General features: G+C 37.8%; 2 protein-coding genes across 8 annotated transcripts; both read left to right on the forward strand.

Annotated features, from left to right (window-relative positions):
- Positions 1–26992: 26992 nt before the first annotated feature.
- Positions 26993–88871, forward strand: St18 (ST18 C2H2C-type zinc finger transcription factor). Of its 4 annotated transcripts, XM_026394413.2 has the most exons (19): positions 26993–27179; positions 34345–34726; positions 34814–35136; positions 39881–40015; positions 41804–41894; positions 42915–43019; positions 44679–44872; positions 47322–47533; positions 56002–56247; positions 63445–63560; positions 68205–68267; positions 69028–69096; positions 71439–71501; positions 71600–71680; positions 72588–72809; positions 76325–76413; positions 84215–84318; positions 86385–86528; positions 88731–88871. In XM_026394413.2, the coding sequence occupies exons 1-19, from the start codon at positions 27008–27010 to the stop codon at positions 88869–88871; spliced, it is 2952 nt and encodes a 983-aa protein (XP_026250198.1). In that variant the 5' UTR covers positions 26993–27007. The 4 variants fall into 4 exon arrangements, with proteins under 4 accessions (XP_026250198.1, XP_026250197.1, XP_026250199.1 ...); XM_026394412.2 differs by having other exon boundaries at positions 34345–35136; XM_026394414.2 differs by lacking the exon at positions 56002–56247 and having other exon boundaries at positions 34345–35136.
- A 47441-nt stretch (positions 88872–136312) lies between these two features.
- On the forward strand, positions 136313–136894 carry LOC113186837 (transforming protein RhoA-like). Of its 4 annotated transcripts, none has more exons than XM_026394408.2 (2): positions 136313–136468; positions 136721–136894. In XM_026394408.2, exons 1-2 carry the CDS (start codon positions 136313–136315, stop codon positions 136892–136894), a joined length of 330 nt encoding a protein of 109 aa, XP_026250193.1. The 4 variants fall into 4 exon arrangements, with proteins under 4 accessions (XP_026250193.1, XP_026250192.1, XP_026250194.1 ...); XM_026394407.2 differs by having other exon boundaries at positions 136313–136441; positions 136502–136894; XM_026394409.2 differs by lacking the exon at positions 136721–136894 and adding an exon at positions 136581–136655.
- Positions 136895–144179: the final 7285 nt, after the last annotated feature.

Below are 144179 nucleotides of genomic sequence, written 5' to 3' on the forward strand. Positions count from 1 at the left end.
GATGATAACAAAAGGAACACATCATATTTTAAAAAAAAAAAAACCTTAATTGAGCATATGTAATTCTTCCTTCTTTATATGCCACCAACTTCTTAAGGGCAAGGAATCTGTTTCATTCCTTTTAATCCTAGTACATTCACTTGAGAAATGTTTATTGTACATTATCTACCTGCTTGTTTGGGGAATAGATTATGTTAGTGATTCATTGTAAAGACATTTCAGTTGAACCTATCGATACTCTACAACTGTCTTAATAGTGCCTTCAATTTCTTTCTTTCCAAATTCTTAGGTTCCTTTCTTGGTTCTTTTCTGACACTTAGTTTTTAAGAAAATTTTATTATATCATGATAAGAACACTAACATCAGATCTACCATCTTAGTAACCTAGTTCTGCCACTTTATAACCAGGACTATTCAGACAGAAAAGCTCCCATGGTCCCTCAACTACAGATCAACCTGTTTTCTGCTGAATTGTTTCTAATTTGCTTTTCTACTATTCCTAAATGTTTTCCTCCATCAGTATATTTTATCAGTATATCAAATGTAAAAGTGAGGAGCATGGGCTAGGGATGTGGCTCAAGTGGTAGCGTGCTTGCCTAGCATGCGTGAGGAACGGGGTTAGATTCTCAGCACCACATAAAAATAAAATAAAGATATTGTGTCCACCTAAATCTAAAAAATAAATATTAAAAAAAAAGTGAGGAGCTATTCTAGTATAATCTCCCTTGATCTCATTTGGTCATTTTCAGTCAGGAAGATAAACCAAAACTGAAACAGAAGTGCATGCTGCCTGTCCATTTGTGAGTTGCTTCTCTGAAGGGATCAACTGAGTTAGTCTGTGGGCAGGAGTAGTCTTGCACCATAAGGCCACAAAGCCAGGGTATTTCCAGGACTTGTGAAAACTTAGAAGAAATCAAGAATGAGGCATGTAGCTCAGTGGTAGAGAGCACTTGGCTAGCATATGCATGAGACCCTGGGCTCTATCCCCAGAATGCAAAAATAAAAATAAAAGTAGAAGACAAAATCAAAGGCTGGAGCAGCTAGCTTCAGAAGATTGTAGATAACAAATAACACCATTTGAACTGAATTTCCTTTAGGATCTTCATGGTGGTTCTCATCATAGGGACACACTATACCATCTGTGGAAAGACTCACAGATAGGATAGGGAAGCTATCTCTAGAGACTTACAGGAAAATCAAGGGCAGGAGTAAGGGTGTAACCTGTAGGGAAACAAGGTGCCTGTGGGAATATGATCTCCACCTTCTCCCACTGTAGAAATCATAGAGTACACTCTGTTCTTCCAGGTTAATCCTGTGAGAATTGAGTAAATGTAGACTCCTGGATTCCTTAAAGTGCTCGTGGTAATTGCTACACAGCCCCCAAGGATCCTGAGTCCTTGTTGCATGTGGAAGTGGCACAAAGCCTGCAGTCTATCCCAAAGGATTACTCAAGCTTGAAAGAAGGACTGGAAGACTCACCTTCTTATGGCCATGAGAAACTAGATATCCCAGTACTACAGCCTCCCTGATTTCCTCCTACCTCTCAGGCTATATCTGTTTAGTCCTCCTTCCTGGTCCCTCCTCAGTTCCCTAGTCTCTAAACACTAGATTCCCAGAGGTATATCCTTGATCCGCTTTGCTGGTGATTGCATTCACTCAGGGCTTTCAGCACATTTTCATGTAAATAAATTTACCTCTCCAACTCTCATCTCCTCCCTGAACTTCAGACTGTGGAGTCATCTCCAAATGGGTCCCCAGGGAGTATCTCACACTTCATACAACAGAACTTGAGATAAAAATCTTCTACCACAAATCAGACATGCCTACAGCCTTTCCCTGTCACAGCAAATGGGGAAGTCCAAGAACCTTGAGGACATCCTTCCTGGCCTCATCTCTGTACACTGTATGCAGTCTGTCCACATGGGACAATACCTCTAACTCCAAGGAAATCTTCAGTCTGACTGTTTCTCACCACCACCACTGCCATTACCAGGCCCCCCAGTCACCACTGCTCACCTGAATTATTACTCTTGCCTCTTCAAGGGTTTCTCTGCTCCAGTTGTTTCTCACAGTTACTTCATCAAAGCATCCAGGAACCCTCCATTTGGTTTCCTTTTTTTTTTTTTTTTCCAGAGGAAAAGATGAAGTCTTTACTCTGGTCTGTTCTCTCTCCTTTCCATTGCCTCTTGCCTTCGTGGGTTCCACAGTCCAACCTCTCAGACTTAATACTGCCTCTGGCCTTGGAATGCTCCTCCTGGTGCCTGGCTGCCATTACCTACACAGCTGAGTGTCTCCCCCATCACCTCTTCATATTTTTAATTAAATGCCTCCTTCTCAACACAGTCTTGCCTGACCTTTAAAATTGCAAGTTCTTAGTTTTCAGCTTTCCCTATCCCTTTCCCTTATTTTTGGTTTTGGGTTTTTGTTTCATTGTTGTTATTTTTAGTGTGTGTGTGTGTGTGTGTGTGTTGTTATTGGGTTTTTTTTTTTTTTTTTTTTTTGTGTGTGTGTGTGTGGAATTTGGTCGTTTATTTACCTTGTTTCTAGTCTACCTGCATTCACCACAATGTATGTTTTCTGAGAACAGGAATTATTATCCCTGACATCATAGGTAATATCCACAACACCAAAATAGTGCCTGGCATATATTCGGTGCTAGCAGAAAAATGTTTAATAAGTGAATATTTGAATAAATGTATTTTGTTTACTCTAGAATGAGACACAGAAATTCACAGGTTTTGAAAAGTAAGAACCTGAAAAATAATAAAAATTTACTGTAGTTATTCCTGTAAAATAGATTTATGTTGGGAATACAATGGAAGGAGCAATTTATTCTGGCTGGGAGTTTGATGGGAGTTTGCAGGAGAAGCTCCTACTGTCAGAGAGCAGGTACTCTGTAGAGATGTATTAAATTAGGCTGTACTACACATTCTTCAAGCAGCCTGGTTCTTGACTTGCTGGGGAGTTTCTTGTTAGCAGGAGGTGAAGGTGAGATCAAAAAAGTAAATATAGATAAGAACAAAGATGGTCCCTTGAGTCCACATGAAGAACACTTCTCTCCATTGCTTTGAACTCACTTCTACTTACCCATCTTTAATAATATATCCCCACGTTTTAAAAAGCAATGTAAAATCATACATCAGAGAAGGCATATATTCTAAGGGCCACATATCTTAACTTTTTATAATTTTGTGTTTTAATGACTTAGCTTTGATTTTATTTTGCCATATTTAAAACAGACAGATATAGGAAAATTTCTTGATAATACAGTAGGGCCAAGCCTGCAAATAGGTTTTAACCTCATGATGCTTATTTACCATGGGAACATCCTTATAAACAATGATTGACAAAAGAGCTCTCAGAAATCTGTCCAACCAGTGTGTGGGTCACATAGGAAAGTGAGTATCTTGAGTTCTTATCTGACTTATAGTGCTTCTATTGTGTTAGTAACTGTGCAGACACTTTCACATATCCTGGGTCACTTGATCCTGAGCACCATGAAGTGGGTGCTACTGCCTACATTGCCTGTTTGAGTGAACTCTAGTTCATAACCATCTTACCCATAGGTTGCTTCATTCCCAGGGAAGGACTTAGTCCATCTTATGCTGCTATAACAGAATGCCACCAAGTGGTTAAATTATAACAATAGAAGTTTATTTGTCTTATGGTTCAGAAGGCTGGAGAGTCCAAGTCCAAGGGATCACATCAGGTGAGGACTTTGAGCTGTCTTATTATCACAGAAGGCTTCACATGATGAGATGAAGAGGAAAAGAGGGCAAACCCTACCTTTTTAAACTAACCTATTCCTGAGATTGTGGCCTCAATTGTTCATGAGGCAAGTTCCCCCATGACCTAATCACCTCTTCAAGGCCCCACCCTTATGATGGCAACTAAATTTCCACATGGGTTTGGAAGGAACATTCAAATTATAGCAGGGGATAACCATTTTATATTAATGTAAATGAGAATATAAACTGTTAAAAATATTATATGAAAAATGTTATGTGACGGAATATTAAATCAGGGTGTAAACACTGGTAAAATGTTCTGTCCTTCCCTCATTGGTGAATGGAAATGTCGGGGTACCCTGTGAAAACCTGCAAGGCCAGCAAGGTGACCAGCTTGCCAGGGTAGATAAATGACAGGCATAATAGGATCGTTGCATTTGGACAGATTTGGGGCACTTGCAGCTCCCTAGAAGAGGAAGCAGGTGGGTCAGGGAGGGGCCATCCCTTCCAGTTGTGTTGGTTCGGAAGAAAGGCACAGATATACCCAGAAGGGGTTAGGGTTACAAGAAGGGACATATGGAACACTCAGGCTTCATTTTTAATTGAGTGACTCTAAATCATGGACAGCCTTTAAAAGCTGTTATTTCTGATTCAGTAGGATAGTTGGCTGCTAAAACATTTAACAGATTTGTGTTTATACATATGTATGCATACACACACATACACACACAATCACACACACACAAAGGATACATTATACATACATTTATATATGCATAATTATAATAATACATCAAAGTAGATGATCCCTATGAATTAAATACTCATTTGACTATTTCAACACATGGTCCTCCTTTTACGTATTATTCCAGTTTGCTTGCAAGGACTATTGAATAATTTATGATGTGTTTTGGTGAAGGTGAGGATAAATGGGAGCTTTCCAAATATCGAAAAATTCTTTCTCATATTTAGCAGAGATCTTGTATATATCTATAGGTTTCTAACTTTTTAGTTCAAATGAAAAGAGGAATCCAGATTTATGGGCAGTCAAGTAAACATCAAGAAATGAAATGGACATTTATGATACTAGTTTCAAGCAGCCACATAATCTTGAGAAAATCTTTTATCTACTTTAAAGCCCTGAAATTACTAAATTACTCATATTACTGGAAAAAAGTTTTCTATAGGTATGCATGTGTTTATATTTATTTTTTCTTGTTTTCCTTTCCCTCTCTGGGTCTTAATCTCATGTTCCTATGTCTCTGTCTTCTAGACTTTCTTTGGTTTGCTATATGTATTTATTTCTGCCACTTTTTGACTAACTCTCTCTCTCTCTCTCTCTCACATACACACACACACACACACACACACACACACATACACATACACCTTCATTTCCTTCCTTCCTTCCTTTTATTCCTTCATCTCACACTGTGTATACTTACCCTTCCTTCTTTTCATCTTTTTATTTTTTCTTTCATTCAAATTTTTGTTTCAAGCATTCATTCTAGAGAACAGAAGGATATCAGTGGTTTATTTTTTTCAGTAATAATTAGACCCTATGTTTCTAGACCTTCATTTTAAGCCCTCCTAAATTGACTCCACTTTACTTATGTGGCCCTGGTTTGAGTGTTTATGGGGATGATTGACCCAAGGAAATAAGGATGGATGTTCCAAACTCATCATCAGTTAACTCATTATCAGTGGATAAGTGAGATCATTCTCATTAGTAAGAATGTGCCTGTCTCCTAAATGGAAAGAGAAACTTAATCTTTGATAGGTTTGGATGTGGTGCCTAATAGAGATGATTTTTTTAAGTTGTTCACAGTAACCTTTCTTCCCCCTTAAGTTGTCTAACTAATTCATTTGAACTCAAGTTTAGGTGCATGCATGAAATATTAATTACCTTTGGTTGTTTTGTTCAAGAGTAACTTGAGAGCAGACTTTTAAAAAGTGCATTATACAGTCATTGTCAGTTATTCCATTCCAGCATCCCCATTCAGAAATGAGAGCTAAATTTTTTGAAATGGAGTTTTGCCAGTATGGGGATATTGGTTCTGTAAAATATAAAGTTCCTGCTTTAAATGAAACAATGAATAAATGTTATTCATTTTGAAGTTCAACACATATGAAAAAGTTAACTATTTCTCTTTCCTTAGAAATGTGCATGCAAGTGTTCTGTTTCTCCATAAACTGCAGAAAGTTCTGGCACAGTGCCTAGAGGATACATAACAGATAGCCTGTGGCCTCCAGGAAGTTTCAGGCACTATTCTACAGCTGAGATACAAAGTCAGGGAGAAGATGCCCAGGATGTCAGTGCTCTCAAAATTAACTCAGACATTCATCAAATAAAATAAGCTAGGATGTTGATTAAGTGGTGGGATGAATGAAGCTTTCTGCACCATTCAAGAGAGTGATTTGAAAATATAAAATTTCCTCCACTTATGATGGAGTTACATTCCAATAAATCCATCATTAATTGAAAATATTATATGTGAAAATGCATTTAGTACTAAACCTCCTCACTTAGCAACACTGTGGAGGGTAGCTTGTTCACCCTTGGGATCACATGGCTGAATGGGGGCTGCAGCTGATGTCCAGCAATCTTCCCTCACGGCAGTAGCCCAGAAAAGGTCCAAAAATCTAAGTTACAAGTGTGATTCTACTTGAGAGTTTATCACTTTTGCACCACTGTAAGTCAGTTATTAAGTTGAGCCATCACAACAAGATGGGTATTTTGAAAATACTTGTTTGGGTTTGTTTATTTATTTATTTATTATTGATTTTTAAAAAATGACAGTAGAATGCATTACAATTCTTATTACATATATATCTCTGTTTGTATATAAGTATGTTGACATCCAATTCGTGTCTTCATACATGTACTTTGGATCACATTCCACCATTTCCTTGCTAATCCCCTGCCCCTCCCTTTCCCTCCCACCCCTATTCCCTATCTAGAATTCATCTATTCCTCCCATGCTTCCCTTCCCTACTCCACTATGAGTCACTTTCCTTATATCAGAGAAAACATTTGGCATTTGTTTTTTAGGATTGGCTAACTTCACTTAGCATTATCTTCTCCCAGTGCCATCCATTTACCTGCAAATGCCATGATTTTATTCTCTTTTATTGATGAGTAATATTCCATTGTGTACATATGCCACACTTTTTTAATCCATTCATCCACTGAAGGGCATCTAGGTTGACTCCACAGTTTAGCTATTGTGAATTGTGCTGCTATAAACATTGATGTGGCTGTGTCCCTAAAGTATGCTGTTTTTAAGTCCTTTGGGTATAGTCCAAGGAGAGGGATAGCTGGATCAAATGATGCTTCCATTCCCAGATTTCCAAGGAATCTCCATACTGCTTTCCATATTGGCTACACCAATTTGCAGTCCCACCAGCAATGTATAAATGTGCCTTTTCCCCCCACATCCTTGCCAGCACTTATTGTTGTTTGTCTTCATAATAGCTGCCATTCTGACTGGAGTGAGATGATATCTTAAAGTATTTTTGGTTTGCATTTCTCTGATTGATAGAGATGATGAGCATTTTTTCATATATTTGTTGATTGATTGTATATCCTCTTCTGAGAAGTGTCTGTTCAGGTCCTTGGCCCATTTGTTGATTGGGTTATTTTTATTTTATTTTATTTATTTATTTGGTGCTTAGCTTTTTGAGTTCTTTATATACCTAGAGATTAGTGCTCTATCTGATGTGTGAGGGGTAAAAATTTGCTCCCAGGCTCTCTGTTCACCTCACAGATTGTTTCTTTTGCTGAGAAGAAAATTTTAGTTTGATTTCATCCCATCTATTGATTCTTGGTTTTAATTCTTGCACTATAGGAGTCTTATTAAGGAAGTTGGGGCCTAATCCCACATGATGAAGATTAGGGCCTACTTTTTCTTCTATTAGACACAGAGTCTCTGGTTTAATTACTGGGTCCTTGATCCATTTTGAGTTGAGTTTTGTGCATGGTGAGAGATAGGGGTTTAATTTCATTTTGTTTCATATGGATTTCCAGTTTTCCCAGCACCATTTGTTGAAGATGCTATCTTTTCTCCAGTGTATGTTTTTGGCACCTTTGTCTAATATTAGATAATTGTAATTTTGTGGGTTAGTATTTGTGTCCTCTATTCTGTACCATTGGTCTACCAGTCTGTTTCAGTGCCAATACCATGCTGTTTTTGTTACTGTTGCTCTATAGTATAGTTTAAGGTCTGGTATAGTGATGCCACCTGCTTCACTCTTCTTGCTAAGGATTGTTTTAGCTATTCTGGGTCTCTTATTTTTACAGATGAATTTCATGATTGCTTTTTGTATTTCTATGAGGAATGCCATTGGGATTCTGATCAGAATTGTATTAAGTCTGTATAGTGCTTTGGGTAGTATGGTCATTTTGATAATATTAATTCTGCATATCCAAGAGTAAGGTATATTTTTCCATCTTCTAAGGTCTTCTTTGACTTCTCTCTTTAGGGTTCTGTAGTTTTCATTGTATAGATCTTTCACCTTTTTCATTAAATTGATTCCCAAGTATCTTACTTTTTTTTGAGGTTATTATGAATGGGGTAGTCGTCCTCATTTCCTTCTCAGAGGATTTATCACTGATATACAGAAATGACTCCGATTTATGGGTATTGACTTTATATCCTGCTACTTTGATGAATTCATTTACTAGTTCTAGAAGTTTTCTGGTGGAGTTTTTGGGGTTTTCTAGGAATAGAATCATATCATCATAAAATAGTGCTAATTTAAGTTCTTCTTTTCCTATACATATCCCTTTAATTTCTTTCTTCTGTCTAATTGCTCTAGCCAGAGTTCCAAGAACTATGTTGATTATAAGTGGATAAAGAGGGCATCCCTGTCTTGTTCCAGTTTTTAGAGGGAATGCCTTCAGTTTTTCTCCATTTAGAATGATGCTGACCTGAGGCTTAGTGTAGATAGCCTTTATGATGTTGAGATATGTTCCTGTTATCCCTAGTTTTTCTAAGATACTTGTATTTAAGATTTTTCTCTTATATTTGAAGTTTGGAAAAAAGGAAAAACTAAGGAAAAACTAAGCTAGTGAGGGTGCCTCCTCCAAGTGGGGAGGCACAGTCTTACAAACCTAGCCCAGAAGGCTGGGAGACCAAGGGCATCTCTTAATGCTCCCTTCTGCCCTCCACCCAAGTCCCCACCCTCCTGTACTTAAGCAGCCCCTGAATCATTTGCTTTTTTAACTAACCATTTTTTGCAAGCATATTCTGCTAACTGAAATCTCTACTGGATACAGTTACTATTTCCAGTTATACAAAACAGTGTGCTAGGGAAGTTGAAGGAGAGAAGATTTCATGGTCAATATAAAAAAACTAAATGTGGGTGGTCTTATATATAAAGATTAAAGCATGAGATTTTTAGCTCCGTTTTGTAGAATTTCACAACTCCCATTTAACTTCAATTGTCAAGATATTCATTACTTATTTTTGTTTCATATTAATTTTTAACAGATATAATAAAATACTTAAAAATGCCAACTAAAATGATGCACTGGTCTCTTAATATTTTAAAGTATGGTTATTTTAAATATCCCTTCTTTAAATACAGTAATTATTTTGGTAAATGAAACATTTATGAACTATGTGAATTTCATATTTGTATTTCTCCATGCTAAAATGATTTCTGTTTAATTTTTATTTATACTTTTAGTTTTATACTGCTATTTGACAAAATATAAGATCATGTATATTTCATTAGTTTTTATACTTAATGGAAAATATTTTGAAGTGTTACTTAGTAAATTAAAATAATTAGCAGTGTGGCTTTACTGAAGTGAAATTTACCAGTATACACTAAATTTCTATTTGTATTTAAATTCTTTCTGAATTCTTTCAGTATCTTGATTCTGAAATCTATATGATGTACATCTCTTACTTCCTTTTATTTTTTTTTAATTTCACAATGATATATTCAACTTCCACTTTTTGAGGGAAATCCCCAAAACATAATCCATCATATTATGTTTCCAAAGACACAAGTGAACTATTTATATTTTGCATCACGGTATGTTAACTGAGTTGGTTCATCAATCCAGAGGTAATTAAAAGAAGCTTGACAGTATGCACAATATTTAAGTAAAATCCATTGTTTGTCTTTGGATATCAATTGGAGAAAATTTATATTTTGTAGTAGACAGTTTTCCAAATTTTGGATAATGTTGTGTTTTAGTTAATGATTGAATAGTTATTTATTGATAAAACTTGGACTCTATGAAAACTTAATTATCTTTAAAATTCCTTGGTTGTTCTGCATTCTTGGAGAGTATAATATGAGACTGGTCACTCCATAATATTGTGGTCATTTGGCCAATCTTTGTGTAGGCCTAGTAGGATTTCTCAACTCTCAATCTACTGCTAACTTACTTCTAGCTTTTTTTTGAGCTGTCTTGCAAGCCTTGGTGGCAGGGAGAGCTAAGCATAGAAGCTCACATGGATCAGTAAGCTCTTGTTCTGAGAAGGGGGGGTTGGCCCTATGATCTGTACATTTAATGGGCTTTTTTATGTATCTCCTGTAGAAAGGCAGTTTAATAGATTTGTGTTTGCACTGAAGTCCAATTTTATATGCTTACATCTGGATGGAGTTCAACATTAATGAACATTTACTGAGCATGTTACTAAGACACAGGCCTTATACTATGTACAGGAGATATAAAAATGAGCAAGAAAAAGTTTCTGTTCTGTTGAAGATGTTTCCAGGTTAATTAGAGAAACAGCTATAATTCAGAGAGGTGAGTTTTATCAACAAGGTAAATGCCACATGCTATGGCAACATAGGAGCAATGGGTTGCAAGGAGTGTTCACCCAGCACAGAAGGGCAACTGGAGATTTATGGGAAGACTTTTCTGGCATGTGTGTGTGGTGCTGGGGATTGAACCCTGAGCTATGCATGTAAGGCAAGCACTCTACCAACTGAGATACATCCCTAGCCTAAGACTTCTTAACTCCATGTAACTATCACTTCATGATTCAGAGAAAGTTTCTTATTATTCCTCTTTTGATTTTTATTACAATATAGTTGGTTTTTAACAGCTTGACTATTTTAAGAAAGACCCCTGTTGTTACACAATTAACTTATCATTCATAAAACTTAATCTTAAAGGAGGGAAAAATCATCTATTCTGGCCTTATGGGGAAAAAATCATCACCTCTTATAAACCTGATATTATCAAATAACCTTGGCAATGGAATCACTGTTGCATGACAGCAAAGCAACCATTGATAAATAGCAACAACTTATTAGATACCAAATTTATGACATGAGTAATAGGAGAAGCTGGAATTACAGGTCTACTGTTGGGTACACTACAGCATGACAGAGCTCTTTAAACAAGAGCATGGTTCACAAAGTTTCTAAGACAGCCAGAGAGTCTGCTCAAGAATTTTAGGGATTATCCTACAGAATGAACAACAGCTCCATAGTCTTCACTGCATCAAATTAAATTTATTGTTTTCAGTGACTGTTAACTCTCTTAGAAATCATTAGGCCTTTTTCAAATGGATGTGCATGACTTGGTCTTCCCCCAACATCCTGTCTCTGGTTTACTAAAAATGCAGTGAAAGGAGATACGTACAGGTTGTTTATATATATAGCACACTGTGCACCGCGGCTGAGGGCTTAAGGAAGTGAATTGACACTCTTCTGAAATTAAAAGAAAATTAATAGCAAGAGAATATAGAATTTTACTGTCATATAATGTGGGAGATGATTACACATTTGTCTGAATGCTTAGCAGAAATGATTTAAGCACTTAGGTTTATCTTGTGAGATGTGTAGTGGGAAGAAAATAAACTCAGTTTCCTAAGGTATAATATTATGTTTTCTTAAAAAAAATGAGTAAGGTTTGTAAATCTCAATGAGGGATATCTTAGATCAGTGTAAGTAAACTTTCTTATCTACTAAAACAGAAAAATGTCCAGCCCATGTGCTCCTTAACCCACACATAATTGTCTGAATCACTCCTTTGAAATTTAATTACATATTCTCTTGTTAGTTACTGTTGTCTTATGTATTTGCTTTCCATCTCCTTAGATTATGAGTTCTTGACAAATATAGAAAATCTCACACTTCTGGTTTTTATTATATTGATCTAATAACAAGTCACATATATCTGTGATTTTTTTAGATTTTAAAATTGAATATATATATCATATATACTGTTAAATATATATATGTAATATATATATATGTGTGTATATATATATCATTAAAGACTGACCATGAATGAATATTCTAATGGAGCATTATGATAAACATATGTCCAAGAAACCTACCGTGCTGTCACTAGACTAACATGTTTTTCACCATAAAGCACTGTATGTATTATTGGCTTTCTAAATGAATTATCATGAATTTTGTTCTACCACTTTGCTTAAAATGGAGTCAAGAGCAAACCCACATACTTCAGCCAAGAACACATATCTTCTAGACCTCACCTCACCCTGGCATCCAAAATAGAATCATATGATCAGAACAAAGACTGCAAGAGGAATTATATTCACACTCCCCAAGGCATCTTTGTCTTTGTTAAGAAAGGGCAAGGGCAAGCTCCATAATCATCAGCACATCCAGCCTCTCTACCAGTCCTTGCCTTCAGCCCACTAGGGCTCATCTCCACATGCCCATGCTGCAAGTTAGGTTCCCCAGGAGACAGACTCTGAGGAAGGAATTTGTGTGCACAATATTTGGGGGGTATGCTCTTGAGAACATTACCTTGGGGTATAAGGGAGGCGGGTCTGGGCAGAGGAAGAAGACCACCTTCAGTACAATGAGTTGTAACACAGTTGAACGGCAATGCAGGATGATTGTAATGTAATTGTGAGGGAAGCGGCAACCTATCCTGCAGAGAGCTCAGTGCTAGATTGCTCTTCAGAGTCGGTCCTACCTTAAGGCAGGGGTGAATATGGGATTACCCCTGGAGTAATATTTTGGGTTAAATGATTCTCAAGCTGGGGGCAATTCCTAGAAATGGATTCATCCAAGGTCTGTCGGATCCCCAGTACCTTCAGCAGGTAGAAAAAGTGAATACCCTAGTCCTAAAGAGAGGAAAGGGGAGTAGCATATTATAGTATCTGCTGCATACTCATACCTATTCTCTTCATCCCTGCCAAGGACTTCTGGTTTACTTGGTGGCATGACTCAGATCTTCATCACTGAAGCATCTGAGCCCCTCACCACCATGACCTTCAGATCCTATGGGTAATTAGCTATTGATTTGCTGTCATATTTGGGCCAGAAACATCTAGGAGACATCTTGGTGTGCCATTTGGGTGCCAAATATATCCTTTCCTGTCCCCAGAGTCTAATAACAGCCCTTGTCAGTATCAGTAACTTTTTCTGAGATAGTGAATTTTTTTTTTGCCTGCTGATATCTCAGCATGAGAAGCCCGAGTGAAAGACAGTCAGAGCTTAAAGTTTAAGAAGACTCTTACAGTGTCCCCTGGCAGAAGCCTTCTCCCTTCAGAAACCAGGCTCTAAACTCACAGAATTAAAATTTGGAGGTAGGAAATGTACAAATCTTGCAAGTTGGTCACTGGGAATCATGATAAATCTACTTCAAATTCAACCTTTTAGTTCTTGGATTCATGAATTCAGACTATTGAGGACAAAGCATTATGTAATGGTCTTCCATATTGCCTTCCAGGAAGGCACCTGATCTTGACAGGGTATTTTCTCCAAGCTAGTATTTCAGCCATGTCTTCTAGGGGCCCTTCCATCACTCCATTGTACCAGCAATTTCTGGGCTGTCTAGTGCTTTATACTATCCATGGAGCTCGTGATTGTGTTCCCGTGGTTATTTTCATAAGTAAGTTCCTGGGTCCAATGAGTGGTATGAGGATTTGCTTATAGAGAAAATATTCTAGATGCCCTCACACAGTAGTACTGGCTGAGGTTCTGAAGGCAGGAAAGACAAACTCATACCTGAATATGTCAATTCCAGCCAAATTGAATTGCTGCCCCTTCTAGAATGGTAGAAGTCCAATGGCTGGTTAGTTTCCTCAAGAAATGAAGTTATGTTGGAAGAATCATTATATGTTTCTTTTGTAATTCAATTAAACATTGGGCTGAGGGAGTAGAATATCAGTCTTAATGGGAGTTTATGCTGTTGGGTCTAACAATGCCTCAATCCCCTACCACTAATGCTACTCCATGAATAACTCTATTGTTCCAGTTCTGGGCAGGCTGAAGACAAGCTAGTCATTTTGTATGGTTGATGAGTCAGCGCTTTTTCCATGGTGTGTGTGTGTGTGTGTGTGTGTGTGTGTGTGTGTGTGTGTGTACACATTCTGGCAGGTGTTACCATGCAAGATTAAGACCTCTGCGTTCCATTCTAATTATTATAAGTCCAATAACATGCCTGTGCCTCAGGCCTCCTTGTCTCTGACCTTCCAGGTATACCATTCACTCCTTACTCCTGACCGACAAGGAGCTATTCATTTGCACCAGGGATTCATATATTTTCTTATCTTGGCCAATTTTCTTTTCATACAAAGTGGAGAACCATATGTGCTCCTGCCCAGCAGCTTTGCCTATCAGGATTTCTTCTGTCTGTGCCTTTCAGAGCCCCTATAAGTATTGTCCAACAAATCATTTTCATATTACACTGGGTACAGAGACAACCATTTAGAAACTAAGCTTATACTTTTCCTTCCTGTGTAGCTGGTATGCAGGAGCCCCACAGGTACCTCTCTGTGGCAGTTGAGGATCAGACACTACCACCACAGTAAGAAGGTCATGGGGACTTGGCTGCCTGCTCACATGGCTTACTTGTTCCCTCTATATTTGCTTCAGTCTGATCTTGGACCTTTAATATTATGTTGGATTTTTTTAGATCTGCTTGACATTATGACATGAAGGGTTTAATAGAATCTCGTTCATGATGATCAGCTCTTACTTCACAGTGAGGGATTCTGTCTATAGTAGGACTGTGTTTCTAATAATATTATTCTCTGTTGCAAATGACAGGACTTACTCCAGTACCCTGTAGGTGTTCATTGTGATTCTTCCACTCAAAGCTAATTATCCATCTCCCTTGTCTCTCAATGCACATATCAGAGAAGCATTCTCAATTGTGGATATTCCAAATTCTGGGGTTGCATATTGCAAACCCCAGAACCTAAAAAGGACAATTTGGCAATGTGTCCTTGTCAGTTTTAGGAAATGAAAAATGCAATAATTTGTCCTTTTTTGTAAATGAGCACCTGTTAGATCACTGGGCCCATAAGCACTTCATCAACTGAATTTTGGCTAGATATGTGTTATACCTTTCAAAGGCAGATGTCTTGCCAAGGCCTCCAAAATACTGGTCACTTCTTACTTACCTATTTTCATCAGCATAATTCTATCAACATAAATTACATTTTTAATTTTTCATTTTTGTTCTTTTTTAGTTATACATGACAGTAGAGTGTAAGTTGACTTAGCTATATAAACATAGAGTACATCTTATTCTAATTAGGATCCCAGTCTTGTGATTGTACATGATGTAGGGATTCACTGTGGTATATTAACACATGTACACATGAAAGTTTTCAGAATCTCTCCACCTGTTCCCATCCCCTCTCCATTTCTCTCACTCACCTTTATCTAATCTTCTGAACTTCTAGTCTTCCCACCCCCACACTTGTTGTATGTTAACATCCACATCAGAGAACATTTGACCTGTGGCTTTGGGGAATTAGCTTATTTGGCCTAGCATAGTAGTCTCTAGATCCCTCCATGTTTTGGAAAATTTCAAAGCTATTATTTTTTATAGCTGAGTAACATTCCATTGTGTATGTATATCACATTTTCTTTATCCATTCATCTGCACCAACATAAATTATTAATGTGGTGATGTAAGGCAGGTCTGCATTACACAGGTCCCTTCAGAATGTACATGACAAAGGACAGCAGCAGCATTAACAGAGCAAAAATACAGATTGACGCTCTTTTCCTTATCATTGACATATTAACTGCTCCAGATTCTGCTGCTGGTAGGGATGGAAAAGAACACATGTGCCATGTTAGGAACTTCAAACTATGTACAAGTTGAGTATCCTTTATCCAAAATGAGACCCGAAGTGTTTGGGGGATTTTTTGGATCTTGGAATATTTGCATATTCTAAGAAATATTTAATGTTGGGGATGGGACCCAAGTCTTAACACAAAATTCATGTGTTTTATAAATACCTTATACAGACAGTCTGAAGGTAATTTTGTACTAATGTTTAGTGTACTTATGTTTTGATTATGACCTGTCACATGAGGTCAGATGTGAAATTTTCCATTTCTAGTGGCATGCTGATCTTCAAAAAGTTTCTGATTTGGTGGCATTTCATATTTCAGATTTTCCAACTTGGAATGCTTGACCTGTATTCAAGTCCGTGTTAATCTCCTAAGGCAAAGATCTTGTATTTTGGCAAAGCAGCTACAGTCAGAATTATTACTTATTTTGAGTTTGTGGTAGTCCACTTTCAATCTCCTGAGTCACACTATAGGGTGAATTATATGGAATAATTCACACTGGTAAATTATATGGAAAAAATGATATAGATAATCAACCACACATTCTCTAATTTTTAAGATTGGTAACCGTCTTTACCATATCATGTTTTGGATTTACTTCTTGGGTTATAGGAAGGAAAACATTTTAGAAAATTCCATTCATGGTTCCCACTTAATAAACTCTTATGCCACTAACCAAGAAGCCAATATATTTCTGTCCCAAATATGCATACAGAAACTAAGCATACCACTGAGGTGGGTTTATAGACCAAGATACCCTCTGGGACAGGGCTCCTTCAGTCCTTTGGTATCGTATCAGACAGTATATAACAATTCTTGAAATGCTTGCACACTCTTTTCTATCCAGGGTAATTATTCTCTAAGTACATAGCCATAGGTCTTTATGGGAAAGGACTTGGTGGGACAATTTCTGAGTAGACTTGACTTGCTCTTGCAAGGAACTCCCTTGAGGGAAACTGGCTTGTCTTTTAGTCCGTGGGTTCTAAAAATGAAAAGTGCATTAAGCCCAGAGAGTTGGCAAGAGATCATGACATGTTACTGAGTGGGTTCCCTGGCCTGGGTAAGATATCCATTCCAAGGATTCCCAGCTCTCTGCCCACTTCCTGTCCTAGTTTGCAGTGGCAGTTCTGGAAATTCTGCACTAGAGTGAACCATTGCTTTTCTAGGCTTTGAAAAGCCAATCTAGCAGCATGTTAGTACCATCTCCCAGGGTCCTTGACAGAGTGTTAAATCCTGTAACATGAGAGATGGCTTCCACACCGACTTTCCCTTATCCAACTTGATGTTCCATGCCTTTGATCCAGCACCCCTGGGATCCAGCCCATATGTACTCCTTCAGCTCCTGCCATGAATATTAGCTAGATCCTGCAGCTCCTTTGGCATATGGACTATTTCTACCCTTAGCAAGCCAGATGATGTTGTATGTTGACCTTGGTTTTTGTTCAGAAGGCAAGACAGGGAGATGAAAGCATGTATTATCTTGCAAAATAGAGATTTGGAGAAAAGGACAACTTCTGGGGCTCAGAAGGTCCAGGGCACTCATAGATTCAATATTTTTGAGTATGTCAACCAAAATATCCCTATCTTGCTTCCATAGGGAGTGAGCATGTATATTTAGCATGTTCCAGAAGGCACATCTGACCTGTAACCTTCCCAAATCTTGAGTCTTTGAGTTCTTCCTTCTCAGCAATGTAAAACACACAGTTTAACCTCTTAACCTAAAAACCTTGCAGTTACCCTTGACACTATGTTTTCTCTTACAGTCCCCTCTAATCTCTGAATAATTCCATTTCTCTTTATTTTCCAAATATATTCAGAATCTCAGCACTCTTACCACCCCCATGGCTACCACCATAGCCCAAGTCACCTATCAACCCTTATCCAGATTATTGTAATAACCCCCTAGTCACTTTCCTTGTTTCTACTCTTGTGACCTACAGCCTGTTCTCAACACAGAAGCCAGGGTCACCCTACTAACATGCAAATCAGTACGTGTCACTCTGTCAAAATAATGCAAAGTCTTCACATCTCACTAAGGGTCAAAGTCCCTAACATGGTCTGTAATTCTCAGCACCATCTGAATCTATTATTTTTCTAGCCTAATGTCCTATTGTACCCCTACTGACTCGTTGTGCTTGAGCCTCTGTGCGTGTCCTCAAAATTCTGTGCACAGTATTGCCTCAAAATCTTGGCGCTGGCTTTTCCTTCTGCATAAAATTCTGTGCCGCCATCTTTCTGTATGTTTTCTCCCTTATTGCCTTTAGATCTTTACTAAAATTCAATCTTCTTAATGGGGCTTTTCCTTTTCACCCTGTCTGCTATGGTTTGGATCTGGTTTGGATCCTCCTCTAAGGTCTATGTGTTAAAGACTTGGTGCTCAGGCAAGTGCTAATTGGAAGTGGTGGAACCTTGAAACACTGCGGCCTAGTGGAAGGTCTTTGTCATTGTAAATTAAGCAATGAGGTGAAGAGTTTGGACATAGTGCTTCCACAATATATTGCCTTGCCATAGGTCCCAAAACAATGGTCTAACCAGTCATGGACTGAAACCTCTAAAACTATGAGCCAAAATAAACTTTTTCTATTTTTAAGTGGACTATCTCAGGCATTTGGTTACAGTACCTGATGTAAAGCTGACCAATGCACTATCTGAAGTTCTGACCCTTTTTTACCATACATTCCCTGTTGCTCTTTTCTTCTTTATTTTTGTTTTATAGAGCATTTATCTTCAAATTTTCTGTTTCCTTTTTCTGTATAGAAACTCCAGGAAAAGAGACTTTTTTTCAACTTTAATCAATGCTTTTCCTTTATTTGGCACTAAATATGCATGTATTGAATGAATATCTTCTTAAGTATATAAACTGAAAGTACAGAAAGGACTGTCCATATACATTGAATCCTGGGATGGAATGTAAATGAACAGTCAGACATGATTTCTTAAAATAATTTACAGATTGTTTAATTATGCCAAATGTAACATGAATATCATTTGAGAACATATGCAAAAGAAACTTTCAACTAAAAAAATCACTTCTCTTCAGTCATGCTTTATTCTTTACTTAGTGCATGAAAGCTGTCTTTCTATTTCTAGGTCAAAGAAAATGTTCCCCACCAATATCTCAATATAATGGTGTTATCCTATAAGAAAAAACAATTCATTGTAATTTAAATCAAATAAATTTCATCAATGGGTCTCATTTCTGGCCTCTACAAGTAACATGAGCATTTGGAAAGCTCTTCATGATTGGCTACCATGATAGACTGTGTTCATTCCTTGGATTGTTATATCTGTTTATTAAATCACTGAACACTACAATACAGCTTTTGAAGAACAGTCTTAAATAATAATTAATAAGTCAGAATTTAGGTCCAGACTTGCTGAGTTCCAATATAGACTCCTCCATTAATAGCTGTTTGAAAATTGATAAAACATCCCCCCTAAGCTTCAGAGACAAGAAGCATAACCTCAGAGTTATGAGAATTCAATGAATTGACATATGTAAATAATTCAGAACAGTAGTTCTGTTCTGAATTCAAGAATTTAAGCAATTTAGGATTAAAAACACTTAGAAAATGATTGTATCTGTACCAAACATGTACAGACTATTTTTTATGGCTATTGCCTAAACAATACAGTCTGAAAACTGTTTACATAGCATTTATAATAGGTATTATAAGTAATCTAGAGATGATTTTAAATATATTGAAGAATGTGGGTAGTTTATATGCAAATTATATGTCACTTTATATAAGAGACTTCAGAATGTCAGTATTTGAGAGGGGAGGGTTTCTTGAACCAATCTCCCAGGAATACCAAAGGACAACTGTGCTCACTATCTCTTAACTGACTGATCATTAGCTCCACTGGTTTACAAACATACACTTGAAGTCTGGTCTTTTTACTTTGAATCTGTAAGTACTTATAAGTACTTGAATTAAAGAAACTTGCAATTCACATTATCCCATGCTGCAAATTGACCTGCTAATTGATTTTTAAGTAACTTTTAAAAAAATTGTTTTTAGTTGTAGATGGACATGATACCTTTATTTTTATTTATTTTTAAAATTTTATTTATTTATTTATTTATTGTGGCATCGGGGGTTGAACCCAGGGCCTTGTGCATGCTAGGCAAGCACTCTATCAACTGAGCTACATCTCCAGCCCTGATACCTTTATTTTATTGGTTTATTTTTATGTGGTGCTAGGGATGGAACCCAATGCCTCATGCATGCTAGGCAAGCACTCAACCATTGAGCCACAACCCCCCAACCCCTTAAGTAACTTTTTGTTGAAATATAACCCACATGCAGAGAAATACACAGATTATATTATGCATAGCTTTATGAATTTTTACGAGATGAATATAAACTTTATTAACATCCCAGGAGGAACCTTCATGATAGCCCCAGTCACACCCTCACTAAAGTAACCAGTCTCCTGACATTTCCCACAGAGATTAATTGTGCTAGTGTGCTGGTTTTAGACTTTATGTATCTATTCTTCTGTTGTTTGGTTTCTTTCACTCAACTGTATGTTTACGGAATTAACTGGTCTTACTCAATTGCCTTTTCCTCATGGCTGAGAATGGTTGTAATATTTCACCACGTTCTACCCATTTTACAGTAAAGGACTAAGTCATAGTTCCCATTTTGGACATTGTGTTCCTGCGACCATTTTTGTGACACACCTTTTGCTGCATATAAATACATATTTCTCAGGTGTACACTTAGGAGTGAATTTCTGGGTCGTTGGTTACATATATACTCAGCAAAGCATTTTTTCCAAAGCCACTGTAACAGCTTACCTACACAGGCAGTGTGTGAGAATTCCAGGTGCTCTAAGTCCTTATGGACATTAGATGTTGTCAGCCTCTTTATTTAGCAATTCTGGTGGGTATGAAGGGTACCTGATTGTATAGAGACAAAAGAAACAGAACACCTCTTCATTTGGCCAATATTCTGTTGGGGGGTGACTGCTCAAGTCTTTTACCTTAAAAAAGTTGGTGGCCTGCCTTTTTCTTTCTTGGGGAGAATTATTTACACATTCTGAAATATATACCATCATTTTTGATGTATGTATTACAGTGACCTTCTCCCATCCAGCGGCTTGCTTTTTCACTCTTAACAGTATTTTAGAAATGGTTTTGAAGAGTGTGCACATGTAAAATGGAGTACATTTAGGAAGAACAGAGTTTAAGGAAACATCACCAACCTGAACATGCTTGTGTAGACTGACCAAGAAACAGAACATTGATAGGAAGCGCACTATACTGGTTGGTACCTTCTGATACACAAACATTTTTAAGTTTAATGTGTTCTGATGAATAAGTCTTTTCCTTTAAATTTGTGATTTTCTTATAAATGTGACAAATCTTTGCCTAAGGCCATGAAGATATGGCCTTACATTTTCTTCTAAAATCTTTATTACATTTTTTTTCTAAAATCTTTAACAGTGTTAAGTCCATAATTCTTCTGGAATTATTTATCGAACAATCCTTATCCACAGGTGATATCTTCATTGAGCTCCATATGTACTGTTTTTTCCTCAGTGAAGAACATTCAACTTTTTGCTTTATTAAAGGAGGTGCTTTACAACTTCTGTTTGGCTTCTTCATATTGCCAGCACCACTGCTTTTTGTGTTTCAGGATCTTTATTAAGTAAAATAGGTTACTTGAAAACAAGCACTGTGATACTGCTATAGTTGATCTTATATCCAAGATGCTTACCAATTGACAAGTGTGGGGGGGTGGAGCTTTATATAGCATGGATCTTCTGGACAAAGGGATTCACATCCTAGGCAAGACAGAGCAGGATGGTGGCAGATTTCACCACGTTACTCAGAATGGCAAACAATTATAAATTTATGAACTGTTTATTTCTGGAATCTTTTGTTTAATATTTTTGTATCCTAGTTGACTATGGGTAATGAACTAGGGGAAGAAAAAAACTAATGAAGGAAGACAGCTGTATATACTGTGAGTTACAAGTCAAAACATTATTTTCAGATGGACCTAGCACCATTCACCAAAGAAACAACCCTTTCCTCAGTGGACACCTTTGTCATAAATTAACCATACATGTGTAGGTCTATTTCTAGACCCAATAAATGGGACATTTATTCTGTCCCATCAGTCTATTTGTTTATGCTTGCCTTAATAACACCCTATCTTGAAATATTATAATTTTATGATAAGCTTTTACATCCAAGACTGGCAGTTTTCCAACTTTGTTCTTCTTCAAGATTGTCTTTACTGTTCCTGCTTTTAGTAATTTCCACAGAAATTGTAGAATTGTTAATTTCTTTTTTTAAAAATGCTCTTAGGGTTTTGATAGGTATTACACTGAATCTAACATAAATTTGGGGAGAACGGAAATCCTGCTCTACTGAGTAATTTATTCTATGTACATCTTCATTTATTTAGATCTTTAATTTTCTCTGCTTTGTATGGGTTTTATACTTCTTTTGTAAGACTTGCCCCAAGGATTTCATATTTCTATGCTATTTTAATGGTTTTTATTTTTCATTTTTATTTTCTAATTGTTTGTTACAGGTTTAGGGAAGTACAGTTAATTTTTAAATAGTAACCTTATTAGATTTATTTCCTTACTATAAGATTTTATCTGTAAATTCTTTTGAATTTCCCTCAACACAGCCATGTCTCTGCAAAATAATAACTTTTTCCCTTTTCAGTCATCATACCTTTTTCTCTTCCTGTGAGCCTTTTTATTCTTGACTCAAATTCATACTTTTTATCCCCTTTTGATGAGTCTGTGATATTCTGCTTTATTCAAAGAAATCAGTAAAAATTTCTGCAATGAGTTTTCCATGAAAATGTTGGGACATAAATGATTTCCTTAGACTCAGGGTTTTATAATCTCCATTTCTTTTTCTGTATAATTCTTTGATTGAGGGACTCAGGCTAAATCCATTGGTGGACCTACTCTTTTTAAATTGGTTCCTTATCTTGTGATAACTTGCACTGAGAATATATTACCAGAAAAGCTGGAAGACTGCTTATTGGACAGAATTTAGGAATCTGCAGTTCTCTTATTTGTTGTTGATGGTGTTGTTGTTTCTGAAATCTGAAAGTTCAATGAATTTGTCCTAAACATGATTCCAGAACTGAATCTGGGTCTATAAATACAGATCCTTTTTAATAATATATTTTAATAATATTAAAACATGAAATATGGTGTTGAAAGTATTTGGTGCACTGATAAAGTTCCCTGTTGGGGGGGCGGGCAGTGTCTGGATGTTTAAAGCAACAGTTTGATTGAATAGAACAATAAATGCAGAGCTGAATGTATTTTTTTTCTCTCTTTCTTTCTCATCTACTAGAAAAATATAGATAATAGAGCTCATTTATTTCCTTAACATTTCAGAGCTCCGCAGATGGGAAAACAACCCAGTGGAAATGATTTCTGGCAACCTTGAGAAGATATGTTAGCATTTTGTGGCATTTCTCTCAGTGACATGTAAAGCATGGCTTTCCCTCATTGCAGTGTCACAGTGAAGTGTCACAATAAAGCCAAAATAGTGTGCCCTCAGGGAAAACTCAGAAAAGGGACCATTTTCCATGCACACACAAAGGGTAATATTTATTATGAAGCCTTTCATTTTAGCTCCAAATGCTGCCTGGGCTGTGAGTACTTTGCAAAGGAGAAATGTACAGAATGTGAGATTTAATGCACATGCTATGTGTAAATCTGAAGTAATTTATGTAAATATAAATAATATGTAAAAAGGTATAATGCACTTAGAGACATACATGCAATCATACTCTTCAGTGGGCCAGGTGAAGCTGCAGAGCAACAGCATGAGGCAGTGTTGATGGAGTCCAGGGAGCACTGGGCCGGGAGTCAGATGGATCCATCTTTACCTCTTTTTTTGTCACTGTCAACACAGATACTATCTCCTTTATCCTCAAACACGTGATATAGAAATTATCGTCTCCATTCACTAGAGGAGAAATTTGATGTTCGAACAGATTCAACTGATGTTGCAGATTACATGGGTTAGGATTATTGAAGATATTTCAGATGTTCTTAGTATCAAATACCATGATTTATTTTAAGCCAAACTTGTACTTTTAATAAAACCTTATCTATTCCTTCATCTTACATTTGCACAATTATTATTCTGACATAAATATTGAGCCCAGTTTTTATTTCCGTTAAAAATCATCTTGCTAGGTATGAGGTGCACATGATTGACTAAGGCAGGAGGATTGCAAATTTGAAGCCAGTCTCAACAACTTATTGAAACCCTATCTCAAAATGAAAAGCAAAAATGACCAGAGATCTAGCTCAGTAGTAAAGTACCCCGGAGTTCAATTTTCAGTATCCTTGTCCCCCAAAAATCATCTCATCAGGGTCAGCTACTTTTTCCATCCATTTAAGGAATTGTTGTTTTTTGTTTTTTTCCTTTTATTGATGCACTGTAAATATACATAAGAGTGGGATTTGTTGTTACATATTTGTATTCACACACATTACTACTATAAGGGGATTCTTTCTTTCTTTTTATTTATTTATTTATTTATTACTGGGGCGGGGGACTGAGCCCAGGACACTTTACCACTGAACTGCATCCACTGTCCTTTTTATGTTGAGACAGGAACCAGCTAAGCTGCTGAGGGTCTTGCTAACATGCTGAGACTGGCTTTGAACTTGACCATATTCCTCTGCCTCTCAAGTTGCAGGGATTACAGGTGTGCCCTACTGCACCCAGCTAAGGGGATTCTTAATTCGTTTTGCAATATGTTTTTTCATTGCTGCAACTCAATAAAATCTTCAGATTGTGTAATTGTCTTGTATTTCTACACCCAAATCAGTGGGCAAGGCCTTGAGGTGAGTGCCTTCCTTTTCATTAGACAGGTCACTGTTTTATCCAGGTTCTAATTCAATGAATTCTCAAATGCATTCAGAATTTGCCCAAAATCTGTTTTCCCAATTAAGCAGCATTAGAGAGGCAACATCAGTTTTGGAGACCAGTAGACTTGGGTTCAAATATCAGCTTCATCAATTACTAAGTTATTTGATGATGGAAATAATATGTATCCTTATAAATAATATTTACAACATGTGAATATTATCATCTATTATTACCTTGCAAGGATCAGGTAGTCCAATCATTAAAGAAAGAAATGATATTTTCTCCTGACTGACCAGTCCTTCTTAACCATCCCCACTATGCCTCTCTCATGAATGAATGCTTCCTGATGCCAACAAATCTCCTCCTCCCCTCCTCACCCTACTCCTCCTCCTTCTTCATTGTCTTAAATTTTATTGTGGTAAGAACATTTAACATCATATCTACCCTGTTAACATGTTTTAAGTGTGTAATACACATTGTTGTTACCATCCGTATGATGTTACACAGCATATCTATAGAATTTATTCATCTTGTTTGATTGAAATTTTATGCCTATTGATTCTCCTCATTTCCCCCTTCGCTCAGCCTCTAGCAACCACTATTTCATTCTTTGATTCTATGAATTTGACTATTTTGTATTCCTCATATAAGTGGAAATATGGATTTTTTTCTTCTGTGTCTAGCTTATTTCACTGAATTTATTATTAAATTTTCATGTACGTAAAAAAACTTTTCTTCTGGATGAGTAACCTTACCTTATCCCTGCCCCTTCTCCTTAAAAAGCGAGTCTCTGTTGACCAGAAAGGCAGGTGTGGGGTAGTTCTGTTTGTCTGTTCCCACTCTCCACTGTAACTATGTGGTGGAGACCCCCATGTTTTCCTTCACAGGTCAGCAGACTCAGTCATGCCCATCTCTATTCTCTGCCAAGTAGTCTTACATAGTATTTTTGGCTCTCACAGTTATCTGGTTATATCCTCTTTTGCTCCATCTTCAAGAGCACTTAAATTCTAGTCACTTTAAATTTGGGTTTGAGAGATTTTGTGAAGGCACATTAGTTTATTTAGGGAACTCACTCATTTCTTCCTTCAGAATAATTTTTAATTTTCCAATTTTTCATCTTTTTTTTGAAAGATTTCTGACTCTTGAATTATCTCTGCTTCCAGCATCATTTTCTTTTTTTTCTGAGAAACAATGACATTTTTCCTTCCCTTAGATGTTTTTGCATCTGTTCTTCTATATTCAAGAATTCATATGCAACCATAACCAAATTGTTTTCATGAACAAACCATCATTTTGCACTGACATTTATGCAAGATCAGTTTAAGGTCTTTGACTGGTTAGTAATATTGCTGAGAATTCAATCATCTTTTAGAGATGGAGTTAGTAATATTACCCTGAGTCCAAGATTCTTTCCTCTGGATCTTTTCATCTAAAGCTTCTGCATTTTTCTTTGGAAAGCATTTAATAAATATCTCTCATAGACTTACTGTTGGCTAAACTCTCTAGTCTTCAAGGATCTTGCCAAGAAAATGTTTGTCTTAACTTCATACGTAGAGTGGTCTGCATTTCCTGGCTATATGTAGGAAATCTGTGTTGAAAGGGCCACCCCCTCAGGCGCATTTCCAAATAAAACCATGTGAGAACAGAAATAAGGATAAACTGTTGTCCATTTTTGTGAAATCCTATCTTATTTCTCTTCTTTTTATTTGTTTGTTCTGTGTGCCAAATGGATGAGAATCAAAAGGCAGAATGTTGTGTAGCATCTTTTCACTTTGTGTGTGTGTACAGGGGTGGGGGGGAAAGACTGGGAGTGGATTGATTGATTAAATGTTCATAGCTTGTCCCCTCGTTCAATGGCCCCTTCATTCAAGTCCTTGCCCAAGACCTGTGGCATCTCCAGTCCAGGCCACAACTGTGGAAGAGATAAGCAGTTTCAGTGGCAAATAACTATTTGAAAAACCTTGTGATTTATCCATACTGGATGCATATTTTGTATCTGGTAGTATATTTTTCACATTAGCTGTTTCTTAGGATTAGCAAACCAGTGCAAATCTTGTTTCATCCCTCTCTGGGTATTTAGTGTCGCGCCAAGCAAAGCACAGATTAACATATGCTTACTTAGGATTAAGGATGATTTTTTAAAAAAAAAAAAATCTTCTGATAGACAGTAAAATAGAATACACACAGTTCAAGGGATTCCACGGATGGGCTGTTTATGCAGTGCCAATAGCTAACCCTAAACCTCCAGTCCCAACTTTCCAAAGGCTTTGGGTAAAGCCAGATTCCAAATACCAGCAAATGCTCTTTTACCATGTTCTTAATTTGCCCCACTCACTACAGTGTTGCATATGATTGCTCCATGGCGAAGAAGAGAAGGGCTGAAGAGCAGGCTTTGGGTGTCCCAGTCAACAAAAGGAAATCCCTGCTAATGAAGCCCCGACACTACAGCCCAAACATGGACTGCAAAGGGGACCGAGACGACAGGACCGAGGATGATGGCCTCTCTGAAACAAACGACCGCGCTGCTGCAGGTAGCGAGGGACAGTGGCCCTGATTTTATCTACTCCTTGGTGTCAAAGATTCAGTCTTAATTTATGTAGAAATTATGGTTGGTATGGTGTAAAAGTATACTTGGCATTTGGAAGAAAAACCAAACATTGATTTCATTCACTACTCACCTCTTGAGGATCCATTTTTCAATTAGTATCTATAGGGAGGGTTTGTAGATAAACAGCATAGTCCTTGCCCTGAATTCCTTCAAAAGCACTGGACTGGGCTATGACACTTTTTGAGGAAAATAAAAGCCTTAAAGGTGAAGAGTATTTCATGTATGTAATATTGTAAGTATCTAATTGCTGAAAGACTCCTTCAAATTACAGGGCTTATTTAAGCCTTAAAATACCTTTCAATGCTCAAATTCTCTATAATGTTCATTGTTGATTATCATTAATGATTATTGTGTGTGTATGTATATACACACACATATATATATAGCTGAACATTTATTTTTACTTATTTATCAACATATATAGTCACATATAGTATTATTTAGAGCCCAAAATATAATTAGTTGTTGGCAACAACAACATAGACCAAGGCAGGTGGTTTGTGACCTTAATATTTTTCATATTTTTGAATAAATATTTATAGCAATAGACTGTAGAAATAACCTGAAGTTATCTCCTAGAAGCTCCTTCAGTAAGAAAATTATATAGAAAATGTATCACCGTGCCCATTATTTCCAAAATAAATCATTTAAATTTACCTTTAGGTACACATCATAATTCATGAATTTGATTCTTAACTCTCCTTAAACACCCTTTGCATGCTAAGTGAAATGTGATTATTTTGACGCTTTAGAATTTCTTTCTCCCCAGTTCATAGCTATTCTCACTGGTCTCGTGAGTGCACATGCCTGTAGGAGTTGGAAAATCACGGATGGCTTTGTGCATGAGACTGAAACTGAGGACATGCAGAAGTCTCAAAAAATTATGAAAAAGCAAATTCAGAGCTAAGGCTTAACTTAGTAAGAGATGAAATGAGGTATCTGCATGTTCTAATAATTCTGAACATGACTTTTATGGAATCAAAATATACTAAATAATTCTTTATTTGAAAAGAAATTATTATACAAACAAAAGGGCTTAATTTATTAGATCATAATTATTTATTATAAATAGAGTTATAGCTATTAATTTAAAAGATATAAAAGTATATTGACTGAACACAAATCTCAGGTCAGATTTATCCTATCTTGACTATGTTAGCTTAGAAGCAGTTGAAGATGCTGTGTTTAAAACAAAGTTGATTCTGGTGCAGTAAATCGTCTAGCTTTTCTGTATTTGGTAGATGGTATATATGTATGTATGTATATATGTATTTACTGGATACTGAGGACTGAACACAGGATCACTGTAACACTGAGCTACATCCCTAGCCCTTTTTACATTTTAAGACAGGACTTCACTAAATTTCTGAGGTTGGCCTAAAAAAGGTTGATCCTTCTGCCTCAACCTTCCAAGTTTCTGGGATTGCAAATGTCCAATATAGTTTAAAGACTCAGGGCTCATCTATAATTTATAATCATTCTCCACATTTTTAAAATTTCCTTGAGATGGTCAGTTTTACTTGTTGATTCATGAAAATTACAGGTTGGGTCTAGTTTTAGGGAAAGTCATTGAATCACTGCAAATAGAGTTGAGGTTCAACTCACCTAGCTAGCCAAATATTAGTCAAATATTAGCCAAATATTTAAGAAAATGAGTCTGATTTTGCATCAAATACCCTTAATAAGTCAATGAGGCCAAAGACTGTGTCTAGCTTGCTGTCTTCTCACCTTCTACTATAGCTATTGATCATCATAGATGCTTAACATTAGCCAAGTGAATATATTGCTCAAATGTATTTAGTTAAGCATTCAGTTATATGCACTACAGAATGTCTATCTGCAGGTTTACAAATGCTAAGTATTTTGATTTTTAGTATTAAAACTACTTCTGATGATAATGAATATACTGAAATTGCAGCATTAGTGACCATTATTTTTTAGTTTTTCATATATTCCAGGCATACAAATTATATCACTTAATCCTTACTACAGTGCCACAAAGATATATAATTATGGTCACAGTTTTACAGACGAGATCACTGGGAATCAAAGAGATTCAATGCTGAAGGTAACACAGCTTATATATATTAGAAATAAAATAATTAGGAAACCATTGGAAGGACAAGCAAAATAATTATTTTCCAGTTAACCATGCTCTGTAATCCAATGCTCCCTTTCCTCTGATACTTTCAGAATGCTGACAGGCAAAGCTTGACAATGTCAAATCATTAAGGGTTGTTCCTATCCCTGGTAAACAGAGCAAAGATTCTAAGTTGTTTCAACCCTCTTCAACCCTCTGCACAAGTTACCCCTACCCGCCAGAAGGAACCAGAGCTAATCTAGTGGCCAATCTAGCAGAAGTGTTTTCCTTCTAGCTTCTCATTTACTCTGGGTACTCCAGTATCTTTACCTGGCCAGATGTGTGCCAAATTTTATCCTCAGCTGGGACATTCATAATGAGGGTATACAGTGCTCATGAAGGCTAAGGTCATTTATAAACATCTTCTTCCATCTTATGACACAAACTATATTCCATATTCTCAACTAGCTGTCTCAAAGAAATGCAAGTGGGCATTTAAAGGGACAGAAAGAGTGTGGACAAAACCATACAAATATCCCTTCTTCACTGGGAATTTGAGCTTGCAAGTGCTATCCAGAAGCAGGACGAGAACACTTTCCCAATGCAGACAGGGAGAATGAGAATCAGCTCAAAGTGGAATTAATCAAGAAAGTGCATAGAGTTCCTAGCAACGTGACCGAATGCTCAATGATTCGAGGAAATCTAGCCTACTCATAGAAGTTTTAGGGGTTGGAATGATACTTTTAACAGATCACCTCTCAATGAATAGCAAATAAGGAATAAATCACTGCAGTTTCAGAATTTTGAATGATGAATTAATTTTTCTGGAGCTTTTTATTCCTGGTAAAATTTGGAACTTCAAAAGGCCTTGAAAACTTAAGTTGCCTATAAAAGTAAACTTGATAGTTAAAGAAACAGAACTGAAATACAGTGATAACAATATCCCATTACACAGAAGAAGTCTATTCAAAACATGTTGTCATTTTCAGAGGATTTTTTAAGTTGTTTTCAAAGCAGAATAGCCAATGTGTATGTAAGAATTCATCAGTGTATTGCTATAGGATTACCAAAATATAGACCTTGGTTTAATGTAAACAAACAGGTGTGAACTTCTATATATGAGGAAAAAGCATTTTTAAGAATCTGTATACAAGAAAAGCCTCCCAGTCCCACTTCCTTCCTCCCCCATACTTTGAGGTGCACACAGAACAGAGAAAGGCCTGCACTGTTCACAGTGACCCAACTACTTGGCTGGGCCCCAAGGACACAGGAATTTTCCCACCTATCATGTTTATAGTACTAGCAAAGTCAAGGTTGGTTTGCTTGTTAGTTTTAGTGTTGTTGTGTTATTTGTTTTGTGTGTTTTTTATCTGTAGGATATAGATTATCTTTTTCCATATTGCATATTAACAATGGTATTTCTAGTTCCTTTGTGTAAATTCACTCTTTTTAAAAATTTTTTTCCACATTTTTATTGGTACATTATAGTTGTATATGATGATGGGATGTTGCTACATATTTATATATGCACACAATATAATAATATAATTTGGCTAAATTCACTCTTGAAAATATTCAAACTTAGGAAAAGAATTGGCTGTGAGTAATGTTAGCAGTTTTTCCTGGGAGTGGCTGTGTTTGGTAAACGTCAGTCATGGCACTGGTATTCTTAGTCTTTAGGTTGTAGAGTAGCATGTCATAGAGGTGAGGACATAGAGTTGAAGCCAGGTGGCCATAAGTCTAGGGCCCAACCCTCCACTGAGTAGCTATGTGGTTTTGAGCAAGCCCTTAGCTCCCTAGAACTGTGGCTTCCCATCTATAAAATTGTCTAGAAAGGACCTTTCTCATAGTTATTGTGAAGATTAATTGAAATAACAAATGGAATACCTTGCCAGGGACATATCAATTTATTGTCCTAAAAAGGGTCGTTGAGTCATCCAGTTATTGGGTCATTGAACCATCCTTAGTTTGAAGATGAGGAGCCTGTACTCAGGAGACCAAGGACCTGATCAGCGTCATACAAGCGAGCAGCACTGGGCTAGCAACTTGAACCCAGGCTCTGGACTTCATACTCCATGGATTTGTGCATGATGCATTGGCTGCTGGTTTTCAAAGGCAACTGCTGAACCATTCCAGAGTCTGTGTAGGTGGTGAATCCACTAAACCTTCTCATCCTGTGGACCTTGACTTCCTTAGGCATTAGTTTTCCTGGTCATTCTAAAAGAAGAACAGTCCCACCCTTCCACATGCCCTCTGCCGTTACTACTGTTTTTAAAAATAATATCCAGGAAGGGGAAGAAGAGCCATCATTCACAGAATGCCTGTTAGCTGTTCCCATGTGACCTCACAGAGTGCACACAGGGTGACACTGCTGTCCACGGGGTTTGAATAGAGACACCAGGCTTAGATGAGCTGAGCTACCTGTCCAATGGTCACAGAGAGGAACACCAGCATTAGAACTTGCCCTTTGCTCTGTAGGCTCTGTAGACAAGGCTACTTTAGTTATTTCAGTGGCAAAATACATCACAGTCCCACCCAGGAAAATAAAAAATAGCCTTTAAAAAGAAAAGGCAAGTGGCCCATCACAAAATGAGAGAAACCCGCATGTGCTCACTGATCTGTCAAATTCAAAAGCAAACTCAGATTTTTCCTTATGACCATAGTGAAAGCCAGGTAGGTGTTTGGGAACGTGGAAAGTTGGTTTGCAGCTTGAAGAGCATCCCCAGAAACCAGCGCATGAAATGCACGTAGGCACCTCTGTCGGCGGGCTCCTCTTTTTCTGAAGAATAATTAATAAATATTTTCTTTTAGCATATAACAAACAGTTGAACCAAACAATTATGTAAACTGGAAATGACCCAAAATGCTAGCAGTTGGCAGCCGCACAGTGAAGTGCATTGTCGTGCACATGTGCATGTTTGTCACACCCGCCTCTCTGGTGATCTGCACTTAATAGGAATATTTTAAACTATGTAGCTAAGCAACAGAGGTAATTGTTGCTTTCTAGAGCTTTTGTTAGCACTCTAACACAGCCCAAATATGCATAATTAGGTATAATGTCTATAAATCATTATTGTACACATGTGGGTAGTTAAGTGGAGTGAGAGAATAGTTCAATGAATTGAGCATATTCACTGAAAATGCTTTTTATTTGTTTTCTGTAGTTCATAATACTTTAAAATTATCATAACCCTTTACACTTTCTCTTAATAGCCAACCGTGATATTGAGAAAAACTTCATTTGCATTTTAGACTATGTTTAATATATTATTTAAACCTGGAGTTCCTCTGATATGAATTCAGGAGAGGATAGGCCCATCCTATCAAATATTGTGTGCCTGTTTATCCAGCCTCTTTTCTAGGAACTAAAATGTTAAATTTTTCAGTTTACGTTGAATAGATCCCAACAAAAGACTGCACCCTATAATCAGCATTATTTACAGGGGCCAGTGTTGTGACTGAATTCTTCCCTTCATCCAAAAATGCTTTTAGTTACTATGGCAATATTTACTTGATCCTGGCAGTCCAGTGTTGATTTAGGAAGATAATTACCAGAAAGGAAGATGATGGAGATGTATTTTTGAGTGTCCTTGTCAGAGACAATGTTTATAAAAAATTAAATGAGACAAAAAAAGGCACATTGTCTTCCACACAGACACCCTCTTCCACAGCCCTCGCACCAATAGCTGTTCTTTTCTTCCTCCAAAGATGTTTATTAATACAGAATGCACTTCACTTGGTGTCTTTAACAGTCTTAAAAGGGGCTTATTATTTTGTATTTCCCATCCCCCCCATCCTGCCTTTCAGATACAGAAACAGTTCATTTTTTTCCTCTTTGTGTGTGTGTGTGTGTTTGTGTGTGTGTGTGTGTTGTTTTATTTGTCCTAGTGGGTGTCAGAGAACCATTCTTGAGGTATTTGGTGCATTTCATAACCTGTTGTTTGCTGGGCACCACTCCACATGCTTTGGGTTGGGATTGGTGTCCCTAGATAGTCCAGACCCTCAGTTGGTGCATATGCACTGAGGTAGGATTGAGTAAGCTCACCACTCTATATCTAAACTGTCACCCTCAATCAGTGAAGGGATGACTCTGACAGCTGTCTTAGGATGGCAGCCATTTCTCTGACTGTGTTGGGCAGACTGGCTTTTGGGGCCTGCTCCAGGTCACAGGGTACCTTGACTTTCAGAACCCAAGATGGGGGGGTTCTGGACAGAGGACAACTAGCTTGTCTCCAGCCTCTCCAATCAACCCCTCCCCTCATCTCATTTTCTTTTTACACACATGCAAGAAAGTATCAAACCAGGAAATGTGTTACTATTTAAGCTACTATCTGATAATCCTTATTATTCCTGTTTATGTTTTCCTCAATATGGAATTTTAGTGTGACAGTTGCAAAGTAAACAAGAAACCTGAAAGCTTCAGAGTTCCTTCAATTATCATCTCTATGTAGATGTATTTTGTACCTTAATTAATATTCCATAAAATCTGAGAGTACATCTGAGAAAAATGGAGAACATCAACCAAATAAGCTTTGAAAATATAATCCCATGCTAACACAGTGATCTGATGAATATTTTATTTACAATATATAGTATTATGTATATTCAGTTCTTCTCATTGGCTAAGATGTGGGAATTCATATAATAGGTACAATGGCAATCATTTTACATCTACAACTCTACTGTTGTTAAATATCATCTTTTTTGTCTTGGTCAGTACCCCAGAAGCACTTAGCTCTTAATGTATGAAAATTATAATAGTTAATTAATTTAAAGACGATTTCAGAATATTAAGCTTTAAGTTTTATTTTAAGAGCATATATATTTTTCTAATGTTTACAAAATTAATAGCGACCACATGTTACACATATTAAGTATGTATTTGTGTGTATATATATGCATGTGTGTGCACATACATATGCATGGGGCTATATATTTGTGTATGTGTGTGTGTGTGTGTAATATTTTTTATTATTGATTTCCAAATATTGATGTTCTTTTTCTATAGAAGAAATCATGATAAAACCTGCGGATGAGAATCTTCATTCAACTGCACAAGAAAACTCCCCTCAGAAAGAAGACCAATATACTTGTTATCAAGAGCTGGTAGTCAAATCTCTAATGCACTTGGGGAAATTTGAAAAAAATATGTCTGTCCAGACTATAAGTGAAAACCTCAATGACAGTGGCATCCAATCTTTAAAAGCAGAGAGTGATGAAACAGACGAATGCTTTATGATTCATTCTGATGATGGAAGAGACAAAGTGGATGATTCCCAACCCCCATTCTGCTCTTCTGATGACAGCGAAAGTAACTCTGAAAGTGCAGAGAATGGGTGGGACAGTGGCTCCAACTTGTCAGAAGACACCAAACCTCAGAGAGGCCCAAAGTACATGTTAGCAGATAAGAAAAAAGATCTACTGGAAATTCCTGAAATAAAAACAGAAGGTGACAAATTTATCCCTTGTGAGAATAGGTGTGATCCTGATGCAGACAGGAGAGAACCGCAGAGTGCTCATGTGGAGCCCTTGGATAGCAAAGCCCAATCTGCCTTCCCTGAGACTGAGGAAGAAGACAGGGAGAGCCTGGCCACAATGACAGAAGAATCCAGTGATCTGGAGAAAGCCAAGGGGAACCTGAGTTTGCTGGAGCAGGCCATCGCTCTGCAGGCTGAGCGAGGCTGCGTTTTCCACAGTACTTACAAAGAGCTGGACAGATTTCTGCTAGAACACCTGACGGGGGAAAGGCGGCAAACCAAAGTTATTGACATGGGTGGAAGACAAATCTTTAACAACAAACGTAAGAAAACATTTTTTTTTCATTTATTTTAGGATAAAATTACCTTAGGGTTAAGAGATTAAATTTTATTATTTCTTCCAGAAAGCTTTTTGACTGCTGAATGCTCTTTTAAAGTCCCAGTTCATAACTGGGAAATAAATAATTTCTTATTTTTACCCCCTACTCTCTAGATTATTATTGAATCAAATTTGATTCGTTTTGCAGGAACTTCACACCGAAAAAATATTCATTGCATGTATTTTTAAAATGTAATTGCTTTTTTTAAAATTTTACTTTTTCTTCTAGCAACTAGACACAACAGCATTTACCATGTAATTGCTTTTTAAAACAAATCATACCTTTAAAAACTACTTTATTGGATATTGTTAGTAGTAGCACTTGTTGCATTTCAAATCATTTTAATTATCAAATTCCAGAAATTTAATTTTTCTTTCCTACTCTCCTTCAAAATCATCTGGCAGCTTTTGAGCTTCAAAATGATATTAAGTTACTTGTAAGCCAGGCAGGGTGCTCTGATCCTTCTTGGGATAAAACTGGGTTTAAAATGTGTTTGTAGTCTTACCAGCTTTCTGATGCAGGGCCACAAATATCTGGGTCAAACTCGAATTGACAGAGTGAACATACTTTGAGGATACTTTAAAATTGCTCCTCAGTCTTTAACAAAATTGTGTCCCCTTTTCCCCATGGAATATTCTGCCCATTTTTCTACCAGGTCTCACACCAGATAGGCCCAGTGGATTCCAACAGTTACATGGAATTTCCCAGTAGTCTCGCAGGGCCTAGAAGTCACATTTAAGATGGTTATTTCCAGGAGTCAGATTCAGAGCCCCATGGTTTGCATTTTTTTTTCAATAGTTCTTAGGTGATTCTCAGAATTAGGGCAAGAATATCTTAGAGAAAATCAAGATCATAGATCTAAAGGGCTTATAGGAATACTATGTTGATATGGTTTAGAAATTCTGATTATCTAGAAATGAATTGTAAATTTTGTCATTTAATTCCATTTGCGTACTCACCTGCAATCTTGACAAATAATGTCTTTCATCTCAGAGCTAAGAAAACAGAAAAGACTAAAATAATGTCATGTAGTAAGGAGCATGATCATAATGTGATGCAAACATCCTACAAGGGTTGGAATAGGGACAGAATACTAATGACTAACGTGTGGTTCAGGACAGGGCATTGTATTCAGCTCTGTGTACTCCCACTAATATACAGTTTTTTAAAAATTTGCCTGTTTCCTTTTAATGAACCAGAAATCTGACAAAAAGATGAAATTTATTCCAAATTTTGCAAATCTGTAACTTTCTCTGTGTGTATGTGTGTTTGTGTGTGTGTGTGTGTGTGTGTGTGTGTGGTGCTGGGGATTGTGTGTGTGTGTGTGTGTGTGTGTGTGTGTGTGGTGCTGGGGATTGAACCCAGGACCTTGTAAATGTGAGTCAAGCACACTACCAATTATATCCCCAGTCCAAATCTGTCATTTCTAATATACCATGTTTCATTGATTCTAAGATACATAGTTTCCCCGTTCTAATGACTCTGAAATCAGAAAGGTACACACTAGTTTCTTAACTGCATACAAAGTGATCTTTCGTCTTACAATTGATATCTTACAACCAATGAAATCCAATGTTTGTAGAAACTTTTTGAGCCATAGCTTAAAATACTTGATGATCTTCTGGCTTTTTTTTTAATAAAACTTTTTAAACTTTTTTTGTTTTCTAAAACTAACACAGCAGTAGAATCTGTATTTGTAAATGGTGGGTCACTTGAAGACATGATTCTGGAGTCAATAAGATGTCCTGTGGCATAGGGTCTGCTCCTGCTTTAGGTGTGTAAGCCTCTGCACGATCAAGGCCAGGCTCCTATGAGACAGGTTAAAAAAAAAAAAAATGAAACCCATATTGTAGGGGAACTATAGGCTTATATAAGGATGCTTGTGAGTCTAAATTAAGTATCCACATTTCTGTTCCTTATTCCTGGTAGAGAAGCACAAGAGGGATTTTTCTTCTCTAACATGCACTCCATATTAAGTGAGCATACATCCCGACTGATAGCCATCTTCTTCAAACAATTCTGACTTTGTGTACACCTTGGACATACAACTCCACTGTTAAGAACATTAGAATTTTAAAATATCATTATACCCAAGCCTTCAGATGAGTCATTGATTCTACAATAAATTTCAGCATACTATAGCTACTAAGCATTTAGAGACCATAGTTCTCAGTGTAAGTAGAGTCGTCATGTAATTTATTGCCCAACTGTGACACTTTTTAAGTAAAAGGGGGCAATAGGAATAATTATGCACGTCTACCAGTTACGAAGACAGTCCCAGGAAAACTAGTATCTAACATCACTAGAGTATAAGGTCACCCTCATTGTGCAACACTGTGCAAAGAAAATAAAAGAAGAACCAGCTTGAGAGTTGCCCCGAGCTCATGCTCTGGCTTCTTATCATGCGAACAGGTTCTGCCCTCCAGAGCATTTCAAATCAGCATCTTTGTTTTGCCCAGCCAAGGAGAGACTTGAAGACAAAGGTGCATGGTGGACTGTCAGTGGCCCCACCTGGGCAGGTGCCAGCCTGCGTTATCTCCAACACCCTCTCTGGCTTCATGCAGACAAACAGCGTGGCAAGGACGGGAAATGCTCAGCGCCAAACCTTTCAATGCGGTTTAGAAATGTGGCCTCGCCTGGAGGAGATCCAAGAGAGGAAGGGCATCAAAATACACATTGTTGCTCTTCTGCGTCCTGTGAGCAGCTCTCTGTTATGGTATCAGTTCCTCTCGGTTCACTTTAATCAAACTTCAAGGTTTTTGACTAGTGGTCTACAGATTTTACGTACCTAAATCAACTTGAAATTTGGCACCAAATTTAGAGTAAATGGAAACAGACATGCACAAAGTCACAGAACATCACAAATTCTTAATATGCTTTTTTTTTGTCCTTTATAAAATACAAAGACAGTAGTCTCAACATCAGTCATTGCTTTTGAATCCTATCTGTGGTTAATATAAATACCTGCTACTGAATGCGACCCTATCTTTGGCTGCTCACTGCTCATTTACAACTCACGCTTTCTGTGTCCTGACCCTTCCTCTATGGATAGTGCAGGCGGCAACTTGAAGGATCCTTGCTCCTCCCTCTTTCACTGAAACCATGCCCCCATATAATTGCATTACATACAACCTGCTGTGTCCCATCTGCCCAGGACTGTTTGTAATCCAACAACTGGGGTGACATGGTATCACAGAAGCTTGCCTACTTGCCATATACTGTCCCAGAGATGTTGTTCATATCCTGCTATAGTAGCCTGTTCTGGGTGCCCCACTTGGAGCCAGGAGCATGCAAGAGATCCACATCCTTGAGCAGCAGGGCCCTTTCTCATACTCTGTCACCAGCAGCTTCTTGGGCAGAATCATCTGGATTTTTTATTTTTGCTGTCAGCATCAAGCATTATGCCTGTTGCTTGGCTTTCTGAGAATCCTGAAGCCTTCCTGCAGTCCCCTTTTCTCTCTCTCCCAGGGCTCACAGTCTTCTCATCCTTCTTCCAAACACCCTGAATGCTGATGAAGAATAGAATTCTCCATGATTGCTATCATTCCAAGCATGAATTAGGGGCAATTTGGGCTATAAGACAGTATTTCTGTTTAAGTTTATCAACCATCTCAATCACAAATATATACATTTGTAACTAAGGCCTCCTCTGCATTAGCTCTGATCTCATCAATATTCCTGTTTCATACTCATTTATGTTAAGTATTTATATAACCTTTTATCTAGCCCTCAGCACTATGATGCCAGAAAAATTATAAAACTCCTGAGCGTGTCTTTGGTCCTATTCTCTCCAGGCTCTTGTCCCACAGCATGCTGACAAAATGTGTTACAAGGTAGCCCTTTCCGTGCCTGGCTGCACCTGAGAACCATGCCACACCTGGCTGCGCAGTAGCACCCTCCAGACCACCAGGAAGGCAGCCCCTACCCTCTCTGTTTTCTGAAAGTCCCCGGCAAGATCATTGCTTTTCTAAGTCTCAGTTCTCAGTTCCTGCAGTCAGTAAAATCAACAGCTTTTCACCACAGTCACTGTGCATGGAACCGAAGTAACAGCCATTGGGGTTTGGGAATCTCGGGACTTTGCAGTACTACTGGTTAGGCAGAACACAAATCTTATCCAGACTCTCATCAGTTGCTCTGAAGGAAGTTACCTCTGCTTATTCATGAGCTTCTGGTTGGCCCTCAACCCCAGGGCCACCTGCTGCTAGTGACTCATGGGGACAAAACCAGAGAAGCCTTTCTCAGATATGGTAGTTTGTTTTGTAATTTTGAATCTGGCTTTTTCCAGACTCTTTCAATAGGAGATGGTTTGGGATTAAATAAATATTTTTCTTCTTTCTCACTTTTCTTTTTCTTTCTTTCTTTTCAGGAGCTTGTTCACCCTCTGGCATAGGGGTGATTTTTCATAATGAGGCTTTAACTATAATACGTGACATGACAACTTGAGACCATCTTTGTATTTTAACAGCTCCTTGCCCTGTGTCAGCCTTTGCTTAGGAAACCAAGAAAATTGAAAACATGTTTTATGTTTCCACAGGTCTTAGTTGAGGGTCTTATTCAAGGCAATGTGAGAAGAATGTTTATGATGGTAAAACTGAATGAAGTGAGAATGTCACTCTGCAAGGCCACTATTGAATAGGAAAAGAAAGAAGAAAAGCCAAATGAATTTCTCAATTTAATTTCTCTGTAGATTCACCGAGGCCTGAAAAGAGGGAGACCAAGTGCCCTATCCCTGGGTGTGATGGCACAGGACATGTGACCGGGCTCTATCCCCACCACCGCAGCCTTTCAGGATGCCCCCACAAAGTGCGGGTTCCCCTGGAAAGTGAGTACTGCCTATTCCTAAAGATGTCAGTGCTTTCTTAAAAGTACCAGAACATCACAATATTGGTTGCTTTCTCTTCCAATTTGGAATTCACAATGGAAACAAAGTTTTCTCTGTGGCAAGCAGTTTCCATCTAGCTGTATGTTTTAAAATGGAGTGTATTGGTAGAAAATTTGAGGGACAATAAGTTCAGCAGATAAAGAGAAAATTGCACTGAGTAGATAGCTTGCTACCCATATTTCCTAAGAGAGGGGGTCTCATCATGCCACTGGGGTCATATGCAGAATCCCCAGGTTGTGTCAGGAGGCAAGGGCAGGAGGAACTTTAGGCCAGAAGCCTTTAGTTTCTATGTAAAGGAACATACAGGGAAGGGTAAGTGGACTAAGGGTTGTTGGTTCCTCTAGCTCTGGGGTATAAGATTTGTCCCTGGTTCTTTTGTCCATGACCCTAGGATAATTAGGGAAAAGGACTTTGCCCCAGAATATTAGAAACAAATGAGCTTGTTGGGGTGTAGGCACCAGAGTTTAAGAGTGTTCTCAGCTGGTCAATTGTGTGCCTTCTTTAGGAGCTGGCTAACTCTGGGAGGGCCAGTTCCTCCTGGGTCAGCAAGTCCCAGGTGTCAAAGCATCACAACTACAAAAAATAAGCCGTATTGCCCTGTGTGATTGCACAGTTCGTTCTCAGCCTAAAGTCTGACCTCCAATATGTCCAGGGTCAACCTTAGCCTCAGGACATCACAGGGAGGTCTCCGCATCCTCCTGGCCTCCACGCATTATGAGAACACGTACTCTGTAGTGTTGTCTTGGAACATCCTGTCACAGCTAAGAGCCTGAGCAAAGGCAATCCTCAGTATATCAGCCCATCCCTGTCCTACTATGAACCAGGTCTCTACAGGTAAATAAAGGCTGCCACCTTCCAAGCTACAAAGATGTAACCTACTGTTTGAATCTCTTTATTGAGACACCTCTTGGGCCATACAAACTGGAAGAATAGGGACACCTTAGCATTCCCTTCCTTAATATTAAGAGTTAGCAAGTCACTAATCTAACCAAATGAGTCCTGTGCTGCTGAGTTAGCAATTCCTTAGACTGATTCTCTGATGATTCAGTCAGCCATACTCCTCTCCCTCCTGCCCTCCCTGGTACTAGACGTTGAACCCAGGGACACTCTACCACTGGGCTACATCCCCAGCCCTTTTATTTATTAATTTCTTTATGTTGAAACAGGCTCTCACTAAGTTCTTAGGGCTGGTCTCAAACTTAGGTTCCTCCTGCCTTAGCTTCCCTAGTACCTGGGGTTACAGGCAGGTGCCACTCAGCAATACTTTCCACAATACCACATGGCAGTGGATGGTGGTTAGAGAAAGAATCAATATAGCATCACTTAGGAACTAAAAAAGACCATAGGCAGAACTTCAAATTGGGGAAAAGGTGGAAAGAGCTATTTGGCAGATACTGTTCTCCAAACACTCCTCCAGGGAAAGCACTTGAATGTGGAAGGAAGGTGATGAACTTTTCAGTTTAAATTAAATATGAGCTGAATAGAGTCGTTTAAGTCTATGGTTAAATATAACTTGGAGTTCAGAGCAGTTAACATGATAAATCTTGCTAGATTTAATTTTTGAAGTTCTGGTGTTCTTATTTTTTTTTCAACTAAATATATCTGGAGAGGGAGCATAGTGGATTATGTAACAAGTCATTTAATTGCAAAATTAAGAAATGAACATGTTGATTTTTTGTATGTTTATGGTAAATTATTCTTCTCTTTAATGTGCTATTTTGTGATTAGTTCTTGCCATGCATGAAAATGTGCTCAAGTGTCCCACCCCTGGATGCACAGGAAGGGGTCATGTGAACAGTAATCGCAACACTCACAGGAGGTAATTCTCATGATTTGCTAATGATTTTACATTTTAAAAAATTGAAGCTTTCCACCAATCAAATTATGGGCTGTGTGTTATGAAAATCACTGCATCACTATCAAATATGTTGCCGCTTGAAATAGATAAGGAATAGTCTCAACTTTCGCAGAGTCAAAAAGAAAGAAAAATCACCTCATTATTTCCTTTCATAGAAGTTTTTATATTAGCAGCCAATTTCAAAAATGAAAAACTGTTAAATTTGAAGATGCTGGGGTTACATGTTCATTTAGTCAGACAAATAGAATATATTCTCTTCTATGCTGGAAGCCCATCATTATAGTGTTGGTACTGAAAAGAGTTGCTTATGGGTTATCTTGGATCCCACCATAGGCATTAAGAAAGAATCAAAAGGGCTTCCACATACAGTGGTTTGACTGTTAACCAGGCAATGAGGTAACATACTTCCATTGAGACTGCAACTAAAATAGAACATTTATATGCATTTATATACAAATGCATTATGTGTGTGTATATTTGCATATGAAAATGTTGATTGTTTTGTGTGTGCATTTTATGTGTGGACTGTGATTATGAGGTACTACTGAATTATAAGCACATGGCCAAGAAAACTTCAATTTAAACTATAAGATTCAATCCCTCAAATTTGCTAGATATCCTAAGATAAATTATAGAGTTACCATGCTAATATCTATAGTTAGATCCATTGCATTTGGAATGAGCACAGACTGCTGAAAATATTAAAAGTTTCAGAATAATTTAATTATTTTTCCCTTATGTAATATTTTGATTTTTTCAAATGAGCTTGTTACCATGCACCACTGAGATGAGGTTGGGGGACAAGTATTGACAATGTAGTTTGAAAACCACTTTGGGATCTTTTCATATGAGAATAGTGCTAAGTGAACTATTAATATGACTTAACATTTAGTGTGTGCCAAGTATGCTGCGAGGCACATGCCAAAGCAAATCATATTATCATTTTAACTCACATCCTCCCGCTTTTCTTTTTTGAAACAGTCTTTCTGGTTGTCCAATTGCTGCAGCTGAAAAATTGGCAATGTCCCAGGATAAAAATCAGCTTGATTCTTCCCAAACTGGGCCATGTTCTGACCAGGCACACAGGTAGGAGCTCCCAGGAAGTTCCTGATGTTCTGTTCATGCCAGGATCCAGCTCAGCAGGACCTCATGTCCCTTATGTGTCACTTCATTGTGGCCTGACCCTCATTTTCAGCCACCAGTGGACCTGTGTGGGCAGCTCATTGGAAAGGCTGGTCTAGAGAATGATACTTTCTCTCTTAAGTGAGCTAAGAGACCCTCCAGAAGTTTAACTTGAAATTGGTCTCTTTGCTAAGGCAACACAATATGGGTAGAGTCTAAAAGGAATAAAACCTTCAATAACATACAATGATCAAAATTCTGATTCATTAATGTAACACATCCCTCACATCAGGTAAGCTTCCCTTTGTGATTGACTTCACCTTCTCTGCCTGGAGAAAATACATCATAAACTTCTAATATCCCCTCAAAATATGTGATATTATATGTTTATCCTTGAGCTCCCCATATACATGTAATTTTTAGAGCAAAATTTTATTCTATGATGGATAGCTATTAATAAAATAACTTCCATTTGTCCTTGTAGCTCCCATATTCTTTGTATCTTTTAGTTTGGAAGATCTTATACCTAAATAATAAAGTATGTACGTTGAAGTTTAATGTGACAGTGTATGTCTATTCTACAAAAATCAGACATGTAGGAAAAACGATTTCAGGATTGAGAGAAATGATCAGATAACTGTTGTTAATGAGGTGCTAAAATGTCAAAACAGCTCTTATGCATTTCAGTATTTTCAGGGCATAGCTTCCCTTAATATTTTGTTTCTATAGATTTAATTAAAAGAGTAAAAATTGGCATTCAAATCCCATGAATAAAAACATTTGTCAAGTGACAATCATGAATTACTGCTTAAGGAGCAATTAGAAATCTTAAAATGGGATTCTAGGTTAGTATTACTGTATGCTTTACTTTCTCCCTAAGTAGATTATTTATCAAATAAAGAAATAACAAAAAGTACACTTTGCTCATTTCATAAAGGATTGATGTTATTTTAGATTAGAACATTTATGCAACTTTAGGACTATAAACCAAATTACATATATAATAATAAAATTCACTAATATGTGTATGTAGAAGCTAAAATTTCCTTTATCTAATCCAAAACCCATCATTGAAACTAAAGCCTCACAATTTTTTTTTGGAACTCAAAATTTGGGAATCAAGTCACTGTCCCATAGGCAGCAGGCATGATCATAACAATTAAATAATTAAAATTGTTAATTATTATCAATGAATGATCATAACTATTCATTGCTAATAATTAACAATTTTAATAAGCAAAATGCATACACCAGTGCCTTAACACATATTTTAGTTGTGTAGTCACATGACACTTTTCTCTGCAGAACTTAAAGTGCTGACAACATGTTACTCATGACATCTTCATGAGGTAAATGGAGACTGCATATTCTTATCTTGCCAGTGGAAGACTGGGACACTAAATATGTAGTAGAAATCATAACCAGGCAAAGTCCAGAACATCCCTCCATCTCTTGCTCTGTGTCCAGAGTACTCTGCCTTCTTGTGTTGTGACCACTTTCTTGTCATTGTGCAGTGTCTCTGTGGGTACCTATGCACAGTGACACTTCTATCTTGGAAATTTTGACACTCATACACTAGTGATGATCTCATTTTATTTTGAACTACTTCCCCACTCTCTTCAGGACAAGCTTGGTGAAGCAAATTGAGTTCAATTTCCGATCACAAGCCATCACTTCTCCCAGAGCCACAGTATCGAAAGAACAAGAGAAGTTTGGAAAAGTACCATTTGATTATGCCAGTTTTGATGCCCAAGTCTTCGGTAAACGTCCCCTTGTACAAACAGGGCAAGGACGAAAAACTCCACCATTTCCTGAATGTAAGCTTCAAATTTAAATTCTAATACTTATTCCCCTCAAATGCATCTTGTGTAAATGTGTGATGTTGAGGGAGGCTGCTCAAGTATATACTGTACTACTTAAAGCTGACAGGAAAAAAAATAGATTGTGCAGTAAAGTAAAATAATTGATCAGTGTTACTGCTTTTATCCTGAAGTTACACTAAATGTGATGAATAGTTAATGGGTTAATTATTCTACAACTACTCAGCCATTGTTGCATCCAAATACGGTAATTTTAAAGAAACATTTAATTCACATTTAGGATTAGGATTAAAATTATATTTAAAAATGCAATGGCTATTGTGATACATTATTTTTATTCATGTTGAAATGATGGAAATTATCAGATAAAATATTGAAATGCTACTCAATATATTATTTAGGTCAGCAAAAGCATTCAGGCTGAAGATGGGGTTGGGAAAGGTGAAAGATCTAAGAAGAAATTCAATTCAGGAATCGAGATTTTTACCAGGAAAAAAATGTGTGTGGCTCTCACAGCATGTTACTCACAAATTTAAGAATTAATATACAAATATTTTAAATAAACTAATACTCTACTTCTGCCAGGTTCATTGGAAGATATAATGTATAAAACTTGGTGGTTTGGGATTTTTTTTGTTTGCTTTTTGGGTATCAGAGATTGAACTCAGGGGCACTCAACCACTGAGCCACATCCCCGGCCCTATTTTGTATTTTATTTAGAGACAGGGTCTCACTGAGTTGTTTAGCGCCCCACCACTGCTGAGGCTGGCTTTGAACTCTCAATCCTCCTAGCTCAGCCTCCCAAGCCACTGAGATTACAGGTGTGCCACCATGTCCGGCAAAACCTTGATGTTTTTACTTAACTATTTCTTCAGGTTGTTTGGAGTACCTAAATATTCTGATAAAAAGGTGAGAAAATAAATATTGAGAACAAATACAGAAAATTATTCCTGCATTAGGTAGCTTAACTTCCATTAAGGAAGAAGCTTGGAGTTCTTCATAGACCATGATTTTTTTTTACAGCAATACAAACCCCTGAAATCCATTAGATCTTGCACCTAGACTGAGTGTAAAACCAACAGTAAGGCTAGAGATGCAATTTGGAGGTAAAACCCTTGCCTAGCATGTTCAAAGTTCTTTGTCTGACGCCAGCACCGTAAATAATAAAACCTAGCAGTATATAAACAGATTTGAAAGGACTTTACCCATTGATAAAAAGTACACTTTATTCCAAAAGATATTGTCTATTCTTACCAAAAAAGAGGTCCCAGCAAACTTAAATAATCAATGACAACTTGTTAGATTCAGGAGAAAAAAATGTTATACACACAAACAATGTTTTATATCTATCTGTACAGTTTTACAGATATATAATTTTATTTTTTATGCACATAATATCTACACAAACACATATGTTTAATGCACATACAGCCATTTAATAAGAACATTCTATACACTCACACAATATGGATATTGATTTTTAAAATGGCAAAGCATTCAAAGACATTTTTATATTCTTGTAATTACAGGAGTAACATTTGGTAATATTTTAAATTTTTTCTTATGAAAAACAATCAAATATTTAAAATATTAAATACTTAATGAAAAATAAACAGGTGAACACTTTTGTATCAGCTCTCATTAAATCTTGGGTGTTTTTCCCATTACCTTGAGTAATATTTACAGACACCCCACAGTGACGAGAAATATGTGTAATTCTATCTCTCAGTAATGCCTTGCTACTCAGAACAGAAAAATAAAATAGAAACTCAGTCTTGATAACCAAATTGCCTTTCTGTTCACCTTGAGAACATTTCCTCCCTGTCCTTTGCTTATCTCGCTCTCCCTGAATATGCAAAATGCCAGCTCATTAAAGACTCCACCATCTATTTAGTTTCTTCTATTTGGATGAAGAACACTTTTTCCTAGTTCAAGTATGGAACAAACCTTTGTGTCAACAAATAAAAATACAATTACGTATCTAAGTATAAATTGTCATTGTGAAAACAAATATTGAAAGGATGTATTTTTTCTGTACTGGAATTATGGGCCCTATACATACATAATTTTTAGATATACATGCCTTAAGCTCTCTGTAGTCCCTGATAGGTTTTGCTTATAGGGTTTTGAGCTTCATTTTTTGCCACAAATGTTGCCAGTGCACCTGCCCCATAACATTAGTCATAGAGTTTTTGTCATAAGAAGTGTCAATACAAAAAATATTAAGAGAATAGGCATTCTCTCCCAGCAATCACATCATTTGATCTGTGAACCTCCATGAAAACCCATCTGAATAACCTTCATTTAACATACCAATGGATAATGGCTCATGCGTTAATTTATTCTTCACATATTTTAATGCAAGAAGTTATATCTTTAAAAAACAAATCTATTTAATGACTAAAACCACGTACATGCAATTGCTAATCAAATCTCTCTTCAACAGCAAAGCATTTTTCAAATCCAGTCAAATTTCCTAATCGACTGCCTAGTGCAGGCGCCCACACACAGAGCGCGAGCCGTGCCAGCTCTTATAGCTACGGTCAATGTAGTGAAGACACCCACATAGCAGCAGCTGCTGCTATCCTGAACCTTTCCACCCGCTGCAGGGAAGCCGCAGACATCCTCTCCAACAAACCACAGAGTCTGCATGCCAAGGTAGGCCAGTCCAAGAGCCCGGAGGGTGGGCCAGCGACAGAACCGTGAGAATAAACTGCCTTTCATGTTCCTAACCACATTTGCCACCACTCAGCTCCTCCACCCTAAAGCCATCCCCTCCCTGTCTTAGGAAGAGGAACATTGACAGTGGATGAAGTTGGTGGGTTCAAAGAAAGAAAGTGTGCATCCCTTGGCTGGTGGCTCTTCTGGAAAATGGGGGACCATAGTTTAGGGAGAAGTGAGTTATGGAGACTGGTCGGGGAGCATTTACAGATTTCAAAGCTATTTTTGTTAAAGGGATTTGATCGAATAAGAAAAGAGGATTGATATTAAAATAAATCTTGATCATAGAAGCTTTTGCTGCCTGCAAATCAAAGATGATAAGAAATGTTTGATTAAACAGCAACTGGCAAAACATTTGCAAAACTGACCCATGAAATTTTATTATTGCACATGTTACTGTCTCATAACATAATATAGTCTAGGTTGCCGGAGCATTCTTAGAAGACACATGGGAACTCCTGGGTATATTAAATCAGCAGGGAGGTTTGAGAACTTGTAACACTCTAATCCAAAATCAAATATCGTGATCTTTATGAAAACACTACATTTCTGAAGCCCATGAAATATGAATCACATTTTTTTCTACAGCTTCTCCTTTCCACATATGAGAAGTACATGGGTATGCTCATGGTAACCTGACTAATACATACACAGAACCTTCATGCCTGGCCTTTTGCCAGTGAGGGACTTTGCAAGTGCCCCAATGATCCACAAGAGGATGTTGTAGGGACTCAAGCCACTTCCTCCTACTGAAGCCAGTAACTCCTATTTACACAAAGCACTTCAATTAAAAGAAATTATTTCCCAACCTAGATGGCTGAAGCCAGCTGAAATAAAGTGTGCAGGCTTACTTGATAACAGCTTTTACCTTTGCTATAAGTGGAAGATTCCCTAGGTGAAACTGAAACCCTGAAACCCAGGCAATTAAAGCCTGTACCCTTTTTTCCCCTAAGAACAGCCTCTCCGGAGTGGTCAGCTGCTCGCCTGTGCTGTGCCAGGCCTTCAGGAGAGCAGGTAGTGCAGTGCCACCGAGCATTTGACAGAAGAATCAGAATTAGCTTCTGGACAAAACTGAGCCAAGTAAACCCCAGGAAGAGTTGGTGGCCAAAAAGCACTCAAAAACAATTTTTAAACAAATGAGGTTCTTAAACAAAGAAAATCAAATTCTCTAAAAATATAAAGAAAATACCTGACTGTCTGAATTCAAAGGAATCCCAGCCACAAACTATTGCCATAGGCAAATGATTTGGAGGATTTTAAAATGCAACTTTATTTTTAAATCCACATTTTAAATTTGAGTAAATTTCTTTTTAGAGGTATATTCTAATAGAGATCTGGTTGCAGAAATACTAACATAGCTTCCTTGCTAGTACTTTATTTCTTGGTGGTTTAAGCTGTCCTGTGAAAATAAGACTACTGGTATTATAATTATTAATGTCACTTAAAGTACTCAAGTAATGGTGCTGGGATGCATGCTTTCCCTCTGCACATGTAAATGTTTTTATGCTCCTCAGAATTCTGAATTTCACCTTAAGATTCTTAGTGTTCCATCAAATTGCTCACATCAAACAATGTAACAAAGATGGCAAACATTTGAGTGTTTTTTTCCTTATTAGTGTATATTCTCTTTTAAAAACACATTTCTGATCAGAAGACTGACTTTAATTGGCACAGTTTAAATAGTCTATTTCAAATGTATATTCTTCCATCCCTTGTGCCAAGGCAGTTCTGTGGAGTGGATTGGGCTTGCCTGGGGTAATTGGGACTCCACTGTAGGCCTCAGCCTCCTGCTACCAACTCAGCCAAGTCTGCAGAGACCAAACCATTGATGTGATGCTGAGGAGGGAAGAAACAGAAAGTGCTGAAAGATGTTTTAAAGGAGTTGATCTGTCAGGAGTTTTAAAAGCCATTTTCTTATGAACATTATCTCCTTGGACATAGTGATTGTTAAAATAGAATAAATATGGCACCCTGCAACGTCACTGTGCAGAATCCTGCCAACATGTACATTCACACACAACTCGTAACAATTTGTAGAATACTGCCCTTGTTGGATCCTATTTTCTGCATACAGAAGAATATCTCACCAATTCCTGAAACAACAAAAAAAAATATTTCTTCTAGTGAAAGTGAGAAAAAGCCAAGGCAATTAACTCTGAAAAATGGCCTCTGAGCAAACAGTGCCTACGTGGGTCCTTTCTGTTGTTAGTGTCGCACTTGACTCTGAGCCTTCTCCTAAAGCAGGGTTGAGTATAGTCTTCCTCTCCACATTGAATGCTAGCCTGATTCTCCTTCTATTAGATTTGATTTTCCTCCATGGCAGATTGCTAGTATGTTTATCTCTGATAGCCCAGATAAACAGATCTCTTGATCTCTTATTTCTTACTTAACAGTGAGAATGTAGAAATATACAGCTTTTCCTTATACTTCTGTAATGGAGCATTCTTGGTATATTAGAGAGACATCCTGGCAGAGAACCCATAGTTATACTCTCCAGAAGGTCTCTAAGTGCTAGATTGCCCTAGTCAAAGGGTAGATTAAGCCATAGACCTTACCTTCAAGGAACTTACAGACAAGCAGGATAAAAGAAATGACCCTCTGGGCCTGGGCATGTACCTTAGTGGTAGAGCACTTGCCTAGCATATAAAAGCCCCTGGGTTCAATTCCCAGTACCCCCCCCCAACACACCCTTCAGAAAAAGTGACCTTCTGGTTATGGTACCTGACTTGCATTGTTTTAGATAAAGCATAGAGTTTGAAGAGATGAGATCAATTATTAATTTGATCATAACTTGGATGATAAATGATTTCTTATTTTCCCTTTGTTCCCATTTGTTCCTTACTTTTATGCAATGAATATCTCTCTTCAGTTGTTTAACACACCCAATAGGAGAATGAATTAAAGATAAGACTGTCACTTATTGGCACAACCTTTTAAAATCAAGTCAAATGCCACTAACTTAAAATTTGCCTGCGTGCCCACTTGGTGGGGCTAATACAGATTTTTTTTTTCATGTCCTATGTGAGCACACAACTGACTCCCAAGGTTAGTGGGAGATCTGAATGGGTAATTTGCAAAATCCCCACCCTTAAGGAAAATCAAGGGAACACAGGTTGTTTTCAGAGGGACAATAAAATTTTAGAGTTCCTGAATGGCCTAAAAATAATGGAAGATGATACAGATAAACTAAAATACACTTTTTCTCAGATATTTTCTTAGCCTCATACACTAAGACACTTTGCTTCTCTGTCCCTTCCCAACACTGACGGTGCATACTTGTGTATGTTGTTGTTAATTCACCTAGCTAGTCTCCACCAAGCTCAGGCGCCCATTATGCTCAATGTGGAGAACACCAATACTTGTCAGTCATTGCTGGTCACTGCCCAAACAGAACCCTTTGCCTTCTGAAAGTAGAAGATTTTTAAAGGAATTATTTATCTGTTAAAATACCATCTGGCCTATGCATAATATATTGGCACCACCAAAATTGCCTGTGTGTGGTTTAAGTATCTTTTTAAGGAATCGGGTCAGTAGAAAACAATTAGTACTTTCCAGTCTTAGAGGAATATCATAAAGGTTAAAGGTAATTCTGTGTGACATATAGTACTCTCATTGGTTCTAAGATGTCTATCATGTTCCACATTTTAATTTGGAATTAATATGAGTCATGAAACATAAATGAGCCATGGCTTCCAACACCTCCCTTGGTCTTGATACTGTGACTCCTGGCAAGAGCAGAGCACCTGGTACCTACAGGCAGGGAGTGAGCCTCATGGATTTGCTGAGCACTTTCCTCCAGTGCCCCATGAGAGCCTGTGCCAGCCTGAGTCAAATCCGCTCCCCATTTTCCTTCCTTCCTCCCACCCTGATCGACAGAGGTAGGAACAAGCTTCACAGTCTATCTTTATCCTCATCTCTGCTGCTTGCCAAGCATTCTGTTGTTTGTTTTGGTGTTTTCCCCACCTGTTTAGACAAAATGACATATGCACAGTGTGCCTTAAAAGAAAACAAAAAATTGACACTTGCTTGAAATGTTTAAAGTTCAAAGTCTGTTTTGTGCTTGAACAAGGCCTCGAAACGACATGATGTCGCAGCACCATTCCTGCTGCCTCTTAACAGGAATAGCCTAGTGGGCCTTGGATGATTACAATCCAAACACAGTCTTCTCCAGTAACTTGAACATCAGGACAGATTGAACCATACGTCGTGAGTGAAATGTGATAAGGGTCTTGGCCCAGGGAGCAAAAGGACTATTCCTGTAAGTGCAGGAAAACTAGATACTTAATAACCTAGGGGTATGTCTCTTTTGATGTTCAAAAACCCTTATTAGCATCATTTATAGAACACCTACTATATGCCAGGTACCATACATAAACACTTTGCCCATATGAATCCATTTTAATCCTAATATTCTAGAAGTGAAGTAGCTAATATTCTCCAACTTTGAAGAGGAAGAAACAGTACTGTAAAGATACTAGATGATTTTCTCTGACTGGCACAGCTACAATTGTTGGAATTAAAATTTGAATTCTCATCCATGTGACTTCTTTTTTTAAAAGACCTTATGTTATATAGACTGTCGGTCCCCCAAGAGTTTAATACTATGATTTCAAATGCCAAACAAAGATTTTCGGGAAGTGGCTGTAAATTTTATTTAAATTTTACACTATACATTAGTCATTTCTTCTCTGCACTCCATCATTCTGTTTCGTTAAATATATTACACAAGCTTATAAGCTAAGAGTCTTAAGGCTTGATTGTCATTGAGTAAGAATAAAATATTTCCATTTCATTTACTTATTAATAACCTACCTACTTCAAATACATACTGAAGATAGCTTTCAATACAGAGAGGGTCACTCCCCAGATAAAAAGAACAGAAGCAAGAATGAAAGAACAGAGGCTGTGAGAGAAGGCCAGGGGTGAATTGCAGCAGAAACCTAAGTGGAATGACACTTAGGTTGCACTTCCTTCCTGCCAAGTCAAAAGATGGCAGGTGATCTCTCGTGGGTTAATAGAGAGTTTGAAAAAGAAGGAAAGCAATATGTCTTATTTTATCAATGTTGTGAAAATTAGGAATTTTCATAATCAGAATATTTAGGTAAAATGATAATGTTGTTTTCACATCAGCAACATATTTAAATATATGATTTTTTAATTCTAATTAGTACTACATGACAATAGAATGCATTTTGACACACCATGCGTAAGAGGAGCATAACTTCTCATTCGTCTGGGTACATGATATAGAATCACACAGGTCATGTAATCATATATGTACATAGGATAATGACGTCCAATTCATTCTATTTTCATTCCTACCCCCATTAAATGTATAATTTTTAATTGTCAATACAAGATAATATTATCATTTGCTTGGAAAATAATGAAGGAAAACAGCTGTAAGCCTATTCTCTAAATACAAGTATGGTAATTTATGTGTTTTCCCTCTTAGTCTTCAAAAACAAATTATCTCTTTTCCCTAGTTGTAAGCATAGCAAGAATGTCATGCTCTTTCATATTTTCAATGATATAAAGATTTTCCATATCACTTGTTACTCAGACCTCATAATTAACATTTTACTGACCATATAATGTGTACCATTTCATTAACCATTTTTCTGTTGTTGGATAGTGATGTCAGTGCTTATTTTGTGGTACAAATAAAGATTATAATCATTAATTCTTTCAACTTTCAATTTAATAATAATATATACATATAATTATCAAATTATCTTTCACTAGAAATCTATAGGCACAAAATAAGCCCCTTCAAGGGAGGAACAATCTATTTCTCAAGTTTATTTTTTCTCCAAAATATAGTATCTTAAACACATTAAAATGCTTTCTCAGTAATTCATTGAATACATAAAAGGTAGGTAGTATCACTCAAAAATGGCTGAAATAGATGGACCTTGATGATTTTCCCAGGATGGAAAGTATACCCTAGCCTCAAAAAAACTTAAAACATACGTTAAATACTTAATATAAGGATCCCAAATATCACTTGGAAGAATCAGAATGTCAGAAGGGGTGGGAGGGACAGGACCATATGAGCTGTGACTGTAGCCTCTTCCCTCCACTGGCCTCTCCCACCTTCCCCCCACTTTTGTGTTGCCATTTAGAGTTTCAAGCCCAGAGAAGTGATGCCTATTGATATTGCTCTGAATAAAAAACCATGCTATAAATGTGCGATCTCCCATCTATGGGCAGAAAGGGACCCTTAGCTGTTACTGTGTGTAATTGTTGAATGCATCTGTGTGCTTACTTAGAGCCCATCTGTACCCGGCTCCCCAACATGCAGCTCACTCTCCGAGTCAAGTCAGGTGCTCAGAGCAGCCGGCTGGGGCATGGGTCTACAAAAGCACCTCTTTTAAACATTAGGAGGGATTTTATTTTTCACTCAAGCCCTGATTACTCAAGATGTGTAATCATAACAACTCCTAGAATTTCTCATATTTTAAAAAAATTTTACTATTTGGAATTCTTTTTCTGTAAAAATTAAAATATATATGAGTGTTGTCTTGAAATAGTTGTATTTTTCAGAGAGATTGAATCTGCACTATTTATGGGTTTTGCACTATAAAACTCTGCAGCCCAGTCACATGGCTTCTTTTTCCTAAGCCATCTGTCACAGAGGTCTGGAATTTTATGTGAATGTTGGTTGTGCAGTCTTAACCCAAGTTTTTTTTTAATTTTTTTATGAAAAATGTCAGCAACTACAATATTTAGCATTTTACTTTACGTTGGCCATTAAACTTGATTACTATAGCTCTCTTTCATTGCTATAGTTACATATCAGCTATAAAGCCAAAAATTGTTTTGATGCGTTTCTGGCAGAATACATTGTGAGATCATGGAAGGGAGAGAGCACATGGCACTGATATGGTTAATATCTTGGATTTTTGTAACTAAGGTTTATTAATGCTGGTATAAAAACGTATTTGATATTATACAGATGGCATAAGATGTTGTGGTTACTACGTTATTATCCAGGATAAGCTGTACTGTCAAATTCAGGGCTTAAAACTATCACAGGAGATTAAACTGTTTACTAAAAAGGGACAGAAAGATATAGCCAAAGCATCTTAGTACAACATATTAGAAGTGTATTTACCTCCTACAAATATAATGCACCATCTAGCTAGTAGAATGAGAGATTGAAAATATGAACTTTGTGCATAAAACAAGCAAATAGAAGAGGTGCTTTTATTTTTTTTTAATCAGGCATAAATGACAAGTCAGACTAAGTGCTGCCCAGGACTCAGTGGCAAATGCTCAGAGGACAGAGGGTAGAAGTAGGGAGAAATTAAAATGCAACCCCAGGAAAGTAACTGTTGACCGTGGGCATTAGGGATCTTGCTAATATATTCAGGACTTTTGCTTTACCAACCAAAAGGAAAGAGTAAAGAAACTGTCAAGAAGTTAATTGTGAATTGATAGATGATGTTGAATGTACCAGAAAGATGTTATTTGACCTATTTGGAAAAATGACAAGCATATTCTTCCAGCTTTGTGGAGTTACTGCATGGCAATGTTTGCAATTCCTGACTCTATACAAGCCACCCTGTGGTGTGAATCTTGAAGCAGATCCAGAACACATGAGCAGTTTATTGGGACTTGAGCCAAATACAGAATGCAATACTGTTTCTTAAAAAATTAAAAATTGAAAAAGCTTGGCAAAAGGTATCACAAGGAGCAACATTAGTTTTAAGTCTCATGCTAAGCATCTGCAAAATAAACATCTTTTTCCTGAAGTTATCATTATTAAACCCCAAATAGTCACACCATCAGCTGCTACCTGAGGGCCCCTGAGTGTGAAGTCTGGTTGCACTGTCTGCCTCTCTCTTCTCACCCACCATGATTTAACAAAGCTTTCCAGTTCAAATAACCTAGGGTGAAACATTGCTTTCATATTTATATGATATTCCAATAAAGATTCTCTTCCAGCTGGTTATGTTTGCATATTTCTCATGTTACTTTAATATTGTGATGGGGGAGTTGGGGAGTTATATGTGCCTTTTGATGAACACAAATGTTAATGCTTTAAATGATGAATTTGGAATAATAATTCTATAAAGTAGAAAAGAAGATTTATAGCTAAACTTTAAAAATGTGTACATACACAAAACAATTTTAGCCAATATTCTTAGTATTTGGAACATCTTATTATTTATATTAAGCTTACTTTATTTAAACCCAGAAACATGAAGCTCACTAATGGAGCTGTTCTTAAAAGTCTGCCTAAGAAATGAACATTACCCAATGCAAATCAGAAAGCTTGATTTAAAAGCAGATATACTTCCATAAAAGCTTACATTTAAAATTATCCCTTAAAAGCCCCACATGGCTCAGCTATAACTGCAAACTGCTTAAATGTTTTTCTGTTTCCTGTTGTGTATCAGGGAGCCGAGATAGAAGTGGATGAAAATGGGACATTGGACTTAAGCATGAAAAAAAATCGAATCCTGGACAAGGCTGCACCCCTAACTTCCTCTAATACTACCATTCCAACACCTTCATCTTCCCCATTCAAAACAAGCAGCATTCTGGTCAATGCAGCATTCTATCAGGCTCTCTGTGACCAAGAGGGCTGGGACACTCCTATCAACTATAGCAAAACTCATGGGAAGACAGAGGAGGAGAAAGAGGTATTGTTTCAATGTGTCAATCAATAAGCTGGAGATAGATCATGACTACAGAGTATTACTAGCTTTTTTCTCCTACATGATATTTCACATTCCTTTTTTATAGTATGGAATCCTATACCATGTTTTAGATTGTGATTGTGATTAAGTGATGACTTTAAATTTCACATGAAATTTCACTTGCCTAAATTTCACTTGCCTAAAATAATATTCATTATAGTAGCTCTTATCCCCCATGACGGTGACAATTTCTGCACTGCAAGATTGATTTTATTATCTGTCCCATCATAAAGGGCCAATGCCAGCTCACTAATTCTTTTTGAACCAGAAGGTTGAAGATGAAATCCAATCAGAAACAGTTTTGGAACCATGTCAAATCTGCTTCTTTGGTTTCATGAAGGAACTGTGTTGGCATGTCTATGTTTAGAGTCCTTGTTTGAAGTACTGGATCATAAATGTTGGATGTCTAAATTGTATCAATCCCAAAGTTGAGGAGACTTATTTGTGTATTTGGTTATCTCAGAGGTGGTTTTATCCTCAAAGCCAGAAGTTGTTACCTGGCAGAGCCAATTTAACCTTTACCTCTATAGACTGAATTGCTTAACTTGGCCTGATTCACCATGAACTACTTAGTGTCACTTAAAAGTTTGGACAGTTAGAACTCCCATTGTTTAAGCTGTCTATAATTGCAGGTGTGTACATAATGGTTCCAATGAGTGATCCTATTTTGCATTTTGTCAGAAAAGTCATTGATGGGATTGTCACTTGATACGTTTAAAGGACTGAAATAGCCATTCTCTCCAGAAGTATATACCTTCTTTTTCAGCTTTCTCAGTTCACAGACTTGTGGGAGGTGGGGATCTAATATGATTTTGGCTTTAATACCTCAGAGTGTGAGTCAGTATACAAAGTAGTGATCACAAGATTGGGCTGTTTCCAAATCCTCCTTCCTTTTCTTCCTTCCTCCCTCCCGCCTTTCCTTCTTTCTCTCCACACACTTTCACTGGCATCTACAAGTCCAAACAGTGAGTTGCAGCAACAGATAGACCCACTTCCATGATGCACGTGCATCTCAGTCACACCTGTGCTCAGAATTCAATAGGAGGACTGACCCATATCCAAAAGCACTGTTAAACAGATTAGCACAGGCAGACACCCAATATGGAGAGGACGGAACAGCTAACCCTGCATGGGGTTGTCAGAGATGGGTACCCAGAAGAAGCCCCACCATCCCTGATGAAGGGAGTCATACCACAGTGGCTTTTAATTAGAATGTGCCCTACTGACTTTCTTCACTTTATTTTGCTGGGCTTTTAAAACTTCACCTAAAGTCTGGAATCAATCTGTCACAATACAGCAAGTTGAGTACCCCTTATCTGAATTGGTTGGAACAAGAAGTGTTTCAGAATTTGGAGGTTTTCAGACTTTGGAATATTTGCATAGACTATTGGTTGAACTTCCCTAATGCAAAATTTTGAAATTCAAAATGCTGCAAAATTGAAAGAAAATTTTTAAGTATCACATTGGCATTTTGGACTTGGATCTTCAGAATAGGGTTTCTCAAGCTGTATTTTAGGAAATACTTTTATTTAAATAATGTGTGATGATTCTAAACGGTGCATCTCTTCTGTCCACCATAATAATCCACTGCCGTTCAGGCTTGTGCAAAAAACAAAACAAAACAAACAAAAAAAAAAACCTTACACTGAACTTGCATCTGTTTATAAAATCTAGAAATATATCCCCATTCACATTACTTGGTCATGCTGCACCACTTGTCTGAAATGGAAGTCTGAAGCATGCTAGAAAGTGGGCAGGTTGCTTGGAGGTAAAGTCCTCACAGGTCAAGATTGTTGATTTAATCCCACTACATACAAGTGTGCTTTTGCAAAGGGAGACACTCTTCAATTCACAAGACTGCTTAATCTCCAGCCAGTCAATTGCCAGTTAATCATAGCATATGGCACACACTCCCTTAAAGGCATACCTAACACTAAGCACAGGATCTGTGGTTGTGGGTTGAATAGAAGTCATTATTATCCTTGAAGAATAATACTTTACAAGGTAACTGTAACTGCCTCCCTGTTCTTGCATGAATTGTACAGGGTCAAAATCCCAGGGTGTTATAGTCTCTGGGAGCATCTCAATGCCATGTGCAAAGTGGCACCTAGGATTTTTGTTCTTATCCATGTGACTGTGTTAGTCAAGGGACCTTGGTCAGTGTATTCAGCAGAAAGCTTCTGCAGTATTCAAACTCATGTCAGACAGAGATATCCAGTCCTGAGTAGTAATAAAGCAAATTTTCTTCAAGTAGATTCTCATTTTTGTGTAGAGTATCTTGTATTGTTTGTCATTGATTATAATTGTGTGCCCTTAGCCTTAGTGTCAACATTGCACCTCTTATATTCTGAATACCCCCCCTTCATTATCTCCTTGGCTATCTTTCCCATTACCCAGAAAGGCAAAAAAAATGAGTCTCATAACAAATATTTTATGTTTACTTTCTAACTGTGTTTTTTTGCATAATTTTAAAAAACACTTTGATTCATTTGGATAACTTTAAAGATTCAATTGGAGAATGTTTATCTAATGCATACAGATTTGTGACAGTATTTCATATCCCTGCAAATACACAAATATTTGAAGGAGGGGTTTTTTAAGTTTTTTTTTTTTTTTTTTGAGAATGACAGACTGACTTCAGGTTTCACAGCTGAGTCTTTTACTGCTGCAATTTTCAACCTGAGTATTCTGAAATCTGGAATTTAGAACCTATGTCAAAATTCAGGGCCACTGACAGTGACAAGGAGAACACCAGAGATTCTCATTTTTGGACTCAAAGTGCTTGCTGTATGTTTGAGTTGGCAAAATATGTTTTTAGGCTGAAAGCTTATTGTCCCAGCTGTCTGCACAGGGTGAGTCATTGCTTGAGAAGCTATAGTTGATGGGGACACACACAAAGTGCTCCTGAATCATTGTTAACTCCCCAGTACAATTTCTCACCCTTGTACTTTGTTCTTTTGTGTGTGCCAGGGTGAACTACTAACGGAGTATTTATCACATCCTGTTCTGAATCTTGAAAATAAAATGTGAGGCTTGATAGGTATTATTCTGAAAAGGTAGTTTGTATTCAGTGTCATCATGGAAAGGGTATCAGAAGAATACTATGTGCAACAAGAGTAAAGACAAAGACTGTTTCTATATAGTGTCTCATTATCCCAAAAATCCTGCAAGGCAGGATTGGCATCACATATTTTTAGAGGAGAAAAGTGATGCTTGGGGAGTTATAGTTGTTGGACCTTGTTATACAGAATTTAAGTATTAGGTTCAGAAGGGAAAATAGAGAGAAAGGGGGAGCCGTAATGCACCAAAACACACAGAGAGAGGAGGGGGGAGAGAAATTAAAGTTTACAAATAATGAAGAGATGGTGTGTGGCAAAGTGTGATGGAAGCCCATTGTCACTGGTATTTTTGAGGATGCAAAACCAAAGTCCTCTGACCTAGGCAGGTCTCCATATGTGTACACAGAAACCAGTTACAGCACTGGGTCTTTCTTGTCACTTCCCAGTAAGCTCTCTTGGAATTGCTGCATGTGGCTCCGACAATACATCAAGAATGTTTGAGCACCAGAATGTGGTGTGTCCTGCTCCTGTCCATCCTTCCCTTTGCCACTTTGCCACCTCCTCTGTGCCACACACAATATACACACAACATTCACATGACCAGAAATCGAGTGATTATTTCTAATTCATTGTTATCTAGTTCATATGCACAACAGTTGCTTAATTTTGGTGGTAATTTTCAGAAAATATTGTCTGTCTCTCTCAGTGAAATAGCCTGTCCAGATGCCCCCTTAAAAAAAAATCCTGAATTTGGAAAAAACTCAAAATATCTCGAAAGGAAAGTACTGAGAAATAACTAGGGCTGTCAGTTTCATTCAACTGTCAGTTCTCCAAAGATTTCAGGGCTTAAAATGTTAAAAGTGCCAGATGCTATTATCTGTTATTCATGTTATCATTATGTTCTGGTCTTTACTGAAATCAATATAAACTTCCATCTGTACATTAAAGAATTTCATTGCATACACATACTTGAAACACACATGTACATACCATGTTCTCTCTTACACATCTTGCATGGGATAAAATTATTATTTCCAAAGTGATACTTTAAATTTTGGTTAAAAAAAATCTCATAAATGCTATCAATGATTTTACACGGGGTGCTCTTTAGGAATCCATCCAGTATAAAGTGTTTTTGTAACAGAACTAATCTAAGAATTCTTTTAGTGATGGCCACATGTATTTGAATATATACTCTCTGCAAGTTTCTTGTGGTAGAATGTGAAGCAAAGAAAAGTGAAAAAAGATGGTTATTTTACAAATCAGTTGCATACATGAGAACCTAGAGGTTTTTTTAAGTGATATAATATTTAAAAGGTCATCACCAATAAAAAAATATATTTTTAAAACATTGTCACATATTATTATATCAGATTAAATACCATTCATGATAGTCAGGCACAGTAGCATATGCCTGTGATCCCAGCTACTCAGGAGACTGAGGCAGTTTGTGAGTTTGAGACCAGTCTGGGCAACTTAGTGATACCCTGTCCCAAAATAAAAAATAAAAATCATTGGTGAAATAGCTCAGTGGTAGAACTGCCCTGGATTCAATCCCCAGTACTGGGGCAGGGGTGTGGGGGATATATATGTATGTGTGTTTGCATATATATGTTTGTGTGTGTGTGTGTGTGTGTGTATGTGTGAGTGTGAATGCCTTTTAGTCAAATATAATTCACACAATTTTGTAATTGATCATTTCTTTCAAAATCCTCCCCCTTCTCTTGCCTTCCATAATGTACAAATTCAGCCATCAAACAACAATGGAAACATTCATATGTTCCTGTGTAAATGTACAAGGCTCCTCAGACTTTGTTCTGAACTCTATCATAAAGAAAATAATGAAATAATACTGTTTACTTAGTGCCATTTTTGTTAAAACGTCAGCATCTAAACAGAAAAACAAAGGTTCTTCCACACTGAGACAATATTGACCTTAGCTTTAGCTTTTGCCTCTATTTTCAAAAAGCCAAGACATTTCTAAATTAGAGTGGAAATTACTACCCAAACTGAATCAGATTGTCCCAAATGGAGTGGATGGGGGTGGGGGAGGCTGATCAGGTTTAGCCTTTAAAATTAGGAATTGCTTTACTTTAGTCTTTTACACTGTAAAACTTTAAAAAGATGATCTTCAATCATGTGTCTTGCTGAGAATTCCATGGAGGTGACTTTAAAATAGCACTTGTATTTATACCAAATAGATAACTATTTTGAAACATACACTTCTTTTGACTTTTGAATGTATATTTCCATCAGCTAGTATGTTTTTAAATTGTGAGATAAAAAATTATTTTAAATCTTTTTTTAATTTATTTTTTAGTTGTAGACAGAGACAATACCTTTATTTTATTTTATTTTATTTTTTCTTCATGTGGTGCCGGGGATTGAAACCAGTGCCTCATGCAAGCTAGCAAGCGCTCTACCACTAAGCCATAACCCTGGTCCTATTTTAAATCTTTAGAAAATATTATTTTTATTTTTAAATACCCTCTCATTATTTTAAAATTATTTCTGCCTAATAAATCTTCACTTTTTATCAATATTCTGTGTTATTCCAGTGACTAAATGTTTCAGGGGGAAAATGGTAGAAATTTTCTTAAATACCTGGGGAAAAAGCTAAAGTAATAAAATACACAGAACATGCTAAAGATAAAACAGTGATATTGTCTGTTAATAGTATAATTGTACATGGTATCCAATGGATAGTGAGCACTTCATTTGTTACCATTCCATACATTTGTAGTCTATTGGTCCAGTTAGTTTTTTTCATCTGTAGTTTCTTCTTTCAATGTGTAATTTGGATATAAACTTTACAAAATCAGTTAGTATTTTATTTTTCAGTAAATTAGCGTGTAAATGACAGAAATTGAACCAAACCACGTTCTTTTAATTTGATCTAATAATAATATCACTTGAAATAGTTATCAGTGTATTTAGTACAGCATACTCATGTGTAAAATAATTGAACTGTTACCAAGTAAAGAATGAAGAATTTACATTTGCCTTGATAATGATATCAGTGTTCAGAATTTTTCATTGGTTTAAAAAATTCAGGAATTTTTGTTTTTCCATTGCTTTTGAATGTAGATTCAGAATCATTAAAATTATATTATGCTGCAGCATTTTTATATCCACTTAAATTAAATGAAATTTAGTTCAAACAATCCAAAATAGTTTACTTACCCTAAATAGATCAATACTTTCAAGATTTGGAATATGGTGTTCTATATTAGTTAACATGATTTTAATTTTAAATCCAGAAAGTATTATGTTTACTGGATATGAGCTTAATGATAAAAGTAAGCTAATTATGTGATTGAGGAAAACTGTCAGGAGTTTTCTGTGAGATAATATACCACTTGGTAAATGAATGATTTGGAAAGATTAGTGACTCTTATGGGATCAAGATCAATATTAAGCTTTAAAAAAAACCATGAAAATCAATAATATCCAACAAGAAATGCCATCCAATGATTAAAAGCATTACAAGATACTAAGTTAGCAAAAAAGAAAAGAAAAACAAGAAAGTGTTGTGAAAATAAAAGCAGTTATCCAGAAAAATGAAATTAAAAGGCTAAATACCATGGCCTCAGCTATTACAGATTTAAACACATAATTTAGATGTTAATTATTTGTATATTGGAATGAGCATTCTGTTAACCTAGACTCATATGTTTAAAACTCTGTGATTCATTTTTGCAATATTCCTTTCATCTTACTGCTGTTGTGACTGCTGTAAAGAATTATGCCTGTGTTCTCTAGAACTACTTATTGCACAGAAAAAAAAATTGAAACATACTAACAAATTCACTCAATTACAAGAAATGTCTCTATAATTGTATTTGCTAAGAACTTTCCAAAGGTATTCCCCAACAGTTATAATTTCTCTTCGCTTAGGGTAAAGGTCCCTAACAATCAAACATATCCTTTTATTCATTATCTTATTTATTTCTTATGCAAATTCTTTGTAGTATTTCAGCTAAATCTTTTCAGTCAAAACTTAAACCCAACTCCAATCACTTCAAATTGAGTTGTCATTTCAGGGTTCCCTAATGGCTTCGGTCTTTTTTTTTTCCTCCAGAAAGACCCAGTGAACTCTCTGGAAAATTTAGAGGAAAAAAAATTTCCTGGAGAGGTCTCTATACCAAGTCCTAAACCCAAGCTCCATGCAAGAGATCTCAAAAAAGAACTAATCACGTAAGTGGTATCCAGTGCTGTACCCTGTAAGATCCTGGAGTCGAGAGACTCTAGTTCATCATTTTTGGTAATAATATCTGGCTTGTCCATTTGACTTTAGGACTCCTAGGGCAGTTTCAACTAGTCGGTAGTTAAATGTTCAACCTATGCATTGAAATAAATATGCTACAAAAATGTACACGATGTGGTCCTATGCTAAGAGAACTGAAAATCTGTTGATCAAAAAATGAAATAATCTATGGGCTGGGGTTGTGTCTCAGTGGTAGAGTGCTTGCCTAGCACATGAGAGGCCCTGGGTTTGATCCTCAGCACCACATAAAAATAAATAAATAAAGATGATATTGTGTCCAACTAAAAAATAAATGTCTAAAAAAATGAAATAATCTAGAACAAGTAGAAATGCAGATATTTCGGTTTGAAGTTCCCAACTTGAGGTCCATTGACTCCAGAATGTCTAAGGCTTGGCTTAGGAAATGTGCTAAGCTTGTAACATTTGAATCAAATGTGACTTGGGTAAAGGAGTGAATGATTTTCCTTGCATACTCTGAGGAGTGTTTTGACTTTAAAAAAAAAAAAAAAAAGGATTTCAAGATCAATTACCCTGATTTGATCATTATACAATGTAATACATGTATCCAAGCACACATCATACCCCCTAAATATGTACCATTTTCAAGTATCAATTAAAAATAAACATAAAAGAAATACAGACAGAAGTACCAAAAGCAGTACTAGTAAATGAATGAAACGCAGGAAACTATTTTTCATATATAAATGATTAAATACTAATCAACTATGCTCATACATAAATACATTTATAGCTGCCAGTTAATGAGAGTTTCCAGAGAACAGTAACTTTTCCACTTAGGCACCAAGTGCTTATAATCCCTGCTCTGTATCTCTCTGCATAAAATACTTAAATTTGTCCATTAAAAGTAAATTTAAAAACTTCTGACCCAGGAGACTCTCCACCTGGGCGCTCTCTCTTTTTTCTTTTACAGCTGAACTCAAGAAAGTTGTCAATAGTGTGTGACTCAGTTTCCCTCTTGAATCTTTTCCAGACAGGCTTTTATTTCATTGTTCCTGTAAAGCCACCATAAGGTCACCATTCTTGTTACATTCTGCAGGAAGCCCCTCCCATTTGGATGTCCTGATTCTCCTGTTCGACCATCTCTAACTGTGACTTCCTGATTCACATCCTGCAGCAGGGAGCTCTGTCTTCTCCCTTCCCCTCCCACTTCCCTCCAGCACACCAAGACAGCACCTGCCCCAGGTCCTTGCAGTTGCTGTTCTTTTTCCCAGAACTCTGTCCCCAGGGCTTCTGTAGTTCTCAACCTCTGCTCCCTCAGAGATCTTTTTGCTACAGCAGTTCCTTACCTTCCAGTCTTGACATGTCTGCCCAGTTTTCTAGATCTTTTTTTTATCAGAAGCATTTCTCACCATCTGACATATGCATTTCCTTTCACCTCTACTCTCTAGTGTCTGTCTCCTCGCCAAGAATAAGGCCCAGAGGGCACAGGTGCTATTCCTCAAGTTTTTGTTCCCTGCTTGGAATCATAACTGTGCATAATATATACTTTGCTGCCTCTTATTCCCCAGCTACATGCACAGTGACCTGGGAACACATCTCAAATGTTGGTGCCAAGTACAGAGACTTTGTACTTACTAGGCATCCGATGGGATTATTCCCAGTCCAGCATCAGTTTGCTGTGTCAACATGTGAATGGCTTTTACATAAGTTCAGAATGTGCATTATTTAAGGATTTCACAGGCTCAAATATTATGTTCTTGTATGAGTTCAATATTCTGACACTTGGGGGTAGACACATAATGGATGGTATCAAACATATAGTAACTTAGATTCCATCAAACACTGTTTCTTTCCAAGAGACCACTTGGGTGAGCCGTCCGCTTATTCCCACATGGACCTACCTATCTGAGCTTGCTTATCTTTGGATGGATTTTCTTTCTACACAGTATTTTTTAATATCTTCAAAAAGGACAAATTTTTATTTTTTGAGGATGGATTGTTGGAAATTGCTGGAAGTCATTGCAAACTTAATGTCATGCAAAATATTTTTTGTAATCTGCACTACTCAAGACACAAATATATAAACAAAGCTAAATAAAAAACAGGAAACATCCCAAAGATTTTGAACAAGTTTTGAATGAACTTTTTGGCATATTCATGAATTCCTAGGAAATTAACTCTCTCAGAGACCATACAGGACACATATTTCACAGGCAGGAAGAGTGTTTTGAAGGATGTCATATATATATGACATTTTATATATATATATATATATATATATATATATATATATATATATATATATTAGTATTAGTATGTTTTATGAAAATCTTGCTACTTACAGTGTCACCCTACCTTATTATGTTTAACTTTGTTTCTAACATTAAATTAATTATACTTTAGAATTTTTTATTATATCAACTATTTTTGAATTTGTGTAGAGCTTGAATGATACTCACTAAGGGAATTAACTAGTTATCTGCCTTTAATTTTGATATTTTCATGTGCAAACCTTCCCAGAATATATCATCCAGTGGTTATTGGCATATGTTATCATGTAAGATTTTTCACCATAGATTTGGAATTAAATCTAGCTATCAAAATCCTAAACAGAAACATTTTCCACTATAATGTTGCCACTTATAATTTCTTTATTTTTTGACATTTATATACCACCAAACATTTTCTACAAAAATTATCAGTTAATTAAATGCATATCTTATTACTTTGTTTCATAGGTAATGTACATGTAATTAGTCTAAAAATAATTGTGACTTCTTTCCCTTTTTTTTTTACTACTTTTTTTAGTTGTAGTTGGACACAACACCTTTATTTTATTTACTTATTTTTATGTGGTGCTGAGGATGAAACCCAGTGCTTTGTGCTAGGTGAGCACTCTACCTCTGAGCCACAACCCCAACCCCTACCTCTTTGCCTTTTGGGCAATGTTAATGTAATTGAAAAAAATAAAATTAAAAATAAAATAAATGCAATGCTGCTGTAGAACACTAGGTGGCGATGAATTCTGAAGTGGAGAGTAAACAAATGAAACAGATCTACCTTCTCAGGATTCCAGATGGATAATGCTCAGAAAAGAGTTGTGGATGAGATGAAGAGCACTAGCAAATAATAATAATAATAATAATAATCAATAATAATAATATTCCTGTTAATTTATCTTTTACTTTTTTACATGTGTTTATTTTAACTTTCTTATATCCTATCCAGGAAAAGGGGAGAGTTAGTTTACTCAGCTTGAATCAAGCTCTGAAAGCCAGACATCCCTTTGAGAGTTCTACTGATTGTAGAGTCTTTAGATTACCTGAAAATTATTGGAAAGTACCACTTGGTGGGGGGGGGGGAATACTTAGAAAATAATAATTCAGAAAATATTGGAATGTTAAAATCAATCTGTCCCAAAATGTGCCTTCAAAGATTAAATTCTTGGGGCTGGGGTTGTGACTCAGTGGTAGAGCGCTCATCTAGCACTTGCGAGGCCCTGGGTTTGATCCTCAGCACCACATAAAAATAAAATAAACAAAATAAAGGTTTTTTTTTTAAAAAAAAAAAAAAAAGAAACTAAAATGGAAAAATAAAACTTAAAAAAAGGTTAAATTCTTATTCAGAATGTATAGGTAAGACTTCACTCTGGGCAGGATGTCAGAGAAAATAAGATGTACAAATGATGTAATTTATTTTTTTCTTCTGATTCTTAACACTGCCACAAATAGTGCTAAGCAGATGGGGTCAATCTGCTTCCTCTGAACAAGTGACTCTTCAACAGCATCAGAGGAAATTAAATGACTGAAAAACCAAGGAACCTACTAATCGTGGAAGGAAAACTTCTAAAGATAACTAACTTCTTGCACTATTTTTTTAAACACACACAAAAATCCCAAGACACGATCTGAGTTAGTGAAGTATAGGGGCTTCCATTACAGTGGAGCACCTTTGGCAGATGTCCCGAGAGTATATTCTTGGGCTAGTCATGAATTAGGGATCGTCTTTATTGAGTTACAGCTTTGGGTGAAATTGCTCACAAGCTTTGCCAACTAAACTGTTCCTGTACTGTCAGCAACTTCCCCATCTAAAATATCCACTTATTTTCCAGTGAAAGGTTTTCTTCTTTTGCTGTCAGTGTTTATGAAGTTATTAGGTTGCCTAGTTTTAAAAACTTACAAAAATTCCTTTCTGGAATCTATCATATAATTGGTGCCAGTATTCTTAAAATCTGTAGTCATAATAAAGCATGGATTTATAATGTTCATTTTTATAGAATTTATATTTTCAAAGAAATAGAACACTAATTGTTGCTGACTTACTAAATCACCAAGATATACATGTTAGTGTCATGTTCTTACATCATTTGAATCAGAGAATTGAATATGATGTTGGACACTGATAACTAAAAAAGTAATTCAGCATGCTCTGTTTTTAGTGTACTGGTTCTTATATAAAAGCCAATATAAATCCTTATTTCACTATTTTCTGCTTGTGCCCTATACAATGTTAACTTATCTTGAAGGGAAAAGCTGCTTGGTAATCTATCAGGTAGAGTAAATGACTCTGTGAAATGCACTTGACTCCAATGATGTGTTTTTCTGTTGACCCAGCTGTCCAACACCAGGATGTGATGGAAGTGGCCATGTCACAGGAAACTATGCGTCTCATCGCAGGTACCCAACAACCTCCTGCACAGTCAGGCTTTCCTCATCTTACTCTGTTGCAATTACTTATCCTCATCTGTTCTAGCAAGATATCATTTGGATCAGGAAGTGGAGACTGAGTTAGTTAGGTTTGGGTTTATTTTTGTTTTTCAGAAATAAAATTATGACATATAGGAATCATGATTCTCGGCAAAAAAAAAAAAAAAAAATCTAGTGTAAGTGACAGAACCAGAGTTAGGGCTCATGTCCAGCTTTGGTCCTGTCTAAATCTAAGTGAAGGCAACAGAATGGCTGGAGTGGATCTGCCGAAGCAGTACCTTTGATTCTGGGCAGATAATAACTCAGGACTGTGGAGAGATTAACAGTGCAAAAAGCTTTGTTGGAACTTTCTGTTTACCTTCTTACTGACATGATTTGCTTTCTTTTTGAGCACTAGTTTAAAACTTTCAGACATCATGACTTGGTGCTGCAATAAGAAAGAACTTTGTAATCATTGTACCATGGAATTCCAGAACTGGGGAGTCTCATTGGATTAAAGCCCTTCATTTGATAATAGCAAATCTGAGTTTATGAGAAATAATTGAAATGCCAACAAACCCAGACTGTAATAGCAAAGCCAGATTCAAAGTTTTGTTTGTTTGTTTTCCCAATCTTTAGTCACCAGTAATTTAACATATGTTACAAACCCAGGATGCTCTTTGAATCAGGTTTGTGTATATCAGTGTTGTGTATAAATATATATATATATTTTTTTCTTTCTCCTCTGCAGTGTTTCTGGATGTCCGTTAGCAGATAAGACTCTTAAGTCCCTCATGGCTGCCAACTCTCAGGAGCTTAAGTAAGTGTCAGGAGGCATGACCTCTTTGCCCATTGGCTCTCCTCATTCTCTGTCAATGTAACCAATAAGGAGTAAATTTTACCTAACTTAATGATAAAAAAAAAACACTTTTTCACCAAAAAAGTTGAAATAATATTAAAAAGTTACTATCATTTAATTTGCTTGCTTCGAGGGCATTTTATTTTATAATAGCTTTTAAAGGAATGATGTAACTATGCAACACAATACTTCTTTTTCTTTTCTTTTGTCTTTATTCTTTTTTTTTTTTCAGTACTGGGGATTGAACCCAGGAGTGCTCTACCACTGACTTACATCTCCAGTGTTTCTTATTTTTTATTTTGAGCAGAGGTTGGTCTTGAACTTGCAAACCTCCTGTCTCAGTCTCCTGAATTACTGGGATTACAGGTGTGCACCACCATGCCCAGAAAACTCTAGTTGTTAATTTCAGAATTTATTAAGTCAGACTTATGAAGGTGTGGCAAAGCATTTATATCATCTAATTTTAAGAAAATTACACATTTTACCTTTTGGTCATTTAAAATCATGCAACAGCCTTTCATTTTTGGTTGATAAACACATTTTTGGCTGATTTCTACGTCATCTTTAAGATCTCAAAGTCACTTGTGTATTTATATTTACTTATTGATTTTATTCTTTCTATTTTTATCTTCTTTATTCAAAATTTATCATTTGTCTATTTTCATATTGTTTTATTACATATGTAATAATAAAAAGTGTAGTTCATCTTATGTCCTTGATAATGAACCTGTATAAAAATTTGAAGTTTTATTAACAGAAATAGTAAAGAAAACTATGAAGTATACAACAATTCTCATTTTCAAAGTGTTAAGAACAATTTGTTGTGCCAGGACAGATTCTAGAAATCATTTTATTGACTTCGTTTTTCTAGACTAAACTAGAAGAATGTTCAGCAGAGATTCATAACAGATTGAAAAGTAAGATGCACTAGAATATTTTAATCACTTCTACATTTTCCACATCTTAATTATTGCTATCAGTTCTCTTAAGTATTTTCTCTAAACAGTATTTCAAAAACACATTGGTAATACATTGAAAGCATGTAGATTGAGAGATTCCATGGCACTGTGCAGTATTTTCATTTTTTATGCAGGCATCTAATAAATACTATGAATGGTTTTTCCATATAATATATTTCATTGACCTCTTGTTTAGATATTCAAGGAAAAGCTCCCCAAAAAGATTATTTGGCACTGGTATTTTCATAATTGCTCTATGCTAATAAAGCAATATTTCACAAAAATGTTAATAGAAAAAGTTAAGCATGCAAACCTTTTTTACAATAGAGAGTACATATTATCGCTTTGAGTGGTTAATTAAAGACTTGTGCAGGTGTTTCCCGTTAGCTGGAAGAGATGTGTGGTAATATTTTAAAATTTTATTGCAAAATAAAAAAGTATTTATTCCCTATTTAGAAATTAATATGTTTCATGAAAGTTCATTGGGAAACAATTTAAGAAAGGAAATAGTATTCACAGGTTTCTTTGGATTATCACTTTTTCTCAAATGGAACTCTTGCTTGGGTGGAGATCTGAACCATAGGGACCAAAAATGTGAAATAATACATAAAGATAATCTGTATAAAAACTTTCAGAAAAGCAAATATTTTGTGATGGTCTGTTTTCATTTCTATTGGGGATTTTTTTAAAGCAACATAAAGATGAAAATCTGTATTTATTCTAGTGTATTTTGAAACTGATTTCTAATCAGCGTTTCAAGTAGAAATAGATTCCCTTTCCTCTTTCACCCTTCTCCTTCCTCAGTGGTTGATTGCTGATAATAGATAATAGTGAACTTGGGTGAGGCAAGACGGAGCAGCAGGTGCAGGTTATGTACGTTCTCTGGTTATAATATTAATGCTCCAAGTCTCTGGAGTTCACATATACCACTGTTGTTCATGTGGAATTAGTGGGTTATCATGGCAGGACAGGATGTCAGAGAAAATAAATTATTCATAAAACCAATCTGGAAAATTGTTCTTCTTACATGAAATATGAGAACTTTGCATGGTGTAGACAGAAGCCCAGCAGTAAGTTATGGGCTCACATTCAAGTTCTTCTCAATATAAGATTTAAAAAAAGAAAACCAAATGTACAATAACTAACAGCTAATGCCATTGTCTGCCCTGCATCATTCACTAGTTACGTCTTAACTTTTTCTTTATAAATGAATCCTTAGCCAAAAGCTATTTAAGCAAAAAGAATCCCACCAAAAGCAGCTCTTTATATTCAATTCTATTGAATGTGTCACAATCCTCCTCCCACCCCTAACCTGGGGACCATGCTCTACTCCTGTGTTTCCAGGTGTCCAACTCCAGGCTGTGATGGGTCCGGGCATGTGACTGGAAACTATGCTTCCCACAGAAGGTAGGACTGATTCCTTTCTGAGAGGGGGGCACAGGTGTCCACAGTAGTACTGAGAACCACTTATTTGTGTGTTGTTCTTTGTTGGTTGTGTATTGTAGCTTGTCCGGCTGTCCTCGTGCAAGAAAAGGGGGCGTCAAAATGACTCCTACCAAGGAAGAAAAAGAAGACCCTGAACTTAAGTAAGTGCAATGGTGGCAGCATTGGGGTCAGCTGTGTCTTATTGGCCAATTGGAGGAGCCTTGGTTGGGATGCAGTTGAGCATCAACTGAATCCTGGGGAAGTCACACACTGCTGAGCACCAGGACTACTGAAGCAAGAGTCAGATTGTTTGGAGGTTTAAGAACATTTTCCCATTCAGAACTAAATTTCCATATTTCTTTGACAATGCAAAAGAAAAGATGGGAGATTTGTACTTTTCCCAGTTGTTCTAAAGGAAAGCTGCATTGTGGAAGTTCTCTAGAATGACAAATCCAGCCATATTTTCTCCTGAGATTTCTGTTTTGTGTAAGGCTAAATTATATCTAAGTTGAATTTTCTCCTCTAAGAAATATGCTAGCAGGTCTTGGGCAATACAGTGTAGTTATAGACATTTAAACTGCTTTCTCTACAAGAGTTCTAAATACTATATTTAAACATTTGCAAATCAAAATTCCAGTGTCAGGAGCAATGTGCTATGTATCATTATCAAAGCAGTAAACACTTTATACCCTTGATCTTTGTTCAGAAGCCATATAACTTAGTGCTTATGTGGTTAGCTCTAGCACTAAAAAGTACAGCCTTGAATTTGGCTCCATTTCTTCTAAAATAGGTGAAGAGTCAGCTAAGTTCTATAAGCCTCATTTTCCCCACCGACAAAATGGGATAATAACACTCTCTATCCTGTGGGTTTGCAGTGAATATTAAAAGAGATAATGCATGGAAATTGCTTAGAACAGAGCCTGTGGACTATTACTACTAATATGATGCTGTTTGCTACTGGTGGTGGCCTTTTTTAAAGGTCTGTAATTTCATGAATTTCCTCCAGGATGGTATGGAACTGTTTCTGCCTTTTCCCCAGCTGGTAATGTCTCTCTTGTGTCTCTCTAGATGTCCTGTAATAGGGTGTGACGGCCAAGGTCACATATCAGGTAAATACACATCACACCGCACAGCTTCTGGCTGTCCCCTGGCTGCCAAGAGACAGAAGGAGAATCCTCTCAACGGGGCCCCTCTCTCCTGGAAACTGAACAAGCAAGAGCTGCCCCATTGTCCCCTGCCAGGTTGCAATGGGCTGGGCCATGTAAATAATGTTTTTGTCACCCACAGAAGGTAACATTTGTTTCCTGCCTTTTTGTTTTGTTGTTACTGTGATTGGTTGTCATCTGAGTTGCTGGGGGTGGGGGTGGCAGCTTCCCTTCTAAATGTCATTAATTACAGCACTTAATTAATTACATCATAACATTATCATGCTAAATAGATATTTGACTAGTCTGAAGAATAAAAAATGTTATTTTCTATATTTCTGAAAATTCACTATAGTTTTCGAGTGCCCTAGAAACTGTGCACTTGTGTGGTTTTTTTTTTTTTTTGTATTCTAAAATATCACATATGCTGCTATTTTAAAATTGTGCAGTCTTTTAATGGTTCACTTCAGTTCCAAGTGGTGATATCTACTCTATTATATTATATAATTGTAAACTTTCACTTTACATATTCACACCATTCCCTCCCTCTCATGCATTGGCTCAATTTCAGGCCAAAATTGTAGTTATTTTGCTGCTAGGAAGATGTGACTCATCTACAGCAGCCAGAAAGAAAATGGCTTAGCAACTGCTAAGTGTACAACAGGATGAAGGGAGATTTAGAAAACCCTTTTATAGTTTCACAATGACTTAATTCCTTTATCACCAAGTGTCGTTTATTTCGACTGAGCCCTTTGTTGGACAAGAACTATCTTAGTCCAGCTTTTGGTTTGCTTTCTACTTAGAGAAAAAAAGCTAGAAGATTTATGATCTATTTCTCCAATCAATGAGTAATGAGTTCCCTTTCTAGTCTTGTGGACCACTGTGCACAATGCTGACTTCAAAACCAGTGAAGGTTCAGGAAATCTTTGATGCTTTGTTTATAAGCAGTGTACAAATTGAGCAAAGTTGGAGCATCTTGACCCTGCTCAGTTTTGGGATGTAGATCAAAGGCATCAGAAAATGAAGCCTTCCAGAAAGTACTTATTTCAAGGTTGTCATTGAAACTTGCTTACTGAGAAAACTTGAATTTCTGTGGGTTTTTTGTTTCTTGTTTTGTTGATATCTTTCAATTGCAGACTAAAATCTTCCATAGCTCACCTTGTTTTATTCTGAGTTTGGATCATTGTTGTGTAGTCAGGAACAACTGTTACAAATCAAGTGTGCCAGTAATTGTGTTACCTTCCATTTTGCTTTAAGAAGGTAGATGAAGATAAAGCTTATGTTGCCTTAATATGCCTTCATAGAATTTCAAATTAGGCCAAAGCTATATAAGCCCTTTTTTTTCCCCTTTCTTTCCAATATGGAGTTCCAAACCCTGAAAGTTATACGACAGACCTGCCAAACTCCATCTTCAAAAGATAAAGGACTTATAAAGTATTTTTTCTGCCCAATTCTTTAAAATATTTTCACTATCTCAGAAGACACAGAATAAATATCAAGTGGCATTTTTTAAACCTAAGCTTTGGGGCTGGGGATGTGGCTCAAGCGGTAGCGGGCCCGCCTGGCATGCGTGCGGCCCGGGTTCGATCCTCAGCACCACGTACAAACGAAGATGTTGTGTCCGCTGATAACTGAAAAATAAATATTGAAATTCTCTCTCTCTCCTCTCCCTCTCTCACTCTCTCTTTAAAAAAAAAAATAAAAATAAAACCTGATAAAAATAAATAAATAAATAAATAAACCTAAGCTTCACTTCCATAACCATATGCTTTGGTTCTAAGTCATGTAATTATGGATGGACACTTCACTAACATTTTTACAACACTGTATCCCACCCTGGAAATTTACTACAAGTTATCTAAACAAAACTGATCCTTTAGGGGAGAATGTCAGAGGACCTCATGTTACTACCCGTTATGTTACAAACAGACGTACTACAAGCACCTCTAAATATGCAGTCTACCAACTAAATAGTCATCCCTTTTATGATCATTTTCTCAGAACACAACATGTAACAATAAAACAAGACAAACTTGCATAACTCTCCAGAAAAAGAAATAATAAGAAAGCGTATATCAATCATGATTGACAGTGAGAAGCTTCCGGAATGGAAATTTGTGGTTCTGCATTCAGTTTGTGTCTCTCATTCTTATCCCTTGTCAAACAGTTTATCTTTTATCAAATTTGAACAAACCACATAATCCTCACTTTATATATAATGTTACCGGTACTATTTATTATTATATTTTCATATATCAATATTTTTCATATTTCATAGAATCTTTTTTTTAAGAGAGAGTGAGAGAGGAGAGAGAGAGAGAGAATTTTCAATATTTATTTTTTAGTTCTCGGCAGACACAACATCTTTGTTGGTATGTGGTGCTGAGGATCGAACCCCGGGCCGCACGCATGCCAGGCGAGCGCGCTACCGCTTGAGCCACATCCCCAGCCCCTCATAGAATCTTAATGTAGAATAATTTACTATTCTTTAAATATACAAGTGATTTGCATTTATGAAGGGCTTTGCCCCAGAAATATTTTCTTCTGCTTTTCATAGTGTTGCAAATTTTAGTTCAAAAATAATTGTTTCATAGATGAATTGTAACCACATTTCTATGGATGAAAAAATATTTTAAATGATTAGTTAGAATCATTTTTATTTTGATCTAAAAACTGTACAAAGACACAACAAAACTGGAAAAGAATTAATGGCTGCTTGGAACAATGAAATTATCTGATCAGAAACGATAGCAACAGGTTTTGTTCAATGTTGTCATTATCGTATTGGTGCAATTTAAATAAAACAGGTGACATTAAAGGAAAGGAGTGTCACCGAGGAGGGCGACTGTTCAATGGGAAGGGTCATACACACTGCCACAGAATAACAGACCACCCGGCCAGGACTGCATCTGAATGCACTTGCTGTGCCTCCCTTTATTCTCCTTTCAGGGTAGAGACTTTTAAAATGAAAAAATAATGTTGCAACAGTTAAAGGAAAAAAAATCAGAAACTTTCCCACAACCAGATTGAATCTGCGATAGGAAAGGGGAAAGTTATGTTTGACTTTTGTTCATTTGAGTCATTCTGTAAAGATCAGACTGTACTTCCTATAAAAACAAGAACTAGATTCTGCTTTAGTTTTCATGGAATTTTGATCAGTTAGAAACCATCATCATTCATAATCCATATGTACAATTTTCTGTTTATGGAAAATAAAGTAGCTACCACTACATCAGGGCACTCACGTGAGTGCAGCACAGAACAAAAGGAATTAAATCACTATTATGTAGCAACAATTACTATTTTTACTTTGATTTAAAGGGAAAAAAAAACAAAATATTTTCCAGGTCTGGGGGTAAATCTCCAGAGGTAGGGTGCTTGCCTGGTTTGCAGGAAGCCCTGAGACCCATCCCTGGCACTGCCAAAAAAAAGCCACTCTTGAATGCCTTTTGCCTTTGCTCTAATAGGTATTTATTGGTTACTTTGTACAAAGAGACTGTGAGCTGTGATATAATTAGTGGGCAGGCCAAAATATCAATAGTAAAAAAAATTAATGATTTAAGTAAATCAAACATCAATAGTAGGTATGAGTTAAAACTCTTTAATTTTTATAAGAAATAATATGTCTTTCACACATTAGTACAAATTCTGTTTTCTCAGCTTATCTGGATGTCCTCTCAATGCACAAGCTATCAAAAAGGGCAAGGTCTCTGAAGAACTAATGACCATCAAACTCAAAGCCACCGGGGGTAAGTCACCATCTCCACTGAGGTCTAAATGATAGCCCTCAAGAGGTTCAGCATGTTGGTATGTGCAATATGCAAAGTATAATTTTAAAATATGAAAAGAATGGTCAAATTTGGGTAAAACTAGAACTGAGCAACAATTACTTAGCTTCTCCCTTACTTCATTTACTTATTAATTTACCTTTTCCTGTGCTGGGCATGGAGTCTGGGGCCCCACACCTGCTGGGCAAGTGCTCTCTCATTGAGCCACACCCCGCCTCTTTTTTACTTTCTAAAAAAGATCTACAACAGAGAAAGTCAGGAAATGGTATCCAGTGGATGGACAGGCACACACAGAAGTTGTGACCTTCGGCTTCATAATGAGGTGCCTCTCTCCCTCTCTCTCAGTGTGTGTGTGTGTGTGTGTGTGTGTGTGTGTGTGTTTTCCTGCTTGTCTCCTGTCAATTTTCAGGAAACACAATGTCTAGAGTCTGTATTTGCTTAAATGTTGTTCCTCTCTACTCAAAATATTTTTACAGTGATTCTGAATGACTTAGACTTAACATCTGTATCTCTATTTCCATTTCCCTACATATTTCCCAAGTGTCAATTACTCATCAAAATTAAAACATATAGTTCCTTAGTTCTAATTTGGATCTTCCCTTTTTTCTCTGGCCCTTGAGCGCTTTTTTAAGATTTCTTACCAGCACTGTCTCAGGTCTGCAGTACTTTCCATCATAGATCTTTCTAAGGCATCTGAGGAATGATGGCAAGGCAATTATTTTGCTTCAGAGATTTTATTTGGTAGTGTCTTTGGCATGTGATTAGAATTGAGCTGGAGACTCTCTCTCTCTCTCTCTCTCTCTCTCTCTCTCTCTCTCTCTCTGTGTGTGTGTGTGTGTGTGTGTGTGTGTGTGTGTGTGTGTTTGATGGGAATTGAACCCAGGGCTTCTAATATGTTAAACATATGCTCTCCCTCTGAGCTACACCTCCAGCTCAAGCTGAAGACTTTTTTTTTTTCCAGATCAACCCTTTTAAGTTTTATTTGGTTCTTTTTTTTGTTGTTGTTCTTTTTTTTATTGGTTGTTCACAACATTACAAAGCTCTTGACATATTTCATACATTAGATTGAAGTGGGTTATGAACTCCCAATTTTACCCCAAATGCAGATTACAGAATCACGTCGGTTACACATCCACAATTTTACATAATGCCCAATTAGTAATTGTTGTATTCTGCTACCTTTCCTATCCTCTACTATCCTCCCTCCCCTCCCCTCCCATCTTCTCTCTCTACCCCATCTACTGTAATTCATTTCTCTCCTTATTTATTTTCCCATTCCCCTCACAACCTCTTATATGTAATTTTGTATAGCAATGAGGGTATCCCTTCATTTCCATGCAATTTCCCTTTTCTCTCCCTTTCCCTCCCATCTCATGTCTCTGTTTAATGTTAATCTTTTCTTCCTGTTCTTCCTCCCTGCTCTGTTCATAGTTGCTCTCATTATATCAAAGAAGACATTTGGTATTTGTTTTTTAGGGATTGACTAGCTTCACTAAGCATAATCTGCTCTAGTGCCATCCATTTCCCTGCAAATTCTATGATTTTGTCATTTTTTATTGCTGCATAGTACTCCATTGTGTATAGATGCCACATTTTTTTTTTATCCATTCATCTATTGAAGGGCATCTGGGTTGGTTCCACAGTCTAGCTATTGTGAATTGTGCTGCTATGAACATCAATGTGGCAGCATCCCTGTAGCATGCTCTTTTAAGGTCTTCAGGGAATAGTCCGAGAAGGGCAATAGCAGGGTCAAATGGTGGTTCCATTCCCAGCTTTCCCAGGAATCTCCAAACTGCTTTCCAAATTGGCCGCACCAGTGGCGCAATCGGTTAGCGCGCGGTACTTATAAGAAGCTGAAGACTTTTAACTGTTGTTACTTTGTTTCCCTGAAAGCCCTGCTCACAGTTTTTAATGTGCACATGAGGGTTTACCCAGAAGGTATACAAGATCCATGGGAGGAGAGCTTCCCTTTTATAAGGACTCTGGAGCTTCCACTGTTTCCCTTCCCAGTGAGACCTTCATCTGCTTTATGTAAAGTGGACCCTTAGGAGACCAGGCAACACTCATTAGAGCTGGAATGAATGCCCTAGATTTTAGGATCAGGCTTGAGTCCCCCACTATTTTCAACATCCAGAAAGTTAGCAGGGGAGCTTTCCCCAATGCTTTGGGTTTCCCTATGAAATACTCCCCACTCTCAAACACCTGTATGTCTTCAAAATTGGGACAATTTAGTGTGTACTTATTTATATAGCACCTTAATTCGATTAGTATTTAAAGGCTAAGTAGAGCAAAGCTACAGGGGAAAAAAAGCGACTTAAAAAATAATTGAAATTATGGGACAAAGGAAAATCAAAGATAAGAAGGCAAGATAGAGAAAGCCCAAGGATTAAAACAACAACAACAACAAAAAAAAAAAACATGCTACCCAAGCCATTTCACACTCAGTAAATAAGGATCTCAAATCTGACTCCACTTTTTAGAAGCAAAAGGAGAATGTAATCACTAGAAGAACCACACTATAGTAAGTTAATTCAGAGCAAATCTCTTTCTAGAACTGAATGCATGAAGCAATATTTCCTATGAGTCCTTATTGTGAGAACATAACAGCACCTATTGCCTAAATAGAAATCACAGTGCTGCTCCTAATAAAGATAAAACCAGAACATTAAGCCTGTGGCATTACACTAAATTATGATGAAGCCATAAAAAAATAAAAAGAAAAATCAAATTGCAGTAAAATGTAAGGTGCATATGAGTTTAACCTTGTCTACGGTGTTAAACTAAACTAGGTAAAAGTCATTCATTCTTTTAGTTGAGTTAGATAATGTTTCAGGAGAATATTGCCAGTTCTCACATGGAAAGCCTATGCCAAAAAAAGCTAACATTTATTTTAAAAGAATTAATTGGTCTTTGGTTCTCCATCCATGCCATAATTATTATCACACTACTTTTTTAAAGGACCACTAGCAGTCCTTGATCATCAAATTCAGTCATCTGCACAAGAAAGAACACTTGCCCTTGGACACAAATGAAGTAAAAATTAGGATAGTTGAACCATGTACATATTCTCACACTGAATAGATCCTTCTGGCTCTTCCCATTGTTCCTTTGTGGATATTAAATCTCCTCAGACCTTTAATGACAAATGTGGTAAAATTTACACTTAACTCATTTTTCCCTAAATAGAAAAAGAAGCCGAATTTTAGTCTGTAAAACCAATATAAAAATAAAGTTTCACTCAAGAAATATATTAGAATTTGTTTGAAATATAATTGATTTATTTTGTTTACATAGTATGAAAAAATAACCACTAATCTCCCTTGTAAATCATATACACCTGCTACACATAGGTGTTTGCATCACTCGTATAATTACACATAATACAAAGAACATGTTATTATAAATACATAATCATTGACTCTGCAAATTAGGGACAGGTTACTACCAAGTAAAATAAGAATTATTGAGTAAAAAGAAAGCAGATTTTTTGCTCTTTCATAGATGGACTCTATATTAACAGCAGGATCATTGAGTAGTCGCATAAAATATTTAGGGGAGAGTTAATATGATTTTCTTGGTCATCAGCAATACCTAGCTAGTCTAACATTTGCCTCTGCTTATAAAGTAACATTAGTACATAGTTTTTATTTGTATTTGCAAAACAAGTTACATATCTATGAATAAAGATAACATCACAATAGTGTCTCCTTTATCTGCAGAGGATATGTCCCAAGACCCCTGTGGATCCCTAAAAGTGAGAATAGCATCAAACCCTATATATACTATTTTTTCCTACATGTCCATTATCTAAGATAAACTTTAACTTATTAATTAGGCATGGTAAAAGATAAGCAACTGATAATAAAATAGAACAATTAAAACAATGTACTTTAATAAAAGCTACTTAAAACTTATGAATTATTTCTAGAACCTTCCTTTAACATTTTCAGACTGCAGTTGACCACCATTAACTGAAGCATCAGAAAGCAAAACTGAAGACTTGAGGGGACTACTGTGATTTTGTGTGTGTGTGTGTGTGTGTGTGTGTGTGTGATGTCCCATCCCATGATGATACCTACCCCAGAAGCTCCAGACACTTTTTGTTAATAGGCATCGTCCTAGTATTACCATCTTTATTAAAAGACTTCATAAGTTTTTCCATTACTATAACAAAATACCTAAGATAAACAACTAAAAAAAAATATTTATTTTGGCCCACAGTTTTGAAGGTTCTAATCCATAGTAAATTGGCCTATTGCTTTGAGCCTGTGGTAAGGGAGCACATCATGGTGGCACATGTAGAAGAGCAAAAGTGCCAGGAAGAAAGGAGAGAAGGAGAAAGGAGCTGGGGTCCCCTAATCCCCTTTGAAGGCACACCTCCAGTAACCTAAAGGCTTCCCACAAGGCCCCACCTTGTAAAGTCTTACAGCCTCCCATTAGCACCACCCTGGGAATTAAGCCTTTAACACATGGGTTTTTAGGGGACATTCAAAATCCAAATTATAGCAGTTGTCATTATTAAGATCAGACATCAATAAAACAAAAAGAACCAATAGTTCAAGCTTTAATTGTGTTACTGGAAGTTATTGCCCAATACCACTTGCTCCAGCCAAAACAAGCAGAGATTATAGATTCTCCCCTTCTCTCACCCCAAACCTCCAACCTCCAATCCATTATGAAGCTTGCAAATTCCTACAGATGATACATCCATCTTTGTTCCTGCTCCCCGGCCATGGGACACAGGGCCGTGAGACTCAGCCAGGACCACAGCAGTAATCTCCTGCTGGCTTCCACTCTGTCCCCCCTCAACCCATTCTCTACTCAAAAACCCAAGTTATGTTCTCCAAGTCAGTCAGATTACACCAACTCCCCCACTTAAAATCCTTCACTAGTCCTATTGCTCCTGGGATAAATCCAAGCTCCTTGGGAGGTCCTCTGTGGGTGGCCCCTCCACTACCTTCACCCTCTTGCAGTCTGGGAGCATCCCCTTCCTGCCCAGGACAACTGTGCACTTCCTGCTGCTTCAGTGCGATGCTCACCTCACAGCTCACTTCTCATTTCCCTGCCTCCCCCTTAGCTCTCAAGTCTCAGATGAGAGAGTCTCCTCCAGTGAGGGTCCTCAGCACACCACCTGCTTCCTTCAGGCTCCTGCTTTTTGTCTGCCTTACCAGATGTTATATAAGAAATGCCAGTCCCTGAAGTGGAATTTTATTGAAAAAAAAAAGACAGAAAGGAAAAACAATATATCAAAGAAATACAGCAATAGAAGTTTTTGTTTGCTCAGATCAGAAAAATTTAAAGTGCCTGTAGCACTCCAAATACCGATTTCATTGAGAATCCACATATTTCAATCCTACCTTCCTTATTCTTACCTGTCACTTGACTGAGAGATGATTCTTCTACCAGTTCAAGATGGTGCTCAAAAATGAAATAGAGTTCTCCAGATACAGCCCGTCAGCACAGAATAAATCCCATGTCCAGGATACTATAGTGTGGGCCTGGGTAACTCTATTCATTGTTTTGTTTTGGGTGTTTTTGTTGTTGTTTTTGTTTTTATTGTGCAGTTCTGGTATTCATAATATCAATGGTAGTTGATATTATGAATGCCACCATGGTTATGGAGTCTCCCAGTATTCCTCAGCTTAGGTGGCTTAAGACTCTCATAATTCATCTGAAATGCCATTTTGGTGTTTTTATGCACTGTGGACACTGCAGCAATCTCCCATGATGGCAGTCAGGTCCACATTGAAACCAGGGCATCATGCTTACTGGGCAAGTGCTTTACCACGGAACTACGTTCTCAGCCCTCATTGTTTTCTTAGTAGCTGTGTTAGGCTATTGATTCATTTTCAGATTGATCCAGGTACTAAGATACATGCATCTTAGATGTTGGGTTGTTTGTTTGTTTGTTTTTTATTGAATCTCAGAGCCTAGAGTGAGACTAGTCTTGGAACATACTCTTTTCATTGGCCCGTTCATCCCCCATTTTTATTTAGGTAGTTAATTTTAATAAAGCAATAATGACCTATAAAAGAGCCACCTGTTTTATCACATTGTATGTAAATGTTCAGGGTTTGCTTTTTTTCTCTTTGCTTTATATTATGAAGAGTTATCCACATTGTTTTGGTGGAGGCATACAGCTTGTTTCTAGGTTAGAGTTTTGTGAACAGTACTGCTGTGCATTTCTTGAGCATGCATCCTATTGTGTATGTCCATCTGTCTGTCTTGAGTGCATACCTAGGAATGGAATTGCTGGGTCATGGAGAATATGAACCTTCACCTTTTAAGGTGAGGATTAAGGATTTTACTCCCTTTTCTGTTGCTATAACGAAATACCTGAGACTGGGAAATTTACAAAGAATAGAAGTCTATTTGCTTCATGGTACTGGAGGCTGGGAAGTTCAAGAGCAGGGCACGGCACCTGCACAGCATCTGGTGAAAACCTTCATGCTTCATCATAACATAGAAGAGGGCATCACATGGCAAAAAGAACAAGAGCACTATCATGGGTCTCTTTTTCTCTTCTTACAAAGACACTAATCCTATCCTCATGACTTCATCTATTCCTAATTACCTCCCACAGGTCCCATCTCTAAAAACCATTAAATATGACTTTGGACATTAAGTTTCCAACACAGGAACTTTTAGCGGCACATTGAAGCCATAGCAGTAAGTTATAGACTATCTTCCAAAGTATTCACTCCAGGAAGTGTAAGAGTCTGGATCTCCACCAAACAAATTGTCAAGCTAAGCCCCATGCATGTATCCTGCTCTCATGAAACTTCTTATTAAATCTAACTGCCAATGTTTACATTTATCCCTCTTCATTGTCAACACTGGTTTAAACTCATTCTTCTGCCCTGGGAAATTACCTTTAATCCTATTGGTGGCATTCATAATATCAACTACCATTCCCTGCTTCCCCAATTCATGCTCCTGTGAAATGTTGATGAGAGCCAGGCTGGTGGTGAACACCTGTAAACTCAGTGACCTCCCAGCGACGTATAGGCTGAAGCAGGAGTATCACAAGTTGGAGGACAGCCTGAGCAACTTAACAAGACTGTACCTGAAAATAAAACAATCAAACAAAAAAGGCTGGGTGTGGAGCCCAATGGGAGAGCACTTGCCTAGCATGTGCAGGGTCCTAGGTTCAGTGCCTAGCACCCCAGCAAAGACAGACAACAAAAAAAAGCAATGATGGAGATAATGCCTTTCCAGTCAGAGTCTGCTCTGATTCAGGGCTTTGCATTTTACTGCTTTCGTTCTCACTGCATAATACTATGCCTGTTTTACAGAAGAGGAAATAGAAACAAAAAGAAGTTAATTAAGTTGCCCAAATTCAAGGAGAAGAGAACTCACAGGAGTTGGAGTTTAGGCCAGCTCCATCTCAGAATTTAAACTTGATGTTATTTAACTTCTGTCAGTGATTACTGAGGTCTCCTTTCACTGTTCTGAAGCCCTGAGTCTTTATATATGAAAAGTGGATAATGGGACATTCCCCACAGTGGGCAGAGAAGTGTAGATGCTAATGTAACTGAGCTAACAGTCTACTTTTCTATTTCCTCTTTTCTTCCTTGCAAAGAATTAAATCCCACAACTCCTCTTAACCACTTTTTCAAAATCCTTCATATGCAGGTTGCAATGAAAATGCTCACACTAAAGTCTCAAGTTTCAATGATCAAATGGCAAATTAGATGTAAAATGATTCACAATTGCCACTACTGTATATTTTCATTTTGAACTAAGTCTGAATTCTTCACAGGTATAGAAGGTGATGAAGAAATTAGGCATTTGGATGAAGAAATAAAGGAACTAAATGAATCCAACCTTAAAATTGAAGCAGATATGATGAAACTTCAGACTCAGGTAAAAAAAATTAGTTATCTTTAAAATAATTATAATATTTAGTGGAAGCAAAACATTGATCTTTCTAAGCCTGGAAATATCCTGACATCTTATAGGGAATACACTGAGACTTTCTTGATTACACAGTTATTGTAAAATCCTGAACAGGTGGATCATCCCAGAGCACCATTGATTTGTAACTTTAGGCAAAGTTACACTTTTGCCCCAGTTGAATCAATGCCTTCATAAACAAATAAAGTAGCAGATCATTCTGTAAAGAGTCCTGTAGAGCATGTGGTGCTTCAGAAAAAATCATGAGGGCTAAGTGTCCTTAGGTTTATTTAAAGTTAAAATAAAACATCACAACTGCTTAATTTTTCTAGAATATCTCTACATATATAAGTGTTCGTTAGAAACAGGTCTTCCTGAACAAATGCTTTATCCAAAAATCTAAGCAGTTTATCAACTTTTCATTCTCCATAATGCCTGCCCCTGATTAAATTTTTGCAAATGGAAATCAAAAGTTAAGACCAAGATTTTTTAAATATAATAAGCGATGGATTAATAATTATTATGTAATTCCCAGAATTCTGTCTTCAGCCTGGCCTTCTCCACAACTTCTCCAGACATCTGCATACTAACTAATAACTATTACAAGTCAGAAGAAAAAAGAATGAGCCCAAGCAGAGGTGGAAAGGTCCTTCCCCCTTCCCTTCTTTCCTCTCCTTTCCTGAAATGCAGGGTTTTATGCCACCATGGTCACGGAGTCTCCCAGTATTCCTCAGCTTAGGTGGCTTAAGACTCTCATAATTCATCTGAAGTGCCATTTTGGTGTTTTATGCACTGTGAACACTGCAGCAATCTCCCATGATGGCAGTCAGGTCCACAAAAAGCTTAATGCTTTGGTTTGGAAATCACAGGAGCTTCTCATGGGAACCATTAACAAGAAATGCAAAGGCCTCTGCCCTCATGGAGATTGAAATTTAGAAGGGGAAGATAGAAAGTAACAAAAAAAATCATACACGATAAAGTCTGCTGGAAGGAGGGAGGAATGGGTTAAGTGTCTGGATTTCAATATTAAATAGGACAACCAGACCCAGGTGGGCTAGATGAGGTATGAAGGAATTAACCAAATAGTTATGGAAGAGAGTATTTCAGACAGAAAGAAACACCAAGTACCAAGGGCTGGAGATTTGAGAAATAGCAAAGAGGAAATGTGTCTGCAGGTGAGTGAGCTGGGAAGACCGAGGGCCACTCACATGGGGCATCGTAGGCCATTTTAATGACTTTCTTTATTTTTCTGAATGACTGCAGAACCATTGCAGGTTTTGAGCTAAGGAGTAGCATGGTCTTACTTGGCTTAGATTCTAACTTGCATTTGAAAGGTTTGTTCTGGTGGCTATGCTGAAGAAGGACCAAGAAGAGACTACATGAGGCTCTAGGCAGACATAGGACCACCCATGAAAAAACCATGCAGTCTGCACAGGTGACAGCAGCATGGCAACAGCCACATGGGTGGGGACAGTGGTCCCATTCTGTAGTCTTAAAGGAGATGCCCAATGGATTCAAGGTTTGAAAGAGAGTCCTGGGGACACCTTGAAGTCTGAGCATCACTAGGATTCCCACCAATTGGAAAGGAGAAGACTAGATAGAGCAGGTATGGAGGAAATAGCAAATATTTGCTTTGAGGAAAATTGAGTTTGAGATATTTAACATAAAGTCATTAGGAGACACTGGATCTGCAATCCACAGAGAAATCTAGGCTGAAGATATAAGTCTGGGAATTATATTATTATATAATAATTAATATAATTACTTAAGTTATTTATTATGATTAAATATTTATGTGATAATTAATTATTAGTATAATTAAATAATTACTATATGATAATTATACAATTGTTAAGTATTATCATTATAATTATTATTATTCCAACATTTAGAGCAATATGATGGGAATGCAATTTGGAGCACTGCGGTAGTGGCATATACATTCCTATACTGGGCCATGCATTTTCCTTCAGAGACAGACCTTTTGCACTCCTCCCAAACTCTACATCTTGTGTTCCTATACTATTTCCATTTAGATTACATCAATGGAGACCAACTTGAAGACAATAGAGGAAGAGAACAAACTCATAGAACAGAATAATGAAAGTCTGCTAAAGGAACTGGCAGGTCTGAGTCAAGCTCTCATTTCAAGCCTTGCTGACATCCAGCTTCCACAGATGGTAAGTTGAAGACCAAGACTTTGCTGCTCCATTGCAGGTATTGCAGGGACATCATGCAGTTGTTCATTGGGGCTTCTAGTTAGCAAAAAGATCTGTTAGCAGTCACAGAGATCTCCTGATTCCATCACGGTCTTACTACCAGTAATCTCCCCTGATGGAAAGATGGTAGATAGGTAGATTTAAATTATAGGAAGGCTAAGGATATTCTTAAAGACCAAGTTCATCTAAAGATGAAGGTTTATTCAAAGCTTGTTTTATAATATAATATGAAAGTTAGAGGACAAAACATCTTCACTGAAATATATTTCCAAGTGTAAAATTTCATGTCTTACAAAGTCTGAGACCCAGACTTTGCATTATCTGCCCAACTCAAGAATTATTTCAAAAAGTTAAGTTCCCAATAAACTTGTTTCATACAGAAGTATGCAGAACATAATTCAGTTCTCAGACAGCATAAAAACAGAAGTAAGCAAAGCATTCTTACTTCCAAAATCTAAACATGTATTTTAAGTATGCAACTATTTAGAATTCATTAAAAAAGTTTATTTTACATTTTTATAAATATAAATAAATATTTGGAGGAGGAGATGTATTGTTGAATATTTTAAATTTCTTCCAAACTTACATTCCTAGAATAAGTTTTCTAAAATTTCTAATTTTGTATATAAAATGGTTTAAAGATGCAGCAGTATAATTAAGAAAAATAGTTGGTTTTGCTTAAAACAAAACAAATGCCTCAATTTACTCAGCTTTCTAGAATGGAGCCTTCATTTTAATTCCAATGTGTTTCTTGACCTAAAAAATCAATAGTACAATAGTCCAAAGGAAATTTATTTTTATTTTTATGGCTACTATTCATATAATTACTGGATATTATTTTAATGTTATTTATAAACATTTATCTACTTCATACTTTAAATTTTAGAATGGTAAAATTTTGCCCTTCTAAATTTTGCCCTTCTAAAATTTAAATTTTTTTTCTTCAGCCAGTGCCATATAAAAGATAGACATCATTCAAGATAACTGATACCTTTGATAATCACTATACAAAGTACTCCACTGGTAATTCTTTAATATGATCACATGAAATGTTGACAAGAGCCCTAAGGACTGCCATTGACATTCCCTTTCTGTAGTTGAGGGACTCTTCCATTATTTGATCAAGGTTCCAAAGCCAGCATGAGTCAGGTGGGTCTGGCTTCATGCTAGAACCTTTATCTGCTCTGCCACCCAGAACCTTTTGTTAAGAGAATGGCACAGAAAAGGCAGAAACTAAGAGAGAGCCAAAAATTATGACTAGACAATATTAATAATCTAGAGCAGTACTTTGCTGAATATGAACAAATACTCTTCAAATTTAGAAAGCTTGCCTTCTAAATAGCAGCAATGACAACAATATCATACATCTATAGTACTTAGACCTTTAAGAGTACTTTCTTCCAAGCACCTTCTGAAGTAAGGTGTATGTCATGCATGGGTCTTTCAAAAGGGGGAAATGGAGGCACCAGCAGGGGCTGAGTTGGATTCCCTTTGTGCCATGAACCTCCTGTCACTCATGCATGCCATTTAGATCTAGTCAGTGTGTACTCTTTGAAGCTTCACATTGGACAAAGGAGACACCAAATAGGATAAAGGTGAATGAATTTCAACTTTGTGAAACTGATATTCTACCTGAAGAGACAGAGAGATAATAAAATATATTGCAATGTTGCTGCAAAAGAAAAATGGACACAAAGGCATCTGAGGAGAAAGTAGAAATATTTTCCATCCCAACTGGTTGGTAAGCAGTTTGCTCAGATCTTAATCTCTGTTAAAAGAGCCTACTGGCGCAAGCAAACCTGCCCTCCCAACCTCAAACATCCACCTCCCTCAAGGAGAAGCGTCTTGTGCTGCACAAGTTCCATTGAGGCCACTGCTCCTCCCTAAAGAAATCACCCAGTTTTGAGTTCAGCTCAGCAGTGCACCTTATTTGGCTCCAAACTGACCTGCAATAATGTTTCAAACAATCACGTTTCTGTAATCCCATAAAGAGGAAACAAATAAGTCCCAATACACACTCAGATCTCTCCATTTTCCCAAACTCCAGTAACTAGGTGAATCCTTGCCTTCCCTCCCAGATCCTGAGTCACTCACCTTCTTTCTTGTTACTTGATCTTCCTTTTGCCTCACAGTGATTGGTTCAATATGTTTGTCTCCACTTAGGGACCTATCAGTGAGCAGAATTTTGAAGCATATGTAAATACACTCACAGACATGTACAGCAATCTGGAACGGGACTATTCCCCGGAATGCAAAGCTCTCCTGGAAAGTATCAAACAGGCAGTGAAGGGTATCCATGTGTAGGATCACAGTGCTGCCGGGCAACAGAGATCACCAACAGCAGTCAACTCCAGATGGACCTGTGAAAGGGGTTCATGTACTGCTAAGGCTTGGAGGTTGCCATATGCATTTACAACTGCAACATTGCACTAATTTTTCCCCAGCTGACATAAAAAGGAAAGAAAAACTATGATAGACTCTTTGGATTAAAAGCAATGCAGTCAATGATTAGATCTTATTTATTTTCATATGTTTTTCTTTTATTTCTTCATTGCACTCTTTCTTTTGTAAAGTATATGTAAAATAAATGTGACATTTTTATATTTTATTTATTACTAATCAAAGAGTTTTTTATCTTTTAACTGCATTTTGAAGTCTGCCATATTTTTACAAGTGTGTTTATTAATTTATTTTCTAATAGGACTTAAATAGAAATGCTATTCTCAAATCATCTATCTTGCTGGGTTAAAATGAGAAAACAAAAAACGTGTGAAAGAAATCCTTGTCTAAGGACTGCACTATGGTTCAAGTTTGATTTTTATTGCACACTTCTTTTTCCCCCTCTTCCACTGGTTTTTGTATTTATAATTCAATTTGCAGTAAGGTGAGATGCGTGGAAGGAATAAGAAGATAAATGGCGCCCACTGGTGGGGAATCCGCACTCACAGAAGCACAGACACTGGAAAACAGCCTGCTCAGAATTTGTTAGCAATAATTAAATATAGCAATCAGCAAAGTATTCAGCTTGGCTGTGTGGTTTTAGTTCCTATGAATTATTTATTTGAAATGTCTTAAAGAAACATAAGCATTTTTTAGTGATGCAGATTTGTCTGTTTTTCAAGTCATATCACATAGTTGGCAACTCTTATCCTAAGACGAGAAATAATCACTTGATGTGACCAGCCAGGCTTTCCTGCCATATGTTGGTACAATATACAAGTGACAACATTGGTGTAGATTTGTACTTAGCAAATGCAAACACATCCAAATGGAAAATTCTGTAGATACCATATCCCCTGAAATAGCATTTATCTTACTGGGTTTGACTGGAAAGGAATGGAAAATAGAGTAAAACGTGAAAAAAAAAATATTACTTCAATCTGAATGATTACTTTGAACACTGGCAACATTGGTGTCACCATCCTTAGGAGATAGAATTCGATTTGATAAAAACCTTGCCATTGATACAAAGCATCCACATGCTTTCACACACACAAACACACAGGCACACTCACACACACACACACACACACACACACACACACACACTTACAGACACCCATCCACACATAAAATTGAGCCCGCGATCTTGAATTTCTGAATGGGTCAGAGTTTAGTAGTTGCTATAGTAAAGGCAATGTCTATTTCAGGGACTGTAAAGTAGTTAAGCATTGTTTCAAAAGTTTTTTTATATTTATTTTTTTTAAGGAAAAGGTATAGACAACCAGCTAAACTGCCTTTTTGGTGTGCGCACACATTTCATGTGCAGACGTGCCTCAGTGTAAATGTACACATGAACTTAGTGTGGGCTTAATTTTCTGTGCTATAACAAAAGTGTTTATTTTTGATTAGCCTCATGGATATTTAGATTGAATGTGATGGCATTCACAGGCTTGATATATTCCACTCTTGCTAAAGTTACCTGCACAAAAACACGAAAAGTGATATCCCACAGTAATTCCACCTCCATGAAATTGTGGTCATTGTTATGCATCAAGTGGGGCTTCTCTTTGGTTTGGGGTTCATTTGAACTCTTGAATCTTAGTTTAGTGAAGATGAAATGTCTGTTCTTAGGTAGGAAAGGTGTTTATTTAAAAATCAATTTTAAAGAAAAAGCTACCATATGTGCTGTCTATTATAAATGGGACACCAAACAAAATTTTCTATTAAAGTTATGTACTTGCAAACATTTTGCTATACAGTACTTCATAGATGCATACAAATGAGTTCACTTATTACAAAGACAAAAGTTTAATTTGCTAAATATTTTAACAAGTTTGTTATATATTTTATTTAATTTAAAAAGAAATCTCTTACCAACCTATGTATTTATTACTATAATTTACTATGACTTCAGGTTAATTTATTTGTGTTTGCATAGATTGAACAGGATGTTTTTGTGAAGTATGTTGGTATTTATTTGCCTCCTTTGTACTTGATGTGTTTTGTAATGTGCACTGATTTTTTTCTTTTCAACTATGTTAATGATCGATACTGTAAATTGGGTCTTTTGTAAACAACAAAATGGCAATGATGTATGCATTTTTTTTAATTTGAGGTAGTTTGTTTGTATCCTGTTTCTCCAAACAATTAATATTTCTTACATCAAAGCAACAAAATTGTGTTCAGTGCTGTACATTTGGTGTATGGTAGGAAATAAAAATTGATAATGAGTTTGGCTGTGATCATTTTCAGGCTACTATATGGCTACTACATAGAGACCTATGTTAACCTCCCACAAAGCCCTCAGTTCCAGAAGGAGCCCTGATGAGGTAGACGTGCCCCTGTCTGTGAGAAGTTCAACTGTACTTTTGTTCTGACAGCTGGTCTGCTTGGCTTAGGTTTTTACCCCAAGTGAGGAGGACTTTTGGCCAGTGGGCGACTTGTCACCATCTTGGTGTGGCATATTCTCCAGAACAGAGATGCCTTGGACACAATGACACCTTCACTAGCATGAGTTCACCCAGATTCAGTGAGCACAAAGATACAAGCTCCACCCTTCTGATCCCTTTTTATTTTTTGTTTTGAAACAGGGTCTCACTAAGTTGCTTAGGCCTCACTAAATTGCTGAAGCTGACCTTGAAGTAGAGATCCTCCTGCCTCAGCCTCCTAAGTCCCTGGGATTACAGGTGTATACCACCGTACTGAGAGCTGGTTGAACTGTTAAAGAAAAGTGATAATTAATTCTTGACAACCCCTATTTTCTTGTGTGTTTTTTCTCACCTAATGTCAAACAGCCAACCTAACTTAATTTTCTAGTTTCTGCCCAGATATACACCTCTCTGGGACTAGTTAGCACTTATATGCAAAATGGTTTAGGTCCCCACAGGAAAGCCAGGGATGTATTGGGTAGACCTTCATATAACAAGGGTTGGCACACGACAGTTAATATACAGCATAGCTTTCTTTTAGTCACCAAGTTAACTTGTACAAGATGTGCAAGTGATATAGCCTTTGAAAATGGACCACAAGATGAAAATCTGCTCAGCCAGGTTCTTAGCTTCCCCTTTGCTGAGTTACATTTTTACATCTCACCCTGAGTATGATTTTATATCAGTGAGTAGTGCTGGCAACATTTCATAAGAGGAGTGCCCTTGCTATGGGAAATAAGGAAGGCATGATGAGTAGGATTCACCCATTCACACAACAGATGTTCAGTGAGATGCACGCTGATGCCAGGCCCACTCCCTGACTTCCCTGTGAGGTCAGCCTAATGGGTAGGGGACAAGGAGATACGCAGAAGGCCTTATGATTGTGATATACGTGAGCTCCTATGGCAATAGCGCAAGGGTTTCCTGGCACTGTGATTTCCTGAGAAAAGTCCGGGTTCCAGATTAGTAGGGAACATTTGAGAAAAGTCATTGTAGACAGCAGGAACCTCATGCACTAAGACAAAACAGTGTGATAAAACACGGAAGGAGCTGCTGAACATATTTAAAATAGCAAAGGGAAAAAAAATGTAGGGTTAGAAATGAGAAGAAAGGTAGCAAAAAGCCCAGGTAAGTGGGAGAGGGGGTTGTAGTATAAACTGCCTGGCTTCAGAGTTCAAATATCTGCAAACAGATGTAAGCATGCTAAAGAAAGCCTTAAGATCAGGACTGGGAGGTAGCTCCGTGGTAAAGCACTTGCCTAATGTGTGTGAGAACCGGGGTTCGCCTTCCAACACCTATCTCATCACCCCCCCAAAAAATAGAAGAGTTAAAATCAGAGAATGTTAGGATGTCTGTTATAGACAATTTGGTCCATGAATTCAAACCATGAACATTCCTAAAATTGTGTTCAGTGCTGTATATTTTGGGCATAATAAGAATAACAATTTTTAATCATTTTGAAGTGATATGAAAATCCTGGAGTGTTCACACACAGGACTAAAATGCTCCTATTGGAATCAAAAATTTTGAATGAAAAGAAAGGGGTGAATGATTCCTTGATCTGCCCCATTAGAAAAAAGTTTTAATTAACTTGTTCTGGCCCATAAATATTTTATTAATATTCATAAAAACTAATGTTTTCCTATGTCTCTTTCCACACATTACATCCATTTGATGGTAGTCTGGGAGTGGTACCCTGCTATTTCCTCTCATTATTCAGCAGATAATTATAAAGTAAGCAGATTTAATTGGCTAATAACTATCTACACTGTCAGACACAATCAATGATGCTTTGTAGACTTCATCTCACAAAATCCTCAAATTTGTGGAGTTGATATTACTACACTCAATTAACTGATGAGGAAACTGTTAGGAAAAAAGTTAGCAACTTGCCCCAGACTATAAAACTAGAAAAACGTGCAGACAAAATTCGACCTCATGTGCATTCAATTGAAAAGCAAACCACAGCTTCTTTCCCCTGCTTTTAGGAAAACTGTAGTACTGTGTATAGTTTTACTATGGTCAGAATAGTGGCAGAACTCACCTGGCCTGCATTTTCAGAAATGAGTGAGTAGACTTCTGGACCTAGTGGCTTTAACCAGTGGGTTCTGTCTAGGCTCTTGACAGATGTTGTCTCATCTGGAGAAAGAAAGAATTTGGTGAGATTAAGTGGTGTGCTAGGACCCTCATATATCCCAGTGAATCTATGCCTATCTGCTAATATTAAGTTCCTGCCTAAATTATCTCTTCTAGGTTTCATAGCTTCATTGCAATGGAATTATTATGATCAGGGCTATATTGATAGAAACTGAAGCTTAAGAAGAACAAAGAATTTGTTTGATGCCCTAGAAAAATAAGTACCAAGAGCAAAATTCTGCTTAATTCTTACCCAAAGATGAGCTCCTATCCTTCAGACTCTATTCCTGCCTCCAGCCAACCCCTCTCAGGCTGACCAATGACCCAGCCTGCCTTGTTAATCATGGAGTCACTGGGAAGGAGATGTTCTGTCCATCACCACTTCAGAAAAAGTTGTTCAAAGAAGTATCATTTTCACATTTAGACCATGCTATCTTAAATGTATTTTTCTTGTAAAGGCGTATCATAAAAATGTGATGCCTTCATAATTTATTTGGTGAATTGGGATTGAATATTTTAATATGCCTTGCAAAATGGCCCCAAAATAAGAAAAATGTAAATAACTCATTTTTCAGTTTCTTTCTAGAGCAAAACAACATAATTATTTTGTTCTGTCATTAGCTGCTTTGTGTATGACAGTTTGGGATTGCCCCCAAAAAATTAAAGGACACTTTCCAGTGACCTTTACCAGCTATTAAATATTTTAAGACATAAAGAGAATGTAAAGATCCCTGCTCTTAAGAAAGAGCAGCTGTTTTAGTAGAGTTTTCCACTCAGATATGTATTATCATATGTAAAAGTAGTCATTTTCTTTCAGAGTGATTGCCTTTTTCAGTTTTAAATGAAATCCTTTGGATTTATAGGCTAGCTATTTTAAAGTACAAATGGGATATGTCACTCTAATAATGCTTTTAAAGAATCAAACTTTCAACTCTTAAAAAATCTTTGTAAATAGACTAATGCACTTGAATTTCAAAAACATGGAAGAGAACTTTCGCATCTGGTGCCTCATCAAAGACCTCAGGACCAGAAACATCCACATCCACACACCTGGCTATGTGCATGGGCCATGGTTGACTGTCTCTGGGCAAACAATGACTATTGGATTGGCTCTATCAACATGAGCTCACTATTCCAGGAAATTCTTGTCCAGGAAGAAAAATTGAAAATACCTTCATTATATTTGTTCCAGGAACTTCCTAACAATCCACTTATATGAACTAGATAGAACTGAAACTACTAGTCCCAAATAAATACATTGGGACAGCAGAGAGCATTAAATAATTGTTTTCTCTTGAAGACTTACTTTGTCTTTTTTTTTCTTTTGTCCTGAGGATTGAACCCAAGGGCATTCTACCACTGAGCTACATCCGCAGCCTTTTTTAGTTTTTGTTTTGAGACAGATCTTGCTAAGTCACCAAGGCTGACCTCAAACTTACAATCCTCAAATTTATAATGCCCCTGCTTCAGCATTCCTAGCCTCTAGATTTACAGATATGCACCACCACATCCACACCCATACCTTTTAGTTTTGAGGTGGTATATCCCAAATTAGAAAATATCTAATTGTCTAACCTGGGAATTATAAGGGTTTTTTTCAGTCATACTATAGATTCATGAATGTATCACATGTGCCAGCACAACTTGAAAATCTTCTCATTTTTGTGTTTTTTTTAATAATTACCCATTTACATAACCAAGTTTTAGTGTAGTGAAGCTGGTTGCTGTGATGCATTCCTATAATCCCAGAAATTCAGGAGGCTGAGCAGGAGGATTGTAAATTCAAAGTCAGCCCTAGCAATTTAAGCCCTAAGCAAGACCCTATCTCAAAATCAAAAGGGCTGGGAATGTGGCTCAGTGGTTAAGTGCCTCTGGATTCACCTCCTATACCAAAAACAAAACAACAAAAAGATCACTATAGAGAGATCCTGTCTCAAAATAAAAAGGGCTGGGGATGTAGCTCAGTAATACAATGGTAGAGTTTCCCCAAGTTCGATCCCCAGTATTAAGAAAAAAAATCACTCTGATATTGAAATGTTTTGGTTTTTTTTAGTATGAATTTCTGTGCAATACTGAATTAGAAAACCTATTTGAAATTGGAAAACTGAAAGAATATTTTAAGGAAAGAGACAAATGAAGGTAATACAGGTTTATTTGGGATAAACCTGTAGAGTGAGGCCCAGGGGAGCCTGACACAGGCTGGGGTCAGTACAGGGGAATGAGGAAGGGAGGAATTTTTTTGGTTAGGCCTTTGTTAGGGAGTTGTCAGAGAAGAATCTTCATAGTGTCACCTTCATAAGAAACCAGGTGTCTTTCAGGATTTCAGCCCCAGATAACAATTTCCTCTCTCATGATGACTGAGTATTGTTTAGGGTTAGGTCAGGCTGGAAGGTGACTCTTGTACTAAGGATGTTTCAAAATGGTGTTGCCTGTGTCAAGTTCTTCCTAACAATTATCAGCAGAGTCCCTTCCCTTTAAGCAACAGCAATCTTCTGTTGAGGAAAGTGAGTCTATGTCTGCTGCAGTAATGCATGCACAATCGTGACAATCTCAGAAGCTTCTAGAAGGGGAAGACAAACCTGGGATAGTTACAGTTTGAAGGTTTTATTTTCTGACAAGCCTTTCAATGGCAAGACTAGGCAAGGTTTGTTTTGTTTATTCGTTTGTTCACTTGTTTGTTGAGAAAAAAATAAAAAGAAGTTTAATTGCTTTGCTAGCAAAGGAGAAGCCCAGGGGACTCCTGTCCCAGAGGCTGTGATTCTGCCCCTCAGGGAGAACAGAGGTTTTTCTGAAGAGGTGATTCAAAGGCTGTTACATTCCAGGTGTCCCTGTCCACAGTTGTAATTCACTTATTAATCTGGGAGATAGATAGTCATTTCTGCCAGGGGTGGTAGTGCAGGTGTTATGCTTGAATTCGGGACCCCCAAAGACCACCAGAGACCCAAGATCAATGCAAGCAGCAAAGAGGTGTTTATTGCGAGCTAGCTCGGTCCTCCGCGCGTGCACACAGCAACTGGTGATGCTGAGAGCCCAGAGCCCAGGGTTTGCAGCATTTTTATACAGTCTTTGGAGAAGGCAGGGACTTCACATACATCATAGCAAATCATCACACACCACGGGAAAATCAAATAACAACTCTAAAACATGATTAGCACATTCACTGGCGGGAACAAGCTGGGGAGGGGTGATTGGTCAGTACAAAAGGGGTATTTGTTTGAACTGATTGGTTTGAATCAAGAGGGGTGTACGTGCTGAACTACATGGTTTCCCAACTTGTTATCAACCATCATAAACTACTGGGAGGGTCATCTGGCATCCCAGGTATTTCCCTGTCTCATGCTGAATGGTGGCTGCTAGGGGGTTGCTATGGGTCCCCACCTAGCCTGACTGAGTCAGGGACACCTGGGGCAGCAGATCTCTCCTGTTATTTGTAGATAAACAACTTAGCAGGGTGGGTATGTGCCTAGGAGTGCTCTGTGGGTTTTTCCAAGGACAAAGGCCATGTCCCTTCCTTGGACAGGCTTTGCTCTGAGGTAGAGGCTGGTTTTTCACAGGCATGGTGGTGCACACCTGTCATCTTGACAACTTAGCAAGGCCCCAAGCAATTTCGTGAGACCCTGTCTCAAAATTAAAAAATAATAATAATAAAATATTTTTAAAAAAGGGCTAGGGATGTGGCTTGGGTGAGACTGGTCTTGAAAATCAGAATCAGGTCTTCATTTTCCCAGTGTTGAAGACTGAACACCTGAGAAGCACTGAGGCAAGAGCAAAATTTTATTTAAAGGATAGAAGTGGGGAGGGGTCTGCTCCGGAGAGGAGGTTCAGGAGCTGGTGACTGTGAGAGTGGTGGTGTCTTGCCCCTTTTATAGATTTCAGGTTTCCTTTCTTCTCAGGTCTCCTCCTCCTCTTATCCTGCCTACATGACCAAAAGTGACCAAAAGGGCAGGAAGAGAGCCATCAGGGATGATGGCTGGTGCTGGGAAATGTGATCTTCACCTTCCCCTGTAGGTGGCTAGGCACAGGTAGGTAGGGAGTGCTATCTACCCATTTCCTTTTCTGTGATAATCAGCTACCTATCCTTTTCCCTGGTCTCATGGGTTCAATCCCTGGTACAAAAAAAAATAGAGTCATTTCTTAGATCTCCCAGTGGTATCCCAAAAGTCTGAATTACCTCTTTCCTGTGTTGGGTGTGTGCTCAAGGACAGGATAACTCTGCCTACTGGTGGGGAAGAAAGGAAATCCTGCCTGCTCCCCGCACCTCCCAAGATTAGGGAGGGGAAGATTAGGAAGAGGGAGACAGAGAAGAAGAGAAAGAAGCCTATCCATTTTTAAAATAAGTCACAGTGGGAGAGCAGCAACTATATCCAAAGCAGGAGGCGGACCATTGTTACTTTTCCCTGTTGTCAATGTCTACATTCCACTTCTATGGAAAACTGGAGGAGGACATCTCCAAGCTGTTACCTACCGAGAGAGGGCGAAGTTGAAGGAAGTTACCCAAAGTCCTTGTTCTCTATCAGGTGGGGCATGGAGGTAAGGGTATTCAGTATCAGGGCAGGTCAGAGAAGTGAGGTTTATGATGAAGTCATGTACAACCGCTTGTCACGGGTTCAGAGGTGATCTCTGAATGAAGCTTTAGAAAGTACAGCTATTTGATACTTTCTACTGGAAGCTGAAGGGTCTGAGGTCCATGTTAGTGGATTTTCAGGAAGCTCCTGAAATGATCAATAAATTTCTTTTCAGGTTGTATCTTCCTGGAAAGAATTATCTGGAATAGTAAGTCCTGTGGATAAAGACAATGCAGAGTGAAGTCATGTTAATTTGTACTGTAAACTGTGTAGGGTAGAGGGTTTCTTACCTCCATAGTAAATTTGCATATTTTTTTCCTGTAGAGTCAAGGAAACCTGAGCCTTGGGAAAGGTGTGGGGACCAGGTAGGCTGAGTCAGCAAGTTGTCCTTAATAGATCGACATATAAGCTTTGAGTACAACAAGTTCAGCCAGCAGAGGACTGTGGTACATGGAGAAGAAACGTCTCATGCAAACCAAAGGTTTGTCATCTTAGAAAGTCTCCCCACGGAGGCAGGTATGTGTGTCCTTATTTTATTTATGCCTTCCGTGAGGCTCAACAAAGATGAGAACTTGTCCAAGTTGGCAGATAGAAGAGCTAGGATTCAAACTCTGGTCTGTCTGACTCTGGATATAATGGTTCTCCCGCCACATGATATTGAATTGGATCCTTCATTGAGAAAAAGACAAGCCAGGCCTGCTAATCTGAAAATCCAAGTCTGAAATGCACTAAAATCCAAAACTCTTTAAGCCTGGACATGACACCACAAGTGGAAAATCCCCATATCATGAAACTGTGTTTCACTCGTATAATTATTTTAAATATGGCCTAAAGTTGTCCTTGGGCTAAGTGTGTAAGGAATACATGAAACTTAACTGAACTTTGTGTTTAGACTTGGATGCTATCCCCCAGATATTTTATTATGTGTATACAAATATTTCAAAATCCAAAAAAATCTGAAATACTTCCAATTCCAAGCACTTCGGATAGGGGAACCTCAACCTCTACCAGCATTGTATGGCGCTAAAGAGGACAGTGGAGAGTGAGTTGGGAAGATCCCTGGGGACGTGGCTGCAAAGGTGGAAAGAACAGGACATCCTAAGCAAAGAAGACACATGGGACCCGCAGAGGAGGCCAAGTTCTAAGACATGTTTTGAAACTAGAATTATTATGACTTTTACCTGAGTCAAGAAAATTGACACCTGTGTCTCTTTTGTTTTCCTTATGGCTTAGGATATATTTTATTAATTTCAGATGAATAGAAATACTGATCCTCCAACGCTAGGCCTTCCAAAGTGTGAGGGATGGGCCACAGTAAACTTGAGGGGCCTGCCCTACCGATAGGAGGGGTGACCGTTTCTGCTGAACAAAGAGGAAATCTACTTGACAAACTGAAAATGGAATCTAAGTTCTTATCTTCCCAGAAATTCCACTTATCATTAGGTTCTTGAGGATTGCCAATGAGCTATGGGATAACCTGGCTTCGTGTCCACCGGCCAGCATTCCATTGAGAGGGTAAGGTTCATCTCAGCACATGCATTTTCACATTATTTGGATGATATTGTGCAAGTTGATTAGTTTCCTTGTCTTGTTTTGTTGTATTCTGATACACCAAAGTGAATCCGCAGCTCACCACTGAGTCATTGATGTGGAAATCTACAGGTCTCAATTTCAACACAAATATCTCAAGTTAGAAAAACCTGTTCCCACGAAGCGGATACTAACATTCTCCCTTATGCTAAATGGGGAAACTGAGGCACTGTTTTAGTTCATTTAGGGTTGCTATCACACTGCCATGGACTTAAAACAACACATTTATTCTTCACCGTATGGAGGCTGGGGAATTCAAGATGGAGGCACCAGCAAATTTGGTGCCTCGTGAACACCTGCTTCCCTTAAGATGGTCATCTTCTTGCTTCAAGTGACAGACGGATGAGGACAAAGTAGCTCTCTGTGGCTTCTTTTATAAGGGCACTAATCCCATCTATGAGGATTTGACCGTCATGAGTTGATCGCCTCCCCCAACCCCCATCTTCTAACAACCATCACCTGGGGAGGTAAAAACTTGAACATCTGACTTTTCGGGGCCATTCAAACATTGGATCTGCATCCGGGACACTGAGCTTTCTTAGGAGCAGAGCTTGGGTTTGAACCATGGTGGGTTTGGAGCCCACAGGCGTAAGCACTCTAGAGAGAGGCCTGTGTTGTTATCACCTAGGACCCTTGATATGTTTTTGCTGAATTTATGACTATTTTTGATCCATTATTTACACCTAATCTGTACTCACGGAGCACCTGCTAAGTGTGAGAAAAAAGTAGCGTGTTAGCACTAGAATAAAACTGGTGGAACTCGAATGCCAACCCACAAACAACTTCATTTACAGAGAGCAGCTGGCATTGCAATATGCCTCCAGATCTTAATGGAAATTTTAAAAATTATCTTTGGACACTGAATGCATATTTTTGTGTGCTTTGTGAAGAACTAGCAAGGGAGTTGGAAGGGTTCTCTCTAATAAACGGGGAGATGGAGGAACTGCTTGAGAGTTTTTTTAAATGAAGAGATAAAGACATTTGTTAATCAGGGTTAATTAAAGCCATTTTTAAGACTTCATAAGGCTGGGGGTTTTTTCTTTTTTTTTTTAATGGAGCTTTACCAACTTCTCATGTCAAAGATATTCAGTGTCTTGCTTTTACTGAACCTGTAACTTGAAAGCCGAAGTATCATAATTTCTAACATTGAGGATAAGGTAGCAGAATTTCCTGAATAAAACCAACTATGGGTCCAGCGTTCCTAACTCCTGAAGTCAAATCCTTCACAATACTTGATTATTTCTTTTATTCACTGAATAAAGAAATTAGTGGCCCATTATTTTTGCATTTAGAAACCAAGATGAATACTTCCCCCAAAGCTTTCAGAAACTTATGCAATGAAGAAACAAACTAGGAATCCATTTCCAGCTACTGTTCAAGTTAAATTTAATCTCTTGGTGCTTGAACATTAGGTATTTGCCAATTTCATATCTTTGAAGCACTTAAATTAGTAAGGAGTGAGAAATCTCACATTATTTCTGGGTCCAGATTGAATGCAAATATTCAGAACTTCCTGCCAGAGTCACCAAACAATAGTTTCCATCTTAATGACTTACAGTTATGTTAGGATTTCCTACTGTACTAGAAATAAAGAATACATAATTGTATTAGAGTTGGTTCATCTGAACATTACATAAAGCTGTATTAAGGTAGAAAATTATCTCTTTCTACCCTCCTCCAACAAGGGATGTTAGGCAATTCCAGGTGGGACCAGTTTCATCTCTTCTAATATCCCATCACCCTATCACTAAATTGTATCCTCAAAGTTATCACATCACCCAATATGGCTGCTATTTCTCCAGCCATTTCACTTGTATTCCAGACTGAGAGTAAAAGGAGATCCCCAGAGGGCTGGGGTTGTAGCTCAGTGGTAGAGTGTTTGCCTTGCATATGTGAGGCACTGGGTTTGATCCTCAGCACCACATAAACATAAGTAAACAAAATAAAGGTATCGTGTCCATCTACAACTAAAACAAATTCTTTTTTAAAAAGTGTGTGGGGGGGGGGAGGATCCCTAGAGCTTAGCCAAGTCCCTTTAAACAAACATCCCAGATACCACATGTAGCACCTGTACTTCCTTTTTGCCAACTAGAATTAGTCACCTGGCCTGACCTAACTCTAGAGGAAGTCTTTTCTCCTAGGTGATAACCGAGCTCTAGCTAAGAACTGAGAATAAGTTCTTTTCTTCATCAGGAAGAAAATGCAGATATGTCACCTGAGCCAACCCAATGTGGAGCTTGTTTATCCTGGGTAGGATGGGGTGAAATTCTTCAAATAGCAGCAGCACCCATTTCACTGCAATTATTTTTTAAAGCTCACTATTTAATACATATATATAAATAGTGAGCTTTAAAATATATATATATTTTCTGCTTGTTCAATTATTTTTTTAAATTGTCATTGATCTTGTTTCTTCCTCAAAGGATGGTGGAAATTATCAGACACACTAAATGGATGACATATGCCCAAATTTTGATATGCATTTATCTATCTGATTCTATTGGAAGAGGCTTAAAAGCCCAGTTTATGTGGAGGCCAATACCATGGGTCATGAACTCCCCACTAGCGGACAAGCATGTGGTTTGAAATATCAGACACTTGTCATTGGTTTATGGCTGTTTACTCAACTGTGAGCCAAAGGGGGCAGATCTCTACCATGGTCACCGTTGTTTCCCAGGAGAATGGAGAGTCACCAGCACAGTTTGAATAATGGTGTGAATGAAGAAAGAAGGGACTGAGAGACTGACACCTAACATCACCGAGAGGTTGGGGGTGTAGCTCAGTGGTAGAGCCCTGTCCCGACGTGCACATAGCCCTGCGTTCTATCCCTGAACCAATATAAATTAAAAAATAATAATAAGCAAGTAAAATGTCACTAGATGTTGGCTATGTCCAGTTTTCCCAGTGTGAAATAAGATATAACCCAGTTCTCCTCAAGTTCTTGAATGATCACAGTTGTGAGAGAACATAGAAATATTTTTAAAAACAGACCCATCTCATTATTACGTTTTCATATCGGTTGTAATGATTAAGAATCTCCCACACAGTAATGCTGTTTGGTTCTAGAAATGGCTGAGGTATCCTGGAAAATTATCAAACACACTGGAGATAATCCAACCCAACATAAATTCTAGACTTTCTTTTCATTTCTACCATCTTTGTGATTGTTCAGAAAAACACTGAATTTCTCTAGTTCATAGTTTGCCCCTTTTACAATGAAATGGGGAAAGTTCTAGAAAAAGTGGAGACCAAAGTCATCAAGAAGGGGCTAGCAAAATGTACAGGGTTTAAGCCCAGCTCTCCATGTACCAACCGTGTGTCCTGTGAAGGTGGGGACCAGAGAGATGGCCCTTGGCTCTCCTGAGGCCTGGACACACAATGCAGGTGCCTGGCCTCATCACCTCATCACCTCCCCATGACACATGCCACCAGGGGTCACATATCGGCCAGGGCTTTGTGAGCCAGCCTCCTCTGACAGACTCCAGGACTCTCCACCAGTCAGGGAATCTTCTGGAACTCCATTGCAGCCTATGAGCCTTCCACCAGCCTCTTCCATCTCAGGGCAGGCTCAGTCCAGACACAAGACTCTGCTGCCTTCAAGGGCAAGGCAACCCCTTTACCCAGCGTCTCTTGGCAGCTCCATCTCAGCAACCTGAATGAACAGATTTAGTCTCTGCTTCTGTTATGGAGTGAGATCCTCTGTGGTAGTTTTAAAGAAGTCAGGAATGAGTGGTGTAGCTCAGTGGTAGAGCACTTTTTTAGCATGCACAGTGCCCTCCCTGGGTTTAATCCCCAACACAGCAAAAGAAAGGGGGGGGGGTAGCCATGCCAAGGACATGGGCGATATGACAATAGGACAAATACCTTGTCTTGCACACTACAGAGCAAAGTCCCCATGGGCTCCCCACCCCTCTGTACCTACTGATGGTAATCATGGCTAGGCCTGTCTCCACCACCCAAATACACGCTCTTTCCAAATCTACACGTGGTGGCCAGGACAGGAAGTCAGAGAGGATGGAGACTCAGAAGCCCATGCAGAGCACCAGGGATCAGAAGAGGAATGAGGTGGCAAGGCTTTGAGCGCTGCCCAGGGTCTGGAACTTGGTCCCAGCAGCGGCGGCGTAGAGCTGCCTACAACACACGGAGCCATGGGAGACCTTGAGGAATTGGCCCACCCCTCTGTGGAGTGCTCCTGCTTGGTATTTGCCAGGAGCCGTGCCTGGGAGTATGCTTCCCTTCCTCTGGGACTGTCCTGGACAGTTGCAGGTCAGCTCTCTCCTCCCTGGTCCATGCTGTCCTCAGAGCTAGCCAGAGTTCTCCTCCACGGGCCTGTTCTGTGGACTTACCCTGACATCACTGTCTACCTTGCCCTGGAAAGAACTCCTATCACCTTCGCAGGAACCCCTGTATCAGGGACTGCTGGAGGAGACGGCTGAGACCCCATAGGGACAAGTGGGAATAGCACAGTGGGCAGAGGAGGGACAAGGCCAAACAGAAGCAGTATCCACTTCACAGTGGCCGTTTAACCCATCAAGTTCCAAATTTTTAAATCTGTGAATATTTCCATGAAATTGATAGATGTACATCAAAAATAGGGTTGGAAATACAAATCAACAGCTCACATACTGTTATATAAATTAATGTTGTTATTAATAATTATTATATCATATACTGTTGCTATAAAATCATATTTTTACAGTATATACTATCTGAAAGGTTTAGAGGTATTTGATATCTGGGACAAGGGGGAAAAATAGGTTAATTCTGATATCTTAATCTGGGAGATCAGAGGCACAGGTGGGCACACACAGCCCCGTGAAAAGACAGCTAATTTCAGCCTTCCACCTCACAAAATGCTACTGGATAGGTAGGTGGTCAGCTATCTCCACTCAAAAGTTGTACAAAACTGACACACGTTAGCAAAAACTGTACCATTCTTCAATGAACTATTTGTGGTCTTGGAATTAAGAAACATCTGTATCTGTATGAGCATGGTTTTATTTTTTTACTTTTTAGCTCAAGGGTTTTGGCACTAAGTGGCAGAGCCTGAAAAATATTACAGCCTGACTCATGTTAGCTAATGTTATATAGATTTAGAAAAACAAATTGGCCAAGACACAGTTTTTCAAAACTGCTATGCAATAATCTCATGCTAATTTCTCTACTGCAATTACATTTGGATCTGGCACCAAACAATGAGTAAATCAACTTTTCAATAGCCTTTTTTAGCCTGTTCCTATCACTGAATTATACACATCTCCCACGATGCTCTTAATTTCAAAACTCATTTCCTACTATAGTGGATACCATTTTTTGGAATGTCCCTTCATAATTTTGAGACTTGTTTCTATATTTGATTCCTCAAACACCTGATTTTGTTAGGACACACACTGAGAGGAAAGCTTGTGTCAATATAGGTATGTATTTTTGCTCTTTAGTGAAAGGGTCGGTTTACATGATCTATGGATAGAGCCTCATTAAAATGGAAAGGGGAAATTTACATGCATTTCATAGACGCTAACAATGACCTACTTTCAACACCTTCCAACAAATCATTTTAATTTGTCTTCTATCTCTTTTGCTCCAATAATTGTCTTTCACTCAAGCCTATATAATATTCTATTTGAAAACTAATTCAATTTATTCTATAATTTAATTTATTAAAAGCCCACATTAGTAGATTTAAAGTCAATTGATATCTATTTAGTCAACTCAAAACAATTTCCCTTGATAATGTCCTTTGTCTATTTATTTATTTATTTATTTATTTGTGTGTGTGTGTGCGCGCGTGCGCTCGCATGCATGCATACATGTCACTGTGGATTGAACCCAGGGCCACACTACCATTGAGCTACATCCCCAAGCCCTTCTTATTTTATGTTTTAATTTTGAGACAGAATCTCCCTAAGCTGTTTCAACTGCCCTCAAACTTGCAATCCTGCCTCAACCTCCTGAGTCACTAGAATTACAAGTGTGTGCCAACACACCTGATTTCCTTTAGTTTTCTCTAAAGTGTTTGTGGCTTTTTCTTAAAATGTCCATAATAAGGTTTACCTTTATTAGCTTCTGGAAATCCAAACAAACAATCGGACAAAGTAAAACATACAGCCATAGTGTGGCATGTCCCAAGAATTGCCAAGCAGACATCACACCGTGCACAACTTCCTGGGGGTACCCCCCTGCAGGGCATCCTCCCAAGATAGAAGGGTCCTATTCTCTGTTGTCTCCCTCCTAGAGCCACAGAAAGCATCTATCCAATACCGCACATGAAGCTGTCAAGATGATGCCGTGTCCTCCCTTGGGGACACCACTAGGCCTTCTCAGAGAGAAAATGGAAACGGAGTTCCCGGAGGCTACTCTGGTGGCATGTATGCCTCATGCTTAAGTCACGGGATGACAGCTCAGGCTGTCATAGCAAAAGAGCAAAAATGCTCAACGTCACTCATCACCCAAGAAATGCAAATTAAAAACCACAAGGAGATATAACCTTGTATCTGGCGACTTCAAGAGCTGAAATGTTATTTCCTCACAGTTTGGGAGTGTGGAAGTCCAAGACCAAGTGGTCAGCAGGTTGGGTTTCTCCTGAGGACTCTCCTTGAGTTGGGGGGAGGCCCAATTTGGCCCCTAACATTCACTTTGGCTGTGTTCTATGGACCATGCTCTTATGGTGACTTTGGCAGGTCCACCAGGGACTCTAACCAGAGGTTTAGTGTTTGCTACCATTGAATGTGTCCCCTGCAAAATTCGGGTTTCGGCCATGTGATAGTTTAGCAGGTGGTGCACTGAAGAGGTGACTGGGTTGTGAGGGCTCCTTCCTTGTTCATGGGATTAGTGCCTTTATGATTTAGCCAGTTTGCCCTTCTTCCAGGTGAGGCTAGAAAAGAGCAGCCTTCACCAGGCAACCAGATATGCTGACCCTTTGCACTTGGACTTTTCAGCCTCTAGAATGATGAGAAAATACAGTTTTATTCTTATAAATAACCCAGTCTCAGTTATTCTCTTATAGAAGCACAAATGGACGAAGACAGATTTGTAAAATCTGGAGACTGATAAATCAACTCTGTATTCCTCTCAACATCTCAGCCCTTCACTCCTAGGCAAGGAGGCCTGGAACTTCAGGTGAAGCCCCATATGAACAGAGGGAGCGTGTTTTCCCTGGGGACACTGAGGTGCTCTTAGTCTCTACCTGTGGCAACTGACTCTGGGTACGTAGCCAAAGTGGATCATGACTTTAAATCAAAGGAAATTCTCAAAACCACAGGTGGAGAACACCCAAAAGAGTGTCCAGGATTCAGAGAGACAAGGAATGTTTAGATTTCTGTTTAGCAGAAAAGTTGGGCCTGAAACATGAAGATCAATGTGGAGCTAAAATAGATTTTTTTCTTTTAAAAGAAATAATAATAATTTTCTTTTGAGAAGTATCAGATGTCCAGATCTTTTGCCCAATTTTTTTCCTTTGCCCAATTTTATACTTGGTTATTTGTTTCTTTGCTCTTGAATTGAGTTCCTTATATATGTTGAATATTAGTCCCTTATTAAGTGTATAGTCACAAATATTTTCTCCTAATCTGTGGATTATCTCTTTACTCTGTTGTTTCCTTTGCAATGCAAAGGTTATTCAGTTGGATGCAACACCGTTTGTCCAGTTGTGCTTTTGCTACCTATGCGTTGGGAGTCCACATCAATATCAGGGAACATTTCCTTTACATTTTCTTCCAGTTGCTTTTCAGTTTTAGGTCTTCTGTTTTAGCCTTCTAGCCATTTTGAGTTGATTTTTGTAAGTGGTATGAGTTAAGCATTCAATTTCCTTCCTCTGCATGTGGATATCCAGACTTCCCAGCATCCTTTATTAAGGAGATTGTCCTTTGCTCAGATATCAATGGCCAAAAGATATATGAAAATGCACAACGTCACTAATCAATGAAGAAATGCAAATTAAAAACCACAAGGAGATATAACCTTATATCTGTCAGAATGGTTATTATCAAAAAGATGAATGATTTGTGTTACTGAATATGTGCAGAAAAGGGAGCCCTTGTACGTTGTTGGTGGGAATATAAGTTAGTACAGTCACTTTGGGAAACAGTGTGGCAGTTTCTCAAAAAAAAAATAAAAATAGAATTACTATAAATTCCAGCAATCCTACCTCTGGATATATATAAAAGGAATTGGCATCAGTATGTCAAAGAGCTATTTGTATACACTCTGATATTCATTTCAGAATTATTTACAAAATATGTAAGCAAACTAAGTACCCATTAACAGATGACCAGATAAATAAAATGTGTATATGTACACTAATGGAACACTATTCACCCTTTAAAAAGAAGAAAATTCTGTCATTTACTACAACATGGATTGAGGTTGAGGACATTACTAAGCAAAATAAGTTGGGCACAGTAAAATCTCACATATCTGTGCAATGTAAAAAAAAAAAAAGTGGATCTTGTATAAATGGAGACTAAAAAGGTAGTTACCAGCTGGACACAGTGGGGCACATCTGTAATCCAAGTGGCTTGGAAGGCTGAGGCAGGAGGATCGTGAGTTCCAAGCCAGCCTCAGCAATTTAGTGAGGCCCTAAAGAACTTAGCAAAACCCTATCTCTATATAATAAAATATTTTTCAAAGGGGGCTGGGGATGTGGCTAAGTGATTAAGTGCTCATGGGTTCAATCCCTGGTACAGAAAAAAAAAAGTAGTTATTAAAAACTAGGGAAAGGGGAGAGAGAGAATAAAAGGAATATGTTAATTAAAGGATACAAAGTTTCAGTTAGATTGGAGTAAATGTCAATGACCCATTGCACTGCATGGTGACCACAATTAATAATAATATTGTAAGTTTCAAAACTTCCCATTGCACTCCATAAATAACACACAATTATTACTTGTTAATGATAAAATAAATTTTTAAAAATCATTTTCTACAATGATCTAATTGAAATCAAGACTTTTAGAGACTCAAATTCACAGGCTCCTGGTGAGATCCATGGGAAGTTATCTTTTAAAAAATCCTTTAATGAGCAAAGAACCAGGTTGCAAACCTAGCTGATACCTACTGGCCACATGCTGTTGGATGAGTTTCTTACCTTTTCTTAAGCTCAGTGTCTACTGTTGTATAAAGTATAGGTTTAATTTTTAGTTCTATGTTCATTGCATTTCCACCTTGGAATTAAAATCCCAGTTTCCATCAAACATCTCTCTGTAATGAGAGTAAAATCTAGACTGGATCCCTTTATAAATGTTGAGCAGGACCAAGAACCTCTGTCCTGTTCAAGTTCATAAGACGTCCACTGCACAAACATCCAGCTAGGAAGAGGGGAGGTCACAGGAAGGAGATGCTGAGGTGAAATGTGCAAAGACACCATTTAATGGGGAGTGTCCTTGGGGTCAAATCCTCTAGGTGACACAGAAGCAGGATGGGGCAGAGGGACCAGTTGAACTGTGATGCTGTCACCAGGAAGCCCAAGGGAGCTCTTAGAGATTGGAGATCCCTGCAGAGCTATTCCACTTTGAGGCAAGGGTGCCTGGCAGTAGCTGTGACCTTGGATCCCAGCAGCCCTGTGGAGAGGGCATGACTTTGCCAAGGCCACTCACTCCAGGAGAAGACCCAGCCACCAGCTGATGGTGACCTACCACCCCAGTGGCTGGTGGAGGGGAGGGGAGAGGGTTAGTACTTTAGCCTGATAGTGAGGAGCTTGAGCCCCCATGTTCCAGGAAGCCCTCTTCCTAAATGGCTTTATTGCAAAACAAGACACACCAAGTGCTATGAAAGAGGGGGAAAACATAGCAACCAAATCACCTGCTCTGAGGACGAGCAATTACTTCTTCATGAAAGAAGTAATATTTCAGCTGGGATTTGATGACTGTATAGAATTTTGGAAAAGGGGAGGTAGATGTGTCTCCTAAGTAAAGGAAATAGCATGAAAAGAAGAATAAAAAATGTAATGTGACGGATAAAGAGCTTTTTTTTTCATTTTGGACAAATATAGGGGGTACAAATTGGGTAGAGTAAAAGATCATAAAAGATGTGTGTGAATGAGAAGAGGCCAAATGTGGGCAATGGAAGGAGGAGGCAGAGGAGAAGTTTCTGGTATCCGTGATGTGTCACCATGACACCCCCAAAACACTCAGGAACAAGGTCCAATAGCTAAAAATAAGGTTGACATTTAACCAATAAAGATTGCTTTGCTATTTTACCTTCTACAAGAGGAAATAATAGTTCTGAGTATCCTTGTTTAAAAATATTATGGATTTCTCAAGGTCTAGCTTCTGAAGCATCCAGTTATTAAAAGAACCAGTGTCTTTAGTCTCTACGCATCTTCTATGGTCATTCCAGCGCTTTCTCTGATACAGACTAGGATTCTCAGAGGGACTGTGTGTTCCTGGTCACCAATCACTCAAAATTCTCACTTGCCCAAATTTCTGGTTGCCCCTTGTGCAATGACAGTGCTAGCCTTCATCCATGTGGCTTGTTCCCCTTATAGACACAAGCAGTGTTGCAAAGAGCAGGGAACAAGATAGCCCGCATTTACACAGCTTTAAGAGGCTGACCTGGAACCAAAGCTGGGCCTTGGAGACCCCAAGTTCATCTATTCCATCTTTACGTTAGTAGATTCAAAGAGGGAAACAAAACTAAACTCTAGGACCATGGGCAGATTTTACTGAATTTTAATGTCTAATATGCTCTCTTGGAGGGCGGATGCTGGGGATTGAACCCAGGGGTGCTCTACCACTGAACTACATCCCTCGCCATTTTTTATTTTAATTTTGAGACGGGGTCTCCCTAAGTTGCCCAGGCTTTGATTCTCCTGCTTCAGCCTCCCTGGTCACTGGGATAACCAGCGTGCATCACTTCACCCAGCATTCACTACTAAGGTGCATGTCACAGTCTAGTTATTATATAAGAATCATGAGCATATTCCTCTCATTCACATCTCCTGCCTCTTTAAAAAGATATGAAACTTTATATATCTTTATAAGAGTTACTTTAGCAACAATTGGGTAAATTACATACCATTATAAAAGCTTCCAATTTTGTTACAAACTCATGAACTATTCATTTTGTTTAAAAAGTCAAGGTAATGAATTGATGCGATTTTAACTATGTAATTTACAGTAATAGGCTTACCCTTTTTTGGCTCCATGGAAAATCAAAGAAATACAAACATGCTGCTACATTTCATATACACCAGAAATAGTTCTTTATTATATTTCATGAAGAACACAGGAAAAATTTTTTTCTGCCATGTATTTATTTTACCTGACCTCGGGCAAAAAAGAGCAATTATGTTTTTATTATTTAATATGGTCACATTTTTTTTCTTACAAATTCTTTCATACAAGCCCAATAGCAAGTAAGTAGATGAAAAAATGTACTCAAAAAATATAAATGTTACAAACAAAAATTTTTTTCTGGATATTGAACCCAGAGGTACTCTACCACTAAGCTACACCCCCCAACCCTTTCTATCTTTTCTTTTGAGACAGAGGTCTTGCTAAAATGCAGAGATTGACCTCAAACTTGCCATCCTCTTGCCTCAGCCTCCCGAGTTTCTGGAAGTACAGACGTGCACCACCATGCCTGGTGAAACAGATTTTAAAAACATTATTCTCTTAACATGTACACATTATTTGTCAGCAACCATTGCCTGTTTTAGCAATTTCCTTGTCCTCACCTCTTCCAATATTCTCTCAATAATTTTCCTAACACAATTTTTATAAAATTTTTATCACTGGACAGGTAAATTGAAAAAAATTCTATTAAAAAAACTTTCTCAAAATACTGAAAAAAATCTGTAATTTTCTCCAGATAACATATTGCTAGTTGCTTTTGTGCATCCTGCATTCTCAGAAAAACATAAGAGTTGTACATATGTGAATATTGCTTTAATTAAATATGCCAATCTCATTTAAGAGAAGACTGCAGGGGTGCTTAGCTGAGCAAAGTTGCACATGTCTATAATCTGAGCTCTTTGGAGTCTGAAGCAGGAGAGTCACCACTTCCAGGCCAACCTGAGAAACTTAGTGAGACTCTGTCTCAAAAAAAAATTTTTTAAAGGACTGGAGTTGTAGCTGAAGTATAAAGCACATCTGGGTTATATCCCCAGTCCCTCAAGAAAAAAAATCTAAAATATGCAAATAACCTATAATAATAGAAAACAGATCAGTGGTGTCAAGAAAAAAATTGTACCAGACCATTAAATGCATGATTTTATTCAGCCTATTGCAATTTGAGTTGGTTTCTATAAGAATACAATTGTTTAACAACATTAGAATATTTGCTGTTAAATTTTCTCAATTTCTAGGAAATTTAGGAATATTCAGTTTATATAAGCCCTTATTTATCTCCAAGACCGTGTAATGTTCCTCTACTTAACAGATTTTACAATCTAATTCATTAATACCATCTGGAGGTAGGAAAATGTTATACACTCAGAATCAGAGGTAAAGGTTTTTGGGGATTATAGACATAGTAACAGCACACACAGAGAAAAAGCTTATAGCTACAATTTAAAATTTCAGCATGGGTCAGAGGTAAACACAGAATTATGGAACTCACTGGTCCGTATCAGCAAGCTGTTCTCTTTCCAAAGAATATGAATGCTTAATTGATTTGAGTTCAGAATAGGCAATCAGAAAAGACTAACAAACCAGAATCTCTGTCATCTTGTTCTCAACAGACTCAAGTTCGTTTACAGAGAAGAGCAAATAGTTAAACCATCTATCCAAAAGAAGCTGGCACCAGAAACCAAATGAGTACTCAAAAAGTGGTGTAATCAAAACCTTAAAACACTCCCAGAAGAGTATTTTGAGAAGTCACAGTCCTGGACCAAATATCGGACACACTGTTGGGTCTCAGGATGTGGAACTGAGCCCTTTGAAAACCTGAGGGGAATAAACAGATTCAAAGTGAGATCCAATCCTGTCCAGTCAGAGTATCATGCCTTTGAATCCAAAATGCATACATATTTTTTTTTCAGGCAATAGCAATAGGGAGAATGCTCATTTCTAAGACACACCTCACAGAAAAGAAAGAGAGTGGGGTTTGTAAAGGCAGGTAGAGATGGATTTGTCCAGAGTCCTATGGGAGTCAAGAGAAAAGATGGGTCTTATGTCAGAAAAAGTGAGGACAAGCCATCCTTTATGGTTAGTTCCCACCCCGCCATCTCTTAAATGTAAAAATGGTGGGAAAATACATTCTCAGTAAACAAAAGATGTGGGAGGAATTCCTTAATCTTTGCAGTTTTTTTCAGGAGTCCAGGGCTCAGTTGAAGTACTGTTATCAGTTGCCTTGAATTAGGGGAAGGGTTTGGGAAGAAAGGACTGGCACAAGGAAATTTGGGGTACAGGGAGTACCTTCATTATTTTGACTGATATGATGGTTTCACACATGTGGATGTGAGAAGTTATTGAATTGGTCATTTCAAATGCATAGTTTGTTATGTATCAAATCATGCTTCAAGAAAAGTATGGCACAAATCTGATTGACAGATTTGCCTGACAAACATCTTTCTTCTCATGTGGCAATTTTGTGAATTACTGTCTTAAGTTCAAAATTTTGGAAGTCAGACTACTATTTAAAAGATATGTGGCATGTGTTCAAAAAATGAGACCTTGTATCAAACTGTCCTCAATATTTAGAAAGTAATAATCATTTCAAGAGATATAATTATACTAGATATCATAAATTTCTATCACCATTAAGAATTCTTAACATTCAAGCACTTGACTTTGAATTATTTTCTCAAAGTAGCCATTGCCATTATATTATAAATCACCAGCTTTTTTGTCTTGTTTAATCCTACTCTGCTTTAATGTAATAGAAGCAGTTTCAAAAAGTTATGGCTAAGTATAATGTTTGTCAATTAACTATATTTAAAATCAATAAAATAATTAAGTATTCATTTTTATTCACCTCATCACAAATTAGGTGAATAAAAATTAATAATAATTTTTTAATTATTAATAATAATTTAGCATCTTCTTTATTTCTTTTTCTTAGGATCAAGAAAAAGGTTGGAGGACCACATGAAAAGGTACATGTTGCTAGGAGAAGCATGCATTTTTTGTGCCAACTGATAGGTAAAGTTGTGTTTTTAAATTGTTAGAATAGGATTCTTCATTGCTTCCTTGGGTGAGAGGTCAAGATGCGAACTAAGATACAATTACCATGCGAACTAAGATACAATCACCGTGGGAGATGGGGAAGAGGGATCAAAAAGATACAGATTATATACTAGTATGGCATAATAAAATATAGTGTGGGAAGAAGTGTCTTTGGAATGACCGTGGGTATCTGTTTTGTATTACTGAAGGGAGGCTGAGCTATATGAGGAGAGCCCATGTGGCGGTAAGTTGAAAGGCTTGGGATGCAGTTTGACGTCCTCATGGATCATGCAGGGAGTGGGATATAATCGTATGTTTTATAAAGGGGATGTACACATCAGCAGAACACTCCATCAGGCCAATAGGACTGGAAACTTGAGCAAAAACCATTTGTACGTACTTCAAGTGGAAAGACATTAGCGTTATTGAATTATATAAGACACTTGCAGAGTCAGTCTGCTACTTCGTTTAAGTTCTTTTTTTTTTTTTTTTTTTTTTTTTTTTTTTTTTTTTTGCAGTACTGCCTGTCAAACCCAGGGGCACTTTACTGTTGAGCTACATCTCCAGTCTTTTAGACAAGTTTTTGTTTTGCAATAGAGTTTCACTAAGTTACTGAGGCTGGCCTTGAACTCTGCCTCGGCCTCCCAAGTAGCTGATTACTGGTGTCACCAACACACCATTATTATGTGTAATGTTTTAGTCATCAACATATATCCATATTATGTCAGCAGTATTCTTTTTTTCATGCAATCTAAATACTATCAAACTGGGACCTGGTATTGCCTATATATTATAATTTTGTTGACATTGTCTTTGACTTTCCATATATAAATTACTTATAGCAAAAATACTTTGTCCATGTTATGGGTTGAATCATGTCCCCCCAAATTCATACATTGGATTCCTATTACCTAGTACCTGAAAATGTGGCTATATTTGAAGATAGGGTCTTGAAAGAGGTATTTGAACTAAAATACCATATTGGACTAGGGCCCATCATCATAGTGGGCCCTAGTCCAATATGACTTATGCCCTTATAGGAAAATGAGATTAGGACTTAGACACATGCATATACATCTGTCTCTTGATATTCAGGGAAGACCAGTTCCACAACACCCCTGAGATACCAAAATTTCTAGAATAAAGTTCCTTATATTATAATGGTACATCCAACCTACACACATCCTCCAGTATAATTTAAATCCTCTCTAGATTTATTTATGCTACTGAATACAATGTAAATTCTATGCAAATAGTTGTTATATAATATTGTTTAGGAATAATGACAAGACAAAAATCTTCATGTTCAGAGGCGCTAATTATTTTTCTGAGTATTTTCTATGCTGTCTAGAAGCTGCAGCTCTAGGCCAGGTGATGTGAAGGGCTGACTATACCAGGAGAATGCCCTGAGAAAGTGAAGATGGACATCTATACACCAAGGACAGAGGCCAAGAACAGGTCCTCCTCTTGCTCAGGATGAACCAACCCTACCAACACCTTTAGCTCAGACTTCTTGCCAAAACAAAATAAACAAACAACAACAAAAAAAAACCTGAGAAAATAAATATACGCTGTTCAAGCCACCTAGTCTGCCATACTTTGGTATGGCACTTCTGGAAAACTAACGTAACACCTCACATGCTTTTAAGATATGTCACTGAGTCTGTTTATACCGTATTGTAATGGGATTTAAACTTCAGGCCAGACCTAAGGTTGACTGTCATCTAAAGTTAGATATAGCAGCAAGCAGGAAAACGAACTGCTATGTTAAGCGGAGAGCGGAAGACCAAAAAAGGAAGGATGGAGAAGACAGAGGAAGAGAAGGGAGAGGAGGAAAAGAATAATGAGGAGGAAGAGGAGGAAAAGGAGAAGATGGAGGAAGAGGAGGAGAAGAGAGGAAGAGAAGGAAGAGGAGGAGGAGTTGGGGGATGTCTAAGAGAAGAACATCATGCCCTGCTCACAGGTAACTGCTGTTTCACCCACAAGCCACTTGTGGTTGCCCTGGGAAACAGCCCCACCTGGATACCCATACTATGTACATTTCAGCCCCAAAGCAGCCAGGCACCATGTGCTGTTTACTTTCCCACTCTGAATGTACAATTCTGAAACTGATATACAAATAAATAAAGAAATAAAGTTTTCTTATCCAAAATAAAAGAGCTTTTATTCAGTTCTAATAAGCTTGGGGAAAATACCTGATCTAGAAGACACATTTTTGGATAAGAAAAAAAAAAAAAAAAGGGCTGGGGATGTGGCTCAAGCGGTAGCGCGCTCGCCTGGCATGCATGCGGCCCGGGTTCGATCCTCAGCACCACATACCAACAAAGATGTTGTGTCCACCGAGAACTAATAAATAAATAAATATTTAAAAAAAAAAAAAAGTTTGTCAACTTGCTGTTCTTTCTCAGTCAGGGTAACTTTGAATGACAGTCAATTTTAGGACAGGGCTGAAAGTTAATTTTAAAAAATCCCAATATGATATAAACAGAGTTACACATTCCAAAATCATAGGGGGGGGGATTGTATTTGATAAACTTGTTTAAAACTAGTGGAAGAAATAAGGTTAAGATAACTTATAAGGATAATAAGGATAATAATAACTTTTGAATTTTCAAAATTTTGTCCTAGCATAAAACTATCATTAGCTAAAATGTAAAATAGAGAGGGTTCAGTCATTTGTGATTCATTATTCTCTTCTATTCTCAAGGTGATAAATTTTAATAAATATTTGAACTTAATAAATGCCCAATAAAGAATTGGAGTTTTAGGATTGTCCAAATTCCCTTTCCCTAGACATTGGTTAGGAGAGAAATTCATTCTCTAGGTGCATAAATTGACAAAACTCCTGGGAGAATTTGGGAATAAATTTTTAAACGATGAAAATAATATCCTCAGGAGGCTGAGGTAGTAGAATCACAAGTTCAAAGTCAACTTCAGCAACTTCGTGATACCTTGTGCCAAAATAAAAAAAAAATGAAAAGGTTCTGAGATGTAGCTTAGTTGTAAAACACCCCTGGGTTTAATCCCTAGTATAAAAAGAATAATGACAACAACACAATAAATGTGAGTGGTCACCTCTTCTTGCTATTAAAAGTATACAATTCTTCACGGTAAGTAGACATGCCATGTGTAAAACACTTCTTCAGAAAGATTAGAGTACCACCAGTAATTCAAAGAGTTGCATTTTCCTGTTGATTGTTGGTGTATCATACAACTAAAACTTTAGATTCTAGTGTTACACATTTTTCAAAATTTCACTATATTCATATTTCTATCAAGCAGTCAATCTCAACACTTTTTCCCCTTATGTGTATGTATAGCTTTTCTCTCCCCCACTATATAACATTCTCTTCTTGCCTCCTTTTTTTCTACCCCCATCTTTCTATTTAAGACATTTGCTTAGTATTGCCATTAAGTCATTTGATTAGAAATCAGGGATCAACTTGTATTAGTTATGTTGCATTGGACTGAACATAACATATCCTGGCTACAGCTAGATGAAACAAGGACATGCGGCATCTTATATAACAGATTTCTAGAGATATCATGAACTTCAGGGTTGATTGACTAATTGGCTTGTTGTGTTCAACCAGAATCCAGGTTCCTCTCATCTCTGTGCTCTTTATTCCTGACAATTCCAGGCTGGTGTCCAGAGGACAAAGACAGTCTATTCCTTCCTACAGCACTCCTTAGCAAGGAGGATTTTTTTTTTCCTTGAATGCCTGCTACAGACTTCTCCTTTCTCTTCTTCAGCCCTTCCTTGAATCAGCTGCTGGTGAAGGAATGAATCTTGCTCTATCTTTTCTGTCCTTTGTCACTGCACACTTTTGCTATGCAAAGTGCCATGATCCTCTTTGTGCTCCCAGTACCCAGGCTTTTTGTTCTTTGGTTTCCCTGCATTAACCCAGCCTCAAAGATTCAGCCCACTAATCTGGACCTATCTCACTGGACTGATGTTGATCTCACCTCTAGATCTCACAGATCATGACCTCCAAGATCTGCCCATGTCTCTTGTCCTCCAACCACTATCACTAAGCTGCCTGGTGGTTGATGACCTGGTCTGTCACCCTACAGTTAACCAGGAACATTCATCAAAACCCAAGAGCTCACCCAGCCTAGAGCTTTGCAGGACATAGCAGATCTGTAGAGATAACACAATTCAATGATAAAAGCGATGTTTCCAGAACCATCTCCCTAACAATTGAGCATCATTCTTATTTGAGCTCATTTGAATTGCAATTCTTTCTCTTCAACAGAGTTCTGTCTATTCAGTCACCCATTAGCTGAACCTCCCCAAGGCTTGGGTCCTTGGTGGATTTACCATCCAGGCAAGAGGAATCACAAGTTCAAAGTCAACTTCAGCAACTTCATGATACCTTGTCCGAAAATTTAAAAAAAAAAATTAAAAAACATGAAAAGGTCCTGAGACCTGACCTGCCCAGTTTCTTGCAAAACAAGCCAAGAATTTCATGAGGCCAATACTCAAGCCTTAAGGAGCTTCAAGCAAGCCAGGAAGATCAAAGGCTTAATATAAAGAGGTGTGAGTAGGGTCATCAAAAGACAATAGACAAGACTCAGAGGAGATGAGGTCAGAAGATAGAGGGCGGACAGAACGAGCAAGGAGGGCTCCCTAGGTGGGCTTGGGAGATTGACACAGGAATCTGGGGACAGACGAAGAGTGGATGCTCACATTCTTAAGGCAGGACAGAATAGTAGTGACTTCTCAAGGTGGATGGGTGGGAGCTTGCAGAGTGCTGAGTTCCCCCTGTCTGGGCAAAGAGAACTTTTTCCTTCTCAGCTTTTGTCAGAGTGAATGAGATAATGTATACGTGGGCTGCAGAGGAACGACACGTCCTACATCTTGAATTTATCCACATTCCCCCTCCCTCCTCCCTGGTACTATGTGGAAACAGATGTTCTGCATTGTCACTGATCTGAACCCTGCCAGTTAGATAGCCTGGCCCATCAGTCTCTCCTCACCTCTGTCAATGTCGTGGCTTTGACTCAGAATTTCAGAAGTAGCGTAGGCTCTGTTATCCACAAATTAATTGATTGTGTAATTAAAACAGTGCTTGGCACATTGACTATTAATATTTTATTAATATTACTATTATCATCCTTAGGAACTAGATCTGAGAAGCAAATTCACTACCTACGATTTCTAAAATAAGAACATATATGACTAAACTTTTATGTAGGTCAGGAAAGACATATAGGCCAAATACAATTTTATGACTCTACCATTAGGTTACTATAACCCAAATATTTTTGTGCCTCACTTTTGAAACATTTTCCCCACAAGTAGTTTATTCAGCTAGCCTTACCACACTAACCTAATTTCTTTGGAAGATTAGGTGATTTGACAATATATTACATTAACCTTCTCTAGATGCTAAAATATGTTCAAGTAGTTAATATATAATTTTAATAATGAATTTTCAGAATAATTCAATTAAATTCCTTAGTAAGCCATGTGTACAATGTTTCAAATTCTTTATTTAAAGGAGCACAGTCACATAGTCCAGAGAAAATTGTTTCATACTTCCTTCTGCTGGTGAAGGAATGAGAGATGAGTTGGGTTCCTGCTCTATGTTTTCTGAGGTTTAGATAGTTCAGGAAACTGTACTCTAGAACACTATACACAAAAAAAATTGCCATAATTGCATGTATATTGGTGTAAAGATGAAGGATGGATGGATAGATGGAAAGAGAAAGGACACTGAATTAAACTCAATTGATATATATTCTAGTCTTGGGCCTACAATTTACATCAGATAGACCATTTTCATTCTCTGGCTCAGCTTCCTACCATAATAAAGAAAGAGCTTGAATTAGACCATCTCTTAGGTATTTTCTTCTTCTGTGATCATATTATTAAAATCCTCCTAGTGAAATAATTTCAACCACTGCAGTTATCTTGTTTCTGTGCTATTTTCCCTGTCTCTCTCCCTCACACTCCTTTTTAACACTAGCCCTGATGATAGAAGCTAATGTTCCTGTAACAGAACGCATCTGGTCAAGGCTACAGTTTATAATGGATAAGTCAGAGCAAAACAAATTAAGAGGGTCGAGTTTGCTTTAAAAAAACATATTGGAACAAACAAAAGAAATTCTATGCCCATCAAGAGAATTATTCTGGAACTCGTAAACTCATTTAATCTAATAATTCCACATTAATATAATTTTCTATTTGAGGCTGAGCCACATGCAAGCTTATTTATGCATGAACAGAGCAAATCAACATCTTCATTCTAGATTTTTCAGCCACTTCTCCAAAATGACTTGAGGGAAGTTGTTCTACTGATGACAGATTAAATCCACAGTGGGAAAAGATTATACTGTGTGTTGAACTTTTTTAAGGTGAGCAGTTTCTTACTTTGGACAGGATAACTTTAACCTATGGATAATTTCTTTTTATTTATACCATTAGGAAGAAAATTGGTCTAGTGATATTTTTTCACAGAAAAAAAGTAATATTTGCTTTTTAATTCAACTAGTTTAGATATGGTTTTTCAAGATGCCTTTGATGTTCCTCAAAATGAATGATGTCTCCATTCTCTCCGATGAGCTTTTGGTTCTTTGAAAACAAACAGGGAGATGATCATTCTGTGATGAGGGTGTGGCCATTCAAGGTTCCCTATTACCCATTTATCTTCCGTCCATGATTCTGTTAAATAAATAGAGGTTATTTACATGAGTTCCAACCTTCTGCTGGAATCATTTAAGCCATCTGCTAAAGAGATTTTTCCTTTTTCTTCCCCAAAGGTCCAAATCAATCATCAGCCTCTCTTCTTTGGAAGGGCTGGTACAGAGGGCTTAACAGGTGACTCCTCTAATGGTTTAGGTATAGCCAACACCCCATCTCTCCTCTCCTGGGGCAAAGAGGATGAACATTGGACAACTAATGGTTGTGTCTTCCAGGAGTGTTCAATAGACCCTCTTTTAATCTAAGAAAGACACAAGAATTAAAAATATACACATTTAAAATATGCACGATAATATTTCAAAGGAAGGTGTGAACAGATCCTGATTTAATTTTTTTAAATTTAATTTAATTTAAGGACAACAAGTAACAACAGTCTCAACCTGCCAACCCCACAGGGCTGTTTCCATAAGAAAGGGAAAACAATTGTGCTTTTCAAGGATCCCTACAAATACCTGATAATACACATGGTACCAGCCTTGTTGCTGTTGGTGGACAGGGATGATAAAGGGGAATACAGGAAGGAAGAGAAGCTATTTTCCAGTCTTGAATAGAATTTTTGTGCTTCCCACCTGCACATGTGCCAGTGATCATCACTTTCTCTTGGTTGGTTTTGTTTTGTCACTGGGCTGTCAGTAAGAAATCTGCCCGGAGGGAAATTATTTTCTTTCTCCAGGCTAGAGGCTGGCTTAGGAATAGTGAGAGCCCCTGTCCTGGAGCTACACTCTGAACACTCCGCAAGGCCTGGTATGGGTGGGGCAGGCGAACTTTTAACTCTGCTGACAGCCCACTGGTCTTCACCCTCATTGCTCAGCTTTTTCTTCTGTGCTATCTCAAGAGGGGCAGCCACTCTGTGTGTCCTCCCCACCATTCCTCCCTACTGAGCTCACGGGAGACTGTCACAGATGCGTTCATCTTGGGTATGTTATATACAGATCTGTGTTAGTTTTTCTTCATTGTGGCCAAATTTGCCTCCCAAGAACAACTTAGAGGAGGAAAAGATTGCTTTGGCTCATGGTTTCAGAGGTTCATTTCATGATCAGCTGGGTCCATTGCCCTGGGCCTGAGACGATGGCAGAACATCATGGCTAAAAGGGTGTGACAGAGGAGAGCTACTCAGCTCCTCATAGACAGGAAACAGAAAGACCCGTAGAAGCACCAGGGACAAAATACCATCTCCAAAGCCATGCCCTAGTGACCTGCCTATAGTTACCACCCGGAAGTCCTCTCAAAATGTTAATCCATTAAATGTATTAATCCACTGATGAGACTACCACTCTCCTAATCTGATCACTTCACTTCTGAATCTCCTGCATTGTCTTATACTTGAGCTCTCAAATGAGGGAATACCTCATATCCAAATCATAACAAGACCCATATCGATGGCAATGTAAAATTTCTTATGTAGTAGCTGTGAATGAGGGGCCCTGAGGATTGAACCCAGGGTGCTTAAGCACAGAGTTATACCCCCCACTTTTTTTTTTATTTTATTTTGAGACAGGGCCTCACTAAGTTGCCCAGGCTGGACTCAAATATATGATCCTCCTCCTTCGATCTCCTATGTAGTAAGGATTACAGGTGTGCACCACCACGCCCTGTTTAAAATTTTTTTTTCCTTTTTATTGGCATATAATAGCATTTTTTAAAAATAAGAAAATAATAACAATATTAGTGAGTCCTTTCTTCACAGATCTCTAGGGTTGAGGTCTATGAAGGAGATGGAAAGCCAATGGTTATGACTAGGAAAGGAGCCAAACCATGGTCTCCCGTTCACTTTTCTCTTTTAATTTCTGAGAGTTCTAATTATACCAGTATAGGTAATCTCCTATAATAATCTCCCACTGAGGGTCTGAGCTGTGTCTCTCTACACCTACCCATTTTCATTCCCCTTTCCCAGGCCTCTTCCTGACATTTCATCTTAGGCTTTACCTAAGATTCATTGATTCTCAAATTCCCCAACTCAATAGGCCTGATGCCCATGAGGACCTCAGCTGAAGGACCTTCTCTGTCCTTTTATGAAATCCAAAGAAGTCTTTCCATCTAGTCATTAATTTAACCCAGCATGCTCAGCGCCTTTTTAAAAAAATTTTTTTAAGAGAGAGAGAATTTTTTTAATATTTATTTTTTAGTTTTCGGCAGAGCGTGCTACCCCTTGAGCCACATCCCCAGCCCATGCTCAGCGCTTTTAAAAAACATTTTCCCTGTTGTGTGCATATCTGCATAAAAACTTCTTTAAAAATCCAAAGAATAACAGCTTAAAAGGTTGACATCCTAAAATTTAATTTTTAGGCTGGAGATGTAGCTCAGTGGTATAAGGCTTACCTAGCATGCACAAGACCCTGAATTCAACCCACAGTACTGTCAAAAAAAAAAAGTTTAAAATCCAATTTTTAAATTAAAAATGTATTGCCCCCTATTAATACAGAAGGGAGAATGTGAGCCCCGCCGAAAAGGGAGGTCTGGCTCCTTACAGGGCTTGAGACCCAGCCCTCCCATCGAGATCCCAGCAGGCTTTCAACCTGCTGTGGCTGAGCTGATCCAAAAGAAGCTGCAGGGAGAAGTGGAGAAATATCAACAGCTCCAAAAGGATTTGAGTAAATCCATGTCAGGGAGGCAGAAGCTTGAGGCACAACTAACAGAAAATAATATGGTAAAAGAGGAACTGGCCCTGCTGGATGGGTCCAACATGGTCTTTAAACTTCTGGGTCCTTTGCTGGTCAAACAGGAGCTGGGGGAAGCTCGGGCCACAGTGGGGAAGAGCCTGGACTATATAACAGCTGAAATTAAGCCATATGAATCCCAGCTCCGAAAGGCCTGACCCCATGGCTGGGGGGAAGGGGTCGGGAGGGAATGAGGCAGCTCTAGGGTCTATAGTATTATAGCTAATAAAATGTAAAAAATACTTGAAAAAAAATGTATTGCCCTATTCTTAAAATTGGTGAATTTGAGGAAAAAGAGATAAAACCAGTATTGATAAGGGTCTCACAAAATAAACTTTCTATTATGCTGCTCTCAGAAACATAAATTGTTTCATTTCTGGAGGAAGATTTGACGATATGTATCAAAATCTTAAAAATGTTAGTACCTTTGACCCAGTATTTTTTTTTCTAAAACTAAGACTTTATGAAATAAGGATATGTACAAATGTGTTCATTGTAGCATTGTTTAATAAGGAAAATATAGGACTATTTCAGGGACAAACAGGAAGATAGTTTAGTCACTCATAGCACATTCATGCAATTTAATGGTATATGATTTTTAAAAGGTGATACAGAATTGTGTAAAATAATATAAAATTTCTTGATATAGTCAGAAAAATGTAAAAAATGTCAAGTAAAGATAACAAAATCTGTTAAGAAAATATCATCAGTGGTTAGCTCTGGTGAATGAAATTATAATTAAACTATTTTTATTTAATTTTTTATTTGGATGTTTAAATTTTACTGCTATAAACTTGTATTATTATATATTCCAATCTATTTTTATTTTTATTTTTTGTAATTTTTTATTTTTTGCTCTCCTGAGTATCATGCTATACCACTGAGCTATATTCTCAGTCCTCAAACCTAATTTTTAAAACTTACATGTTGATTTAATTTTTTAAGGCATCAGGATTTTTAACATACCTAGTCCAAAATAATATTGAGACAAATTATTGAAACAGCTGTATCTACAGCTCTTCAGAAACAAAAAAGAAGGAGGAGAAGGAGGAGGAACCAAAGAAGGCATGAATAATTGAAAACTAGATAGTTTAAACTATATCTCCCTATCTCCTCTTTTTAACCAAACACACAAAAAAGATTCCCAGCTATTGAGTTGAATTTCAGTAATTGCCTGTGTTCCTTGAAAAGGTTTTTGAAACATGAAATTTTCAAAATTAGGAGATTTTAGTGAATGAAGTAGAGCAAAAAGTAGCATATATCCCCCCCAAATAACCAACCAATCATGCACATATAGACCTATTGATTTGGTCAAGGTTGGCTATAAGCTCTTGATAATCCATATTCCTATTAATTGAAAGAGATGTGGGGGCCCAGGAATTTTGCTGGGGCTAAGACAGGAATAAGTTGCTAAGGAGTGAGGTGTAGACCCCCTGGGTGTGTCTTGTCGTGGCATTTGAACTTTATGATCATTCTATTTCCTGTTAGTCTCTAAACTCTTACCAGAAAGGACGCACCTCACCTGCTCACGCCTGTATTTCCATTTCCCTCTGTGTGCCCTTGAAAAACTGCTGTGACTCCATTTTTGAGAAACCAGCCTCTACCTCAGAGCAAAGCCTGTCCAAGGAAGGGGGCATGACCCTTGTCCTTGGAAAGACCCACAGAGCACTCCTAAGCACCTATCTACCCTGCTGAGTTGTTTGTCTGCAAATAACAGGAGAGATCTGCTGCCCCAGGTGTCCCTGACTCAATCAGGCTAGGTGGGGACCCATAGCAACCCCCTAGCAACCACCAATCATCATGAGACAAGGAAAATACCTGGGATGCCAGATGACCCACCCCCCACCCCCACCCCCCCACCCCCGCCCCATAGTTTATGGTGGTTGATAACATGTTGGGGAACCATGTAGTTTAGCACATACACCCCTTGTGGCCTAAACCAATCAGTTCAAAGGAATCCCCCTCTTGTACTAACCAATCACCCTTACCAACTTGTTCCCACCAGTGAGTGTGCTAATCAATGTTAAGAGTTTTTGTTTGACTTTCCTGAGGTGTGGAATGATTTGCTGTGTGATGTTGTGACGCCTGGAGTATCCCCAAAAAACCTACAAAATCTCACTGAACAAAGGACCAGGACTCACTCTCTGGGACCACTGAGTCGGGAACGGTTGTGAGTCCAGCTTCAGCTTGCAATAAAGACCCTTGTGTGATTGCATCGGATTCGGCTCCTAGAGGTCTACTGGGTCCCACGAATCTGGCATTACACCCTGTGCGGTGACATTGGAAGTGCAATGCGTTTGTGAGTGAAAAGAGCCATGAGCCTTTTTACTGAAGCTCTTCCAACCCTAAAGCACATCCAAACCTTGGGTTTCTGCTGCTTCTTGCAGCCAGGTCCTGGAGGATCCCCTTCACCACATCTTGCTCAGCCTCAGTGTCTTCATCCAGCAAGAGCAATTTTGTCTGTTACAGGAAACGTCTTTAAAAAGAAGTAGCCATGTGAGCTCCTTTAGGGCAGGAATAGAGATCCTTTGTACTTCCCTGGAATCCTGAGGACTGCCCTTCCTGGCCTCTGACTTCCTTTTCTCCCCTCCCTTTCAGCTTCAAGTTTCAATGAGAATGAGGGGTAAACCTATTTGTAACAGAGAAGAAAAAGCAAGTTGCTCTACGGGCATTTTAATTCAATTCCACACATTTCTTAGTCCCAGAATGTCTCAGATGGGAAAATGTGGTCTGAAAGTCTACCCTCCGCATTCTCCAAACTACCATTTGGCGCCTGGATAATGATTAACACCAATCTAATAATAAGAGGACAATCTATTTGTAGATGTTTTTCTGGCAGTACTGTGATGGTTTTAGTGCACTTTGAATCGTTAAAAAAAAAATCATCTTCTTATGTTATCCAACTGGTAATTTTTATAGTTTAAAAAATCTTTTTATATAAATAAAAAAATTAATTAAGAAAACTTTCTATTTTACTATGGCAAGAACTTTGTCTTCTGCATTTCTTCTCCCAAGTAAATCCGAATTATTCATTAATAATAATGAATTACATATGTATCCATAGTTTCTATATATGCTTCTTTTTTCTTTGGATTTTAAGGTTGGTTTATGCATTTTTTCCACTTTCTAAAATGTTATTTTGTATGAAACAAATAATTGCACATTAGTATACATTATAAAGGCGTGCAATAGGACACATGTCATTTGGAAGTTAGAGGTTGCATGAGACTGTGGTTTATTAGTCTGATTGGATATGATCTTTTTTTTTTCTTTCTTTTTGATACCAGGGATTGAACTCAGGGGGACTCAGCAACTGGGCCTTATCCCCAATCTATTTTGTATTTTATTTAGAAAAAGGGTCTCACCAAGTTGCTTAGTGCCTGGCTTTTGCTAAGGTTGGCTTTGAGCTCTTGATCTGATATGCTCGAATTCGGGACCCCCAAAGACCACCAGAGACCCAAGATCGATGTAAGCAGCAAAGAGGTGTTTATTGCGAGCTAGCTCCGTCCTCCGCGCGTGCGCACAGCAACTGGTGATGCTGAGAGGCCCCGAGCCCAGGGTTTGCAGCAGTTTTATACATTCTTTGGAGAGGGCAGGGACTTCACATACATCATAGCATCTCTTAGCAAATCATCACACACAGTGGGAAAATCAAATAACAACTCTAAAACATGATTAGCACATTCACTGGCAGGAACAAGTTGGATAGGGGTGATTGGTCAGTACAAAAGGGGTATTCATTTGAACTGATTGGCTTAAGCCAAGAGGGGTGTACGTGCTGAACTACATGGTTTCCCAACATGTTATCAACCATCATAAAATACTGGGAGGGTCATCTGGCATCCTAGGTATTTCCCTGTCTCATGCTGATTGGTGGTTGCTAGGGGGTTGCTATGGATCCCCACCTAGCCTGACTGAGTCAGGGACACCTGGTGCAGCAGATCTCTCCTGTTATTTGTAGATAAACAACTTAGCAGGGTGGGTCTGTGCCTAGGAGTGCTCTGTGGGTTTTTCCAAGGACAAGGGTCATGCCCCCTTCCTTGGACAGGCTTTGCTCTGAGATAGAGGCTGGTTTTTCAGATCCTCCTGTCTCAGCCTCCTGAATCACTGGGATTACAGGTGTGTGCCACTGCACTCAGCCTTAATATAATCCTTCCAACACTGTTCTTCCAGCTTTGTGCCTTTGCTCCTTCTCAGCTATATCAGCTGTGAGCAGGATGTGAACATTTGTTCACAGTTCCTATTTTGTTAATGGTGCCGACCTACCGAACTCCACTCTCCTTCTCTCAGCCTCCTATGATTCTGGCATCACACTGAACTGCCTCAGAATTACAGTATCAAACACCCATAATGTTTCATGCAGAACCCAAAGGCATTGGGTACTGCCTTATGCTGACGACTCCTAAGAGTGTGCTCCAATCAGATAGAACCCCAAATTCAGCATCAAATTCAGTTTTGTACCTAACACCAGCACTTGATCAACAGGCATTTCAAACTCAACCACAATTCTTATCTATAAGTTCCTACATGTAATGTCCTCCCAGGCTTCCCAGCCTAAAATTCATACCATTACTAAGTCTTAAAACCATGGGATGCTGTAAACTCCCCCTGTCACCCATTCCACAATTAATTTTCTTAAATAAATCTCGAACTAACCCATTTTTCTTCTTATCTGAACTACTAAAATGCTCCTATATTTGACATTCCCTTCTGCTCTTAGAAGCCTAAATGATCTTTATGGAGCATAAATCAGATCATTTCACTCAAACCACACTTAAAGCCCTCTCATTGGAGTTTGAGAAAACAAAACAGAAACAACAACAACAACAACAGCAAAAAATCCTAAATTGCCAATGTGGCTTTTTCATGAGCTGAATAAATATGTATCTAACTGGACACCATAGTCAAGTCTGCAAAGGCTTCCTGTGTCCTTCCACTGTTCAGAGGAGGCAATGGTCCAATGGACTGCTGGCCCTGCAGACCTGGAGGCTGGAAGATTAACCCAAGCAGACCATGCTCATCATATCGTATAGCTTTGTCACCTGGCATAATGCAGACCTGAGGCATGTCCTCTGTAGGCTGGTAGATCCCCGATTCCTCCAGCAAAGAGAGAGCCTGAGGACGTATATTCTGCTCTTATTCCCTGGCTCACAGTTTGGTGAACTCACTGGTCCCCTGGAATGCAAATAAGTCAGGACCCTCCCTCTAATAAGAGCTCTCTCCATGGGACTCAGCACTCCTCAATACTCCCCCACTGCCATAGTCCTCCACCATACTCCACTCCTCGGGGTTTTTTCAGGGACCTCCTCTCTAGTCCTCGTATTTGTCAAGTTATTTTCTCTCCTATGTTTGCTTTTGTTCTTTCTCTGCCTGCAAAGGGCAAATCCCAAGCCAGATGCTTTTCATCCTTAGGGTCTCAGATCAAATGGCATATATTGGGGGATGATAAACAGAACACAAAATAAGTCTTTATGATTGTGCTAAAGTCATAGGTATGCAGTGGATGCATACTTCAAATGCTGAGTTTTGAAAAATTTACATAGTTCCACAAAGAATGTGCCTATTTTCTACTCTGTGAATAGACAGACTTTCTTGTGTTGACTGTTTTTTAATTAATGTTAGAATAAATTCTTATTGTGTAAATTAACCAATAGGTGGCAGGACTTCAGAGAAAAATGACATTCTGCTGCCCCATTGCAAAACACTATCTGCATAAATCACAAGATGATTAACAAAGATATAATAGTTCTAATTCAGGGTTTTAAATTCAAGCTTTGCATGTTTATATTTTAAATGCTAGGCTGCTTTCTTTCAGTCTAATAACAATTTCAATTTTGTGTAATTTTAATTCAAAAACATCCCATTAAAAACATTAAATAGGATGATATGATGCAGTGTTAAGGAAACCACAATATTTAAAAAGTAAGGGAGATACATAATTTATTTTAGAATACATGGCTCTTAGTTTAGGGAGATACGATTTTTAGGCAAAAGATAAGGCCCCCAGGGTACAATCTGGAAGGAGATGAAAAATAAAGAAAGCTGATTTTTGCAGCTTAATAGAATGATAGAGAGATTAGGATAGAGAAATTGAGAAGCTCGGGGAACCAAGAAAAAAGGCAGGCTTATGAAGACGACATGAGAGAACTCTCTAGGCAACGTCCCTCCCCCCTTTCCCTATAGCCTCTTTTAAACTTCTCTGGAAAATCTGCAGTTTCCTGCAGGACCTTGTCCTGTTGAATAGTGTGTAATGTCTCCCTTGGGTCATGTGATCATGGGTGCTATAATGTACTATAAACCCAGACTTTATTCTGATGTATATTTGGATATTTTTGCAAATGTTTTATACATTTTGCAGAATCTGCCCTCAAATTTAGATCTACAAACAGCAGCTTGAGTCGAGTTTTGTAAATTAAAATAATTTTCAGGCACACTGGGACATTTGTAGCCTATGTTCTCCTGGCACTCCTGTCAGGAGCTCAACAGTGATTGCACACTGCATTAATATTAAAGAAGCCCTTTAAACATGTTGTTCTGAAGGTGGTGATGCAATTTCGGTCACTTTTTTCTCCTTATGCATGTGTAAAAACCAAGTTGGTTTAGTAGAGAGGCACTAGGAGGAGACTTTGCCACAAGCTTTACATCTTATAATAATCCTTTGGTACACTACTTGGAAACCCCCAGAACTAAGGTGTTGAAACAAAAGACACAATTGTGCTATTTAACGTCAATGCCATCAATGCTGACGTCATTGCCAAGGACTGTTGATTTCAATCATGAACTTAAGGCAAGGAGGGTGGATTACGTCACTGTTGCTGGTCAGAAGTGTGTTCTGGTACATTTGCACATTTCTTGAGGCCATGTTACTAAGTGGGATGGAGAGATCTTAGGACCTTTAAACCAGGCCACTATCAGGAATAGAGAAGCTTAGTTTTAGGACTTGTGGGTTTTCCTTAAGATAGAATCAAAGCATCCTAAAATAGGTCTCAAGATAGGCTAATTGAACCCCAAATTTATGCAATCCTTTCTTTTTGAGAGACTCCTCTGAAGCAAGATGGCAGAATGAACCAAAAGTCCACATCTTATTTTCCGAAACCAAATAAAATAAGTAATAACAAAGCTTAAAATTAATTAAAACTATGTAGGAATCCCATACAAAAGAAAGAGAATAACTTCACGCCATCTGTTGCCTTTGAAAAGGAAATATTAGATGAAGAAAAACAAGATACTAGGGATTTTGAGTGGCTCATGCTTTGCCTCTCAACCTACGGAAGTATAATGTATACAGGGGAGATGGTGAGTTAATAAACCTCCACAATCTTTTATAGTTTGGAATTCTTTTCTGGTTTTAATTTTTTTATTTGTCCATATTTTTATTGGCAGATTATAGTCCTACATATAATGGTGGGATCTGTTCTTACATATTCATGCATGCGCACAATATAACAATATAATTTGGCCAATATCACTTCTCAGCCCTTCCCCTTTCCCCTCCCTTTTTGCTACGCTAATGAACTCTCCTCTATTTTCATCCCACCCACACACATCTTTCTTTTATTTTTTCCTTTCTAGCTCCCACAAATAAGAAATAACATGGCACTAGACTTTCTGAGTTTGGCTTATTTCACTTAAAATAATGGTCTCAAGTTCCATCCATTTTCCTGAAAATGACATAATTTCATTCCTTTTTATGATTGAATAAAACTCCACTGGGTATATGTACTTTATCTATGCATCTGTTAATGGACATCAAGGGCTGGTTCCCTAGTTTGGCTATTATGAATTATTCTGCATGTGCCACTACAGTATGCTGACTTAAATTGTTTAGGATAAATACCAGGGAATGGTATAGCTGGGTCATATGATGGTTCCATTATTAATTAGTCTATTGAACCCTCTATAATCTTAATAATACCACCAAATTTTCAGAAAAGTGAGCTAATTTTAAGGATTACTACACACACACACACACACACACACACACACACAAGAAGAAATACCTTTTATGACTTCAAAGTTCACTGAGGTTTAACGGGTAATGCCAGGACTCGTCTTAGTTTTGTTTTACTTTCTGGGATAATGAGGAAGAGTGGGAGGGTATTGGCCTAGGCTTGGAGAAACACATTAATGCAAAAAAGTAATATCACAGTGTTGCATTATTTTCCTCATGCTGACATGTCAGAATACCAGAGACTGGGAAGCTTAAACAATTGAAATTTATTTTTCCCACAATCCCAGAGGTTAGAAGTCCAAGATCAAGATACTGGCAGGTTTGGGCTCTCCAGAAGAGTCTCTCCTAGACTTGTAGATGGCCACCTTTCCTCATGTCCTCATATGGCCTTTTCTCTGTGCAGACATATCCCTGTGTGTCTCTTCCTTTTCTTAAAAACACACAGTCATGCTAGATTAGGTCTCATTTTTTTTTTTTTTTTGGTGGTAGTGGGGATACCAGGATTGAACTCAGGGGCCACATTGAACCACTGAGCCACATCCCCAGGCCTATTTTGTATTTTATTTAGAGACAGGGTCTCACTGAGTTGCTTAGTGCCTCACTTTTGCTGAGGCTGGTTTTGAACCCATGATCCTCCTGCCTCAGCGTCCTAAATCATTGGGATTATAGGTGTGCACCACTGTGCCCAGCTAAGGCTCATCTTAATGACCTCATTTAACCTAATCACTTGTTTAAAGGCCCTAACTCAAACACAGTCAAGATCTAAGGTACTGTTCGGACTTCATCATTTGACTGAAGTGGAGCACAATTTATTCCACAATAGTTACTGAAAACGAATTTTAATTTATCAGTAAGTAGAGCTTCAGTAAAAAAAAAAAAAAAAAAAAAAAAAAAAAAAAAAAAACTGAAGACTTAAGAGAATGGGTTTTTCAGTTTTGGCAAAAAAAAAAAAGTGATGATATCGAGGGATCACTTTACAGTGGTATTAGTAAAAATTATTTCGAAATCAACTATTTAAAATGGTCCTACAAAATCATAGAATTTGCAGGGAAATGGATGGCATTAGAGTAGATTATGCTAAGTGAAGCTAGCCAATCCCTAAAAAACAAATGCCAAATGTCTTCTTTGATATAAGGAGAGTAACTAAGAACAGAGTAGGGAGGAAGAGCATGAGAAGAAGATTAACATTAAACAGGGATGAGAGGTGGGAGGGAAAGGGAGAGAGAAGGGAAATTGCATGGAAATGGAAGGAGACCCTCATGGTTTTACAAAATTACATATAAGAGGAAGTGAGGGGAAAGGGAAAAAAAACAAGGGGGAGAAATGAATTACAGTAGAGGGGGTAGAGAGAGAAGATGGGAGGGGAGGGGAGGGGAGGGGAGGGGGGATAGTAGAGGATAGGAAAGGCAGCAGAATACAACAGACACTAGTATGGCAATATGTAAAACAGTGTATGTGTAACCGATGTGATTCTGCAATCTGTATACGGGGTAAAAATGGGAGTTCATAACCCACTTGAATCAAAGTGTGAAATATGATATGTCAAGAACTATGTAATGTTTTGAACAACCAACAATAAAAATTTTAAAAATAAAATAAAATGGTCCTAAAGGTAAGCAGCAAATGAAGAAACATTCATTCACTAAAACTCCATGAGAACAGCAAGAATCTATGGCATTTGAACCATGACCAACTTTGTCTCCTTCCACTGTAATAGAAACTCTACTCCAGGAAGCTGTAGCCAAGAACACAGAGCCCACTCTCCCTCTACCATATATTAAAGGGCAGAAGTATGCCCTTGGGAAAGGGCAAGATGCCAGCATTTCTTATCCTGCCTCTAGGAACCTGTGGTAGAGGCTAAGTTCTGAAAGGAGATGAGGACTTTGTTTTTCCACCTGGCCCCAACTTATGGGGCTCTATTTTGAGAGGGACATACTGGGGCTCAGATTGCTCTCAACCCATCTCCATGCACAAAGCAGAAGTTCCCTACACAGATAAAAAACTGAAAAGATACAAAGTCACTATCACCCTTGCCAAGCTCTAGCTTCTAAGGCAGAAATTTCATTTCCAGAACCATGGCTCAGAGGCTTTTTCCAGAATAAGAGGCAAGCTAGAGATCTTCCCAAAAGAATTGACTTTATTTACAAAGTGTGTAAGGAGTTTCAAATCTAACGGTGCTCTTCAAACCAATGGAGGTCACCAAGAAAACTAGCAAGGAAACCAGTAGATTCATTAGTAATACAATTGTCCCTTGCTATCCATGGACAATCCTAGGAGCCCCTTCTGAAACCAAAACCTGCAAAGGCTCAAGTTCCTTATATAAAATGGTGTAGTATTTGCATATAACCTACACACTTCCTCATCTTTAAATTATCTCTAGATTACTTATAATTTAAGTAATGTAAATTGTTATTGTATTATTTAGGGAATAATGACAAGAAAACAATATTTGTATATGTTCAGTAGAGATACAATTTTTCCGAATATTTTTTATTTGTAGTTGGTGGAATTAACAGGTGCAAAGCCTGTGAACAGGAAGAGCCAGCTGTAAATGCTACACCAAAGGCCATCTAGTTTACCAGAGATAACCAAGGGAAAAGACTGGTAAAGTTGTCCTGGGATCAGAACACATCTCAAATGTTGATCTTCAGAAATCAACATTTGATTGGTTTGGTGTGTGGAGCAGCGTATTTCCAAGAGCATTGTTGAAGCCAATAGGGCAGTCAGCTGGCAATTAGTAGAGCTTAACAGCTGGATATGGTCAGAGCGGACAAAGAAAGCCTGCCCAAAGCACTGTCATCTCACAGTGATGTGGGCATACCCAGGTTGGCACCCCTGAGGAGCAGCATCCCAGGCTTCATACTGTGAGGAATACCTGTTAGACTGACCTCAAATAATTCAGCCAGTCACTAGATAAATAAATGAGCAATGTCTGTAATACACACCAGATTGAGGAGGAACCAGTAAGAAGCAGAGGTGCTACAACATATTACCCAAATGTCTAGTTTCCAGGATAAATATTATGAGACATCTAAAGAAACCAAACCTCTGGTTCATACACATTTAAAAAGAAAAAACACAACATACAGCCTGCCTGTGAGAGTGTCCAGATGTGAGATCCAACAGAGAGAGACTTCAAAGAAGCCATTGTAACTATGTTAGAATAACTAAAGGAAAGCATTGCTGAAGAGAGTATGTTGGTAATGCCTCATCAAACAGAGACTATCAATAAACAGATAGACGTCTCAACAGTGAATAAAATGAAAATGCTAAAGCTGAAAATGATAATAACAGAAATGAAAATTTAACGAGAGGGCTCAACAATAGATATGGGCAAGGAGAAGAAAGAATAAGCAGACTTGAAGGTAGATCAATAAAGATTATGTAAGCCAAAGAACAGAAAAATGAAAGAATTTAAGAACATGAACAAAGCCTCAGAGATATATGGAATGCATTAAACACATTGACATACATGCAATGGTAATGGCAGAGGACAAGACAGAAAAACATGGAAAGAAGTGATGGTTGAAAACTCTCCAAAGAAAAAACATTAACCTACACATTCAAGGAATTCAGATGCTTCAAGGAGAGTAAATACAAAGAGAACAACCACAACAGACACGTTTTTAATAAAATGCTGAAATCCAAGAATAAGGAGGAAATGTTGAAACCATGTTGGTACCTGGAAAAGGACCCATACAAGATTATAGCGGAATTCCCATTAAAAAATGATCTAGTATGCATGCGTAGTATACATAATACCCTAAAAATGAAGGAAATGTTGTCATCCACTACAACACAGATCAAAATGGAGAGTCAAATGAAATAAGCCAGGCACAGGAAGTCAAATATATAATCTCACTTATACGTGGAATTGAACAATCTACTGAAATTGAACTCATGGCATTAAAGAGTTGAAGGGTGGTTCAGGAGCTTGGGACATTGGAGGGCGTCTTGGGGTGATGTTGAAGAATACAAACCTTCAGTTAGGAGGAATCAATTGAAGAGAACTATTTACAATATGATGACTACAGATAAACATGAATGTACTGTATTCTTATAAGTTCCTTTTAAAAGCAGATTTTACACATTCTCACCATTTAAAAAAAAAGTAAGCCTATGAGGTAATGCATGTCCTAATTAGCTTAATTTTCCCATCTCACAGAACATACATACTTCAAAACATATTGCACACCATAGATATACACTATTTTGTCAATTAAAACACATAAATTTGAAAAAGAAGCCAAAAGAGATGGGGGAGGGAGAAGTTGTTAATAAAAATCTTATCCCCAAAAAAGCAAAAGCAAGCGCATTCCCTTACAAAAACTTAGAAAACACGTTGCTAGCAGACCTACTTTACAAGAAATACTTAAGACCTCAAGCTGAAAGCAAGGGACTATCATTCTAATACACACAAAAAATCTAAGGGCTAGAAACTAATTACTTTTTTTGTTGTTGCTAGCTAAGATTCTTCTGATCTTATTTTTATTCTATTTATTTATTTTTTATTATTTCTTACATACATCACAATAGAGGAGTGCATTACATTCATAATTTTTTTGCATTGCAATTCTTAGTGGAAAGAGACGGTCATCATTATACAAAATTCATGTATGAAGATGTGAATTTGGTGTCAACATACCTTATATACAGATTTACTAAACTGTGGTGTAAAGGTGTATTAAAAACTAATTACTAAACATCCTTAGGAGGCTCGAGCCCCCCCTGGCGCCCGCGACGGGCGTAGCGCTCCCCGCCCGCCCTCCCGCCTCTGCCCACCGGCCCTGCTCGCTCGCGCTCCCTGCCGGCCGCCCTCCGTTAGTACGCTGTTGCCTCCGGAGCCACCCGCCTTCGGTCTCTGGCTGGGCGACTCTCCTCCGACAGGCGATCTCGGCGGCTGCACGAAGAGTCCTCTGAACGTTTCATCAGGAAAGTTCAAGGTACTTTTGTCCAACTTCTGTCACACAGGCCGTGCATTTTGCAGCACGTTCGTAAAAAACAATAAGCATTCCTGAGAATTTGAGCTGGACCCATGATGATGGGGAAGCCAAGAGGATAAGTGGCCAAGACCCAGGAAGGTCGTCCAACTCCCCCAGATCCTGACATGGAGAACGACAGAAGCAAGAGAGCCCTTTAACACCCCGGGTTTTCCCCCAGGACCATGGCTGCCCTCAGGAAGAAGCTGGTGATCGTTGGAGACGGAGCCTGCGGCAAGACGTGCTTGCTCATAGTGTTCAGCAAGGACCAGTTCCCCGAAGCCTACATGCCCACGGTGTTTGAGAACTACGTGGCGGACATCGAAGTGGACGGGAAGCAGGTGGAGCTGGCTCTGTGGGACACGGCGGGGCAGGAAGACTACGACCGCCTGAGGCCCCTCTCCTACCCGGACACCGACGTGATCCTGATGTGTTTCTCCATCGACAGCCCAGAGAGTCTGGAAAACATCTCAGAAAAATGGACCCCCGAAGTCAAGCACTTCTGCCCCAGCGTGCCCATTATCTTGATCGGGAATAAGAAGGATCTGCGCCACGACGAGCACACGCGGAGGGAGCTGGCCAAGATGAAGCAGGAGCCCGTGAAACCCGAAGAAGGCAGAGTCATGGCCAACAGGATCGGCGCCTTCGGGTACCTGGAGTGTTCCGCCAAGACCAAAGACGGAGTGAGGGAGGTCTTTGTGATGGCCACCAGAGCTGCTCTGCAAGTCCGACGCGGGAAGAAGAAATCTGGGTGCCTGGTCTTGTGAAGTCTCGCTGCAAGCACGCCCCCAGGCGGTTGGTTTCCCAGGGCTGTTTATTCATCTCCATGCCTGATCCCTGACCTTTTCCATTTATCTCTAATTGACCTCGGATTACAAATCAGTATTTAGAAGCCAACCGTGATTATTAAGGATGTCCAACCTCACGTCTGACCGGCCAGGGTCCTTCTGATGGCTGCTCTAATAGCCCTCTCTGCACTCCACCTGACACACCAGGCACTAATTCAAGGAATCTCTTAAAGGTCTTGCTTCTTTCTAGAAAGAAGAACTGGCAACGTTGGTGACTGTAACTACTTGATAACTAACATGTCTTGCCTATCACCTGTCCCCTGTGAAGAACTCTGGTGACTCATTCCCTTTGGAGCTTTTACTCCTCAGCAGATTTCATTGGCCTGTCTCTGGGGTGGGCACCCAGTTTCTTGAAAATGTACTCAGCCAGAAAGTCCCACGTCCATGCAGCTGTGGCAGAGTTACAGTTCTGTGGTTTCATGTTAGTTACCTTATGGTTACTGTGTGATTAGTGCCACTTAATGTATGTTATCAAAAATAAATATATCTATCCCAGACTATGTGTAGTCTTTTTTGTATAGTAGGATTTCCTGATACTGATATTTGTCATCTCCCAGAAAAGTGTATTTTTTTTAAGAAAGTGTATTTGGAAATAAAATCAGATGGAAAATTTTTTAAATTATGTATTTATATGACAATATAAATGCATATTTATTCCCTTTTCCATTCACTTGTATAAAAATCAATTATAATAGATGATATTGTTAAAATCATATTGTTGGACTTATAAAAAATGTAATATCTTGGCTAATAACGTCCCAAAGGATGTGGGTGAGAACAAAACTGTATTGGACTATGAAATTGACTCCAGATAGCTACTGAAAGTTACAGAGCAAATGAAAAGAACCAGCAATGATAAAAAGTGAGATTAATATAAAAAAGTAAATACTTGCCCTCTTTTCCTCTCTCAGCTTCTTTAAAGATATAATTATATAATTTTATAGTAATATATTGTTTAATTTGTGTATTTATGGACAAAATATGTATCTTTATAGATATAATATCATACTACAGAAAGCAATAAAGGGGAATAGAACTACATAGATATAACATTTCTAGATCTAATGGGATTTAATTAACACAAATATGAAGCTAATTCTCATAAGTCAAGGTGTATATTGTAAGTCCTAGAGCAACCACCAAGGAAATAACCAAAAGAATGTAATCAATCATTAATAAAATGGACTGCTGAGGGTGTAGCTCAGTGGTAGAGGATGTGCTTAGCATACACGAGACTCTAAATTCAATCCCAAAGAATTCCCAAAATAAAAAGAAGTAAAAAAGGTACATTATGGGGCTGGGGTTGTGGCTCATTGATAGAGCACTTGCCTACCACGTTCGAGACGCTGAGTTCGATCCTCAGCACCACATAAAATAAACAAAACAAAGGTATTGTACCCAGCTATAACTAAATTTTTTTTAATTAAAAAGGTATTTATGAAATATTTACTTAAATGAAAAAGCATGACAGAGGAATAAAAAGACATGAGACATAAAAAAAGAAAAATGTCAGGTGTAATTTGGACTATATTAATATTAAATGTTAGTGGATTAAATAACCCCAACCAAAATGTAGATATAATCAATATTTTTAAAACCCAATTATATACTGTCAAGTGGGAAAACATTTTTGATTCAAAGATACAAAATGATAATCAAAAACGAAACAAGGACATTACTTCCAATCTTAGAGGGGAAAAGGATTATAAAGGAATAGTTTAAGCAATTGTTTCAATAAATTAGATAATTAAGATGAAATGGACAAATTCTTAAACAAAAACTACTAAAATATATTCAAGAAGAAATAGAAAATCTGAATAGACCTATGATAAGAGACTTAACTAGTTATTAAAAAGTTACCTTCTATGAAATGTCCAGGCACAGCTGTCTTCACTCGTGAATTCTATCAAATGTTTAGCAAAAAACTAATGCCAGTTTTTCGTAAACTATCCCCCTAAAATGGAAGAGGAAGAAATACTTCTTAACTCTTCCTATGAGGCCAATAAAATCAAAGACGTTATAAGAACACTATAAACCAGTATATCACATGAAATAGATGCAGAAATTCTCATCAAAATACCAGCAAGTTGAAAGTAGAAACAAAAAGAATTATATGTGATGATGAAACTGGAATTCATCCTAGTATTTTAAGGTTTGTTTGCCATCTGAAGATAAATTACCATAAAATATCATATAAATTGAATAAGCAAAAACTTCATGATGATCTTGAATAATGCAGAAAAAAAATCATTTGACAAAATTCATCATAAAAATACTCAATAGGCAGGGCAGGGTGGTGCACACCTGTAATCCCAGCAGCTAGGGAGGCTGAAGCAGGAGGATTGAGAGTTCAAAGCCAGTCTCAGAAAAGCAAGGTGCTAAGCAACTCAGTGAGACCCTGTCTCTAAATAAAATGCAAAATAGGGCTGGGGATATGGGTCATTGGTCGAGTGTCCCTGAGTTCATTCTCCGGTACCCCCCCCCCCCGCCAAAAAAAATTAATAAACTAGGAATTGAAAGGAACTTCATCAGACTGATAAAGACATCTAAGAAAAACCAATTGCTAGCATCATATTCAATAGAAAACTGGGTGCTTTCTCCTAAGATCAAGAATTAAAGAGGGCTGGGGATGTGGCTCAAGTGGTAGCGCGCTCGCCTGGCATGCGTGCGGCCCGGGTTCGATCCTCAGCACCACATACAAACACAGATGTTGTGTCCGCCGAGAACTAAAAAATAAATATTAAAAAAAAATTAAAGAATATCTGTTCTTACCACTTCTTTCCAACATGATACTGAAGATTCTAGCCATGACAATTATGTAATAAGATAAAATAAAAGGCATCCAGATTGGAAAGAAAGAGCTAAAAACTGTCTGTCTTTGCAGATGGTATCATATATTAATAGTATGAACCTTGAAAAAAATCATCATAAAGATTAAATGGGGGCTGGGGATGTGGTAGTGCGCTTGCCTGGCATGCGTGTGGCCCAGGTTTGATCCTCAGCACCACATACCAACAAAGATGTTGTGTCTGCCAAAAACTAAAAAATAAATAAATAAATATTAAAAAAAAAAAAAAGATTAAATGGGATGATTTTTTCAAAAGGACCTGCATGGGATTAATCAATTAATGATAGCAATTAACAGAATTAACAGAATCATCTAGATTAAATTGAAATTTAGGTTGACTTATGAGGACAGAACTGGACAAGCAGAGATATATCCATGTATGAGACACATGGGTTATTTTTATTCTGTTTTTCCAGTACTAGGATTTGTAACCTGGGCCATACAGATGCAAGACAAGCACTCTATCACTGAGCTATATCCCCAGGCCACAGGTATGAGACACAGGCAGATGGCTTCCTGGCATTGCTATACATGATGAAAATAATCACTGCCTTTTCTAAGATTTTGCCCAACATCTTACTAAGCACATTACATGTAATATTTCTTTGAATTCCCCTAGCTTTATAAAGTAAACAATATTATTATTCTTATGTTATAAATGAGAAAACCAAGGCTTAAAGAGACGAAACAACTTTCTAAAAATCTTTCCCAATGTCATGCAACTAGAATTAATAATATTAATCAACTTTGATAAAACATTTTTAAAATAACCTCCTTTTTTAAATATTTTTTTTAGTTGTCAATGGATCTTTGTTTTATTTATTTATATGTGGTGCTGAGAATCGAACCTCACACATGCTAGGCAAGCGCTTTACCACTGAACCACAACCCCAGACCCTGATAAAACATTTTTTATAAACTATTTTTTCTTATTTTACTAATTTAATCCTTTTTGCAATCCTGTGAGTGAGTGCTATTATAATCCCCATTTGACAGAGGAAAATAAAACCATTGAATCACAGATTGGTGAGTGGCCAGCTCAGGGTCACAGAGCACTTGGGGGCACTGGCCAGTCTCAGCTCCTCACCATGGTGCTGATGTACTCCTCAAGAACCAGGTGGGCTGAAATCAGAGTCTCCGCTCTTGACAGACCACTGCTTCATGGTGGCTAATTTGGGGGGTTATTTGGGTTTGACAGAAATGGGAGGAAAGGAGAAAAAAATGGACAACTCAAGTGGAAATCACTAGGTTCTTGCTTAGGCTGAAGAGGAAGGATCCCATTGCCACTTCATCTTCCACGTGTGAAAGGAGTTTGAATTTTCCCGACACACGCAATTAAGGTCAATCACCATAGTGTCACATCTCAAGTCTAAAGTTCATGCTTTTTCTTATGCTGAAATTAGTACGTGTTTTACGAATAATACATATTTTTAATAAAGTTGTGCTTCTTTTTCCCCAAAAAATTACCATTAAGTGAATAAAATAAAGCAAAATAAAAATTTTAACGGATGCATGAAATGGTATAAATTTATGGGGTTCCATGCAACATACATGAACATAATGTATGATATTCAAGTCAAGGTAAACCTGTCTCCTCAAATATTTGTCAGTTGTGCAGAAAACATTAAAAAATTCTTTGAGTTGTTTTTTTTTCATTAAATATATAATACAGGGGCTGGGGATGTGGCTCAAGTAGTAGCTTGCTCGCCTGGCATGCGCAGGGCGCTGGGTTCGATCCTCAGCACCACATAAAAATAAAATAAAGGTGTTGTGTCCACTGAAAAACTAAAAAACATTAAAAAATTATCTCTCTCTCTTTAAAAAAATTATATATATATATATAATTGTCACTGTGCAATAAAAGGACAGAAGTTCTTTCCCCTACCTAACTATAACTGAGTACCCACGGGTCAACCTTTTACCACCCTCCTTCCTTCTAACTGCCCACACCCAAGATGGTTCTCCAATCCCAGGGACACACACTGTACCCAGGAGTGGAGGTAATAGTAGTCAGAAGAGCCACAAAAGAAGGAAATAAATAAATGCTGGGAAGTCATGTCTCTTCATTTTATTTTTGTTATTTTGAGATATTTCCAACATATCAGAAGGCATTGAAAATAATGTAAAACACTATGTACCCGGAATCCCGCTGGAGAACACAGACACTATAAGACACATTTTGTTCTTATGTGTTTTGACATTCACTTCATTTGTTCAGTGCCCTTTATCTTAATTACATGACAGAAAGTCTGAAGTGACACCTGGACAAGAATTAGAATCAAAAGATCACTTCCTTTGGCTGAAATGCAGATCAGCTGAAATCTTTTTTGTCATTCTTGCTACCAGCTATGACAGGTTTTTATTTTTACTAGCTCAGAAGCAAACAAAGAGTTGGAAAAGAGAGAGAGAGAGAGGAAGATTATTTTAAGATCAACATGCAAAACCTTCTAACAAGACTCTGACATTTGCCTATGAACATACATTCAAAGAAGTCATCACTATTAATTACCTTTTATTTTTAAAATAGGCTCTTTGTTATTCACTAGAGATATTCAGACAATTATTGACAGTAACATCTACTTTTTGTTTTGTTTTTGTGATACTAGGGTTGAATCAAGGGCCTCACACATGATAAGCTTTTATTCTATTTTGAGACAAGTGCTTGCTAAGTTGCTGAGGCTCACCTTGAACTTGTGATCCTCCTTCCTCAGCTTCCTGAGTTCCTGGGCTTACAGGCATGCACCATCATGCCCAGTTTAGGTTTTTTGAATCAAGAAGTACCATGAAAGGACTGATAGGTCACCCAGACCTAGCAGCAGAGAGATGCATGAACTAACAGCAGAGAGCATTATTATTTTGCAAATTAAGAACTTTTCAACATTCCACCAGGAAGAATAAATTTTGAGATATAGCCAGTTCTCATTGCAACCTAGTCTGGAAGTTAAAATAATCTTTCAAGCATATGGTTAAAACTCTTATAAAATTATCCTTGTTAGAAACTGCTGCAGATTTTGAGCAAAGCATTTGCATTCCAATTTATGAAGACTGGTTGATTTTATCTTGGTAAATATTTCACCAAGATTTTTTAAACAATTTTTCTGTTGAAGAGTGTTTTGCTTCAATAAAGTTGGATGGTTGTCCTTCCCAATGTAAAATTGTTTAACTCTCTAATTTAGTGAGGATATATATATCATGTTTACTTTTTTGAAAAATTATGGATTGGTCACAGTGAATTTTCTTTTAAACCTTTGAATTAGCCCAGAATTATGATTTATCCATTATTATTCTAACAAAATGTAACCTTGGGTATAAGAAAAGAATTTGGAAATAGAACTAACACAATTTCTCCTTAGTTTCCTGGGGGAAAAAAAGGAGATTGTGGGGTTTAAATCTTGGGTATATGTTTCACTCTGTGTCATTCACTCAGAACAAAAGTGAAAAATGAAATGGTATATGAGTTTGCTAGGGTTTCCATGACAGATTATCAGAGTCTGGGTTACTTAAAAAGCATAAATTATTTTCTTACAGTTCTGGAAGTGCAAGATGAAAGGGTCGACAGATTTGTTTTCTCCTATGGTCGCCTTCTCCATTTTGTGTTCATGTCATCCGTGTGTCTGGTGTTTCTGTGTCTTAATCACTTCTTCTTGTGAAACATCAATCACAGTAGATTATAGTCTACCCTCATGACCTTATTCTACTTTAATTACTTCATTAAAGAACTTATCCCCAAACACAGCCACATCCTGTAGTGCTGAGATGGAGACTCCAACATATGAACTTGAAGACATAATTCAGTCCAAAACAATTAAACAAAAAGGACAGCTCCAGAGAGAGCCCAGAGTTGAGGCCTCTCGTAGCAGCAGGCAGAGGTAGGGCTCTCTCACTCGTGGAGCCCCTACCCTGAAAGTAGCCCTGCTTCAATTCAACACGATGATTTTTATCTGAATTTTCAATTCTGATTAAATGTTCACTACGACAACTCCACCAAAGAATCAATTAAATAGTTACAGGAAGAGAAAAAAGAATGTGGATATTCAGCCAAAGAGAAAACATTCACTTTAATTTCTTAGGACTTCCAGGTTTAGTTTCTCTTATACCTTTATCATTTCTAAGGAGGCAGTGGCCTCTGCTGACCATGGAAGCTCTGCTCTGCTAGAAGAGATCAGTTTCAACAACCCCCACAGGAGTCTAAACAACTTCCAAACCACAAGGTGCAATTAGCAGGGTGCATGTGACCCTGCGGTCTAGACTGTGTGTGCATGTCACTCCAGAATCGAGCTGAGTCCTGCCCCTGTGCGTGAAGAGGTGTGAGACTCTGCTTTTTGCTTTCACAATCTTTTTTCCAGAAGTGTTTGA

The sequence above is a fragment of the Urocitellus parryii genome, chromosome 7 (genome assembly GCF_045843805.1).
Source record: "Urocitellus parryii isolate mUroPar1 chromosome 7, mUroPar1.hap1, whole genome shotgun sequence".
Taxonomy (NCBI): domain Eukaryota; kingdom Metazoa; phylum Chordata; class Mammalia; order Rodentia; family Sciuridae; genus Urocitellus; species Urocitellus parryii.

Excerpts from the sequence above, each read along its gene's own strand:
- St18 (XM_026394412.2), top strand. The coding sequence starts at position 27,008 with ATGGCGAAGAAGAGAAGGGCTGAAGAGCAGGCTTTGGGTGTCCCAGTC. Across the intron at positions 56,248-63,444 it reads AGACAGAGGAGGAGAAAGAG|AAAGACCCAGTGAACTCTCT; the intron begins GTATTGTTTCAA and ends TTTTTCCTCCAG. Across the intron at positions 86,529-88,730 it reads ACATCCAGCTTCCACAGATG|GGACCTATCAGTGAGCAGAA; the intron begins GTAAGTTGAAGA and ends GTCTCCACTTAG.
- LOC113186837 (XM_026394406.2), top strand. The coding sequence starts at position 136,313 with ATGGCTGCCCTCAGGAAGAAGCTGGTGATCGTTGGAGACGGAGCCTGC.